Source organism: Drosophila mojavensis, unplaced genomic scaffold (assembly GCF_018153725.1).
Source record: "Drosophila mojavensis isolate 15081-1352.22 unplaced genomic scaffold, ASM1815372v1 contig_136, whole genome shotgun sequence".
Taxonomy (NCBI): domain Eukaryota; kingdom Metazoa; phylum Arthropoda; class Insecta; order Diptera; family Drosophilidae; genus Drosophila; species Drosophila mojavensis.
In genome coordinates, this window is record NW_025318667.1 from 24,722,651 (window position 1) to 24,865,212 (window position 142,562).

The 142,562-nt window shown below is 39.7% G+C and overlaps 7 protein-coding genes and 2 long non-coding RNA genes across 18 annotated transcripts; 4 read left to right on the forward strand and 5 right to left on the reverse strand.

Annotated features, from left to right (window-relative positions):
• Positions 1-14,055: 14,055 nt before the first annotated feature.
• On the reverse strand, positions 14,056-19,013 carry LOC122757356. Of its 3 annotated transcripts, none has more exons than XR_006357370.1 (3): positions 18,925-19,013; positions 18,785-18,847; positions 14,056-14,388 (listed from the first exon to the last, which is right to left on the reverse strand). It is a non-coding gene; the product is annotated as an uncharacterized LOC122757356 (long non-coding RNA). The 3 variants fall into 3 exon arrangements; XR_006357369.1 differs by having other exon boundaries at positions 18,921-19,004; XR_006357368.1 differs by lacking the exon at positions 14,056-14,388 and having other exon boundaries at positions 17,560-18,847.
• An 8,651-nt stretch (positions 19,014-27,664) lies between these two features.
• LOC6584633 (neurogenic protein mastermind) lies at positions 27,665-37,589 on the forward strand. Its single transcript, XM_044008669.1, has 8 exons — positions 27,665-28,385; positions 32,597-32,847; positions 32,902-35,596; positions 35,689-35,867; positions 36,328-36,520; positions 36,605-36,810; positions 36,907-37,126; positions 37,224-37,589. Exons 1-8 carry the CDS (start codon positions 28,242-28,244, stop codon positions 37,479-37,481), a joined length of 4,146 nt encoding a protein of 1,381 aa, XP_043864604.1. The 5' UTR covers positions 27,665-28,241; the 3' UTR covers positions 37,482-37,589.
• On the reverse strand, positions 29,783-32,347 carry LOC116804507. Of its 4 annotated transcripts, none has more exons than XR_006357364.1 (3): positions 32,233-32,345; positions 31,780-31,848; positions 29,783-31,431 (listed from the first exon to the last, which is right to left on the reverse strand). It is a non-coding gene; the product is annotated as an uncharacterized LOC116804507 (long non-coding RNA). The 4 variants fall into 4 exon arrangements; XR_004364488.2 differs by having other exon boundaries at positions 31,824-31,848; positions 32,233-32,340; XR_006357366.1 differs by lacking the exon at positions 32,233-32,345 and adding an exon at positions 32,117-32,184.
• A 4,768-nt stretch (positions 37,590-42,357) lies between the features above and the next one.
• LOC6584635 (ketimine reductase mu-crystallin) lies at positions 42,358-45,015 on the reverse strand. Of its 2 annotated transcripts, none has more exons than XM_032732343.2 (4): positions 43,888-45,015; positions 43,144-43,341; positions 42,935-43,066; positions 42,358-42,560 (listed from the first exon to the last, which is right to left on the reverse strand). In XM_032732343.2, exons 1-3 carry the CDS (start codon positions 44,756-44,758, stop codon positions 42,999-43,001), a joined length of 1,137 nt encoding a protein of 378 aa, XP_032588234.1. In that variant the 5' UTR covers positions 44,759-45,015; the 3' UTR covers positions 42,358-42,560; positions 42,935-42,998. The 2 variants fall into 2 exon arrangements, with proteins under 2 accessions (XP_032588234.1, XP_032588233.1); XM_032732342.2 differs by having other exon boundaries at positions 42,884-43,066.
• Positions 45,016-54,421: 9,406 nt separating this feature from the next.
• Positions 54,422-111,605, forward strand: LOC6584638 (arginine-glutamic acid dipeptide repeats protein). Of its 2 annotated transcripts, none has more exons than XM_032732305.2 (4): positions 54,422-55,197; positions 90,373-90,780; positions 105,181-105,749; positions 107,746-111,605. In XM_032732305.2, the coding sequence occupies exons 3-4, from the start codon at positions 105,181-105,183 to the stop codon at positions 110,684-110,686; spliced, it is 3,510 nt and encodes a 1,169-aa protein (XP_032588196.1). In that variant the 5' UTR covers positions 54,422-55,197; positions 90,373-90,780; the 3' UTR covers positions 110,687-111,605. The 2 variants fall into 2 exon arrangements, with proteins under 2 accessions (XP_032588196.1, XP_002010282.3); XM_002010246.4 differs by lacking the exon at positions 54,422-55,197 and adding an exon at positions 76,456-76,545.
• On the reverse strand, positions 75,983-77,325 carry LOC6584636 (BEL1-like homeodomain protein 10). 2 transcript variants are annotated; one of them, XM_044009260.1, is made up of 3 exons: positions 77,118-77,325; positions 76,516-77,042; positions 75,983-76,439 (listed from the first exon to the last, which is right to left on the reverse strand). In XM_044009260.1, exons 1-3 carry the CDS (start codon positions 77,194-77,196, stop codon positions 76,398-76,400), a joined length of 648 nt encoding a protein of 215 aa, XP_043865195.1. In that variant the 5' UTR covers positions 77,197-77,325; the 3' UTR covers positions 75,983-76,397. The 2 variants fall into 2 exon arrangements, with proteins under 2 accessions (XP_043865195.1, XP_002010280.1); XM_002010244.4 differs by having other exon boundaries at positions 75,983-76,457; positions 77,118-77,324.
• LOC6584637 (S-phase kinase-associated protein 1) lies at positions 83,240-84,150 on the reverse strand. The gene has a single exon (XM_002010245.4). The coding sequence runs from the start codon at positions 83,816-83,818 to the stop codon at positions 83,390-83,392; it is 429 nt and encodes a 142-aa protein (XP_002010281.1). The 5' UTR covers positions 83,819-84,150; the 3' UTR covers positions 83,240-83,389.
• A 1,466-nt stretch (positions 111,606-113,071) lies between the features above and the next one.
• Positions 113,072-119,715, forward strand: LOC6584639 (regulator of G-protein signaling 7). The gene is made up of 8 exons (XM_044008671.1): positions 113,072-113,224; positions 113,588-113,959; positions 115,002-115,249; positions 115,337-115,520; positions 115,588-115,874; positions 115,946-116,059; positions 116,124-116,249; positions 116,320-119,715. Exons 1-8 carry the CDS (start codon positions 113,072-113,074, stop codon positions 116,645-116,647), a joined length of 1,812 nt encoding a protein of 603 aa, XP_043864606.1. The 3' UTR covers positions 116,648-119,715.
• A 5,728-nt stretch (positions 119,716-125,443) lies between these two features.
• Positions 125,444-140,364, forward strand: LOC6584640. 2 transcript variants are annotated; one of them, XM_002010248.4, is made up of 3 exons: positions 125,444-125,780; positions 138,732-139,158; positions 139,226-140,364. In XM_002010248.4, the coding sequence occupies exons 2-3, from the start codon at positions 138,733-138,735 to the stop codon at positions 139,493-139,495; spliced, it is 696 nt and encodes a 231-aa protein (XP_002010284.1). In that variant the 5' UTR covers positions 125,444-125,780; position 138,732; the 3' UTR covers positions 139,496-140,364. The 2 variants fall into 2 exon arrangements, with proteins under 2 accessions (XP_002010284.1, XP_015017066.1); XM_015161580.3 differs by lacking the exon at positions 125,444-125,780 and adding an exon at positions 137,328-137,409.
• The last annotated feature ends 2,198 nt before the right edge of the window (positions 140,365-142,562 follow it).

The window sequence follows — 142,562 nt, forward strand, 5'->3', positions numbered from 1 at the left end:
ATACGCCACGTTTTGCAATTGTGACCCAATTGAAAAACATTTGCTTGCATTTTGTTAATTATTGCATATGGAGTCAACAACAGCTATCTGTGTGTGTCTCTCTCCCTCTCTCTCTCTCTCTCTTTCTCTCTTTGATGGCTTTGTCTCAATCTTTTTGCATTCAAATGCGAATCAATAGCTTTAGCCTAAATAGCCCAATAGACTGCAGCAGGCAGCAATTGACAGGTGCACAACAGGTTTTTATTGTTACTTTTAACAAAACCAATTTTGCCTTTTCTTTGTCTAGCACGCATACATATATATGTATGTGTATGTGTATGCACAAAATATGCATATATTATAAAATTTATTCACACATTTCGAATGCAATTTTGCCACTGTTTTTGGCTATCCACATTCGATTTCGTCTTAATGTTGATCAGTTTAATTGAATTTGGTTTAGACTCAGTTCTCAATAAAAGTGAAGGCATTTATTGTGAAACAATAGGAATATGTTTTGGATAATGTAAATTGATACATTGTATACAAATGGATAGAGGAACATATATATACAGTCGAGTCTCGATAAATCGAAAATATTTGTTCCCGATAATTCTCGATGCTTCGAATTTTTGTGTAAATCGAAAAGAGCTGATTACCTTGTCATTTGGAATTATTGGGACTCGATTGTATATATGCATATGTATAGATGTGTATATAAATTGATATACATGTATGCAAATATTTACTTAGCTCAAATCTCTTCATTGCTTAGCCAAGTTCAAAGAGTCTTTGGAATGAAAATGAAAGGCATATAGAATACATAATATAGTAGATAATGTAATATGGTCAATATATTTATATAACTCCAAAATGTATATAGTTTAAAGCTCGAAAAGTATCAGAGTTGCATTAAAGTATATTATACCATATTATATTGCATATATTATATTATATTTAAATATATTCCAAATTCTTAAATCTTAAGTGGTCTGTGTTTATGGAGCTAATGAAAAGGGAAATAGAAAATGGTAATAGAAAGAAAAGACCAGGTGAGGAAAAATGAGAGAGACTTAGGAAGACAATGAAGGACAGTGAGAACTGAAAACTGAAAACTGAAGTTCTCTTAATATTAACTATACTAATAACTAATTTTTCTAATATTTTCCTTAACTAACTTTAAGAACTATAGATTGTCTATTGAAATAGTACAATATACATATATATAAAATACTTATATTCCTTGTCTAAATAACCTTGATCTCCAATTGGTATTGCAATATAGATAGAAGATATATCTATATATCTATATATATATACATATATATATATATGCCCCAAAATACCATATATCCCATTCAAATTGAATTCTCTTATCACACGATGATTCTTTGAATTGCAATTACGATATTCCTGTTGTGCATCCAACTGGATTCGAATTGGTTTCCAATTGGCTTCACTTTTAGTGAAATTTACTTGGAATTGAGTTTGCTTCATAGTCAAATCAATTGAAACTTGTTTTCCAGCTATCTATATGAACTGTATGTGTTGTAAGAAAGTGTGTTTCCATGCACAAACAAACACACATACATACATACATACTTACTTACTGACATGCATGTATGTATGAAATACCTTTTAGATTTTCTCTTCAAATTTTCCGCTTACAAATTTCTAGCGAAGATAAAGTTTGATATCTAAATTCAAATATCAATTATCTCTATCACATATTTAATTAACATGTTAGTTAGTTAGTTAGTTGACTTGACTTTCATTTGTTTTCTATGCTGTTGCTAGTTGTGTGTGTGTGTGTGTGCAATAACTTGTGTATATCTGAATGCAATTGCTGTCTGCTTACAGTTTTCTCGTCTATGACATTTTTTTTTTTTTTTTTTTTTTTTTTTTTTTGTTTACAAATTTCAATTGCACACACACACATGCATGCATGCATGCACATGTGCTTGAATTTATATCGATATGCTTAGGCCCACATTTCGTTGGCCCCCACACAGGCTGGCTCCCTCACTCGTTTAGCTTTGCCCTCTCCATCACCTCGCTCTCACTGTCGCCTTCTCTCTCCCTCTCTCTCTCTCTCTCTGTGTCTCTCTCTCTCTTTCTCTCTGCTATCTATCTCCGCTTAATCCAACATTTACAATCACAGTCGAAGCTTTTTGATTTTAATTGTTTATTTTTTCGCTCGTTTCTTTTAGTTGTTGTTGTTGTTGTTGTTTTTTGTTTGTTTCTGTTTTCTTTCGCGCATTTTGCACTTGAACGACTTTCAATTGAATTTCGTATTTATATAATCCCAGGCGCATACAGACACATATGCATGGCATACATATATACTATACAAAAACAAAAATTATATATATATATTATATACGTATATATATATATATTATACTTTTATACTCTGTTGCCTGTTTAGCCATAAACAAAGCAATTCACATACATGCACACACACACACACACACACATACACACGCAAACAGACAGTATTGCAGTCTTTATTGAACTGTTTTTGTTGTTGTTGTTGTTGCTGTTGTCCCATTTATCATGCCATGCAATCATTGACCAACGATAAAAATGCTAAAAATGCAGTGCGCAAATTTTTTATGAAAAAATAAAATATAAATAAATTCTAATATATAAATAAAATATGCATGATGTTTACATAATATATACAGACTACATATACTCATATATATTTGTTATAACAGAAATCGAAATTCTATAAAATTTATATGAATTTATATCTAAAATTTGAAGACTCTAGCTCTAACGATGTGGGAGATATAATTTTATAGTTGATTTTCGAAAAGTTCTCTAATCGATAACAAAGTAACGGGAGCTGTTATCGATAATTTGAAACAAACTCGATATGCGCGTGCAATACACGTGCCACGCCTCCTTCTCACCATTTTGCAAAGGGGTTTAGAGTATGATAACAATATCTATAGTAACTCAAATTCCTTCTGGTATATGAATATACAAATTGAAGAAATTTAATTTAAATATATATTAATATTTATTAAATATATATTTATTAAAAATCCATAATTATAGCTTTAATATTCTATTCAATATTATATATTTGTTAACATAATGCTAATCTTTTGACATTTTCTTCTCTATTTTCTAGGTAAGTTTCTTGATTCTGGGTATCCATTGATAACAAACACAAAATACGTACGCAGTGAGTGCTTCTATTTGAATGAAATGAATGAATGATTCCCAATTCAAATATAATATCTATAATAAGATATTCAATGCAATCAACTATTACGTAAAATGGTAAAATGCACTTGGTAAAGGAAAGATTTGAGCCGTTGACTTCTCAATCAAATACTTTTCTTGTTTGCACTACCAAAACTCGAGTGTTCTGCGAAATTCCTAGACATTCAACATATATATCATATCTGTGTGATATTCTGATGTTGTATTAGTTCCTGTGTAGTGCTTGCCTGAATGCATTGGTATTAGAGAGCAACTACACTGGAGAGTCTGATAGAAGAAGTACGAAAAGGCAGTAATACTAACAGCACTACGACCCATACTAAATACAAATCTATAACTACTCAGTCACAGAGAAGAAAACTTGATCAAAGTTGGGCGTAAACTAAATCTGAATTATATGGAAAAGTTCTATGGATTATGAATTTGTCTCTTGTTATCGTTGAGTCTACTTGAAATTACAAAACTTTCAGCTTGCATTAGTTTAGATGAAATATTGTAAAATTTGTAGTGCCTGCAAATAGGGTTCGGTTAATGTAATGAGCATCTGACTTGAGTTGAGCTAAAACTAGGCTAAGTAAATGGAAAATTTGAAGTGCAAATAGAGTTGGAGTTTCGGGGGCAATTAGCTTGAGATCCCACTGACTATGTAAATATATAGCTGACATTGTATATGTGACATATGTATATGTATGTGTGTAGGTATATATGTATATTAACAATACAGTGGATACTCGCTTAACAAACGCAATTCGTAGAAAAAAGATGGGAACATGAGTGATAAAAGAGATAAATAAAGAGCAAAGAAAGAGAAGGAGGCAGAGCGAGAGAGGGACAGAGAGGAATATAGAAATAAAGAAAGAAAGATTTATAGAAAGAGGGAGTCAACGAGCTAAACGAATACAAAAATCAAATTATTTACTCACAATTATTACTCATACGCAATGTGAGCTGAACCTTGGAAATACCTGGAAAAGTAGCTCATTGCCTAAATGCTGTTGCCATCATTGTTATGATTCGCATCGTTGTCGTTAGCTGTCGATCTCTCGACAATTTGCACGTTCTCTGCCTCGCAGTCTCGACAAACAACGATTTCATCATCGAAAACATCATCATTGAATCTGTCACATGCCAGAAGGTGCTGCTGCTGCTGCTGTTTATGATTCTAAATATATTCCAATTCGACAGCTCAAAGTTAATTTCCACTCAACAATTGTTGGCTGAGCAGTCTGACCCATTTATCCCACAGTCTGGACGCATTTCCTCTGAGGTGTCCCGATCGATGTCTGTATAACTGAAAACAGTTTATTCGACTGGATTCATTGCTATTGTGAATACAAATTGAGTGTAGCTAAATCGATTATAAATTGAATCAATTGATTGTCCAGGCATAGGCTCCTGTGGATATTACTAATATTAATCTAAGGGGTGTTTCTTCTAGTTATCCCTGTTGCAATTCGCTTTTATTTATGGAATTGTTTATTGTTTAAATTTTAATTTACATTACAATTTTTTTTATCAAATTTCCTTAACAATATTTTTTTTTTTTATGCTCAGAAGAAATTTGTTATTTTCAGTATTTTATTATTTGTCCTACTTATAGTATTTTATTCCCTAACTGGCATTTGTATTATGTATTTCAATGGTATTTTATATCATAAATGAAATGGCTACTATTTCTATATTTGTTTCTTTCGAGATGTTCATATCTGATTTATATAAAAAAAAGTTGCGTGGCTTAAGATTTATTTTTTTATTTATTTTTTATTATTATATATTATTTTTTATACAATTTTGAACTTTACAGTTTTAATGAGCAAAGGTTTTGAGGTTTTATTGGTATTTTTTATTATTTAGAGTATTTTATTGGTATTTTATATCATAAAATGATTTACAATATTTTACAAATTTTTAAAATAATTTTTATTAATATTTTTTTTATTTGTTTTGTTTGTTTGTTTTTTTTTTTTTTTAATTAATATTATAACTTTTTATTGTTATTATTATTATTTTTTTTATTATTGTTATTATCATTATTTTTTTTATTATTATTATTATTTTTTTTTTTTATTTTCTTAGTAGGGCTATACACAATATTTTGTTTCCTAAAAGTTTTAAAGATTTACTGGTATTTTTGCCATTGTTAGTATTTTTTGTAGATCTTTTTAGGTTTACAAAAAAAAAAAAATAGTTCATTAATACGTGGGTTAGGTTAGGTAGAAGATTTCCACTCAGACTTGTTGGTATTTTGTAGTATTTTTTTGTGGTTCCGTTTGACATTTTTGCTTATTTTGTTGTCTATTATTTATTTTTTGTATCTGCTGTGTAAACAAATCAATATGCCATATTGTTATCGGGCTATCCAACACTTAAGGGCAACAAGCAGCAGCAGCAGCAGCAGAAGCAGTAGAAGTACGAGGAGGAGGAGGAGAAGGATTGGGTAAATTTGCCTCATTTGCGAGTTGCGCTGGTGCCAAAAGAACGACTTTATAAATATGTATATATATTTGTATATAAATATGCATTTGCATATATGTGTGTGTGTGTGTGGGTGTGTATATAAATGATATGTATATAAGCATATTCATATGTGGGCGTATAGGTCGGCGTGTGTCTATGTGTGACTATGTGTGTGTGTGTGTGTGTGTGTGTGTGTGTGTGTCTATGTGTGTGTGTGTGTGTGTGTGTCTGAGCAATTCCTTTATAGCCATGAAAAGGCGCTGGCTGCCTGGTTTGGTGAATGAGTGTCTGGGTGGCTGGGTGGCTGGGCGGCTGGGTGGTTGGTTGTTTGGGCTCTGCTGAGAGTCAGAGAAGTTGGGAGTGTGTTACCCAAAGCACCATGCAGAAGGTTTTAACAGTCGACCTACGTGTCATGCATAAAAGGCAAATCGTTTTGCTGTCTGCTTGCCCCACGTGTATGTGTCTGTGTGTGTGTGTGTGTGTGTGTGTGTGCTGTGTGAGTGGGCAGATATACACGTGCTCATATATACACATACACACTTGTATACATAAATATGTCTATACATATACATGTATATATATATACACATGTATTTGTATGTATTTTTGCCATTTCTTTCATGGCCTGAACTGACATTTGTACTATTGGCATTTATGGTCCGCCCTTAAAGCCAAGAGTCCGCCCAGCCACCCACATGCCTTACCAAACTACTTAAATATTTAAGCATCCGTTTGTACACATATTGATATTTGTGTACGTGTGTGTGTGTGTGTTTGTGTGTGTGCCGATTAACATTATTGATTTACCATTTAGCATTCATAACTTGAATGTTGTTTGTAGGCAACCAACGCAACAACAACAACAACAACAACAACGGCAATGGAAACATTCCGCAATTCAATTTTCTCTCAATTTTTCATTTCTCTTCACACAGCAAATACTTCACTGCGTATACGTAATATAGATTAACTATATTATATACATACATATGTGAATCATATGTTACGCATACGCCGCGTTGTCCTTGACAAAAACTAAATCAAGCAAGCCAAACAAAATCAATACTAAATGATACCACATATGTATGTGTGTATATATGTATGTATCTATATACATATGTATAGGAACTGACACAAAAGACAATAGAAGCAACAATAACTCTAGCTAAAAACAAAATAAATAACAAAGAGAAACCTTGACTAAAAGTCAAGAATGTGCAAAACTAGAGTAAAACTCAATGTATTGAAACGAATTTGAAATATGTATATATTAAATACATTTTGTTATATACATATATATGCAAATACATATATATAACATGCTGATATTGAGTTTAGTTTTTGTCCAGTATACCCTATGAAAATGGGAAATCTGATTATAATCGTTTCAATGTATGTAAGAGGCAGAGGGGGGCGTGGTAGAGCCCATAAAGTGTATATATTCTTGATCAGGGCGACGAGCTGAGTCGATTTAGCCCTGTCCGTTTGTCTGTCCGTCTCTCCGTATGTATGAACGCCTCGATCTTAGAAGATATAAGAGCAAGAGGCTTGAAATTTGTTCTTATAATTCCGTATATACCAAGCGCAGATCGAGTTTGTTTCCAAAAATCAATAACTACACCCATTATTTTGTTATCGATAAAAAATCTTTTGCAAAATCAGTTACAGAGTTATATCTCCCACATCATTAAAGCCAAAGTCTCCAAATTTTAGATATAGATTTATATATATATTATAGAATTTTGATTTTAGTACAATCCGTTGATTTCAGCACAGTATGCTATAAGTCAGATATGCCTGATTAAAAAGCGTTAACTAGCTATATAAGTGTGTGTGTGTGTGTGTGTGTGTGTGTGTGTGTGTGTGTGTGTGTGTGTGTGTGTGTGTGTGTGTGTGTGTGTGTGTGTGTGTGTGTGTGTGTGTGTGTGTGTGTGTGTGTGTGTGTGTGTGCATGTGCATGTTAGTTGCCTGCTCAAATATAAACTATTATATAATTCGACCCTGGCACACACACACACACACACACACACTACGCAAACAGGGAAATAATTAATGAGCTTCACTGTATGTGTGTCTGTGTGTGTTTTCGCATTTTGCCGCCCAATGCTAAACGCCCACTGCAGCATCCCGGAGACGCGTGCGCCGCTGCTGCTGTTGCCATTTGGATATTCACCTGGCAAACGCCAGCGGCTTGTGCTCGCCCCAACCCCAACCCCAACCCCAACCCCCACTGCTGCCCTACCCCTACCCCACTGACAGAGCAGGGCAGCAGCTACCCTGGGGAATGCAGTTGCTGCTCTCATTTGATGCCACTCTCGCTCTCTCTCTCTCTGCCTCCCACACTCTCCCTCTTCATCTCTTTCTCCCACACACACACACACACACACACGCCTCGTCTCGATTTGTTATCTCTGTTCTTGAATGTGCTTTTTACTCAACTCGCCTCGCCACGCCTCGTCTCGTCTCGACTCTCCAAGTCCTTGTCGCCAGCTCTCGCGACCAAATGCAGCGAATGCCACAAAATTCACTTTGAACTCTCGCCTATCGACCCAAAAATGTGGCGACATGCAGCAGTGGCAAGTTGACGATGCGAAGCTAGTTGTGAGCGAACAGCGAAACCAAAAAAAGCAATCGGGCTATAAAAACTATTTATGCCTCAGCCTAATACCTAATGCCTATTGTCTAATGCGCAATGAATAATGCCCTCACTACGCTAGAATCATGTAGTGCTGATGTGAAGGTTAGTGCCTATAGTAACTGCATTAGTAGTAATAATCGATAAAAATCGATAATCTAACTCTAGTACAGCAGCAATTTTAATGGCATTTCCAAATGAATTCTTCTCTCTTACTTAATTTGTATTCATATCAACATATCAGGTATTTAATCATAATGCTTGTTGCAACACTTACATGTTATCGATAATTTTTACCGAATTATCGTTATTAGCAATGTATGTCTTATGTCTAATACTGCAGTGGAGTTCTGGTTGATCTGGCTAAAGCAATTGCTGCAGTTGTTGATGTTGGCAATAGCGATAAATAATCGATAAAAATCGATAGCCGCACTATTGTTTGAGAACTTCTATAATAACTTTATATACACATTGACTATATATCAGAATTTCAGATAACTCCTGCTCAAATTTCAAATTGTATGGCTTGTTGCAAAACTTACATGTTATCGATAATTTTAATAATGACAGAAATATCGTTATCAGCAATGTCTTATGTCTAATACTGCAGTGGAGTTCTAGTTGATCTGGCTAAAGCAATTGCTGTAGTTGTTGATGTTGGTTGGAGTAGCAATCGAATAATAGTCGATACAAATTAATAATCGAACTATTGTAAGAGAGCTTCTACATTAAGTCTCTGACTGATAACGCCTAATCGAATTTCACGTCTATTACTTAATTGCAACATAAGTTCAGGAGTGCTAATTACAGTTACATGTTATCGATAAGTTCAAGTGTGGCGATTAACGAAATTATCATATTTGCCGAGTTAGCCTAGGCAGAACTGTAGAGCTCTATATCCAACTGCTGCTTACATTCCAATATGCTCTCTCTCTCTCCCTCTTTTGAGCTCTAGTTCATATCTTCCTCTCTCGCTCTCTCTGTCTTCCCCTCTTCCTCTCTGCCTTTCGGCTAGTGTGTGCAGCAGTCGACTTAGCTGATTTTGTATTTGCTTTGGCCATGTTATTCAGTTAAGCAGCAGCCGCAAACAAAATTTATGAATACTGCCAACAGAAGCTAATAAGGCGCGTACACACACACACACACACACATACGCACACACGCACATACATATATATGTATACATAATATTACGGAATGAAACCCACCCGCAAAACTTTAGCTGGCTAAAAGCACCTAGCCCACTTCACTGGCAATGGCCTAAACAAACTCAATCAGTTGTTTGCTTTATGACAGAGCTTTGCTAACGCGGCCCATGTCCTTTTAGTCCTTGCCTAGTCAATAGCTGCATGTATGTATGTGTGTCTGTGTGGGTGTGTGTCTATGTGTCTGTGTCTGTGTGTGTGTGTGGGTGTATTGCTTCTTTTTTTTATCAGCGCTGCTTGGAAATTGATGCTGTCGCTGCCGCTGCCGCGGTCGACGTCGCTTGTCTTTCATTATAGGTGTGCGTGTATGTGTGTGTGTGTGTGTGTGCTGGTATTGAGTATTTTGTGGCGCTGTTGCCACTTGCCACTTGCCACTTTTCGGCTGGCTTGTTGTTGTTGTTGTTGCTGCTGCTGCTGCTGTTGTTGTCGTTGTTGTTGTTGTTGCTGCTGCTGCTGCTGTTGGCCAGGCCTCTGCGTGCGAAGGACATTTCAGTCTATTTGGAACTTTTGAGTTGGGGAGTTGAAAATCGCGCGTGCTTCGTGTTTGTTAACATTATCTGTGTATGTGTGTGTGTGTGTGTGTGTGAGCGCGCGTGTGCCACTGTTTACATTCGGACAAATATGTGTGTGTGTATGTGTGTGCATGTGAGCCACGAGCCAAGCGCTAATCCCTCCAGTTGGCCGTCTATTTTGTATATGAAATGCACTTTGGCATTTAATACTAAATTTTTGTGTTGGCCCTTCTTTTGTTGCCGTTAATTGGAAATAGCATAACTATATATATGTATATAGTTATATATATGTGTTTACAAATGTACCGTTATTTAGTTTCTGTTCGCTTCTTTTGGCTTGCGTGCGCCACGGCGTATACTTAATGCGTTCACAAAAGCCATTTCGCATGGGACAAAGAGTACAAAAAAAAAAAAAAAAAAGGGAGAGAAGGACGAGGCAAAAATATGCTGCTCTTGTCTGCCAACTCAAACCCAAACCCCAGCAGTACCCACAGTAGCCCCATCCCCCCATCCCCCAACCACCATCCCCCACCCCCAATGCTCTTACATGCTATAACGCACGCGGATACACACACACACACACATACATACATATGTATGCAAGATTTTTTTATTTTTTTTTTGTTTGTCATGGTCTTGGTTGGGCGTGGCCAGGTCGCCAGCTCCTCGACAAAATTAAATGCCTCGACTTTTACTTAATACTCAGTACGACGTTTTTTTTTTTCAAGTGTAAGCGGGCAACAAAGAGAAAATAGTGAATACTTATGCAATAATAAAGAGGGAAAATTGAAAAGAAAAAATAAATAATACTATATACTATAATTATATTATATATCGGAGCGTTATGTAGACAAGAACTTAATATTTTTACGTGTGTGTGTGTGCTTTGAACATGTTCCAGAAAAAGTAAGTTTCATCATTTAAAAGAATTTCTCTTGATAGGAATTAAGTATAGTTATTAATGACAATAAATAAATCAATTCAAAAGCTAAATAATATATAAAAATGCTGTTTTTAAATAATAATAAATATAAATATGTATAATATATACACACACATACATATATCGAAAAACAAATAAATTCATACTATACTATACTATATAAATTCCGAAGTCTCAAGCTCCTAACAGTATTCAAATTACCCTTAAAAAAAAAAAAAAAAAAAAAAAAAAAAAAACTAAGTGTTTATCGATTATTATCGATAATGAGGAAATGGGATAAGGTATCGGAAAAATGTATTCCACTCGTACTGCGTATGCTATGCACGAGTAAACATGTAAAATTTCAAGTGTTTCGCTTGTGAGGTTCTCGAGACCTCTGTGTTCATGAGGACGGCCAGGTGGACAGGCGAACGAATGGGGAGACGAAAGTGGCCTTATCGACTCAGTTCATTGCGCTGAGCAAGAATATATATACTATATGGGCTCTGGCACGCCTCCTCCTGCGTGTCACATACATGTTCACAAAACCAGTATACCCTGTTACACCATTTTCAGGGTATAATAAAAATTCAGACGTTGCACAGGTTTCTTTATACTTGTATTTAGAAACTTGCCGGTTCGCATTTCTCATTTATAGCGCTAAAAGTTTTTGATGAAATGAAACTTTATTTCTTAATAGAAACTCAGCAAAACTATTTGAAATGGTTTTTGATACTAGCGGAATACTATTTTTAACTATTTTAATTGAAAGTGGAGTTTCAAAGAGTGACAGTGTAAGAGAGAAAGAGAGAGAGAGAGAGAGAGAGAGAGAGAGAGAGAGAGAGAGAGGGGAAGGAAAGAGCTGAGTAATGAAAGAGAGATCAAATTTCTATGGCTTTAAGTCACGTAGTTGACGAGTGGGCAAGTGGGCGAGGGGGCGCGGGGGCGGGGCCGGGTTGCTGGGAAGGCAGGAGAGGCCAGCAGGGGAGGGGGCGGGCATGCCTGTGGGTCCTTGTAATGCACACAAAGTCTTTTGCTAGTCCCATAAATTAGCACTAAGCTGGTATTTTTTTCCACGCTTTAAATACAAGCAACAACCACCCAGCCGATGGCCTCGCCACAAAATCCTAGCCCAGCCCACAGCCCCCCACGCGCTGCTGCTGCTGCTGCTGCTGCTGCTGCTGCTTATATTTCCAATGGTGCGCATTGCTCTCGTGCTGTTGTTGTTGTTGTTGTTGTTGTTGTTGTTGGTATCTGGGGCTGCTTTGGGGTTACGCCTCAAACTTCTTAAATCGCGTGACATGCTATGAAATAATTTCATAATTCCAGGCCGCACACACGCACAAATATATGTATGTATGTGTGCATACACACACACACACACACATTCTTATAGATACACAAGCCAAATGGAGTTTTGGGCCAACTTCCAAAGTCCAACGTCCAACCCTCAAGTTTGGCGCTCGCCAACTCTTTCCCGCTCACATTTTGCATTTTACATTTTACTTGTTTTTTTTTTTTTCTTTTCAATTTTCTTGCTGCCTTTAAAATATTTGTTTGCTCACTTTTTGTGTGTTGGGGCGCGTTAGGCTTTGCAATGCTTTGAGTCCCAGCAACAAGACCTAAAAGCACGGCCGCAGCCCGCGAAACAGCGGCCATGGGACAGGGGCATGGTCAGAGGGGGCGGTGGGGCGATGGGCGCCATCGAGACAGAAGCAACAACAGGCAAAGGCGACCCAACGAGCGACAGCCGACGATGAAAGCTACAGCAACAGCAACAACAACAACAACAACAACAACAACAGCAACAACAACAACAGCAACAGCCGTAGCAGCAGCATCGACGTCCTTCCGTTATGTCCATTCCGTCACTTACACACACACACACACACATCTACACTTACACTTACATCTGTACATGTACATCCATACATCCTGGCCTTCTGCAGTTCTATCGTGTTTCCGTCGGCGACGCCTGCGTGTGTTTTATTCGCCCTTCGTAGTGCGTGTGCAGCATATCTTCTTCTTTTCTTCTTCTTTTCTTTCGTCCTTCTTCTGCCGCTGCTTGTTGTTGCTGTTGTTGTTGCTTTTCTTCTCATATTCTTTTGCTTTGTCTTAGTTTGTTTTGCTTTTGGTTTTTTTTTCTTTCTTTTCATTTTTTTTTCATGGTTTTTTTCTTGCACCGTTACCTTTTAAGCACTTATTACATGCTTTGTTTTACTCCTGGTTGCGTTCGGCTTTTGCACAACTTTAAATAATTTAGCGACGCCCTCGTCCTCGCCTTCGCCTTCGCTCGGCTCATTCTCTTCACCTCTCTGTCTCTGTCTCGCTCGCTCTTCGTTAGTCCGCACGACCAACAGCCTATTCACTCGCCCCTCTGGCTGGCACTTGTGGTGTGGTGAATATTAAATGCTCTTGGTTTTGGTCGCTTCCCCGCTCTCGCTCTCTCCTACGTCTCATTCACACGGCGTGTGGGTGTGTGTTGAAATCAGTAAGCGAACTAACAAAATCTACCCCCGCCTGTCCCGCATCGGCCATTAAACTGTGTTGGGTTTTATGGTTAAGCTCTCGAGTCATTCGCGCTGGGCAACAAATTTTCTGTAGCACTTTTTTCAGCGTCAGCTGTGTGTGTCTGTGTGTGTGTGTCTGTCTGTCTGTCTCTGTGTCTCTGTGTGTGTGTGTGTGTTTCTTCAACTTTAAATGGAAATGTCTCAAAGCTCGATTCGTAATTCTGACAAATGGGCGAAAATTTGTGTTTCCGTTTAATGAATAAATTTCATGCTCATATTTTGCCTTTATTTTTCACTTTTAATGGGAAAATCTAAAATTAAATTTTTTTTTTTTACCTAAAGACAAAAATTTAATGAACAAATTTGCATTATCGTTAAAAAGAAAAACTAAGTATTATATATAAAAGGAAAAAAAAACGAATTGCAAAATGCACTATAAACATTTCTTTATTAACTAAACAAGACTTTAAATAGAAATTTTAATTGAAATATGTATTTTAAATTAAGTTGATGTGATTGTTAATACTAAATTTGTGTTTTTGTAATTTTTAATAAAATTAAAAATTTTTAATAAGCTTATTAATTTTTTTTTGTTCATCTTAATATGTATTTTCCTTAAATTTCTGTGTTTTCACTGTTTAACTTTTGATTTTGTGTTGCACACACTCAACGCTAGATGGCGCCTGCGTGTCTCTCGCTGATTTCTAGCAGTTTTGCGAATTCAGCAGACGAAGGGGCAACTGGCGAGCGGGCAGGTGATGGTAAATGGTAGATGGTAGCTCAAACATGCACACAATCTGTCTCTCACTCTCTCTTGCTCTCTCCTTCCCCATCTATCTCCACATCTCTGTCACTCTCTCGCACTCGTTCTCTCGTACGTACCAACGACCTATTTACAAGCCCGTCATGACACTTGCATCCCATGGCTCAACTTTAATTACGAAAGGAAAAAAGAAAAGTGCAAAGAAGAAGAGACTAAATGAGCCAGTTGAAATATGAGATACCCTTTGGTATTTGCAAGCTATGCGCAACTAGTCGATACCCTACATAGAGATATACATATGTGAATATTATCTAGAAAGGTATGCGTAACTAGCAGATGCTCTATATATAAATATATATATGTATATACATATATTTGTATATAATGTGACATATGCCATAGAAAAACATGCTCAACCAGCACATACCCTCTATAAATATGCAAAATATATATATACATATGTACATATATATATAGGAATATTTTCTAGAAAAGTATGCTCAACTAGCAGATGCTCTACATACACAAGCTATAAATATACTATAACAAGCACATACTCTATATACATACAGACATATTATATGCAAAACATATTCAGATGGGCAATAGAAAATTATGCTCAAGCAGTACATACCCTTTATAAAATTGCAAAATATATATATTTCATAGAAAAGTATTTTAAACTTGCAGGTGCTCTATATATACTACATATATCATGGGTAGATTTGATAAAAAAAAATATATGATCATATATATGGATATATTTTTTACATAAATAGCAGCTACTCTATATATAATACGATATTTATATACTATAATAATATATAAAATACAAATTAGCTATCTTCTTATAGCTTTCTATATAATATTTGATCCCATTGTGAATATCCCATGGAAGAGTATACAAATAATAAAACTTTTTTAACTGAAAATTGATTTAAAATGGAAAAATGAATATATGGTATATGTAGATAGATACATAATCATATATACATATATACATACATAGATACATATATCATCATATAGACAGCTTTCTGTCCCATCATACCCCACTTGGCCTCGCAGATGTGGGTGGCTGTGTGTGTTTGTATATTACGATACATTCATATGAACATTAAAAATGTTCGCATAATAATTTTCACTTATGCTGCCTCGCCTCATCGTGTCACCTCTGCCTCTCTCTCTCGCTCTCTCTCTCTCTCTCTCTCTCTCTCTCTGTCTCCATCAAGCCTGATGTTTGTTTTATGCCCGTGTATATGAAAATGTTTATTTTATGCATATATTTGACGTACGAAAAAGACTGAAGAAGATTTGCATGTTGCTCCAGCAGCCCCGCCTCCGGTCTGCTCCTGCTGCTGCTCCCACTCCTGCCATAGGCCGCATCTAAACAATATGGCAGCGCCTGCCCTGCCTGCATGGGCGTTAGCAAAATGCATAAAGGAAAACTGAGTGCACAGTTTTTCCGCTTTTTCCCCCTGGTGAAAATCGATTATCTGGGCTCTGGCAAAATGGAGACTGAATGGACTGGAGCCCCCCGATTGAAGGCTTTAGTTGGCGCTTTTCTTGTTGCTACTGTTGTTGTTGTTGTTGTTGTAGGAGTTGTTGTTGTTGCTTTTCAGCTTTGCATTTTGGATAGCACGCAAAGCTGTTACACCCACACACACAGACACACAACATTACCCTGTGTATGTATATGTAAAATGTCAAATTCTGTTTCCTTTTCTGTATGTATGTATGTATGTATGTATGTATATTCTTATTTTTTTTTCTGCTGCTGCTGCCGCCATTTTGTCTTCTGCTGTGGTCCGTTGTTCACCAATAAGTTTACGACTGCCGCCAAATAGCGCGAGTTACGCACACACACACACACACATAGTTACACATACTTACTCACACACACACACACACATCCATTCGCTTTCCAGGCTGCTGAGTCGCCGCCATTTTGAAATTGATACAGAGCACTCGGGCATCGGTTGGCGCTTTTGCCCAAGCTGTGTGTGTGTGTGTGTGTGGCTCAGTGTGGCAGGTGCCTGCTGCCTGCTGACGTTTGCACCCGCCCCCAAAATGCATATTGCAATACTGCAATTGGGCTGCGGGTCAGTCACACACACACACACACACACGCACATAGACACAACCAACAGCCTGCGCTCAATGTTTGCCTAGGCTTCTGCTGCTGCTGTTGCTGTTGCTATTCCGTCTATATTCAACTAACCAAACACACACACACGCACAGTCGGCCTTTCCATATTTCCAGCTGAAATATTGTGCTGCCTTTGTTGCTGTTGCTGCTGTTGCTGTTGTTGTTGTTGTTGTTTAGTTAGTTTTGCACTTGCTGGCAGCAGTTTGCAGTTGTTGTTAGTTGGCAGCTAAAATGCGCGTGCGAGCGAGTGAGCCAACCATTTTGCGTCGAGCCTGAGACCCAGACCCAGACGCAGCGCCCAAAACCCCAGTACCGCCCCCACCACGCACACACGCACACACGTACACACGTACACAGCGGAGCAGCAGCAGCAACAGCAACAGCAACGGCAACAGCAGCCGCAGCAGCCGCAGTGGCAGCAGTGGCAGCAGTACGAACAGGAGCCTCTTCATCAACCCCTACACTAATCTGCCAAGTGGCTGTGTGCTCCTCAACGCGTTGCCAACAGCAGCAGCAGCAGCAGCAGCAGCAGCAGCAGCAGCAGCAGCAGCAGCAGCGTACACACACCCACACATATACTCACCCACACACACGCACATCCTGGCCTCAATCAGTCGCAGTGACCAGAGCTGCAAGCCGGAGGAGGCGTTTACTAAAATTGTTGAAATGTGTGCGCAAATTTGATGCATGCCAACCAACTAAAGCCGAACTGACAAAACCAACCACCTAACCACCAGGCAAAGCACCCAACCACCCAACCACCCAACCACCCAAGCACCCAGCCACCCAACCACCCAACCACCTGAGCACAGCTCGAGTTCTAGTTACAACCTATTGCTCAACATTCGGTTCCTGATGTCTATGGGCCAACAGTTTTAAATTTCGTCTCTCTCTCTCTCTCTCTCTCTCTCTCTCTCTCTCTCTCTCTCTCCCTCTTTCTGTCTCTCTTGCTGCTTAACTTGCCAGTTGGTCAAAACTTTTCATTGATTTGACCTGATATAGATATAGATATAGATATAGATATAGATATAGATATAGATATAGATATAGATATAGATATAGATATAGATATAGATATATAGATATATAGATATAGATATAGATATAGATATAGATATAGATATAGATATAGATATAGATATAGATATAGATATAGATATGATAGATATAGATATAGATATAGATATAGATTTTTTTTTTTTTTTTTTTTTTTTTTTTATTAGTAGGAAGCGCCAGAGCATCATTTTGCCCTATAATCTTCCTTGAAACAAAATTTACATCACAGGTTTAACGTTTACTACTAAATTTAAACATATATATTTAAGTAAATTAATTACTATTAGCGATGAGGTTTTCGAACTGTCGTCTTTTTAATCGACGAATGGGTTTCGAATTTGGCAGCTTTCTTGCCAGCCGGTTGGCGTGGGACTTGAGGCGATCATTATACCGGCTTGAATGAAATGAGATCTGCTCTTCCACTGAATCCATTTTGAGATCTCTATGCAAGGAGGAGTTTCTTACGAACCAGGGGCATCCAGTGATTTGGCGCAAGGCCTTGTTCTGCATTATCTGGATCTTTTGTCGGTTACTCTTTGCGGCGACTCCCCAAACTTGTACACCGTACCTCCATATTGGCGTGATTATGTGCGTTATTAACATACGCTTGTTTGCAAGGGACAGCTTGCTTTTGAGATATAGATATAGATACAGATATATAGAAATCTTTGAATTGCTCTTTCAATTCGGTTTGATTATTCACATTCTGGATGTATATCTAATTAATAATAATGATGATAATGGTGATGATGATGAGCAGGATGATGACGATAATGATGATGATATTGCTGGTGTCAAATCAAATTGATGATTGTTGATTTTGGAATGCTTAAAGTGTGCCCTTGCTCAACAACAACAACAACAACAACAACAACAACAACAATAAGAAACAGAGTCACAAAGCAGTAGAGAAAGAAAAGTAAAGCAAAGCGAAAAAAAAACAACAACAATGAACAGAGTAAAACGAAATCCAAGTGCGAAGCAGTAGATAAAGCATAGGGAAAGATACAAAACAAAATCAAAGCGTTGATGATTAACAACAAGAAGAGGCAGAAACCGAAACAGAAAAAGAGAAAGAGAAGCAGAAGCAGAAGCAGCAGAGGCAGACAAACACTGAAAAAGAGGACAAGCAGGCGCAGATGCGACGAAAAAAAAAATTCCATTGAAATTACGTATGAGTGATTTTTTTATTAAAGTGCGCATTGCTTTTGTTCTGCTATCTCTCTCCCTCTCGCTCGCTCGCTCACTCACTGTGAGTTAAATATGTATGTATGTATATATTTATATGTATATTATGTACATATTATATATGTATGTCTATGTAGCACCCTCTGAGTCGTGAGGCTGATAAATATTTACGATTTGGGCGACAATTTTCTTTGGTCATTGAAAGCGCTGGGCGGGAAAGAGGGGGAAGGCAAGCTGAAGGCATATAGGAAAATTATATGCATATAAATATATATATATATATGTATATGTGTATAAAGTGACTCACTCACTTGACTCGGCTATTTGCCAAAGTATAGGCTGATTATATTCCAATTCGATTTTCCCATTTTCAATAACATTAAAGTTGAACTAATTAAAATTGAATATATAATACATGCATATATGATATATAAAAGTATACAAAAAAAAAGGAAAAAAATATATATATATAAATATTTAATTTAAATTTTTTTTTTTTTTACACACACACACACACACACACACTCAGTTTAAAGCCCGCGCGTGGCGACTTTTTTTGTTGTTTTTTGTTTTTGTTGTTGCTTGTCTTTGCCTTTGTTTTCGGTTTTCTTTTCGTGCAAAACTTGAAAATCCATTTTTTTTTTTAACAGTTTATTAATTTATTGAGCATAAAAATGGTTTGTTAATTGCCTAAACAAATACAAAGCAATTTGTCTTTGTTTTGTTTTGGTTTATTTCGACTATGTGTGTGTGTGTGTGTGTATTTTTATTTGATATTTCATTTATGTACATATTTTTGCTGTCTTATTTCATCTTATTAATTGTTTTCTCTTTGCTTGGCATTTCGTATTTCCGGCTGGGAGAGGCGTGAATAATGCGAATCAACTCAAGTCTGAAATCTATAAGCGAACAAATTTCATAATTGTAGCAAAAAATTGAAAAACAAGAACAAGAATCGGGCGTTATCGACTGAAGCTCTAGTTTAAAAATAGTTGTTTTTTTTTTTTGAAGCCATTGACTCACTCCTGAGAGAGAGAGAAAGAGAGAGAGGAAGAGAGATAGATATAGAGAGAGAGTATATTGGTTCTGTGTAAGGTTCAACTCTATTGAATCGAACTTGACTTGTCTTAGCCCAATACGCCCACAAGGGGCGTGGTAAAAATGAGAATTCAATTTATCAGAAAGGCTAAAGATTTAAACTTACTACAGCTTCACTCTGAAGAACTATCAGAAATTATTTAATTATATTTAACATCGTGAACGAGTATCATGCAGTCGATATCACTCGACTGCAGCAGTTGTACATGATTTATTTTCTGTGTCAATTGAGTTTCATCTCGAAAGAGACGCTAAATTCTCTGAATTAGTTCTATTAAATAATTTATGTGATTAAATAATATACTTAGTTAAACCTATAAAAGATATATCTATATTTGTATTATATGTTTAAACATGTATGTTTCAAATGTCTTTAGTACAAAAATAGAAAAAGGAAATTTAAAAATTATTAATAAATTCAAAGCAAAATAGATAAATTTATTTTAAACAAACAAACAAAAATAAAATTTTTTACATAAATAAAAAAATACATAATAAATAAATATTTTATAATAAATAAAAAATATATATAATAAATAAATTTAAAAAAAAATGCCTAAATCAATATTGTTTTTACATTGTTGTCCAAAGAATAATAAAAACTAAATAGAATATAAGGTAATAAAATATACTTAATTTAATATGATATAATATAATATAATATAATATAATATAATATGATATAATATAATATAATATACATACATATGCTCATATTCCTTAAATGAATCAAATTTTGTTGTCCAACACTGCTCAGACGCACTATTTTTTTTTTTTTTTTATAGACAAATTCCAATAAATCATTTACCATCTTTGGGACTTTACAATTCTAAAAGAATTCGAATGTCGTCTCACATCGTAAATCATTTCACTTGAGCATTTTTTGAGATTTTCCAATAATTTCCTCTATTCCTTAGTTTTCATTCCATTCAGCTATCAACTGATTCAATTTTGGAAGAAGTTTTTAATATTATGTTAACATATATATATGTATATATATATATATATATATATATATATATATATATATATATATGTATGTATGTACATTTATTTTCCTTTGTATATTTGCGATTAGAGAACGAAATTTGAAAAGCAAAATCAATACTACAAATGGGCTTTGCCGCAATGCTAAATATATATACATACATACATACATACATACATATATACATATATAGCTATATTGTCATAGTTCTCTGAAATATGCACAAATATACATGCATATAGATCTACATATGTATGTATAATTCCATTTCCACACACTCTATTGTATAACTAATAGTAATTGAACGAACGCCGAGTGTGGCGATATAATCTAAAGGTCACACTCACTAGGCGAGAACTAACAATGCTGATGAAATCATTCACAATCAAATAAATATTATCCAAATACATACATAATAAGAAAGAGAGTGAGTGATTAATTATGTCCATGTCAGATTGAGGTTTGTTTCGTAAAGTTCCAGTTTTGTTGATTCTCGAATTTAGTTTTATAATCCGTTCCTCAATTGCTATAATGTAAATCGTGAAATTCAATTGATAATCCAGGGAATGAGTCAGTCACAGCTCAAATATTTTCCTAGCTATACGAAATATTCATAACAAGATCTATTTACATAGTATGTTTGTTTGTTTGTTTGTGTGTGTGTGTGTATATATGTTTATTAGAAAGTCTACTTCTTAGATAATTGCGAAGTTTAAGTGAAGGTTATATTTGATCACATATAGCTGAAATGTGAATCCAACAAATTTAAGTACATAAGCTCTACTTTATATATGTACATACACACATACATACATACATACATACATACATACATTATATGTGCATACGTCCATATATAAATCTGTATATCTGACTCGATTGTATACATGCATAGATATATACATATGTACATACATATGTAGATATATACATACATACATATATCTGTCAATTCCTGAAAAGAAAAATTGAAAGCAAAGCCGCAAAAAAAACATGGACTAAAACTGAACTTTGAATGTATTTGGTTCTTATCTTCATATGCACATACATATTTATAAGTATATATGTATGTAAGTATGCAAGTGTGTATGGGTTACATATTTTTCTACTTTATTTAGAGTACATACATATGTATATGTATGTATGTATGTATGTAAGTGTGTACACACTTCATATCACATTTCTCTGTTCCTTTATAAAATTGTGCACAAACTCTCAATTGCTCTCGCTCCGCTTCAACTTCTACTTCGCCTGCCCCTACTCCTGCCTTTGCCCCTCTTTCACTCACGCTCCCTCGCTCTCTCGCTCTCGCTCTGCCCAAGAGCCGTTGCCTTTTGGGGTTTGTCTAGTCTCTAGTTCATAAAATTCATCGGCGGCGGCGGCGGCACAGTGATCCGTTACTTATTGTCTACCCCCTGCCCTCAACCACAAACTCAAACTCAACCTCAACCACAAGCTCTCGTCTCCCCCGGCCTACTCCCTCACCTACCCCGCCGTCCTTCTGCACATTGCGCTAGCCAGACTTGCGCTAATGCTTTCTCCTTCTAACTGCCTGACATGCGGCTATCCTTGTCTTGCAATCTATAAATAAAATGTTGGCTGCATTTTGCGCTGCTGTTTTTGTGACTGTTAATAAAAATTCCATTTGCTTTATACATCCGAAGGCAGAAATTCTCGAACAAAAACATACAACATACATACATGCACACGCACACACATACACACATGCATGTACATATATATATGTTATGTGTGTAGTATAAAGTGAGTTGTTGGTATATTTGTATGTATGTATGCCAGATGCGGTAATGTTTACTGCTGTTGTTGTTGTTGCTGTTGTTGTTGCTGGTTGATGTTGTCTTTTGTTTCTGACTTTTCTGTCTTTTGGCAATTTTTGATTTTCGCTGAAAATTATAAAAATATATCTTCGGATTTTTGTTGTTGTTATTGTTTTGATAAACAAACAGCGCACAGCCCACGATTACCTCATATGTATGTATGTATGTATGTATGTATGTATATCATTGTTGTTGTTGAGTTGTTGCCTGTTCTTGCTTTATGCTTGAATTGTTGACAGCGCAACAACTAGAACAGCTAATGTAAATACACACGTACATATATACACGCATACATACATACAGGCATACATCCATTCACACATAGATACACACTTGCTTGTATGTATGTATATATACACATCTACATAACTACATCTATACATGAAAATGCACCCATACCCTACAATCCAACCGCCCACAGCTGCCACGCCCTATACACTTTGCACTTGACGACGGCGGCGCCAGCGTCGCGACATCGTCGCTGGCCAGTCGCTAAGCTTTAGCATTTTTTTTTTTTGCGTTACTTTTTTCCATTCTGCGCTTTTTTTTTTCATTTCCCACCATACTCAAGCACACGCACACATGCACATACATACACATGAACAAGTACATACACATGCCACATACATTCATACATACGTGCATACATACATACATACATTTAATTTCATTCCCCTTGCGTTCTTTGGCTTTTACTTTTGTATATTTGTTTGCCTTTATTTTAAATGTGACTGAGACGCTGACGTCGCTGCTGGCGTCAACGGCACAAACGCGTCGCTTGCGCTTACTCACAATCAAATCTCACGCCGCATTTTTAGTCTCAATTTGTTTGTGCTTCAATAATAACTGAAACGTAAAACTCACGCGGCTAAAGCGACGAATCCGTCAACGTCAGTTTACTTTACCTTACTTTACTTTAGCTTACTTTTGATTTGCTATTTTTCACTCTGCTGTGTGTTTTATTATTATTGCCTTTGCTTTTGCTTTTGCTTTTGCATGTTTGTGTGTGTTTGCCTGCTCAATAGTAAACTGTTTTTAAACCCAGCAATTCGTCGCTGCCTCTAACGCTGCTGCTAGCTCTGCCGCTGTCGCTGTCGCTGCCTTCGCTAGTGCAGTGGGCGAGAGCTTTCGAGAATGAGAGAGTGAGCGAGGGCAGACCGGCAGGCAAGCATCGCCACTGCTGCCTCCGGCTCTGCCTCCGACACCGCCACTGCCTGCGCCACCGCAACTCGTTCGTTTCCACTCGCTGCGCTTACATTTTGTGTGTTGTCGTGGGTCGCCGCCGTCGCCGTCGTTGTCGTCGCAGCGTTCGTCGCTCGGTCGCCTCGGTGAGTGGGTCGTGTGCTCTCGTCGTCGATTTTGTTTTTGTTGCAGTGGCAGCATAATTAGACGTCGCGACGTCGACGGCATCGTCGTTAGCCACCTCTCGCTGCTGCTGCTGCTGGCTCCCAATCTGCGTATGCGTAACGCGGCGCATTGCAGTTGTTGTGGGCCCGATGCTCGTTTTTTTCCCCGTTTTTGTTTTTGATTTTTTTTTTTTTTTTTTTTTTTTTTTTTTTGCAATGTTTTGCTACGCGTGTACAGAGATTGCACTTATATGTATGTATATATGTGTGTTTTTATATTCTTCAAGCATTTTGTGGGCAGCCAACGAGAGTCACATATTTGTTTATGCACTGTATACAAAATTTTCCAATTTAATTAGTTTACTTAGGTTAAACAATTGCTTTTAAACAAAATATCAGATACATATAGGCGTATATAAATCTACACACACATATATGTGTGTACACATATGTATGTATGCGTGTACGTGACTTGAATCAAATGCATGAAATTTATATTTCTGATAACATTTTTTCGACTGTTACAATTTGTGTATATAAGTGAGATACATATATATATATATAATTATATATATGTATGTTTGTATGTATATATAGATTAGCATTTGTGCTGTTTGGCTTCCCTTTCTTTTTGTTTTAATGTCATACGATTAGCACCCAAGAGGCTCCATTCACAACACAAGTTCAATTGAATTTGCGGTTTCGCAGTTTGTTAGAGTTGCCAGACTGATGAGATTTGATATGAATGTGCATGCATACATATGTATGTATGTATGTATGTATGTATATATTGTTGAGTGTGTGTGTGTGTGTGTGTGTGTGTGTGTGTGTGTGTGTGTGTGTGTGTGTGTGTGTGTGTGTGTGTGTGTGTGTGTGTGTGTGAGTGGTCATTCTATTGAATATAAATAGTTATATACACTATCTAAATAGATATGCTTAGATATATGTATGTATGTATGTGTGTAATAGCATTGGGTATTTTATCCAAGAATTCGTATTATTCAGTGGGAATGAACTGCATACATCTTACATTGTATGTGTGAATTTATGTATGTATGTGTTGATTTGTCTAAGAATACCCTATATTCGTGCGCTCAACGAGGCATATTTGCTTTGGTATTTCAACACACATACATACAACTTCAAAATGATAATCACTTTTCCTTAATCATTCCGATTATGACGAATGTGTTTTGTTTTTTAAGAAAATATAAAAGTGTTTGACAAAGTTGACACATTCAATTCTAGGGTATCTTGTGCTCTATCATAAGTATCACTGGGAAGCAATGCACTTGATGCACATGTATTTATCCGCGATTGTCGAAACTATTTAATTTATTTTTTTGATTAATGTTTATTTATTCCATTTACTCTTAAAGATTTTACAGTTGCTTTTAAATTTTGAATTTTTAAATTTTGTAGTTTTTTTTTCATTGTTTTGATTGTTTTTTTTTTTTATGCTGCGATTACGTCAGCTGACAGTCATTGGGACGAATGTCAATGCTAAGAAAAATATGTATAAATAAATTAAATTATATATGTATGTATGTACATATGTGTGCACACAAACAAATATACATACACATATTGACATACATACATACATATATACATATATTGTATGTGTGTACATAATTTGTAGTTAAATATTTTGCAGCAGCTTTTTTTTTTTTGTTTTTGCTGTAAATTTGTTTGGGTGAAAGTTGCGCAGTTTGAAATCAAATGAGGGGAAGCAAATATAATGAAATGGAATACATATTAACATACACAATTACATATGTGTGTGTGTGTTTGTGCAGCATACATACGAAACAAATTGGCAAGAAGTGCAGCACGAAATCAACTCATCCATAAAAAGCAGAAAGGAAAAAAATACAAAAATAATGCATAAAACAAGCAATTAGAGCGGGCGGTCGGTCGGTCGGTCGGTCGGTCGGTCGAGTGAGAGCGGGTGACAGTGACAGCAAGAGGCAGTGGCATAGGTAGAAGCAGAGGGAGAGGCAGAGGCAGAGAGCGAAGTTCAAAACTTGAATGCTGCGCGTTGGCGGCGTTGCCAGACGAGTGAAAATAATAACTAATTGCAATTTATTGCCCAGTGCAACAAAAATTTGAATAGACATTGGTAAAACTTACAGACAAGAGATATTTGGAGAGTGCTGGGCAAATATTGGGTCACATTGAATGTGATTTAAGAAAATTTTTTGAAAATATGTATGTTTATTTTGTATTATTATAACTATACATATATAAATAAGTAAATTAGTAAACTAAAACAGATTAATATTATTTTCATGCTAGTAATCGATTATAGTCAATAAACATTGTACTTAATGGTATCCAGGATATCACATATCACATACATACATATGTACATACATCATTTGGCTTAAGCTTTTTTCTGGTATTGCAGCACTACTACTTTCATGAACAGATATTAATATGTATGTTTTTTTTTTTTTTTAAATACATATTAATATACATACTTATTTATATTTACGACACAAACACACATATTTTGAGATCGTAATCATAATTTCGGTCGTATTAAATGTTATTTAATTTTTAAAAATTGATTTGATTTATTTGCATATGTCGAATTAAGTTTATTTGAGATTTTGTTTTTGCTTTGTTTATGCACATGTAAACAGTCATTTATATACATACCTACACATATACATACATACATACATACACACATACACATGTATCGCTTTATATTTTTATGCCGTCAGTTTGAAATTTTTATGCATACTTGCGTTCTATTAATCAATGTGCCACACATGTGTGTGTCTATGTCTGTGTATGAGTGCGTGTGTCTGTGTAGTGTATTTAGCCGCACTAATCTAAAGAGAACGGCAACACAAATATAACGGAGCATTTATTACCCATTCCCTCTCCTTTGTCTTTCCTCCGTTTCGACAAACATATTTACATACATACATACATATATAGTATATATATGTATATGTACATAGATACAGACAAAGGCCAGGTGCGTCAGCACAGACACAACTACATCCTCGAACCATTATCGGATAATATTAATGGGCATTACGGGCACATACTATAACACACACGAACATACATACATTTGTATGTATGTATGTACATTCGTATACATAGTTATGTGTACGCGTGTGTGTAAGCAGCCACACGAAATTGAATACAAAGTCGCTAGGAGACCAAACCCAAACGCCATTTAATAGCTCAACATCGCTCTCTCAGCTACTGTTAACGGCAATGTTCTATAAAATGCTTTCACCAACAACAACAATAACCTAACTATGTATGTATGCACATTATGGTCGCCGCTGTTATTGCGCTGCGCTATGTTGCACTGTGCGCCTGCTAACAGTGAAAATTAAAATCGCCTTTGGTTCATGGTTGCGCTGCAGTTCGCTGCTAACGGCAAATCGAAAAACTCGCCGCAGCATTCTAGCATCAGCGTTAGTTACTGCAGCGGCGAAGAGCTTTCTAATGCACACGCAACGGCAACGGCAAAAGCAACGGTTAGCGGCCTTGCGATTCACACTATACAAGAACAAACGAGAAATGCTGAGAAACTGCGGCAGCGCCAGCAGCAGCGGCAGCGTCAACAGCAGCAACAGCAGCAACAGCAGCAGCATACAGAATGAACTAAACAATTTAAGTTCACTCGGTTAACAGACAGACAGACATACAAATGCTCAGTCAGCGTCGCAGCCGCTGCTGCCAGCCAGCCAGTCAGCTCGTTTTCGTTTTTGTTGTAGACTTGCCAATTTTACCTTGCTGCTTCTCTCTAGCGAAACAGTGTCGAACTTAAAGAGCGACTAACGTGACGTGTCGTTGTCAGCGACGAGCGCGCCTGAATTTTTTTTATTATTTTTGCCAACTTCCTACTATATACAAACACAGCAGGCAAAACCAACAACAACGAGAAATAAAACAAGCAAAAGGCAAACCAAACGATACGAATGCCGAAGCAAAGCGTGTGTGTAACATAAATGCAAAACGTGCAAATCAAGCAAAGTGTGCAAAATAAGCAAGCAAAAAAAAAAAAAAAGAGAGAGGAGGGAAAACATAAATACAAAACACAAAACAGTCGTGTCGGCAAACAACGAGAAAATACGGCAGAGAGAGAGAGAGTGCAAATAAATCGAGAGAACGCCGGTCGAGCACTCACACTTGTACATTTACACTCTCATAGCGAGAGAGCGCGAGAGAGTTCTAGCAATAACGCTGCTGCTATGGCAGCTGATTTTTAAAATTTTGCCGGTAAGCGTGTCAGCTGTTTAACGACGGCGACTGCGACATCGACGTCAGCGTCAAAGTTAGCGGCAGCAGCAGCAGCAGCGACGTTTTCTCACTGTTACGTTGCCATGTTAGCCACGGCAGCAACAACGACAACAGCAGCAGCCTCTGCGAGTAACGCCGCACGCAAACGCAGCCGCAGCACCAGCAACAACAACAGCAGCAAGAGAAGCGCCGGCAGCGGCGCCGCTGGTCGCAAGCTAACCAAGAGCGTGAGTGTTGTTATTTTTTTTCTTTTCGTTTTGTGTGTGTGTTTCTCTTTGTTTACATTAGCGGCGCTTCGTGCACGTGCTGATGCTTTCTGCTGCTGTGCGCCCAGTATACATTTTCTTAACAGGGGTCTGTTAAACGATTGGGGACACAACCAATGTTAACCCATTGATTGCCCTGTAAGGAAATTAACAGAGAATTTACATCTTTTAAAGAGAAATTAACACACAAACAACTTTATTATTATTTCTACTTTACGTTTGTTTACAGCTTAAATATTTCTCTCTATGCCAAAGTGTAAATAGAAATAATGAAGTACACAAACCAATCTAATTGGGTTAATGACGCGAATAAGTAAATAATAAAAATTATAGAATGTTTACAAATAATTTATGTAGGTCTTCAATATCATAATACTGCTGATTGTTGGGCTATAATGTTTCCATCATAAATTTTTCAAAGCGCGTAGCGTATTAAATCAATGACAATGACAACGACAAAAATGCCAACTAAATAAAAATGCGAAATAAAAAAATACATAAATTAATTATTCGATGGTGGCTCTGCTCTGCCTCTGCCATGCGTGTTTTCAAACGTTCGTTGCCGCTTCCCATTCATTCGTCGCAACGACTCGTGTCTGTTCGGCTCGCTGTCGTTCAACACGACGTCGGAATCGCACGCTAAAAATAAACGGACATAGTTTTTTTCTTTCTGTGTTGTGGGTAAGCAATGAAAACGAAAATTTGCGTGACGTCTCTCGACCTTGACTCATCGATGTGAACTGTTAAACTGTGGCTACGACGGCGACTGTTGTTGCCTGGTGTTGCGCGACGGCGTTGCCAGACGGCTGCGATTGTTATGGCTGTTGTGTGTTGGATGGCAGCCCTAATGTCAACGTCTTGCCGCGTCGATTGCGACAACCAGTTTTTAAAGACATACAAATGCACAGATGTATATATATACATATTATATGTTTGTATGCGTTTTGTATTTGCAATAAGCGTTATCACAACACGTTGCCAAAAGAAAAAAACTTGTTATTGCATGCTCCGAAGCTGGAGTTGTGCTGCGTTACTAGAGCTAACTTAGCAAAAAAAAAAAAAAAAAAAAAGCATTTGAAAAATCACCAAATATGCAACGGTTTTCGAGCTGCATTGGAATGCACTCGCAATCGTAATAGTACTCTCTCACTCGCTCGCACAAACGTACTTATGTATGTACATCTGTGCAGTCGCAGTCGCAGCTGCAGCTGCAGCAGCAGTTGCTGTCGTCACACACATACACACAAGTACCCACATGCACAGATGGTGCCAATAAGAAGTGCATACATACGTTATGCTTGTCACTGCCACACCCTCGCACACTGCCCCGTACCCTCATATAAACACACATACACACGCACACGTATTGAAGTATTTATTGTAGAGAGAGGGACGTTGCTCACGCTCGAATTTGGTTTTGTCTCGGCTCGTTCTCGCTACGTCTACATCTGCGACTCGCGGGCCTTTTCGCACGCTTTTGCTTTTGTAGCTCCCATCAACAACATCAACATCATCATAGATTTATCTCATTCGCGCGCACGTGAGTGGAGCAAGCCGAAAAATTAAGTCGTCTTCGTCGTCGTCGCCCATTTCGTTTGCATTGTGGGCTCAGCTCACAAAGTTTGTTATCATTTGTTGTCTTCCTAGCTCTTGGCCCGTTGTTAGTGTTGCCAATTTGGCCCGCTACAACTTTTGTGAGTGTATTTGCGTTTGCATTTGCTAATTTTTTCTTCGCGCTTCCATCTTCCGCTCTCACTCTCAACAAGGCAACGGGAAACGTGAAGCGGGCAGCAACGTCGCGACGTCCAGCGCCCAGCTGTTGTTATGTTCAGCAACCGCAAACAACGCTGCGACGCGTCGACACCATAAAGTTAGCTTCCTTCCTTTTTAACGCTATTTGGAGCTGAAAGTGACTGCGGCCCTAACAGAACTGTTGGCAGCACGAACAGGATTAAACTGTTATATGATGAAAAAAAAACTACTTAAATGTACTTAAACCGAATTACAAGAGCTCTATAGTATTCATGTTTGGATCTTTGTAGATAATAATACATTTTATTTGAATTTATTTATATTTTTTTAATTTAATTTAAATTGACATAAGTTTTGTAGCAATTTTTTATTTTTTGCATTATAATTTAAATTGCTCTTATATTCACAGTCACACAACACTATGTAAATGTACATGCATGTTATGTATATATATGTATATATGTGTGTGTATAAATACGAACATAATTTGGGCAATGGCGTCGTCAGCGTCGCTGCCAGCGTCGACGCGCTCATCGCGAAATAACAAAGACGCCGGTTGGGTCGCGCTGCTGCTGCTGCCGCTGATTGCTGGGCAATGTTGGAAGTGTAGAAGGAAGAAGAGCGCTCGCAGTCGCGCAGCAGCGTCGTCGCAGCAGAGCCGACGTCGCAGCAGCAAGAGCAGCAGCAACTACAAATAGTTGTTGTAGTTTAGTTTCGGTGTTGTTTTTGGATGGGCGCGCGCGGAAGTCGCAGAAATTTATCAAAAGCAACAGAAACCCAACAGGCCAACGAAGGCCGAGCGAGAGAACGACGAACGACAGACGACGACGACGCGAAGCGGTTGCTGCCTGTCAATCGGATTAATTTTTATTGTACATTTCTTTCCTCGTTTTTGCAAATATTTTGTAGTGCTGTGTAGTGTAGTCGTGCAGTTGTGTTGTGTTGTTTTCTCGACTCCGGCTCGGCTCGGCTCGTTGTACGCGCGCTCTTTCTCACTCTCTCGCTCTCTTTTGGTTTTGTGTGTTTCTTCACCCCTGCTCTCGCGCTCGTGCTCTCTGCAAATAGCAAAAGCGCCGAGTTTGAGACGTTCGTCGCTGTCGCTGCTGCTGTCGTCGTTGTCGCTGCCGTTGCCCGTTGTCTGTGTACGCGTTTTATTGCTCTTGTTCTTCTTTTTTCACCTTCTTTCTTGCTTGTTACGGGCCGCGCGCACCATTACAAATACGCGTATAACAATTTGCTGCCTGCCCCGAAAGAACTGAAAGAAAAATACAAAAACCAGCCATAAACTAAGTACGCGGCGTGCAAAATAGTCGATTATAATCGTTAAAGCGTAATGTAAAATTCGTCAAAGTGCATAGATATACACAACAACAATGAATGTGATAAATTATAATAGAATGTGAAAATTCATCCATACACATATACGCACACACACACACACGTCATACACACGCATACATACACACACAGAAGCAAAGCGTATGTGTGTGCAGAAAAATATGCGGCGCTTAAAAAAGGTGAACGGCATTTTGTCATAAATAAGACACACATACACACTCGCATACATACAAGTATATATAGTATAATATATATTTATATATACCTTTATTCAATACATATTCACACACAATATACGTTCACACTTACACAAACACGGTCATCCACAAAGCAACTACAAAAAAAAAGAAGAAAAATAAATAAAAAAAAAAAAAAAAAATAACGGAAAGAAAAATAATAATTAAATTGTGTTGTGTAGGGAAAGAAATAAAGAGTGCTGGCAAAAAGTAAATACATATGTAAATAACGAAAAAAATTTTGTGTGTAGACATAAAATTTGTATTTCGATTTTCAACTTTGTTCTTGTGTCGATTTTTTTCTCATTGTCTTTGCTTTTTGATAAAATATTTCACACATGCAGAAGCGCACACACAAATACATACAAACACTGCTGCTGCTGCATTGCGCTCACTCACACGCATGTCTTGCGGAGCGGCGCTCAGCAGAGTAGCACGCGCTTGCTATGACGTCTCACTCACTCACACACACACATACGTACTCGTCATTTTGTTGCCATGTATTTTGCACGTTTCTCTTTCGCTGTTTTCGCTATTCTGCCATTTTTTTTTTCTTTCAATTTGCGGCTCAGCCTCACCGTTGCCACTTAGTTGGGAGGCATATGTCTGGCAGCGCTGCGCTGCGCTGTCGCCGACGAACCAGCGAATCAAAACAAAAAGTGGTTCAGTGCTGCAAAAGTCACGGCATATCGATAAGCGAGCAATCGAATCGATCATTTGCTCAAGTTCATGTATAAATTAAAAAAGCATAAATCAATTGATATATAAATAATATAGAAATAAAAAAAGATGAACGCAACTAAGTAAATTAATATTTGTATTATATTTGCTTGTTTTGCTTTGCAGATGTCCGCCGGCGCTCAATTGCAGATGGCCCCACAGACCACATCGACCCTAAGTCATCATCATCCGAGCAGTCAAGCAGCACAGCAACAGCAACAACAACAGCAGCAACAGCAGCCGCAGCCACAGCAGCAACATTTTGCCAATCATCACAGTACGCAGGCGCAACAGCAACAGCAACTGTTGCCACAGCAGCTAACGCAGCAGCAGCACTTGCAGACGCACACGTTGCATCTGCAGCAGCTCACCACACAACAGCAGCAGCAGCAGCAGCAACAACAACAACAGCAGCAGCAGCAACAACAGCAGGCGGCGGCAGCAGCGGCAGCAGCAGCGGCGGCTTTAGCACAGCAGCAACAGCAACAACAGCAGCAGCAACAGTCGCTGCATCACAGTGCACTGCCGCCACAGCATCCACAGCAGCTGCAACATTTGCATCCACAGCATCCACACGCAGCGCTGCACCAGCAGCAGCAGCAGCAACAACAGCCGCACGGCGCTGCTGGCGGACACAGCAGCAATCCGGACTCGAATATGAGCACTGGTTCCTCGCACAGTGAAAAGGATGTCAACGATATGCTAGGACTCGGCAGCCTCCAGCAGCAGCAGCAGCAGCTGAATCCCGGATTGCACTCGAACAACGGCGCCTCCATGCTCGACATGCTCAATGTCCAGCAACAGCAGCAGCAGCAGCAACAACAGCAGCAGCAGCAACTGAATAGCACAGGGCCGGGCAGTGGACCCGGACCCGGACCTGGACCCGGCCCAGGACCAGGTCCCGCCACCAATGCCAGCGGGAAGCAGCCGCGCACGCCCGCGGAGCGCAAACGGAAACGCAAAATGCCCAACAATTCGGACGAGACGGGCAACGGAGGAGGAGGAGGCAGCAGCAGCAGCGGCATTGTCAGCGGGCTGAAGGTGGGCAAGTCGCTGGCATTCCGGGACAGCGCCATGTCGAAGGCGGGTGGCGGCAGCCTGCCGCTGACTCTGGGCGGCGATCGCTGCGCCCTGCCCAGTGGCGGTGGTGGCAGCGGCGGGGGATCGGGCAGTGTCAGTGGCTCCGGGGCGGGCGCTGGGGGCAAGAGCGCGCGCCTCCTGCTGCCGGGCGCTAGCGACAACAAGAAGATCAACGATTACTTCAACAAGCAGCAACAGCAGCAGTCCGGCGGCAACTCGAGTCTGCGGCCACACACGGGCAGCAAATCGCCCTCTTCGGCCACGCAGCAGCAGCAGCAGGTGCAGCAAGTGCAGCAAGTGCAGCAGGTGCAGCAGCAGCAGGTGAACAGCCAGGTGCAGACGTCGAGCGCGTACTCCATACACGGCTATCATTCAACTAGTCCACAGACGCAGTCCCAGCCCGGCCAGCAGCAGGTGCAGCAGGCGGGCGCCGACTTTCATTTCGTTAGCTCGGCGGCGGCGGCGGCAGCAGCGGCGGCGGCAGCGGCCAAACAGCAGCAGCAACAGCAGCAGCAGCAGCGCCAGCAGCAGCAGCAACAACAACAGACTTCCAATGCAATGGTTCCTCAGCAGACGCAAATGGGTGTGCCCATGTCGCATGTGGGCGTGGCGCACGGCGTACTCAATGCCGCCAGTTTGGGTCTGGGCGTGGGCTCACAGGCGGCGCAGCAGCAGCAGCAGCAACAGCAACAACAGCAGCAGCAGCAACAGTTGCCCGTGACCACATCGGCGGCCAGTGTGGCCGTGGTGCCCACGCATCAGCAGCTGAGCACGCTCAGCACTCTGGGCACGCTCAATGTGGGCGTGGGCGTCAATGTGGGTGTGGTCGGCGGACTACCACCGCCGCCGCCGCCGATGCCGCTGTCAATGCCAGCGGCCATCATGACGTACACGAAGAGCACCCAGACGGAGGTGTCGCAGCTGGAGCTGCAGGAGCGGGAGGCGGAGCACGAGTCGGGCAAGGTGAAGCTGGACGAGATGACGCGGCTGTCGGACGAACAGAAGTGCCAGATCATGAGCCACCAGAAGTCGATCGAGCAGCACAAGTCGCACATCGCCAAGTGCATCGATGTGGTGAAGAAGCTGCTCAAGGAGAAGAGCAGCATCGAGAAGAAGGAGGCGCGCCAGAAGTGCATGCAGAATCGCCTACGATTGGGTCAGTTTGTGACGCAGCGCGTCGGCGCCACATTCCAGGAGAACTGGACGGACGGCTATGCGTTCCAGGAGCTCAGCCGGCGGCAGGAGGAGATAACGGCCGAGCGCGAGGAGATCGATCGCCAGAAGAAGCAGCTGATGAAGAAGCGTCCGGCCGAGTCTGGGCGAAAGCGCAACAACAACAGCAACCAGCAGAACAACCAGCATCAGCACCAGCACCAACACCAGCACCAGCAGCAACAGCAACAGAACTCCAACTCCAATGACTCCTCCCAGCTGACGGATCGGCTGGGCGGCAACGCCGGCGCCGGCAGCCTGGACAGCGGCATCGCTGTCGGCAACGCCGCCGTCAATACGACTGGCGCCGGCGGCGTTGGCGTTGGCGCTGGCAGCGGCGCCGTTGTGGTCGTCTCCTGCGGCCGTGGTCTCTCCCGCTCCAATTCGACGCAGGCGCAGCAGGCGCAACTGCTCCACAATGGAGGCGGCGGCGCTGGCGGTGGCGTTGGCGGAGCTGGCGGTGCAGGAGGATCCGGCGGCAATGTCGGTAGCGCTGGTGGCGGCGGCGGCGGCGTCAGCGATCGGTTATCGGATCGCGGCGGCGGCGGTGCCGGCGGCGCTGGCAGCGGAACTGGCGCAGGCGGCGGCGGCGGCGGTGGCGGCATCGGCGGCAACGACAGCGGCAGCTGCTCCGACTCGGGCACGTTCCTCAAGCCGGATCCGGTGTCGGGCGCGTACACGGCGCAGGAGTATTACGAATACGACGAGATACTCAAGCTGCGACAGAACGCACTCAAGAAGGAGGACGCCGATCTGCAGCTGGAGATGGAGAAGCTTGAGCGCGAACGCAATCTCCACATACGCGAGCTCAAGCGCATACTCAACGAAGATCAGGTAGGCTATGTGGCTATATCCATACAGACATATATATTGATATCTCTCAATGGTGTCATGTATTAATCCAACTTATTCGCTCCGTCTTGCAGTCCCGCTTTAACAATCATCCCGTGCTGAACGATCGCTATCTGCTGCTGATGCTGTTGGGCAAGGGCGGCTTCTCCGAGGTGCACAAGGCCTTTGACCTCAAGGAGCAACGCTATGTCGCATGTAAGGTGCACCAATTAAACAAGGATTGGAAGGAGGATAAGAAAGCTAATTATATCAAGTGAGTAGAGCAGCAGCAGCAGCGACGGAATTATAGGACGCCATTATTATAGGGCATTATAGCATCGTGATGAGGTTGAGGTCTCTTCAATTAACCATCTATCCATACGAGTATATCTCTCTTTCGATTAACACTTTAGTGTTAGCTCTAATGCAAGCGCATAGGCTGTCGAATCTCTCTCTCTCTCTCTCTCTGTTTCGTAATCCCTGATCTCTCCAAGAGAGATGAGATCTGCGGATGCTTTCAAGTGGGGCAAGTTGCATAGTTGACTTAGACACTGAAACGATCTCTTCTGGTCTTCTAGTTCTCGTAGGCAATTAGTACGCTTTTGCTAGTAGAAGAGGGCCAAGAACCAAGAGCCAAGAAGTGAAGAGCATGGGATTCGGAGCATATGTTGATCAGACATTATAAATATATATATATTCGTATTCCCATTTCCATTCCCCCAAATCCCATCTAGACACGCATTGCGGGAGTACAACATACACAAGGCGCTGGATCATCCGCGCGTGGTGAAGCTCTATGATGTCTTTGAGATCGATGCGAATTCGTTTTGCACCGTGCTGGAGTATTGTGATGGACACGATCTCGACTTTTATCTGAAGCAGCATAAGACTATACCCGAGCGTGAGGCGCGCTCGATCATAATGCAGGTGAGTGTGGGGGAAAATCGTAATGACAACACATATATGGAATACTATTCAATGATAATGATAATAATAATGATGCCTATTCAGGTTGTATCTGCACTCAAGTATCTAAATGAGATTAAACCGCCTGTCATCCATTACGATCTGAAGCCGGGCAACATCCTGTTGACCGAGGGCAATGTCTGTGGCGAGATCAAAATCACCGATTTCGGTCTGTCCAAGGTGATGGACGACGAGAACTATAATCCGGATCATGGCATGGATCTGACATCGCAGGGCGCGGGAACCTATTGGTAAATGAGCGAGAATCCATATGAAATATATTACTATATCATCGATATCATCTGTTCCATCTATAACTAACAACGATCCGTATCTTAATCTGTCAGGTATCTGCCGCCGGAATGCTTTGTGGTTGGCAAGAATCCACCGAAAATCTCATCGAAAGTGGACGTTTGGAGTGTGGGCGTGATATTCTATCAGTGTTTATATGGAAAGAAGCCGTTCGGCCACAATCAATCGCAGGCCACAATTCTCGAGGAGAATACCATACTGAAGGCCACCGAAGTGCAGTTCTCCAACAAGCCAACTGTGTCCAACGAGGCAAAGGTTAGCAGATAGCTGCCCTCCACATATACAACTATATATATTTTCTATATGCAACTTTTCTCGAATATTGATTTATGGCTTTCGCTTCTGTTCGCAGAGTTTCATTCGCGGCTGTTTGGCCTACCGCAAGGAGGATCGCATGGATGTGTTTGCACTGGCCAGGCACGAGTATATACAGCCGCCCATACCGAAACACGGTCGGGGCTCGCTGAATCAGCAGCAGGCGCAACAGCAGCAGCAACAACAGCAGCAGCAACAGCAACAACAGTCGTCTACGTCGCAGGCCAATTCGGCGGGGCAAACCTCGTTCTCAGCCCACATGTTTGGCAATATGAATCAGTCCAGCTCGTCCTAGCTGCCAACTAAACGCAATTCCAATTCATAATTCGCCGCCGCAGCAGCAGCTGCTAGCCACCAGCAACAGCAACAGCAGCAGCAACAACAACAGCAACAACAACAGCAACAACAACAGCAACAGCAGCAGCAACATCAACAGCAACCGCAACAGCAGCGCATCAACAACAACTACAGCAACAATAGCAGCAGCAGCAACAACATCATGAACAACCCCTATTGCAATCGGCGGCTGCACACCAGCAGCTACTATGCCACCACATTACTGGATGCGGCCGCCTATTGCTATGAGACTGTGATGGATGCCACACACTACAAACTGCAATCTGTGGCAGCAGCAGCGGCAGCAGCTTCATCATCGACAACAACAACAATAACTGGAACAACATTGCACTCGCATCAACTGCAGCTGCCCGGATTAGCCATGCCCACGTTGGTGACCGGTGTTGGAGCAGCTGGAGCAATACCTGGAGCTGGAGCAACAACCATCGGCAGCAACAGCACTACCAGCACCAGCACCAGTACCAGTACCAGCACAAGCACCAGCACCAGCACCAGCACCACAACAACAACAACGACACGCACCTACCTGGGCATGTACAAGCGCTGGCAGCAGCAGCAGCTGCAACAGCAGGCGCAACTGCAGCAGCAACAGCAATTGTTGCTGCTGCAACAGGAATTGCTGTAGATTGTGCCCAAGGACGTTAAGCGCAACACTGCCAACAGTTAACGAGCTCACTTGCTGCATCTGTTGTTGCACTTGGAGAGGAAGAGCAAGAGCGACAGAAAGAGAGAGAGAGAGACAACAACAATAACCAGCAAGAACAACCCGAAGAATTTCCACTGACGCCTCTGAAGCAAAGCGCGCCGCAAATGCATAAAAAATTAAAACAAAAAAAAAAAAAAAAAAAAAAAAAAAAACAATACTAAATTAAATACAACTATATATGCATATATAAATATAAATATGTACATGCATACATATATATTAAATGTGATAAACAAGCGTAAAGCAAAAAAAAAAAAAAAAAAAAAAAAAACAACAACAAGAATAGCAGAAAGAACGCAAAACAAAGCAAAGCCAGCGAGAATTGGTTCGAAGCTAAGGACGAATTGCTGAATTGCTAAACCAAGAACAGAAGTAGAAAGAGAGGTAGAAGCAGAAGGAGATAAGAGATAAGCATAGAAGAGATGTGGAGAAGTGGTGGACATGAGGAGAGATGAAGAGCTACATAGTTGTTTAAAAAGGCTGCTAATAACGTGTATTTTTTTTTTTTTTTTTTTTTGTTAACTATATTAAACACAACGTAAAGAAGCAGCAGAAAGTTAATAATAATAATAATTATAATATAATAATTTAAAAAGCTAAAGCAAAAACAAAAACAAAAACAAAATGGTAAATGTAAATTAGCAACTAGTTAACCACAAAAAGAACGCGCCGACAATGGCGTCTGATATCCACAAAAGAAAATCGTTTTTCTTTGTATTACAAAAACAAAAATATGATAAAAAAAACAAAAAAAACTAATACTTAATAGTTACAGGCAACAACAACAGAGCAAAAAAAAAAAAAAAAAAAAAAAGAAATTATAGCAAAAATTAGCGTAGATGAGAAAGTGAGAAAAATGCAAGAGATAACATAAAACAGATAACAGTAAATAGCAGAACAGTTGTTACATTAACAGCAGTAAGAGCAACAGTAACATGAACTTAACATACACACACACACATACTGACACTGAATGGGTTTAGTTGTAATGTTGTTCGCACACTCTCTCACACACACACACACACACACACACACGTATATGTTTAGAGCTATGAATTCTTTTATTTTGTTTACTCGAGTTTGCCTTAATACATAACTCACACATATTATAGAAATAATACATTTATACATACATTATACAATTATATATACATTATATATAAATACATTACATTACATACATATAACGATAATTATGCGAATAATTTGTATACTCTGATTTGTTATATCCAAAAACCAATTCGTATTCCTCTACAACTCCCACACATGGCCCGCCTTTCAAAATTGTAAATTTGTTATTTTTAACACCATTTTTAAATGAAATTCGAACTCGAATTCGTTTTTGCATTTAAATATTATAACATTTATTTTGTATCAAAATCCTGTTACCTCCCAACATGCTAATCGATTATACATATATTTCTTTCACACACACACACACACACAAACACCCTGAACAACAACAACAAAACCCAAGTAATGTGCAAAAAGAAAAAAAAGCTAGCAAAGATAAAAAAAAATGGTTTATACAGAGCAAGTGAGACAAGGAGTACACAAAATGAAGCAGAAATAGTTGAAATATTTATAAATAATACAAATCTGAAAAAGATCATTTTTATATATGCCACGCAACAACAACAACAACATAAAGGAAACCGCTAAATTTTCAACAAGTTGTACCAACTCTTAAAAGTATATATAAAGAAATCACATCTGAAAGAAAAAGAAAGAAAATTACTTCTTATTAATATAATAACTAATGTAATAGTTTTTATTATGTATATATATATATATATATATATATATATATATATATGTATATATATGTATATATATATATGTATATATACATTTATATATATATATATTATATAAAATTTTTTTTTTTAATTTTAAAACATAATTATAATGAACTATTGCGTAACAATGTATTAAATATTAATATCAAAGGCATATTAATAGAAATATATATATATATAAATACATATATATATATATATATATATATAAAACATTTAAAAATATGAGAAAAAAAAAAAACAAACTACCACGCTAAATGTTTCAATAATATATATATAGAGATATATATGTATGTAAAGCCCATATACATAAAGCTTTGCTCGAAAGCAAAGTAATCGAAACTAAAATGTTGAGATATGGAAAGATAGAGATAGAGCGCGCAAGAGAAAGGGAGAGATAGATAGAGATGCCAGATAAAGTTGATATATGTAGGTTCTGGGGCGGGTTGGGGACTCTTCGTCGGGCACTTTCAATGGCACCCAAATTCCACAGCTTTTTTACGCCGAAGTCAAAAAAAAAAAAAAAAAAAATTAAAAAGAAAATTAAAATAAAATTAAAGGCAAAGAAGTTAGGTAGCAAGAGACAGAGACAGAGCTGTAAAGAAAGTGCAGGAGAGAGCATAAGAAAAAATAAAGTAAAAACAAAAATAAAACATTTTTTTCTTTAGTCAATACAAAACAAAAAAAAAGTAAATATTAAAATGAAATGAAAATTAGGTTTTAGTGCGCTAAAAAAGTAAATATGAAATATTGCAAAGCGAAACTGAATGAGACAGAGACAGAGACATAGGGCAGACAGAGACAGAGATAGGCACACATGAAACAGAAAGCCGAAGCCAAGAGTAGAGTACAGTGAACAGAGAGTAACAGCAACAGCAACAGCTGAAGAACAAGCAAGAACATAAACAAAAACAAAAAGGAAAACAAAAACAAAAACAAAAAAAAAAAAAAAAGCAAAAACGTAGCAAAGAAACTGTAAATATTAAATATACATATATATAATTGTAATAATACAAATAATAAGAATAATTAATTTATGCCTAATTACAATTTAATAAATTCGATGAAAGAGCCACAAAAAGCAAAGCAAAAAATACAGCAAAAAGCGTAAAGCGAAAATCGAGAACCATTTCAAGAGATGCGTACTAATTATATAAATTATATTATACATACATACATATGTACATGTACGTGAGCGTACTTTCCTTTAATTTTAGCCAACAGTCTTAAGTGTGAACTTTTTTTTTCTTATACATATATACACACACACACACAGGCACATATATAATATATATGTATATTTATATATGTGTATATATTTTTTAATTATTGTCACGTAAATAAATCATGTAATTTAAATCTATGTTTAATACAACTATAATTATTAATTTTATTATTATTATTATACATATAATTATATATTATTATTATTATTATGGAATGATTTTTTTTCTTTTTTTTTTTTAACGATCGGAGTGCGTGTGGGCGTTGATTTGATTATGATTTGACATAAGCGAGCACAGCGAGAGCGAATCTATTTGTAAAATGCACATTAAAAAAAAAATACCACATACATATATGCATATGTATATATGTATATGCATATATTCGAAAAGAAACAAAAACTATTATTTTTATTATTATATATTTTTTTTAATAGTTTCGGTTCGCGAACTGAACACAGAAAAAAAAAAAAAAAAAAAAAAAAACAAACAAACAACAAAATAAACAACAACAAAATGTTTTGAAAAAAGAAACAAGTTTTTTATGATTTATTTTAATTATTAGTTTTTTTTTCCCCAATTTCTTTTGCATTAAATTTGAAGAGAACAAGAAAAATAAGAAGAAATAAAATTTTGACAAGGCATAAAATAAAGCATAATAACTATTAAGTGTTTAAATAGTACTAACTAAATAAACAGAAAGAAATCAAAATATACATACTTAGAGCCCAACAATAGCATGGAATACAACAAACAAACAAACAAACAACAACAACAAAGCTGGTGTCTCATTTGCTGCGAAAGTCGCAAGAAAAGCCCAAATTAAATTATTTGTTGAGTATTTTATTAATAATTATAAAATTTAAATTGACAAAATAAAAAAAAAAAAAACTGATTATACATATATATATTTATATATGAATATATATAAATAATTATTTGATAGTTATGCTAAAAAATTATTTCAAGCAAAGTGGGAAACAAAGAGCATGCGGCTTGCAAAAAGGGCTTAGACTGGGACCCAAAAGCCAATTTAAAAAAAAAAACCAACAAAAGAGAAAAAAAAAAATAAAACATGATAAACACTTCCCACTGGGTTCTAGGCCACGTTTCTACGGGCGAACAGCATCTATGATAACAAGATAACGAAAACAAAAACAAATACTTGAATTATATATATAAATGGAAATCGCATGATCATGATGATGATGATGATGATGTGTGCAAAATGTGCGAGGGGCCCTCCCCCTCGAAGTGGGCAGAGGGCGGGGCAAGCGGTTGAGCAGATGCTGAAGATGATATGAGAAAAATGAAACCCAGATACTAAATTAATAAGTAAAACAAAATGAAATTAATTAATAACAAATTTCAAAAGAAAAACAAAAAAGAAAACAAATGAAAAAAAAAAACAACCAAAACCAACATTGAAAATAAAAAAAAAAAATACTAAAATGATTACAAAACAACAAAAAAATTTACAAAAAAAAAAACGAGCAAATGTGTTTCAATTGCGCGGATATGCACACATATATACATATACATACATGCATACATACATACATACATACATACATACATACAATATATACATATCTATAGATTTGACTATTACTATTAACTATTTTAGATTGTTAGCCTCCAGATTGCCACGTCCTGTCCACACCTGTCACATCCTTTAACGCCTTTCACTGCGAATTCTCTCTCCTTCCTTTCTTCCTTCCTTCCACTTACTTGTCGCAGGACAACAGCGCCGTCTGCACAGCCTCGGCCACACAGGCATCCTCGGAGGCCATGCCTGCAAGAGGCCCAAACAAATAATTGCAATTTTTATTCAATTCCATTGGATTTATAAATCTGAGAAGCCATAGTTACCCATCGATTGGAATATGGTTAGAGCCTGCTCATCCGGATAGTTGCCATTGATTATAACGTCGCCCACCTCGCCGGCTATGGGCGCTGGCAGACCGACCAGCTCGTGCCTGGCATTCTCCATGCAGTCCACATAGACCAGAGATTCCTGATAGATATCGTCGGACACCTCGCCAAAGTGCACCTCGCCAGCGCCCACAGCTGAAAGCAGCGAGCGAGAGAGAGTGTGAGAGAGAGAGGGCGAGGAGTTCAGATTGGAGTAAATGCATATATGAATATGGTTTTGGAGATAGTTTAGTCTATCGAGCTCTCTCAATTTATCCTCATATCATTTAAGTTGATAATTAAGTTTGTGATATAAAGTCTTAGAGATGGTTAGATGGAAATAGTTAGGTTCCGACAATTTGTAAATATGATATATCATATCACTTAAGCTGATGAAGAAGTTTGCAGATAAGCTATGCCAGAGGATAGAATGTTATGGGGTTTCTAGCATACAAAGAGCATGGGATTACTTATCTATCTAAATATCTCTACAAGAATAGTTTAGTATGCAAGAGCTAAACTGGATGGACTTGGTTTACAATAGGCTACTACTTAAGTAGGATAGAATAGCTAGGCTGCTTGCAGATCTATTCCTATCTATATGATCCGACTAATAGGCTATATCTTTTCAGCAGTTCTCCGAATCCCATGTGGAAGCACACGAAGCCCAAGTAGCTAGGCTAAGCTGCAGCCAGCACGTACCGTTGATGTGGACGGAGCGTTTCTTGCGCAGATCGCTGGCACGGATCAGCGGCTCCTTGGCGTAGGTGGCGATGCAGATGACGTCGGCTTCGGCGACGGCCTCGCCGGCTGAGCCGCAGACCTTGATGTCGGGCAACTTTGGGCCGTAGCAGCTGTCGCTGTCGTGGGCCATGCGCTGGCGCAGCTCGTTGGCCAGCTGCACGGCCCGGATTTGGGTGCGGTTGTAGAGGGTTAGCTTGTCCACCCTGAAGTTGGCGCACATGGCGGCGGCGTGCAGCTGGCCCTGGGCGCCGCAGCCGACGACGGCCACGTTGATGCCCAGCTGTTGCTCAGCGCGGGGCCCGAAGCGACGGAAGTACAGGTATTTGGTGGCCACCAGCGAGGCGGACACGGTGCGCCAAGTGGTGATGTCTGTGCCGGCCATCAGAGCCTCCAGCTCGCCTGTGTGCGCATTGAAGAGCAGAATGTTGGCGTTGATGCTCGGCAGCGGCGGCTGCAGCAGCCGGTTCGATCGGAACGATGTGACCACCTTGCAGGCCAGCGTCGAGCGGGCAACGTTGGATGCATCCCCGCCAGCGCCGTCGCCAGTCAGCTGATAGTTGCCCACAAAGGCTGGCATGGTCAGCAGCAGCTTGCTGGGATCATTGCTGGCCACGGTGACGTTGCGCGCTGGCTGACTTACGTAGGACCTGTCGCGGCTCTCATTCGACTGCGGCTCGCTGCCGATCGCATCCATTGGCTCATCTCCGACAGGGGCCTTCGGCTTGACGACTGCTTTGAGAGCAGCCTCGACAGCCTCGTTCACCATTGGCCAGTTGAGGACGCGTCGCACGGACTCCGCGTTGTAGAATACGGGAGCCAGAGTGTTCATTTTCAAGGAAATTTTGGTTTTTAAACTAATCGAGAAGCTCCGCTCTAGTCGGATCTTGAAAATGGAATGACGATTTAGCTAGCATGTAGAGTAATCTTTGAAAGCAAGTCTGACATCAAATGCCCAGCCAGAACAGAAAACAGAACAGTGATCAAAAATTAAATTTGTAAATAATCTTCGAAATGCCTTTACTGTTGATCTAATGTTATTCTTAACAGTGATCCAAAGATCACTTTTAACTGTTTACTAAACGGCCGTAAACGCCATGTAACAGTCAGATTTTATTTAGTATTTATTGTGATATGGTATAAATATATCGATAGCAACATCGAACTGCATTTGTCTATTGAATCTCATTGAATTGAATCTCGAGTACTTTTTACTTATTTAGTATATAAAATTTATAGTTTTTTTTTTATATAAATTGTTAAATATATTAATATTGGCTCTTTCAATGTCATCGTCCAGTCTGCATTCATAGTGTTATTGCGCAGAGTGTGGTGTGGTGAATTTAATTTTAATAGACTTGGAATGTTATCTTACAGTGAGGTTGTGGCGCAATTTACATTCCCTACTGTTTTAAATGTACAGAGAGGCTGTGGTGCAAACGTGTGTTCACGATTATTTGCTCACTGCTATGAAATTATATCGATGAATAACAGCACTGTTGCCAGCGGTTTCTTTTAAGGTAATTCCGTTGCGAACCTATTAAAATGTTGGCTTAATGAACAAATTAATTTAGAAATAGTCTATTATTATTTTTATTAAAAAATTAAATATAGAACTACGAAGAGGAGGTGAGTGCTATAATGCTTGTTGTTTGTTGGAATATTAGAATACTAGAAAGCTTTCATTGATTGTGATCAGGGCCGGATTAAACACATTAATGTGATGGGACCAGGTGTGGTGGGGCCCTTAAAATTGAAATATATGTATGTACTTGGGTACTTCATTTTAATGTGAATTAAGAATACATAGAGTATATTTATTATAATTTTAAATAGGTCAAATCCAGCGATTTATGGGTTTTCAAGGCCTTGCCGGTGTGGAGGTCCTGTGGCCTAGGCTTCACTGGTCCATTGATAATTTTGCCATGATTATTGATCCTTTGGTGGGGCTCTATTTATAGTGCTTTTATGAATGTATGACATGAGTTTGATCATTAATATGGTTAATGTAATATAAGTTATGATTTTGTGGTATTTTTTGGGCCATCACTGGGTTGGGTTAGCTTTCATATAGACAAAACCGTATATGTATACATATAAAGTAGAAATGGCGTTGGTGGATGTCTGGGGTCCTATTTCTGCTAGTACTTACTTAATATGTATATTTAAATTTCCATAAACCCTATATATTTCGCTTGTCTTTAGTTTCGAGTCTTTTTCCTTAACAGAAATCTTAAATTGTTAACAGGTTACAGGATTCTGCCAGGGTGAAGCAGTTGCTGTTAACATACAGCGCCAGAGCGACTCTGTTACCGAGTTGAGGATGTAGAACTGCTACATTTTTCAGCTAACGCACGTTTCGTGTTTTGTTTCACTGTCAAACATCTTCATTTTGGTCTATAATTTAACCCTGAATCGTTGAAATCATTGAATTTTATTATCAAAATGCATGCTCTACTAAGAAAGCTCATTTTGGATCGATTTTGGAGTGCAGATCAGCCAGAGGACCTGCAAGAGCTACCAATGCATTCAGAAAAAGTAACAGTTTGGTGCGGCTTATGGGCTGGTGATATCATTGGACCGTACTTCTTCAATGATGCTGCCAATCGTAACGTAACTGTGAATGGTGAGCGTTACCGTGAGATGATATCCTACTTTCTTTAATTGACGCATTGGAAGACAACATTGAAGCATTTATTCGTGAAAATTGTACTAAGCGGAGGGGACATTTGAAGCGCAGTCGCGGTCAGTATTTGCATGCAATAATCTTCAGACATTAAATTATATGCACCGTACTATCGATTCAAATAAAGATTTCATGCATTTTTCTGAATTTTACGTGTGTTTTGTTTGAAAAACTTTCCTATAGCTCTTAAAAAATCACCCTTTACATACATACATAAGTATATTGTACTTTATACTTTGCAGCGCCAATTAGATTTTCAAAAAGTTCTCAGCTTCCGTAAAATTTAGGATCCCTTCAAAATAGGAGCAGACAATGTCACATTAATTCTTCACATAGATTTTTCAATCGATTGTCTTGGCTGAATGTGTAGAGAATATTATACATGTTGATTATCAAATGGATAATAAAAAAAATAATATATGTTAATATATGTTTTATGCAAATAATTTTGACTTTTAAGGTTAAGTTGTAGTATATTCAGTCTTGGTAATTAAAGAATCGAGTATTGAGCGCAGCTAAAGCACTTTCATTTAACTGGCTCGCTTTTCCTCTTAGCCCATGCATTTTCCCAGTAGCTCGGTGGGCGTGAAAGCATTTTCACTTGTGTGCTGGGAGCGAGTGCTCCGCGCAGCCGCAATGTAATCGCAAAAAGAGCCCCAACACGAACCACAAAAGGGAAAACCTATGGTGGGGCTGGGCTGGTCTGGCTTTGGGTGGTGCTGGGCGGGGGGTTTTTCCTGCAGCTGCGGTTGCTGCAGTGGCTGATTCTCGCTGTCGCTGCTGCTGCTGCTGCTGTCGGTTGACGTCGAGTGACATGTTCATCTCGGCATCTTAATGTCGAAACTGAGTCAGGCCCTCGACGTCTTCAGTCTCATTTGCGAAAGTGAAAAGCGTTTCCCGTCGCGGCAGCAGCAACGTCAGCCACTGCGGCGCAGCAGCCACAGCTGATAGGAAAATTAATTTTTGCCATTGCATTGTTTAGCCGGCTGCGAATTGTTTTTCTCCAGCTAGTAATTCAAATTTTGACATAATTTTTAACTTTCTCACTTTTGTGTTGGCGGCCTCTCGCTGTGCAATTTCTCTTGACTTGACCTTTTCGTGCAGCATCAGGGCCTGCATTAACCGCACCACCCGCACCACCCGCACCACCCGCGCCGCCCTTTTGTTGTAGCTGTTGTCGCCTTTGTGGCTGCCATGGCCTTGGGAATTGCATTTGCTGTTGATTTATTTGTGCAACACGACTGCACAAATAACACCACCAGCACCACTGGCACCACCATCAGCATCACAAATCAAAGCCAAATGCTTGTTGATGCTGACTCATTCAGCCACCCAGGTTCCTGCCTGGAGTCGAACCTGTTGAGCCGAGGCGAGGCTCCCCCGCCTCCTGCTTCCCGCCACCCGCCTCCAGCCTCGCACTGGTTCTAAACGCTTTGACCTTGGTCTGATCTGTGGTAAGTGGCGGGCCATAAATTTTTGGCGCTGCCATTGCGCAAGCGTTGCGCCCCAAATCCAAATCCAAATACGAAAACGAATGCGAATGCGAGTGCGAATTTGAATCAAAAATTGAATACGAAAAGTGAATTGTCGCCAACACTTTGAATAAATTGTTTGGCGATTTGGCAAGCGCCAAAAATTAAATGTAAGCCAAACAGCGAACACCAAACTCCAAACACCCAAATCATATGCGAACACACGACCAAGAACAACAACAACAATAACAACAACAACAATCACAACAACAACATGAGAAGCAAGCGAAAATTGAGAAAAATTAAGCGAACCAATCGCTATTAAATAAGCATAAGCAATAACAACAACAAAAAGTGTAACAACAAATTATTATTAACAATTTGTGCATTTGCATTTGTTTGGGGTGCAAACACTTTGTCATTACGTTTGTAACTGTAAATGCTGTGAATAATTAAGCAAAGTATAATAATATTTAATTATATTATATATTTATAAGATATTAATATCATGAATACTGAAAAAATTAATAAAAATATTAAATTATTTGTACATTAAAAACAAGTGAAAATGCTGCAGTCGGGCATTACCGGCCACAGAATACTTGTTCGGGGTGAAAACGCTGCCCGCTCCCTTTCTTGATTTGCCACGCCCCCAAATGGTATACCTACATATAATATTTTTATACGAATCAATGGAGGATGCCAACAGTAATTTAATCGTTTTGACTTTCTAGCTCTAAAGCTGTAGAAAATACAATTTTATTCGATTTGCCATGCCCCAATGGGCGTAGATATATCCATCATATCTTTTTGCAGTGCAATTATGCATTCCGAATTTCAACTATCGTGGTTTCTGATATACCGGAATATTTATTTTCCTAATTTGCCACGCCCCTAGTGGGAGAATTCTTGGCATATTATATTCATGTATAGCGAAATGCTTTCAGGTGGACAGAAGAACGGACAGCAAGACGGAGATTGCAGAAAGCCAATATACCCATTTCAACATCCTGAATGAGTATTAAAATGTATTAATAATATTGGCAAATTAATTGTAATTTAGTTTTTATCTTTTTTTTCTGTTTATATTTAATTCAAATTTTCAGCTTGATATTTTTCAAAAATATTTGAATGTCTTTTTTTTTTTTTATTTCATTTTTTTTATAGGGTTTTTATATAAGTTTTCCCTCCGTGCTTATGTTAAATTCTAACAAATCAATTTCCATTGTATAAAATATTATGTTTAAGTAAAAAAGTAGAATGTGTCCTGTACTCATAAATTTAAAAAACAATGTAAAACACAACACTTTTGTATACCGTAAATTGATTAAAAATAATGTGTCCCATATAAATAAATAAAAAATAAAATTTTGATATATTTGTATATTAGTATATTTAAATGTTGAATAGTCCCGTTCGAAGCGCATTTTCCAGATATATTCGTAAAACCATTTGTAGGATAGGTCACATCCAAATCTAGATTTATTGCCTCTTGGAGTACAGCTGAGGTAAAAAAATTGAAAAAGCTTTGAATAAAAAAAAAAACTTTGTGATAAATTCAATATTATAAGAATAATTTTTAAGTTATCTATATATTGTTATTATTATTTAGATGTCTATATTAAGTGGCTAAGTCGATATATTTTTGTGACGAGCAATTTTTGATCACCGCCGCTGTACGTAATCTCAGTTAGAGTATTTGTCACTTTGGTGCATTGTTCTAGTTGTTGAGTGTTTAGTGTGTGTTTGATTGTATGTGTGTGTGTGTGTGTGTGTGTGTGTGTGCTGGTGTCGCTTGAAGTTTCGTTTCGAGCTGCTGAAAGCCAACACAAATTTTGTATTTATGCCATTTTTTGTTGGCCCAGGCCGAGGCGCTGGAGGCTTTTGAATTTGTAACTGTAACTTTAACTTTAACTGCTATGTTGGCGTATGGTGCAGTTGTTGTTGTTGTTGTTGTTGTTGTTGCTGCTGCTGCTGCACCAGAACGTAGCCGAGTTGCCACACCTTTTTAATGTGCTGCCCTCATTGGCATTGCCTATGCTGAGGTTTTGTTTTTGTTGTTTTCTGCCTCAGTTTCAGCTTGTTGTTGTTGTTGCTGTTGTGTTTTTGTTTTAATGTGCGCCCGCACACTTTGTGCCCACACACACAGACACACACACACACACACACACACACATGTGTCGACAAAAAGGAAAGTTGGCAACGCGAATGCGAAAAACTCAACCAGAGACCAGAGCTGAGCTTTGTAGATCAATCTTAGCTGCGGACTTGGACTACCTTTTGCCGTTAGCCGGCGGCGACGGCAGCGGCAGCGGCAGCGGCGCTCACTAAAATGTTGTTTGTCCTTGGAGAATGTGGCGGAAAAAATAGATAGAAAAAAAAAAAACATTACTCACATATGTAGCTAAGTTTTTATTATAATATAATATATAGACACACACACACACACATACACGCATACACATGAATACACACGCATATATGTATCTATACATCTATATGGAGCTGTGTGTGGATCGTGGCGTTGCCGTTAGGTTTCACGTTGGCGCCGCACCCATACCGTTCATGCCCCTCCCAGCTGCCCCCACTCCCCTCCGCGCCCCTTCCGACCACTGCCCCTAGCCCCTTTTCATTCATGCCATTCCTTTGGCTATGGCAAACGTCAGATTTAGATCGGCTGGCAATCATTGCCGTCAATAGTCATCAACTTTATTATTGCTATGCTAGTTGTTGTTGTTGTTATTATTATTGCCATTATTGATATAGCCTAGCTCAATACATATATCTTACAGTTCGCCTTTGTTTAATTGTTTCGATTATGATTGTAGTTTTTTGTTTCTGCTTTGTTTTTTGTTTTTGTTTTAGTGCCACGACTTCCGTCTGTGCACTCGACAGACAACTTATTTCACCCGAGTCGAGCCTTATATTGGGAGTCAGCATTTAGCCGAGATAATCAGCTAATAGATTCATTAAAATTGAATAGAATTTCCGTGCAGGCATCGATATCGATATCGATACTTGGAGATGCTGGGAAGGTTCAGTTTACAATTCGTGCCGATATTTGCTTTATCTGAAGGATATATTTAAAAAGCGTGTATTCCATTCCATTCATCTGTCTGTCTGGTCGTGGCTTAGCTTTTGCTATTTACGATATTATTTTCAGTAATTTTGAAGTTTAAGAATTTGAGTTTTTCCTACATTCATTCGTGTGAAAAATTCCCATATAACAAATTTATTAAGTAACAAATTTATTAAGTAGATCAATTTTATAGCCATAAGATCTTATGTACGTATATATACTTCTCATAGAGCCCTCACCCAATCAACAAAAATAAACAACTCAGTGTAAGGCTAAAGAAAAATCTCTGTCTTAAAAGATCTACCCTAACATTATCGGTAAATGACCTACACTACAAGACCATAATGAAACCAATGTAGACGTATGGGATTCTAATCTGGGGCACTGCCCGCTATTCCGACTAACACATCATACATCAATTTAAAAAGAAAGCGCTGGGCGCGTTCTCCAATGCATATTTACAAACTTTACGAGGAGCTCCGAGTCCGTTGGGCATATCAGCAGAATTCTAGATTTATCAAAGCCCATAGGAATCGTATAGACGACACAAACCACCAACAACTATGCCAATAACTCAATCAGCAATAGCACCACCCGCTTTCCACATCGATAAGGTTGAATCTCTAGCCACTATTTCCGGGTCTAGTCGTTAAAGCAAAAATGCAAATGTTTACGTAACATTATATAACATAATAATAACATAATTTGCTGATTCTTCTTCTTCTAGGAGAGATGTCAAATAACAAGGTTTTTCTTATTAAAAACAACCTGATAAAAAATATATAGAACTGTAGCTATTTGGAAAAGGAATATATTATTATATTAGTCTTATTATATATTAGTCTTGACGTTGTTAAATTATCATCTATTTGAAGCATTTCAGGCATTCATCCCAGTTTAACTCCTACTTGGAAAAGGATTAAGGGGAGTCTGGAATGAATTATTGAATTATTGTATTGAATTATTGAATTGAAAAATAAAGAGTACTTATATTATTCTAAGTAATAGTTAGTGAAATATTTATATATGTATATATTTAGTTTATTTAAATAACTATTTTACATTTTCACTATATATACTATTTATATTATTTATATAAGTACATATTTCACTTATATATTTTATTTTTTTATTATTTTTTAAATATTTTTTTTTTTTTTTTTTTAATATCTGATTCAGTGTAAATTGTTTGTGTGGACGTGACTGTGCCAGCAATTCCCATTTGCAATTTCAATTACGAAATGTGGATTAGCAATTGATGATTGATTCAATGATATAAATATATCCACAATACAATCATGGATCATTTATTGCTGCATTTGGAAAAGCTGAGTAAAAAACAGATCTGTGGGTAATGTAGGAAATCAAGTACAATCTTTATTGGGAATCTAAATGGGAAATGGAAATGGGAATGAAAAATTTCAATTATTGTAAATTATCCCGAAAAGTTTTGATGCAACAGTTAGAATTGTATTAAAGTTACAAAAAAAAAAAAAAATAATTATAATAATAATAATAAAAAACAAAACAAATAAATTAATAAATTAAATATTTAGAAATTAATAAATAATAAAAAAAGAAATAATGATAATAATAATATTATGAATAAAAATAAATAAAAGTATACAAAGTATATCTCTGTGATATTTATAATCTAAATAAAAAATATTCATATTTTCTACTAAAAAAAAAAAAAAAAAAAAATCATAATGGAAGGCATAAACCTCATTAATTCATATAATATTAACTTAGTAGAATTTTATTTTCTTAATTTAATTTATTTTTTAATAGAATTTTAATTTCTGAAATGAAATTTGTATTCAAATCAAGTGGGAACTCAGAATATAGGAACATATATGTACATAGTAAACCCTTGCATTTCACTTAACCGCCCATGAATACTATATTCATTTTAAAAACATAAATATTTATTTGTATGATGATTTGTATGATGAAAATACTAATAATAATGGGCCATTAATTGAAAAAATACTTTGTTCGCAACTTTGCGTAGTTAAATCATTATAAAGAGATCGTTTTAATTTCTATTTGCATACGGTCACACTTATCTGTCTGAGGCAATAACTAATGCAATAACTCTTTATCCCACAGTGACTGAGCCACGTTTCATACTGAACGGAATTTGCATAAAGTGCAATCGAGTTGGACAAGTTAACGTTCAGATCCTTGCGCCCACAATGTCAGCGAAATATTTCGCTAAATGTTTTAATGTTGATTGTTTATCATTAGCATATTTACGATATGCAATCGTAATCGCAATCGCAATCGCCTCCTGCTCCCTTCACTCCAGCTCTCCTGTTCCCCTGCTCACCCACTGGTTCCTCTGGCATGTAACGTTTCACATTCCGTTTCGTTCCAGTTGCAATTTATTTCGTTTTGTCGTTTGGCCGAGAAGATTAATGGAAGTTCTATAAAGCTGATCATGTGAAATTGCTTGATTAATGAAGGCTTTTTCTTTAATATCGCATATATGTATATGTCTATACATAGATATATTGCTGTTCCATTTAGAGGCGACGCTCGATCTGTAATCTGTATCATTTAGCTTTTTGGTACCGATTATAGCTAGCATCGCCTGTAGTTATGTTGAGCAAATTGTGAAAATAACAGGAATGACAAATGGGGCCATTAGCTAATGCCGCGCATCAAGTCATTTATATAGTCGGGAGGTCATAAGTTCTAAATTGTGGGTCAGACTCTTTCCAGGAAAGAAAGTCTAATCTAACTTGTTGATTGATCAAACTAGATTTCAAATGAAATATGTGAAGCCTGAAATAAAATGTATGAAGTGAATATAAACAGAGTTGAAACAAGTCGAGTGTTATAGACTGCAGCATGCTCATTCATGTATTACTTTTAGCAATAATCAATCACAGTAGCTTATTCGATAAATCTTTGGTATATATTTCTAAAAATTAAATTTAAGATATACAAATATATGTGTCAACTTTCAATAGAAAATATATTATATAAATATTCATTAAGGGTTTAATTTAATTTAATATATATTTATTAATGTGCATTTAATGCATTTATTTCACTGCTCAGCCGAAAGCCGCGAAAAAGCTAATGTGAAGGCAGCTGAAGTCTCAATGCGCTCAGCTCCACTGCCCAACGCTTCAGAGCTTTGGCTTCGTCTTCGGCTTGGGCTTCGCCTTCGGCTGTCGCTTTGGCTTCGTCTTCGGCTTCGTCTCTAGCTTTGACTTTATCACATGGGCAATGCGCGCTTTAGTCGGTGTTGTGCATTCGGCCAGAGCTGACGTGAACACGGAGCAAAGAGAGCGTGCGAGCGAGAGCGAGAGAGAGTGAACTAGACAATACGAAAGAATTGAGCAACTAGCGAACTGACGACGGTTATTTATTTTTTTTGGTCGATCCACTGCAAACTTTTGAGTGAGTCTTGGCGCGCCAAGTGGAATTCAAATCGTCGCCCTGACGACGACTGACTGCATCTGACTGTTCGATTGCCGCAGGAGGCGGAAGAGGAGGAGGAGGAGGAGGAGTGGCACAAGTGATTTTCAAGAAGCCGTCGTCGAGTGGACGCATCGCGCTCTCCACACGTCAATTTCGCCGGTAGCCCAAATAAACGAGTGTCAATTTAATTCGCGACGGCCAATTAGCCAAGTCTGTTAATGGCCCTGTACCATCATTATTATTATGTGTAATAATTTTTTAGTTAAACGCCAAACAACAGTTATTTCGTTTGATAAATGGTCGCGCGTTAAATGTTGTTAATTTCTGTTTGATAACAACTTTTCGTTTTCGTTTCTTTTTTATGCTTTTTTTTTTGGTTTTTGATAATTTGCAAACACGACATGAATTACGATTTACAATTTGAATAATACAAAACAAATATTTTCGATAATTCTGTGCTCACTTTTTGCCCAAAACACAACAAAGAATATTTTTGTGTGTGTGCGTGTGTGTGTGTGTGTGTATTGTGATGTGTTTTTGGCTCAACCTGTTTTAGATCTGGTATCCCGAGCCAAGTCGAATTCCATCCACACATTGAGGTAAGCTGATTAATTCTTCTCTAATTATAGCCATTATTTGCCAACATTAAATAGTATATATGTATGTGTAAATGTGTATGTATGTATGCACATATATCAAAGTCAAATTTCAATCATATTGACCTAAGCAGACTGGCAGTCGCACAGTTGAAGTTATCGCCGATCTAATTTATGCCCGACTTGAGGCCAAAGTCTTGGACAAATGTGTCTCAGTGCTCCCAAGCGTCTAGTTTTCTGCAACGCTGCGCACTGAGCTGCCCCCCAGAGGAAGCTCCAAGCTGAACTTGGGGCCAGACAATGCGCACATGAATGAAACACCTAGAACACCGAGCAGCGATAGTCGACGATCGTATACCCTTGCTAACTGGCCGATCAATTGCCATTATTTTGTGGGGTTTTAATTAAAATTTGTTTGATGATCTATATTTACGAGTTATTTATAAGGTCTGGATTTATCTGGAGCTTATGCTTCTAGAGTAGCAAACATTCGTGAATTTCGATATCTTTTCTGTATTAATGAAACTTTGATGAGAAATATTTTCATTAGATTTTTCTGTTTTAACTCTATATCTTTGTGGCCTTCCCATACAAATTCCATAAAATGTGATTCAGATGTCCACATTCACCTGTTTTTGCAGGTGTTGCATGTTTAGTGACTTAATCATTCAATATTATTATATATATTATATATTATTATATATTATTATGTCAGTATTATATACTTGGGTAGGGTAGCTTAGCACACAGAGAATCGCTTCCGAGCCAGTTGCACTGAACCGCAACAATCAAGGCGATGCATGCGACCATCGATGCTCACCGGTGGCCACTGGCGCTGTCAACTTTTCGCTGACCTTGCTCCACACACACAGGCACACACACACACACGCAAATGTGTAGCAGGTGGCATGGAAAATGTTTGCTATTTTCAGACAGGAAGTGCATTAGAAGCGGAACATTTATGAATTCCATTCTAGATCTAGATTTAACACAAGTAAACACAAGTTCGGCATTGAATTAAATGTTTTCCTATACCATTATTTTCCATTTGATATGGGTTGGAAAGTCAAGGATTCGTAGTTCTTTTATGCCATTTGAAATTGAATTAAAAAAAAGGAAATTCAATGTGAATTATGTTTTTTTCCTAATTAGCATTTTTAGGCGTGGTCGAAAACAGGAAGCATATATATTTTTGATCTGGGTAGATAAGCGTGATGTTTAAGCTCTAGCTTCTTTTGCCTATCGGTCTATTAAAGTTAGAGATGTTTACTTTGTTATTATTTAATTGATTTATTATTATTTTAATTTAATTTAATATTATTGATGATAATATTATTTAATATTATTGAAAATGGAAGAAATTAAAATATATATTTCAGAATTTATGTATGTAAACAAATACATATATAGGTATATACATACATACATATACAAAAACTTTTAAAACAACTTCAATCATATTCTTTGACTCGCTTTGCATAGAAATAAGCTTATAGATAAAAATTTTAATATTGCTTGATGTTTTTTAAAAAGCTTGAAAATTTGTTCAGCGGAAACTGCAATTTGATGGAAATCAAATTTGTATACAAAAAAGTGAATCAGCTATGTTGAAAAATTTTCTGGTCTATAAATTTTAGTATCATATGAAATTTGTTCATCTTTCAAGAGCCTATAGGCAACGTGTAATTTTGGCTCATCTGAATAGGGTTGGCTACTAACACTTAAAAATATTGGCATAGGTATTGTATATTATATATGAATGTAGAATTATATATATCGGCATTCTGTATTAGTTCATGTTCTGATAGGCATAGGTTAATTTTATTCCATGCAATTTATTATTATCATACAACAGTTGCTTATGATAAGGGACTTTCTGATTTGGCTACATTTTAAAATATTTTGTAAGATATTCGTTTTTAAAGATTTGAATTTGATATGTGCTAGATGTATTTTGCGATGTAAAATAAATATTCACATTGGGTTGACGATGAATGTTATATAAATATCCTAATTGTCTGGGAAATGATATATTCCACGAATCGCTTGCCAAGCGAAAATCTTATTACAAAAGTGTAAATGTAGATCCTTGAAGAAGTTGCATGCCAAGCTTTGTCGAGCGGTGTGGCATCCTCGTTACGCAATCTCAGCAGGATGGCAGCGCCAGTTCAAGAAGAAGACAGTTCGAGAAGAACATTGATAGAGTAAAGGCGCTCTGAAGCTGTTTGAATTAAATCATTATATTCTTAACACACGGTTCATTCTATTAATATAAGAAACACACTCATTAAATAATAGTTGCTACGCACGTCGATGGCCCTCGTAGCTAGCACGTTTAATAATTTTTAGATTTATATTTTTTATATTATCTAATAAATAAATAATAATAATAATAGTTGCTACATATACATCTATTACTTATCCTATTTCTCACACTTTTAATTCAATTTATTTCAATTTCTTTTTCTTCATTAAATCAATTGGCCAATTTTCGGTTAGTTTTGGCATCTTTTTTCTTCAGTTGCTTTGTTCTTGTACGCAACGGAACAGCTGTTTGGCCAAAAGCCAAGTGCGCCGCCAGCCTTTGACCCGACCCAGTTCCATATGTCGCAGGTCCCAGTTCCAGTTCCAGTTCCAGTTCCAGTTCGACTTGCAGTTGCACCCTGCTTGACGCCCACCTTCATTTCATTTCATTCCGTTTCGTTTCGTGCCGTTTTGTTTCGTTTCGTGTCGTTTCGTTTGTCATGCAGCCACGTTTCGTTTCCATACCGTTGCTGGCGGTGCAGTAGCCGCACTCAGTGGACAGTAGACTGTAGACTGTAGACAATAGACGGTAGACGGTAGCCGTAGCTGTAGCTGCTTTGCCTCTCACGTTTGGCGGGTTCTTTTGAAAAGTGAAATAGAAATAATAATAAATCGGCTCGATCGATCGCAGCACCAAATAACGACTTTTTGGCACGCGCTGCCTTTCATTTTGCTGCGGCTTTATTTATGTGTGCACTCGGTGCGTGTTAACTGTAATTGATGTCCATGTTGCCGTTGCTTGTTTGTTTATTTGTTTTTGTTTTGTGCATCAAGTGAAGTGAATTAGTTCGAGGGCAGCGTGCGGCAGGCGACGTGCGACGTGCGGCGTGCGGAGTGCGGAGTGCGGCGTGCTCCAACTGGAAAAAGGTATTTTGTCATATGCATATTAATACAGTCGACCTCAAAAATTTTGGGCATTTGTATGTGCAGTGCGCCCTCGATCACGTGAAAGTACTCCAAGCTTTTCAATTTGCGCAATTCCATTTATCAAATTGAATACAAACTGTATACATACATATATCTTTCTCCTCGGGGTTTTTTTGATGGATTTTGCATGAAATTTCAGTGAAAGCATATTAGATCTGTTGACATAATTGATTTCATCTATTGCCTAAATTATAAATTCTGCCCTGATTTAGTTACCTCATATTTTGTTTACTTTATGGAAAGTTTTATGCAGAATCTAAAGTCGTAATCCTGAGGATTTGTTTTGCCTTGTCTGTATATATGATATGATCATCTATATATATGATTATGGGCTCTGTTAATGGTATGCAAGCTGCAAGCGTTTTTTTTTTCCTTTTGGTAAAATACTTTTCTTTTATGCTTTAGTTATATATATAGTATATATATATGTATATATGTATATATTGCGTTCAGTTTCTGTTACTGTTGCTGTTGCTGTTGTCGCTTTCTGGCTTTACTTTGGCAGCTTTCTTGCATAATAAACAAGATCAGCACACAATGTGCAACATTAGGCCAATGTTGGTACGTGGACACTGGCACCGGGCATTGGGGACACGACAACGGGCGCTAAACTGCTAAGAAAACAGAAACCAAAGCCAAAAGCAACAGCAACAGCAAGAGCAACAACAGCAGCAACAGCAACTACAACAAATCGGTGACCGAAAGCCAACGCAACAACAACAACAACAACAACAACGTCGACAGTCGACAGTGCCCGCTTTTGCTCTCGTTTTCAGTGCTCTGCTCTGCTCTGGGCTGCGTGCGGCACATGGCCAATTCGGATATGGCAACTGTATGTGGCATGCCACACGGCTGCACCGTGGCCCGTTGCCCGTTGGCCAGGCCATTTCAGCCCCAGTCTCACGTGCAGCGCATGCCGCATTCGTTGTGAACCTGCTGCCAAAATACAAATGAGATAAACAAACAAAACAAAACAGCTAAAATCGCCAGTCCCCAGCAGAGCTTGCCCCAGCAGCAGCCACAGCAGCGACAGTAACTGCAACTGCAACTGCAACTGTAACTGTAACAGTAAATGTAACTGTAACTGTGTCGCTCCAGCTCCAGCTCCAGCTCCAGCTTCAGCTTTAGATCTGCTGCTGCTCCATTTTGGCAATCTCTTGGTCTCTGCCAAAACAATTTGAGTCTGTCCGTCTGTAGAAAAAAAGTACAAGTATGCATATGTTTATATATAGACACTTGTATATACATTTATATGTGTGAGTATGCATAGACATACATATATGTATATGTATTGTATATATGCATATCTCTGCTGATATATAAACACATAAATCTACATATATGCATGCAAGTCTATATGTGTATGGATATATAAGAGTATATCTACGTATTTATGTACACACACACACTCACACAGACACATCATTATTGTAGAGTTATTGTCCATTGTGCTACAGTTGAGCAACTGCTGCAAGAACTTTCGATAGGCTGGACAAGTATTTGCTGCTATTTATAAAATGACAGATTAAAGCACACATGTATATGTATGTATATATTGTATATCATCGAATAGAAAAAGTTATAGAAATAAAACAAGTATAATTAGATTCACTAAATTCGATTGCTGTTAGACATTCAAGAATCAGGCACGTTCCTCAAGGAACTCAATGGAATAGCATGAGATTCTATCTATTGTTGAAATGTGTACTTCCTATATAGAGATAGAGAATTTGTAGCAAAAGGTATATATGTACAAAAAAGATGAGACTGAAAAGCAAGGAAGAAAAATTGCATGCGTCAATAAAAAAAATTGCGATAAAAGACAAAACAGTGAAAATATTGGGAGAAAAATGTGTGGAAAAAAAGTCAAGAAAATATTTGATCGATTAGGCTCAATCGAGTACTTACAGACTGAAGTGAAGTCTGCATATATGTATAGAAGAGTAATGTGCACAGAAAATAGAGAAAATGAAAAGTTAAATAGAAGGAGAGAAACAAAAAAATTTATAATTTTATAAGAAAAGGTAAAATGGTGATGACATAAATCGATTAAGGTCGAGATAGAGATGAGAGGGAGAGAGAGTGAGAGAGAGAGAGACAAAGAAAGAGAAAGTCAGAAAGAGAGAGAGATAAATGTATAGAGTAATATTTAGCTTAAAGGGGAGACAGGAAAAATAGCGAGGGAGACAGAGAAATAAATGTGCAGAATATTATTTAGTTACAAAGAGAGAAATAGAGACACAGAGAGAGAGAGAGAGAGAGAGAGAGAGAGAGAGAGAGAGAGAGAGAGAGAGAGAGAGAGAGAGAGAGAGAGCGAGATAGAGAAGGAACTTTTAAGCAGGCAAACGATTTTATTAGTTTGTAAAAAAAAAATAAACAATTATTATTAAGAAACTAGAGTGCATTGAAAGCAAATGAGAAGTCAATTGAGATAGATAGACTGCAATGGCTATGCAATGAAGACATAAACCAGCTGTATCAATTAAGAACGACTGAATATGAGAGATGATATGCAAAATCGGGCAGAGGCAGCGATAGTGTGTGGGCATAGCAAAAGCACTTTATTCAAATGGGTATTGACAGCTAACTGCTGTTGCAGCGCACGTTAAGCAGGTTCTACTGTACACACAAAAACCCATATTCCACTGCAGCAGAGTCCAGCAGCAGCAGCAGCAGCAGCAGCAGAGGCAACAGCGGTAACCGAGGCAGCAGCAGCAGCAGCAGCAGCCAGTGCAGCAACAAGTTTCAGCTGCAAAGTGCAGATTATTTGCTGGCATTGTAAACGCAAACGCGTGGCACGAGTCGAGACCCGTAATTGCCACATTGCCCAGAGAGACAGAGAGATAGAGAGAGAGATAGAGAGAGAGAGAGAGAGAGAGATTTGAATGGGGATTGGGAATTGGGAATGGGGCTTGGGGTTTGGAGATTAGGGATCGGGGACTGCGGACTGGGGACTGGGGGCATGCAGTGAGTGGCCGACAAAAGAAAAAGTTCCATCAATGCGACATTTGGCGACTTCGTGCCCTGCGATCTGCATTGTTTGGCAAATTTGTGTTGCTGTTGTCAGTTGTTATTGTTGTTGTTGCTGTTGCTGTTGTTGTTGTTGTTGTCTGGCTGTCTGATGTGTCCGTTGCGATGGCAGCTTCTTGTAATTATGTGAGTCTTAGCAATGGCCATGCAAAATGTTTATCTTTGTACTTGGCGTTCGCCTACGGCTGCCAGCCAGCAGCGCTCAGTGTGAAAAATGGCAAATGACAAGCAACAGACACTAGAGGCACAGCACACAACAACAACAACAACAGCAGCTGAGGCATAAGCCCATAAGACATAAGACATGCGACGTGAAATGCATCGCTCCAGTCTCCCATTGACTTGGACTCGAAGCTGTTCGGACTGCCAGACGCCCACGTTTCCATGTGCTCAAGTGCGAATGCGAGTGCGAGTGCGAGTGCTGCTGCCAGCCCGATGACAAAGTGCCACAGAGAGAAGGACGGCGCAGCGGCCAATGTGGCATGCCACAACAATTGCAGCTGCCACAGCAATAAAGCAGCGGCGAGCCACTCTAGCTGATAGCTGATTAGGCAATGGCCAGCGATTGGGCGAAGATTTTGAGTTGGAAATCGAGAAGATCTTGAAATGCCTTTGTTTTGGATTCAGGACAGACAGAGAGGGAGAGAAAGGCTAATAGACAGAGAGAGGGGGAAAGAAAGAGAGATAGTGAGAGAAGGTGGATGTGAGATGGTGAGTTAGAGATAGGTAGCTGGAGGTAAGGGAGAGAGAGAGAGAGAGAGGGATGTCAGATATAGAGATAGACACTTGGAGAGACACAGATGAAAAGAATGATAAATACTGAGAGAAATAGAGAGAAATAGTTAGACAAAGAATGAGCAATAAACAAATATAGAGTGAGAGAGAGAGAGAGAGAGAGAAAAAAATGTAGAATGAGTTATACAAATAAGCGAGAAATACAAATGAGTTAAAGAAAGAGAAAGTGAGAAAGAGAGAAAGAGAGGTGGACGGGGGAAAGAGTGATAAAGAGAGAGGAGTACGGGGGAACTAAGAGGAAATAACGATAGTAAGAGAGAGAGAGGGAAGGAAAAGTTAAGGGAAATAACGATTGTGCGCTATATATGTACAGAGAACTAAATTAAGACAAACAGAGAAAACGAAAGAAAGAAAGATATACTAGATACAGAGAAAGGGAGAAAAAGAGGTAAGAAGGCACATACAGAAACGGACAGAGAGAGAGAGAGGGGACTTTTTCTTGCCCCTAGCTGTAAATTGTCTAAGAAAACAAAATGTAGCCAAGCGTACCACGGGCCGTATGAGCAATGCGCGTTGGTAATCCAATATGTTTATGGCTGATTCAAGCAGTTTGCGCAATGCCAACAAATCAAATATTTTCGTTAGCCAATCGACAATTACTTTCGTGGTGTTTTCGTTTGAAATTCGTTCGAACTCGTTCGCAATTAATTGGATTTTGCTTTTACCTAAATTATATTCACGATAAGAATTAGGGCCTAAAATTTGTTGAACTCTCATTAAATGCACAAATTAATGAATGCAAATATCTAATTTGTAAGCATTTGCTGAAATGAATATATTTTGCTCAGACGTAGCAAGAGAGCAAATTAAACAACAATTTTGACTCAGATATTAAATCCAAGTCAAAATTAATTAATAAAGCGCTTTACATTGCTTGCTTATCATTTTACATCCAAAATCTACGAATGTGACAGGCGGATTTATGTGTCTGAAATACTGGTTTAGAATAAGCAAAAGCCTGCTATACCACAATATTTATGATTGGTCAACATTTTAGTAATTATTAATTATGAATGTTAGTATTCCTTTAATCAAGGAGACGAAAATCAAGTTTTTACAAATATTAGAAGATTTTGTTATAAAAATTGACTCGCATCTTTTATGCTCGCTTATTAAATGTAAACGATATACTTATTTAGAATGGAATTTTGGGAAAGTCATTTATCCTATATGTAAACGACTTTTATAAGGTATATGCTAGTCGAGAAAGACTTGTTAGTGCCATCAATAATTAAGTACATTCTAATATAGTTCTTTCGAAAATACTGTAGGGTATTCAAAAGCCGTACCTTTATTGTTATATATAGCTAATCTAGTTGCGATTATCCATGAATGCTGTGCACTTCTTTAGAATATAATATAGGGTATCTGAAAGTGTATCACAACTCTGTTGTTTTTTGTATAGAATTGACATAAGTGCAGGGTATATGCTCGTCGAGCAGTAATTATCAGAGCTAATAATTGGGACCATTCATTATACACTTATATGTTTATACAATCGAATATAGGATATCTATTAGATATGCAAGTCAAGCAGCAACGCTAGCAATTGTAAAATCGGCTTAAGGGTATCTGATAGTCAATCAATATACAACGCATTAGTCTCTTTGCTGCGTGGTACTCACTGCAGTATTCATTGGCAATAGAATATAGGGTATCTTACAGTCAGTGAGTGTACTACTGTTGACTGTTTCTGTTAAAATATAGAGTATTTGCAACAAGTGCAGGGTATATGCTAGTCGAGCAATTATCAAGGGAGTAAGTACATTTTAGTAATAGAATGTAGTGGTTGTTTATTCTAAAATATTTTGCTATATATACAGGGTATGTGATAGTCGAGCACTATAATAGTTCTAGTATTTATTTTCATTCGAATATTGGGTGTCTTACGGTCGATCATTATAAAACTCTGTCAGTGTTTTCTCCTAAAATGTTGATTAGTCCCGGCAAATGCAGGGTATGTGCTAGTCGAACAGCATCTGCCGATGGCAAGCCGATTTTAACATGCTTCGAATATTAATTGCAATTAATTTGAACATTTTTTGTCTGTTGTGTAATTATTTATTCGCAATTAAATTTCTATTTTGCAAAAAATAAAAATTGCATGCGAATATCATGAAATTTTGTTGAGTTCATCTGGCCGAGGCTGTTAACACGTTTCGTGTTAACGTAATGCAAATTGCAGCATGCAAATCCTACCTGCAACAGGCGATCTCTATAAGGCCGGACCCTATATGGAAGCAAGCGAGCGACTCGATCTGGCTTGCCCGCTGTGGGCGTTCAGAGTCGATCAAAGGTGCCGCACGCAATGGATGCGCATTCAGAGACTCCAAGAGCGGCGGAGGCTGAGGCTGTGGCTGGGGCGGAGGCTGAGGTTAGCTGAGGGCAGCCGGTTGGCTGGCTGGCACAGATTCTTGAACGTCAGCTGACCACGAATGGGCCACATTGGAGCCTTGTTAAGAATTTGGATGTGGCAACAGCCAGTGGAGCGCGTCACACACGGTTTATCAATGGCTGCGCCGTTGTGCAACAGCAGCTTCGAATCGAGCGCTTGTTGCACGTACGTACAATAGTTTCGTATTGCCAGTGTTGCCCCCAAAAATAAAAATCACACACACGAAAACCTTCTCCCGGCCTCGATGAGTCAACGGTGCACGGCCGTTGGCGAATGTGGAGCAGCAGCAGCAGCAGCAGCAGCAACGCCCACAGGGTGTGCCAAGCCAAGCCATGCCTTGTCACACAGACAAATATACGTTTATATATGTATATATATAGACAATGGCGCAACAATTTGCTTTGATTTGCTGTGGCAGCTTTTCATTTACATTTGACGATGACATGAGCAGCAGCAGCAGCAACAGCAGCAGCAACAGCAACAGCGAGAGCAGCAGCGAGAGCAAAAAATCATGACACTGCTCAAGGTACAATGTCAAGACCTCGCGCTACATATTCAATCGTAGTGGCAGTCGCAGTCGCAGTCGCAGTCGCAGTCGGGGTCGCAGGCGGCGGCCAGGAATGCGATGAGAGATTTCCCCATGCGGCTATTCTTGAAGAACACCTCTCGAATGCAACTGCAACTGCAACTGCAGCCATGCCGCAATGCCGCCATGCCGGATTGTTTCATTGAGTCATTGATGCATTGGCGGCTTGCTTTCAAATCGCAGACACAGTTGGCCAAGCGGCTGGCCTGGACACGCTCCATTTGCTGGCGGTGCTTCTTGGACAAGCCACTTGACGGCCAGCTGCCAGCTGCCAACTTAACAGTTGCTGCCGCTGCTTATTGACCAAGTTGTGGAGCTGGCGATGAGTGCGTGAGTGCCAAAAGGCAAAGGCCTGCAGCAGCTGCCTCTTGGCTAAAACCAATTGATTTTGATTGATGCTTAAGGAAATGCAATCGAATGGCAAATGATTCACAAAACTTCACTAATAATGTGATCAACCGACTTTAGCGTAGTGCGAACAGTTATTCATTTGGGTAGATGACCAAGCAACGAGTGTGATCAATTATTGCACAAGAACTCTTTAGTGCCGTTGAAATGAAGTCGACAATTTATTAAATTAATAAAAATGTGATACGATTAGCTCTAAAAAGTACGGGATGTACTCTAACTGCTAAGGTTTTTAATCGATGACACTAAAACGGAAATAGTTATCGATTTATCGAAATAAACTGGATCTGCGCGTGCTATACAGAGACCTTTTACAAAAGTTGCTAAGTCTTTAGCTCTTATAGGTGCTGAGATCGGACGGACGGAGAGACCGACATACGGAAAGACGTTCAGCCGTCGGGCAGAAAGACGGATAGACGGATGGACAGACGAGAAACAGACGGACAGGCAGATAGAAGTATGGATAGACGGATAGACGGACAGACAGACAGAGGGTCGGACAAACAGACGGACGGACGGATAAACGGAGTAATCAATCAATTTGATTCTATTGGATTAAATATTAAATTAAATTATTATTCACTTATTCACAATTTGATAATAATAAAAAAGTTCATATTAAGTATTTAGTATACTCATTAAAAATTTCCGAAATAATCAAAAATTGCTCAATGAAATAGAAAACCAAAACATATATTTGAGTAGATCGGGTTCAAGGGTCGCGATTTTAGCTGAATTTAGCTTCAGCTAATCCTTGGCTCGATCTGAGAACTTAACTATGCTTTCCCTTTCGAATGTTGTTCGGCCTATCTGACAGTCGAAATCTGCAATCGCTTTTGTGAGTGGCCAGTTGACGCCTCGCGTGAACCCTCACCTGCCCTCTTGTACCTGTTACCCCTGCCTCCGCCTCCGCCTCCGCCTCCGACAACGCCCTGCTCTGGCTCATAGCCCGCATTTCAATTCCAGTTCGAGTGTTGGCCACGCTCTCGTTTATAGATGAATTGATGGGGCGTTAGATAAGATATTGTATTTCCCAAATTTGCCTTAGTTTTCGCCTCAAATGCGAATTAAATTGCGGGAAAGCAAATAAAATCGAAAACCAAATCCAAATCGAAATCCAAATCCAAATCAAAATGGCGCAATGACATTTAAATTGGCTACGAATTTGCGGCCAGAAGCGAGCCAAAGCAGCGGCCGCCCTACAAACATGGCCCATTGTTGCCCGTTTGCTTGTTGCTTGTTTCTATTTGTTTATAACAACAACAACACAAACAACAATTGCCTGCTAACAATAAAACAAGCCAACGGGCCAAACAACTTGACAAAATGAAATGCGCTCAAATTAAAGAGTGTTTTTTTTTTTTTATATTTTATTTTTTATTTCGTTATTGCTTCAAATTTTAAGGCGGCTTTTTTTGGTGTTTGTTGTCGCTGTTGGTGTTGTTGCAGTTGCTATTGTTAGTGGCGCCCTACTGTAACGAGGCAGCAACAATTACAACTATAGAAATTATGACTGTTGATCTAATTATGGCTTTGACTGTGTCTCGCGCCAACCTTGGCACCGATTTTCGTTTCGAATTTCGACTCTATTTTTCCTTTCCTACCAGAAATTGTTGCGGATAAACAGACAGACAGACAGACGGATAGGCAGCCAAGCTTTCTCTGTCTGCGGCACATTCTAAGTCACGCCCATTTTCCATTGCCCAGTGCAGTGCCTGTGGCATGTGGCAGGCCTTCAATTAACGTTAATCAACTGTTGCAACTGCAACAACACCCACTCTCTGCGCTGGCTGAACTTTATTATTTCTTAAGGTGCAAGAGAGAGAGAGAGAGAGAGAGAGAGAGGGAGAGAGGGAGAGAGGGAGAAAAACACACAACTACAAAAATTGCTGTAAAATATTTGCGATAACAAACAATTATCTCGGCAGACCCGAAGATATATTAAGAAGCCTGTTGTTGCTTGTTGTCTCCTTTGCTAAATAACGAAAAAAGTAAAAGTTTCTGTTTAGCGCACTTTGTGCAATTTGACGCCGATAAAACGAAAGACTTAAGAAACGAACTTTAGCATTTTTGCGCCCAGGCAAGACAGAAATACACATGTACAAACACACACACACACACACACACTTACGGGCATTCAGCTATTTGGAATTGGGGTGTGGCTGGGCGAGGGTTGTATATTGGCTATGGCCCAAAAGCTCAAAGCCCCAAAAATGACTCCATTAAGTCAGTTGTTAGATTTTGCTTTATGGCTATATGCTAATTGTCTGTTGATGAATTGCGGCATTACAGTGCGGCCAGGCGTTAGGGTAGAGATACGGGTATACATATTTCGCTATGCTAAAAGAGACAGTTAATAATTGTGGATAGTTCCAAATGCAGAAGAAACTTAGAATAAATACTATAGAATATAGAATGTTGAATGTAGAATATAGAATATAGAAAACAGAATATAAAATATAGAATATAGCATATAGAATATAGAATATTGAATATGGAATATAGAATATAGAATATAGAATATAGAATATAGAATATTGAATATTGAATATAGAATGTAGAATATAGAATACGTAATATAGAATATTGAAGATAGATAATACAAATAAAGAATAATAAGGATAGATAGATAACAGCTAGCTGGCTGACTTAACAAAAGTTTTTAGATCGACACGAAAAAAAAAAAACAAAAATTAATTTTAATTTAATTTAAAAAATTTGTTCCATTGAAAAGTTTATTTTTTGTTGTTTTCTTATTGTCTATGGATAGGTATAAATCTGACAACTAAACTGACTAACTAAACTTCTCTCTCTCTCCCTCTTTCTCTCTCTCTCCCCTGAACTCTGTAATTATGTAGATATCGATTGCGATTGTTGTAAACAACAAGAGTGTATTTCAAGAAATGCTACTAGTTTTTTTTTTTTTTTTTTTTTTTTTTTTTTAATGTAGCTGCATCTATTATGAATTTATCCACATAATGTATGTATGTATGTCTAAATATATATTTATACAAGTTTGTTGATCATGAAATTGCTTTATGGCATGCTCACATTTAGATATGTAAATTTCGTGGGCGCGACTTTGTGGATGTAGTAGCCGCACAAAAGCGGAGATATATCCATATATAGATGTCTATCATAATGAATATATGCGTATATGGATGTATTCACATAGTATTCATGAATGTTGACAATGTCGCTTGGTGGCGCGACGGCCCTTTCACACAGTCGAATTCGGATTGACAATCGCTTCGATTAGCTGCATTATGGATAGCCATGCTCCATATGTGTGTAGCTATGCCCGATACGAAACATGAATACTCGGTCGCATATTTGCGGTTCGGCTGTCAGATTCGTTGCACTCATTAGGCCAATTGAATTGGTCGCTTGGCTTTTTGGCCGCCAGTCGAAACAAGTAATAATTGTGTTGTTAAGGCCGCTGGTAATTCGATATGATATATGTATATCCACACACACACACACAGACTCACGCATATATATGTATGTATTCACATATTCATATGCCGCTCGAACTAGCGCAGACACTCGAATCGTATGGAAATTAATCATTTCCCTTTGCTAGAATTTGCATGTTGGTTTTTCGGGTTTTCAGCTCAGTTTTCTGTTATAGTTTTCTTGCTCTTGTTGTAGTTGTTGTTGTTGTGTCGCTTTGTGTGTATCAATTAAAACCCAATTATGTTCGTAGGCATGTCTTGGAAAATATGCATCGAGATAATGGCTATCCGGTCATAACGGGTTTCACACACACACAAATATACATATACGCCCAAGGTTGGCCGGACTTCGACTGCAGCTCCAATAGCAACTCCGACTACTCCAATTTCAATTTCAATTCCAATTCCAATTCCGATTCCGATTCCGAGTCCGATCGAGTAGGTAATTGTCAGCGCACCCCGTTGTCAGCCAATCAGCATAACACTCAGCGGGCAGCCGTCGACAGCTAAAAATGATTGAAATTTATTTAAAGTCCATGAGCAAAGTGAATCGGAACCTTCGCAATGCGAACTGCCTACAGTGAGACAGTGTAAATTATTAGGACTTTCTTAATCATTTCGGGCGATTCTGCTTAATTTGCAATCAATTCAAAGCTGCAGCTTCTCTTTGATCTTTGGCAAACGGTAGAGAGTGAGGTTATTGCTCATTGGCTGTTCACCTTCGCAGCTCATTGGTTAGCTAGTTCCGAGCAGAGTTTGTTGTTCTCTGCATGGAACCAGTTAGAGGTTCACTATGCAGACCAAGTAACAATTGCTTGAATTAATGATTTATTGAAGAAATTATATTTCACTTAAAGGGAAAGAACCGTCTCAATGATCTTTAAATATGAATGACTACAGCTCGAATTATCTTTTTCTCTGTGAACTTTCATTTCTATTGATTCTTAAAGAATTTTGCGTCTGGGCTTTTTAATTATTTTTTAAAATTTTTATTTCAGATAGTATATAGTATGTACTTGAAAGTCAAAGATATAATTTCTGATGCTAATATCACTGCAGTGATATATGTCGGACTGATTGTGACTTGGAAGATCGATTGACAAACAAAAAAACTTCTTCGCACAAATTAAAGTTTATATCCAAAAGAGTTATCCTTATTGTTTATGTCCTTAAGCTAGATCGTTCTGTTCTCTCCGCATGATCGTAAATTCCCAGCTTAATGTGCTAAATTCAGCAAATTCTTGGTCGTATCAAGTGTCTGACCTCCTTTCCAGTTCAATCTATTAATTTTATGGCCTACACTCTTGGTGAACGTGGCAGAACCGAAGTCACGCAATGTTGCTGTAGTCAGTGAGCTTGAAAGATATATCCAATTTGATATGCGTGAAATATCGACAATGGAATAAATAAATATAGCTATATATATTTATTTTTTGTAAGTTAAGTTGCTCTAATTAAAGCCTTAGTCTTTAGTTACTTGACACCTTAAATTAGTCTGTTAAATTTAACAACATTGCGTATACGCACTGTCTGCCCCCTGCTATATTGGATTTCTAGCTTGAAAATTGCTTGAATTTTGCAATTGTTTATTTGATTTGATCCTCGAATTATGGAAATAATCAGCGTCCCAAATCATGCCACACAAATTTGTCAATGATGCAACATCAAGTGTATGTATGTGTCTATGCTTGTGTGTGTGTCTGTGTGTCAGTGCTTGTGTCTTTCTCTCACATTCAATTCGCTTCAGGCTCGCTCTGTTTTATATGCTCACAGTTTTGCTCATATTATTAGGAATTTATCGGGGCATTTGGATCACAGCTTGATGGGGGGCGTGGCACACATTGCGCTTTGGGTCAAACAATTTGAGATTACAATTATGTTAACATTATTTCATTTATTTTCGATCGCAGCAAATGAGGAAATTGTTTATTGAAATTGCAAAAACCTACGAGCATTGCGAGTATCTTAAAAATGTATCTATAAAATACAAAATTGCTAAGGCATGTGCCGCAGCCGAGATACTCGTAGGAAATGTGTTGAAAGCGTGCCGCAGAGTATAAAATGGAAATATTAAATATAATAATAATCATATTTCATGTTCAAAATAATAATATTATAGAAATTACCGTTGAGCTATGTCTGATGTATATTTAATGTCCATATTAACCTTTTTCAATTCAATCTGCTTCAATGATGACAAACAAAATCGATAATTGAGAGATTGTTTAAAGAGGGAGAGACTGCGGCTTGTAATAATAATATGGATTTGATCGATAGGTAAACATTGTGTGATGAATGTGAGATATATAAATATAGAGAGATGTAGAGATGAAAAGCTTGAGAATACGTTAGAGTGGGGAAGGGATTTACACATAACGAAATTTTAGAACATGGAAAGAGAGACAGAGATAAGTAGCGAGAGAGAGAGAGAGAAAAAGAGATGTAGATAGAAAGAAATAGATAGATTCATAGATATACAAGATTGAGAGAGAGTGAGAGAGTAAGAGAGAGAAAGAAATCAAGGTGGAGAGAGAAAGAGAATGACGGGGACAAGAGAGAAATCAAGAGTGAGAACGAGAGAGGGAAAGAATGAGGGGAGGAAAGAAAATGAGGAGAGGAGGAGAGGATAGAGAAAGCGAGAGTGGGTGAGGAAGAGATATGAAGAATGAAATAGAGAAAAAGGCTAACCCATAGGAAAAATCTGAATGCTTAGCGGGTGGATCAGAGTTGACCTATTCTACAGATAGTCTCGATTTATATGAGTTGACCTATTCTACAGATAGTCTCGATTTATATGATATATCATCTCCCTATTGAAGCAATGAAAACATTGCAATGCTAACTGAACTCGGCTGTTCTTGTGTAGATGCACGATAGAGGTCGATTATCTTTTGACTTTAATTTGAAGTTCTCCCCATTTATCTTATACTTACCCAAAGTGATGAGTCTAGCTGAATAATTCAATACAAAATACGAGGCCTGGATTTGTATGCTTATTTGTTGGATCTTTTTTGAATGGAAAACATTTCTATAGTTTTCTGTGATTGCATGTGGATTATATTGGCTACAAATTAAAAGTTTTGGATACAAATCAACATTATACATATATTGTAGGCTAAAAATCTATAACTGACACAGAGAATTTATTAGGGGGTTTCTTGTTTAATAAGTTAGGCTCTGTTAGTAAGCATTTTGCTTCGAATTCAAATTTGGATATTAAAAGCGCGCTTTGGCAATTGCCCAGTTGGCAGCTGGCCAGGTCGCCCTGTCGTGCTCGTGGTCGTGCTCGTGCTTGTGTTCGTGTTCGTGTTTGTGTCAATCGCTTGTTGGTGCTGTGGCAGCCACACGCGGTGGCCCCATCGATCCGATCAATCGATCACATTGTCCATGTCACATATGTCAGCCGGATAAGATCAGCACAGATCAGTAACTGCTCGAGCGATCACTGTGTGCCGCCACTTGTATCTGTATCTCCATCTGTGTCTGTATCTGTGTCTCTGTCTGTTGATGCAATAAACTTGTCATAAGCTCGAACAGCCTCTGATTGATGCCAAATTCAGGTCTCTCGAGTCACAAATAACAGTTTGTGCTCTCAATTGAAAAATTGCAAATTGCCATTGCATAAATTTGTTCTGAGTATCTGTATCTCTGTAGCTCTATCTGTAGCTCTATCTGTATCTGTATCTGCGTCGGCTAAATGTTTTGTTTTGGGCATAATTTATGCGCTTCCTGTTCAATTGATTGCATTTCCAAGTATTTTTGAGCACTTCAGGCATTCTAACGAGCCGCAAAACACGATCGCCTTGATTGCATCCTGTTGACCTCATCTCGATCTGTTGCCCTCTTACACCATTTCCCTTGCCTTGCCTACGCTGATCCATTGCACGTCTTGTGCCCATGTCGTTTGTCACGCGTCTTGGCCAAATTGATCGGCTCAACTATGGATGGCTTAAACATTCTTTGGCCAAACAACAAATCGCAAACAGAGAGATTGAGAGACTGCAAGACTGACAGACAGACAGCAGCTGTGCTCAGCTCTTTTATGGCTCTCTAAAGTCGTTCATAGCACCATTTGTGCTAATCGAGTTTGTGCCTGCATACGTTTTAATTGTGGCGCAGGCAAGTTATAATTTGAATTAGGTGTTATAAGTGAACGCTTTGGGTTCAAATTGGCAATTGCGAAAGAAGGCTGCAAAGTTGAAAGTTTGAGAAACCGTCTTGAACTGAGTCGCACATATGAGTCATTCGGCAAATGAATATGAGCAATAACAGTTAGGTAGAAACTCCCTGAAAGGAATAATAAACCGAGATGGATTTTATTATAGGAATGTTTACGCTTAGAGTAAATTTGGATTTGATTAAATCAATGGGATATACATAAATTCTCTTACAGCAAGGGAAAGGAAACCCCAAAATGAGTAGTATAATCTATAGATGATCTATATCAGTTATGTAGGTAGATGCTTCTTGGATGGACGGATAATCAGAGATACGCTCAGCTCCTCATGGGGGTTTCAATAGAGGATTTTGGAGCTAACGGCAGGGGAAAGGAAAGTCCAAATGGGACTATAGATTATAGGCCAAATGACGAGACAAGTGAGAAAGATAGAGGCAGAGAGACAGATATATATACATGCCCTCTCTTTCCCTCTCCCTCTGCCTCTCTTCAAATGTATAGAGAAACAGAGCTTTACTCAACTCTTCAAAATTCAATTTGACTAAATCTATGGGAGATAACTCCTCCTCTTACAGCAGCAAGGGAAAGGAAAACTCAAATGAAGCAGCTGAAAGTATAGTTTATAGGCCACGCGAAAAGTCAACCATTCGACTCTGGCGACACTGGCTCACACGCACTTAGGGCCAACTCACACACACACCCACACACGCACGCACGCACTCACACATAGAGGGCAACTTGCATAGACACGATCATTATGCAGATTTATGACTTCAACACTTGCAACTGATAGCAGGCATATATAGCGTCCGCCCACCTGTCCCCCACCATCTCTCGTTCAGGTGTTTGTCTGTCCCGGTCCCTGCAGTCCGCCTCCTGCGCCATGTGAGCGGCGTTAACAACGTTGTTTGTTTATGAGACGCTTGCATTGAATTATGGCAAGACATTAGCAACAATTTAGCGGGCAGACATGTCGCCAGCTTCAATAATCATTAACAGCGACACTTGGACGCTGCTTGTTGGCGCGCACTGTGCCGTGTCCATGGACATGCCTGAATGTACACACATACGTGTTAACATGTGCGTATCTGCATGTTGTTGGCCAGATATCTAGGCCTTTTGGCCCAAGTGGGCGTCTCAAATTGACTTAATTAATCATTTTGTCATAATAATCAACTTTAATTAAATTCAATTTCAAATCGTACAGCTAAAGCAACACATTGATTGACTTCGACAGTGGCGAGTGCCCGAGTTCTATGCGGTTCGAACAAAAAAAAAAAAAAAATGGTTATTAAATTATTACGAAATGTTTAGCTATGCAAGCGTCGCCCCTCCCACGGCTCCTGCACCTAGCCAGGTGTTAACTGTTCTAATTGGGCCTGCCGCTGCCTTATAGAGTGCTGATAACTACCTGTGTGCATGCTCGATTATGATGTGGCTAGTCCTCGACTCCAATCACCTCGCCTCAGCTCGACTTGTCTGATAATTGCCAGCATTGTCGCCAGACTTAACAACGAGGAAGCCAAAACCCAAGCACGACAAATAGAGCATTATGCATATACTTGCATATATATTTGCATGACATTAGCCCCGCCCTGCACCCCATCCACCCCATCCACCAGCTGAGTTGAGCTCTATTGTGCCCGCTCTACAAAACGTTTGTTTAAACGTTCTTTAATCACCAGTCTCAAGTTGCGAGCTACTGACTTGCATGCAGCGCGTACTGCACAGTGGCACAAGGCCAATTTGTTTCCAATGAAATGCAAATGTTCGAATATATCAAATAAATAATTCAATGAGCGCTTTGTATCCAAGCTGAATGAGATTGAAAATCACATGAGAAATATGTAGTATCAAAATAGAGAAATAAAGAAAACAATTATAACTAAAATAAATTATAAATAAATGCATATTCTGCTATATATGTGCATGTATGTGTATACGTATACGTATAGGCTTTACATGCGAGCTTATATACAATTTAGCTAACTCTGATGTTTCAAGCATGTTTATACTCACTTACGAAATGTTGAGAGTATATTAGTTGTGTACAAAGTCCGCCTTGGTTCTGGTCTTGTAAAGCATTCAACTTTACCTAGTCGTTCACTAGGGCTCAGGATCAGGATCAGACTCAGTAAAAATATTAAAGTTTTCGACTTACTCTGATTATTATGTATGCTGTTCTCTTTTTTATCTACCCCCTCTAATCTTAAATAAATTTCCTCTGGAAAATATCTTCAGAACCAAATATAAAATAAATTATGCCATTAATTTGTCCTCTAGAATTGAATAATGCAAAGCAAACGGCTGCCATTCTATTGTAGAGCTCCAAACATACATATATAGGAATAGTGATACTAATAGCTTCAGTACTTCCTCAGGGAAATTATGATCTGTGAATCAATTGATGGAATATTTCTGGAAAAGAAGCTTCCTGGAATATCAGCCGTAATTGTGTATAAAGATCTGTTGTACATATTTGAAGACGGTGTCTAAAAGCCTGAATATTAAATGTAACCATAAATAACTTAAAGACATTATAGACCCTTACATAACTAGAAATTCATAGATATATAAATCATAATTTCAATCTGTGCATGAACCCATAAATTCATATACATTCACACATAGCTTTTCATCCACGGCTATACGTCCATATATAACTATATATGCATATTAATATTATACACACAATTCAAACATTCAATAGCTTCATTTTGGTTCGTTATCCCAAAAAGGCATCTTCAGATGATGCATGTAAAATTTATTCAGATATCAGGTTAGTTTAGTAACAGAATATAGTTCGATGCTTGTAATGTTGTGTGAGATTTGAATGTCTCGAGCGATTCCATTGTCAAGTGTTTGTTTGGTATAAATACAGTTCCATCTGGACAGTAAACAAGCAGAGTGTAATACTTCACCTAAGCTGATTCCCAGCAAAGATTTGCATACACTTGATAATGCTGAACCTCGAATTGAATGTAGAGTAATTGAGTGATGCCTGAGTTGAGCTGCTGAATGACTGTGTGTGTGTGTATGTGTGTGTCTGTGTTGAGTATTTTATTTAATTATGGTTCCCATTTTGTCGTTCGTTAGTTCCCGCTTGATTCACAATGGTATCGATGCTTACGACTGGTTGCTTTTGGACATAAGGGCTGCGTTGATATCCTTTGCGGCCATAGCGAGCTGATAGAGTAAGCAAAGGAGCTGCAATAACCAAGACGTTCGACCTTTCGCAACTTACCAGTTCCGGATCTAGAGAGCCCACATCCTGGTGAGTTTCATTCTTGCTGTTATTCGAATCAGTGCTGTTTGCCTCGGCGCTGCTCAGCATCGCCTTCTTGTTGCGGCGCGAGATGGTGAAGTGCGACGGATTGTTGCCGTCGCGGCGTATCATGCCGGGCAGAATGCGGCGGCGCGCATTGATGAACCAGTTGTTCACCTGCTGCACCATGATGTTGCCTCTGTGGGCGAGAATGCGCTTCTCCACCTCGCTGGGATAGGCGTTGTAGCGGTGCTCGTACAGCCAGCACTTGAGGATCTTCACGGCGTGCGGCGGCAAGTTGCCGCGGCGTGTCGGCAGCTCCTCCTCCAGGATCTGATGTATGTTCCTGTCATAGCTTCGTATCAGTCCATCGAACTGCATTAGGGTTGCCCCTTCGACATTCGGAGCTACCATTGGCCTGGCGCCCATCTGAGTCTGTCCCGCCTGCTGCTCCGGCTGGCTCACCAGATCTATGGTGCTAAGCCCGGCATCGAAGCCATCGTTGCCTACATTTGCGATGGCATTGGCAACAGGTTGGGTCTATAGTGGGTCTATATGCATATGGTGAGGCCCGGACTTACCTGCACGGCCCACGTGTATGGTATACTTCAGGTAGCGCTGTCGCATGGCCTCGGTCAACACTAGATCGTTAGTCGACATTGCAGACTATCTCGATGAGACTTTTTCACGAATTTTCCACAAAAAAATAAATAAATAATAAAATGTCAAAAATAAAACTGAAAATCGAATGCTTCCCTTTCAGGCTCAAGCAGTGATTGTGAAGTTCCTGTTCGTTCCGACTCCAATGTTAAGTTGACAAAATCAATGCCTACATTGATAGGTTGATATTGAAAATATTGCAACCCATGCCTTTGATTCCAATTAGAATATATATAGAAATGGTCTATTAAGTTATAATTTTCATTTATTTATAATAGATTCGCCTGTGGATATTCTATTAATTGTATATATAACAAATGCCAAATATCCTTTTTTTTCGGCAAATAGGGAAACTTATAGCTGTAGATTAGCACTACATGTTCAAGATAATTACGACAATCCAACACACAAGAGTAGGATTTTCTGAAGAAATGCCCATATATTATACAATATATGTATATTTATTATTATTTATATTGTATTATATATTGATTATTATTTAATAATATTTTGATGTATGATTTAACGCTCAACAGATTTAGCTTTGTTTAAACTTTAAACTTATTTTACACAGGCAATCTTACCTTATAGAAATCAGACAGTTGCTGACGTAGTAGAAAGAGTAAATTAAAGGGTTAAAGTTATCATTTATCGTAGAAAAAGTTCTCTCAATTATACAAATTGTGGATAACAGCAGCCCTAACTGCGCTCTTAACTTTAAAGACTGTTAAGCAGAAATATTTGTCAACGGATGTTAACAGAACTTCAGACTCATATGATAGATGTGAGAGTCCGTTGAGCAATATTGAAGATTGAGACGGCTGTATATTAAAAACAAGATTTATATAAATAATAACTAATTATAATATTATTAACTATATATGCTTGGCTATAGGATCAACATTGTCTATTGGTTTTGTACATCAGTCTCCACTACCTTCATACTCCCAATTTGTGGGGCGTGGCATATTTGAAAATATGTATTAACATTGTAATATATATTTGATATATGTATAATCCTGCGCTTAGTTTTAACATTCCCACATTTTATATGGTTAGATCAGCTAAGGTCAACATTTTCGCCATGTTCTGCATGGAATCGAAGCACTGTGCGCACTGCGTGCGTGTGCTTCTTTAGCATGTTCGAGTGGTTTGTGTGTGTGTGTGTGGTGGAACTTCAATGCGAACCTCTTGCCACAATCGAGTGCAATTAACTGCCATGATATATGGCCAATCCCATATGCAGACGGCGACCGAGTCGAAGTTCGGCTGGGACTGAGCGGCTTGTTACGGTTTGTGTTTTAGCTTGGCTTTATAGCCGTTTTGCCGCTGCTTTATTGCACTTTTGGCAGCTAATATTTATTGGCCATAATTAAGGGGTCTAGCCGTGTCGTTCTAACCAAACTGGATGCCCGACAACGTTATCTTTTTATACCCTGAACCCATTTTCAATGGGAAATCAGGGTATAATGGTTTTGTTGAAATGTATGTAACAGGGAGAAGGAGGCGTGGCAGACCCCACAAAGTATATATATTCTTGATCAGGGTGACGAGCTGAGTTGATTTGGCCCTGTCCGTCTGTCTGTCCGTCTGTCCGTCTGTCCGTATGTATGAACGCGTCGATTTCAGAAGATATAAGAGCTAGAGACTTCAAATTTTTTTTAAAATGTCCGTAATTACAGCGCGCATATCAAGTTTATCATTAAAAATCGATAACTCATCTCGATCTTTTTTTATCGATAAAAAACCTTATCGAAACCCAGTTATAAAATTATATCTTCTACACCTTTATTGCTAGAGTCTCCAAATTTTTAATGTATGCTTATATGCAATTTATACAATTTCGGTTTTTGTTAAAATTTACCCCCCACCTCTAAATTCACCCCCTCACCCTCACTTTTGTAAAAAGCGTATTTCAAATACTAGAGACTTGTGCTTTGGCAATTACATGCATATTCATGTTATAATCATAATCTAAAAGTTTCATGAAGATCGTACGTCCATAAAAAAAGTTATTAAACAATTAAGTTCTCATAGTAAGCGCACACTGCAGCCCATGCGTGTTTATGCGTGGTTGCTTGTATGTGTATGTGTGTGTGTATGTGTGTGTGTGTATGCGTTTGTGTCTGTATGCGTGTGTGTGTGTGTATGTGTGTCTGTATGCGTGTGTGTGTATGTATACCTGTGTGTGCGTACGTGCGTGTGTGTGTGTGTGTGCGTGTTTCTTGTGTAAGCTGAAAGTCGCGAAAAAGTATTGAAATATCTATTGCTCCAAGGGTTCAGGGGATCTCGTAGTCGAGCAGTCTCGACTAGAGCTTTCTTACTTGTTTTTTTTTTCGATTTCATTTTCGTTTTGCTCCATTTGCCCAGCCCAGAGATCAGAGAGCAACGGACATTTGGGCACGGCTTCCGGGCAGTTCAGTTGAGTTGTGTCTGAGTTGCTTTTGTAATTGCTTTCAGCTAAATCGAAAGTGACATATAAATATACACATACATACATACATATATATACATACATTTATGTGTATATATGCAGCATATAAGGAGTTTCCTATTATGTCAGGAGTTCGGCTTCGTAATCATGGCCATGGCTCGATCATGATCATATGTGAATCTATGTATGTGTTTGCATGGACATAGCCATGCATAAAATGCAATCTCATCTTTCACCCGCTGCCATTCAAATCAAAGTCGAGTCCAAACTTGAAATTCAATGTGTTTTTGTTTTTGTTTTTTTTATGCTTCTTCTGCTTCTTCTTCGGCTTAGTTTGGCTTTGTGAAAAGCGGCGCGGAAATTATGACGCGTTTTTCTTTGGCATTGAACGAGAAGGCGAAGTGAATGTCTAAAACTTATCAAAAGGCTAAATGCAATTGTTGTTGTTGTTGTTGTTACAGTAGCACGTTTGTTTGGCAGGTGGATTGGTGGGCAGGTGGCTTGGCCAGTCAGCGCCACAGCCACAGCCACAGCCACAGCTCCAGCTGAAGTCTTGACTGGAGTCTGTTGGCCTGGCCGGAAGCGTTAACAAATTTGCGCAGAGATCGCTTTGGTTGGCCAAACGGCAAATGGCGCCTCGGCACGCGCATCATCATCATTCACATTGCCAGCATTGAGTCGTCATCATCATCATCATCATCATGGGCATCGTTATCTGCAACAAATTCATTTTCATTTGCTGTGGCTGTTGCCGCTTTTCGCTCTTGCGGTTCGTGTTGCGGTTGTTCGCTTTTCAACTACAGCTGCCAAAATAAAAGGCGAAGGCCCCCCTAAAAAAAAAAAAAAAAAAAAAAAAAAAAAATAAATAAAAATAATACCCAAGTCTATACAAGAATTTGCGACTTCATTGGGGGCTGTTCACTTGCTTTGATTAGCTTCATTGTCTGTCTGTTTACCATAAACAATTTGCACGAACTTGAACTGCGTTGGCGAAGCATCAGCTTTCAATTTGGGCCAACGACTACCGCTGGGAAGGGCCAAGCAAGGCAGTGGGAGTGCTCTTGGATCGAAAGAGCCGCTGCTTGGATCGGAATACAGTTTTCTGCTTCTTCTTCCATCACTTTTGGGCACATTGTCCGCCTGGTATGAAAAGACTTCAAGTGTGCACCGCAAGCCAAGGTTTCTTTTAAACTAATAAATAATGATATAATATACATATGTATATATCGGAACGCAAATATAATGTTGGGGGAGGAATCGGTTGTCTAAATTTCCTAACTTACAATTGTGCAAGTGCAATTTCTTAGAGAGAGAGAGATAGATAGCTATTGCTGAACGTGCTGCCGGGTATTGTTGAGTGAAAATGAGATGGCACTTTGGCTATTTGAACAGGGTTGTTATAGCTGGTCAGCTGACTTATACAGTGGCTCACACATTATTTCAACCAGGAGTTAAAAACAAACTACGGGCCCTTGTAAGCTCTAAACTAATTAAAAGTGTGATGAGAGGGAGAGAGAAAGAGAGAGAAAATGAGAGAGAGAGAATGAGAGAGGGAGAGAGAAAGAAATGACTTTCCATTTTAAATGGATTCAGGGTATAAGAAAATAAACAAATATATTTTCAATAATATAAAAACGCAAAAAAAACTATTTAAAGCAAACTCGATCTGCGCTGGATACTAGAGATCTACAAGAAAAGCAAGTTTATCTTATATACATACATACATATCTGCATACATAGTTTCTGGAATCTACGCGTTTAAGCATACGGAGTGAAGGATGGACTCAGCTCATTGACCTGATTAGGCTTAAAGCAGTTTAAGAGGTGTGCCACGCCTCTCTTTGTCTGTTACACACATTTCAACAAAACCAATATACCCAAAACTCCCATTTGCAATGAAAGAAATATAGTGAAAAGGATATCGAAATGGCAATGACTCAATCAAGCCATAGCTCATTACAATATAAGCTCTAATAGAGTGCGAGTGACAGCATATTTAAAAATCATAACGAATTATACGAATAATGCATTATGCATTCAGAACAGTTCTGAATAAGCGATCAGACGAAGCAAATGCTAATGAAGGCTTCGGCTTGCCTTCGACGGCTTCTCTCGGCACGTTTCGAGGCGAGCGAATGAATGGCTTCAATTTGTCTGGCCGCGCTTTCAGTGCTCGAATTCGAAACCAGATTGAAATTGAAATTGAGATTCGAGCTCGAATCGAATGCATAATGAGAGTCGACAAATTGCCGGCAATTTATTGTGCAATCGTCGCACTTCGCATTCCATATACCAAATTCCGAATTCCGTATTCCGTGTTCCGATTTCGATTTCGATTCCATTGGTTCTCACAATTGCCGCAATTGAGTGCAATGGCTGCTGTGCAATTAATGCGATTTAATTAGAGTACTCGACCAAGCTATGTCTCTATGGGCCCAGCTGCCATTTGGTCATTTGCTCAATGGCCAATGCAATAAAATTGCATTCGTATTACGACGAAATGCAAATGAAGAAGTCAACAAATTCCAAATACTATTTTTTGCCATCTACTGAAAATTGCAAATCACTCTTGTTGTTGTTGCTGGTGTTGTCTTTGTTGTTGGTGTTGTTGTTGTTGTTGGTGTTGCGCATGCGTGTGAGCGGACAATAACAACACTGCACTCACTCGCATAAATCGTTGACAAAGGCGTTCAACAGCGGCGCAAACAGCAAAATCAAATGAAAAGCAACAACAGGAAAACTGCAAAAACAACAAGAAAATGAAAATCACGAAGCTTCAACACTCTTTACACAGACCACAAATGTTTTTCATATATAGAAAGGCTGGTAGGATTTATTAAATCAAGTATCAAGTATAAATCAAGTGGAGCCAACTATATTATGTGATGCGCTTCTACAATTTAGCTGCCCTCCATGCTGAACAGTTTTCTATGTGCATTCACAATGAACATCACATTGGTTTCACAAGGGGCCAGCATGCCATCTCATTCGCACTCAACTGTCGTGCAGCCACAGTTATGTTCGTCTCTCTGTGGAGTGCCAATTTGAGTATAGCAAGAAGAGTGCTGCCAACTTGAGTAACATCTCCTCCTACTCTCAGTGCAAACAGTTACTCTACAATATCACGTTGTATTATGTATAAAATTCTTGAGGAGATGCGACTGAGCAAACTTTTTACTAAATTCCATTATATATTAAACATTATTATTATTATATATATATTATTATATTATATAATATTACTTACTGTAAAATACCTTAATTCTTCTCTCAAAACACTTGAGCTTTCATGAATCCTACTTCACCTATGCTTAACAATAATTCCCAGCTGCTCTCACATCCTTTATAATAATATGTTGCAAGAGTTCTGATAGATCGAGTATGCCTCTGCCTGTAAGGGTATGTCAAAACGCGCAACGCAACAAGAAAATGTATGGAAATGAATGCGCAGCACGCGAAAAATTCATTAAAAGTGCCTCAAATACTGCACAAATTTCAGAGCTGGGCTCGAAGGAGACTTGGCCAATTGGAAATTGAATTCTGGCCTCTTGATCCCGCAATCAACGCATTCAATTCGAGACAAATATTGAGCTCTGTGTAGACTGTGGCTGTTGTGAATACGTTTCTTTAATGAGTAACAATATACAGAGTATAGTATATTTGTAACATGGCATATACAACATATATACAATATATGTACATACAATATACATATATATACAATATACATACATACAGTGTCGACACGGACTAAAGTAACTAATCGATTGGTGATATGGCGCTTAGAGCGAGCATATACAGCTCGGGCGGGCCGCGCAGGCGCAGCTTGCGGGCGCAGAGCTTCACCAGCCAGGGTATGTCCAGGTAGTCGGCGCCGCTCATGATTGCCCGCACGGTGGACAGTTTGTCGCGTAGGAACTCCTTGTCCCAGTCGCATATGTGGCGCTCCAAGTCGGCTGGCTCCTCCTTCATTTTCACCCAGTCGGGCTCCTCGTCGTCCTTGTGGAACTCCATCCAGAGCAGAATCTTGAGCAGAATATCGTGATCGAGGGCAACCGTCAGCTCCTGCTGTGGCCCGTCGCCGGCGCTGTGCTGGCACATTTCCTGCATGACTTTCGAGCGGCGCAGCAATGCGAAATCGATGCGTATGAGGAAACCGTCTCTGGTCTCTAAGGGAACGCGATTCATGGCTTCAATTGGTGGGGGAAATGCGTCTGCTTTGAAGACTTCTTTGATGATTTTGACAAATGGCACCCGGAGTTTGCAGAGCTTGAATCGATGGCTTCGATTAAAATGCGACAGTTGCCCAGAGGACGGGCAGCGTGTTGTTCAATTTGACACTAATATGGCTTTGAGTATTTATGAGTGTGATTTTTTTTAGATGTTTTCTTATCTGGATTTCATTTTTTTTTTACATTTATCGAAAAGTTGTTTGCAAGTGAAAACTTTTCCAGCGAGTCGCTGCCTATTTGATTTGGTTTTAGTCGAAGCAAATTGATTTGAGAGCTCAGCATGTACACACACAATACACAACACTGAAGTCAGGACATTTTACAACACTGTCAAGGGATAAAGCAACGTGAAGATACTAATCAGCCAAAGCTCATCAATTTCTGTTTGATAGACGTAAATAGATGCATGTAAATATTTTAATTAATATATGTGATATAATCTGGGAATTGGGTAATTATACTGGATAGAACAGCATGGATATTATATACTAATTAATTAAGGTTAATTAGGTTAATTTCAAAATGCAGTTTGAGTGTGGAAGGATTATATGTATATAAAATAAGATTCACTCGGCCATAGAAATGATTGAAGGACATCGTTTGCTCAGAATGAGAATGACAATGAAGAAAGTTTCTCGGAACTCGATATTGTGACTTAACTGTATTTTTTAAACAACTTTTTTGCTCGAGGTAATCAAAATATGTTGAGGCAGTGAAATGCTGAGTTCGAATTCTGAAAGACGTTTTTCTTAGCTTTTCCAAGTAGTACGCATTATTGGGTAGAGACCGAATATTCAATGCATACAGAGTCTAGAGAGATTGAGCGCCATGGAGCTGTACAATTTTTAAGTCAAGTGTAAACTGTTCAGGTATATATATGTATGTAAATAGTATATATATTTATACATATATATCGCTTCTATGAATGTTTCTCAGCTATAAACTAGACTGATTGAATGAACTGTTCAGGGGGAACTCTAAGCTCTTTTGTTGGCGATAAAGTTGAGTCTCAACTGTGATTTTGTTGGCATATTCAGCATCGCAAAGACTTCATAAACTTTGCACAAAATTTCCAAGAAGAAGCAGAAGACACCTTTCGTACCTCCGGCCAGAGCACCTTTACCCACTTCAAGCGATCCCAATGACAGCGACTTCCCTTTGTTTAGGGAAATCTCAATAAAATGGCAAATTGTGTCGTTCAGGCTGCCAAATGTGTTTTGACTTGCGGTCGTTGGGCAACACTATTTAAGTGCTGTAAAATATCGCACAGCCAACTGCCGCAAGTCAATGCGCATTTTTGCCAGTTCTTTGACTCTTTCGAGCGTAATTCCAGCTGAAAATGAATTGAAAAAAAAAAAAAAAAAAAAATCAGAAGCAGAAAAAAGCAAACTGAAAATGAAAATGAAAACAAAAACTTTCTCGACATACTCCGCAAACAATTGGAGTTGGTGGGCGTGGCGCGTTAACTTGCACGCCCCAGCGCCAAGTGTAAAGGTGCATGGGAACGTGCAAAAAGTCGCAGGTGAAAACCCATGAGAAATGCTGCTCCGCTCAGCTAGCGACCGAGGTCGAGTACTGCCCATGAGAACCTGGAATGGCGCATGCATGGAAATACGTATGTAGATTTCAGGTCCTGATCTTGCACCCGCTGCTGCTACATAACTCTGAACTCTTCGCATTGTCAAGGTCTCAAGGTTTCAATTCACGATGAGCTGAGCTCGAGCTGGTGTCAGGTGTCGTCGGCTCAGACACTTTCAGGTGCAACAGGTCGATCCGGCGTGAAAGCTGCTCTAAATTAAAGCGTTTTCACCTATAGAACTTTAGGTCAGTGGTCGCTATGCGCAAAATAGTGAAACCGGTAAGATTTTCTTTTATACTACTAAAGCAATGTCATATTCAGTTTCAGTTTTCAGAATTTGTAGAAAGTGGTCGAAAGTGCAAGTTAGAATTACGAGGAGATTTGCTTTGACCAGGGAGCTGACTTGAGTAGGTTTCGTATGAGTAATAGTAATATCAACTGCGCTCCTCTGCCAGAAAGATATTGAATGCATATAATATTTTAATAGTGTTGAGTCTCGATAATTTGTACCCCTCTAAATCGAAAATCGCGATAAATCGAAAAAAGTTATTTTCTCTTGAACGCAATTCGTTCTCGATAATTCTCGATAGTTTGAACTTCCGGGACGCAAGGGACCGCCGTCCTACCCGGAAGGCGCTCTAAGCGTATAAGTTTGCTCCTATAATATAATAATGCCAGATCGATAGCACATGAAATCTGATATTTTTTGCAGAATTCAATTGCCACTTAAGCTGCAGCAAATACTTGAAAGATTGCGAATCATATGAGAAGACGAATGGAGGAATAACTATATATAGATCTATAAAAAAGCTCTCTTTACATTAGTAGTATATAAGGAGTTTAATAATTACTGCTCGTATGTAGTTACTCATTGCTTGGTTCTTAGATTATAGATCATATTCTATAGATTTCACTCTATATAACTGAGTGCATGACAAATCTAGAACTAGATAATATTCTAAAGAATTCTGCCCTATATGACGAAGTGTGTGAAAAATGCATTCATTCATTAGACTGATGTATACTTAAGCAGCTGGGAGCGTTGTCTTAAGACATATACAATCCACTCAGATCCATATAGAACTGAATACGACAGTTCGCACAGAGCGCGCGAGTTGCCATTTCCGTTGCATTTGAATTTACTCAATATTATTATTTACTTATTATTGTGGCTTGATTTTTACCCCCAATTTTCTTGTTGTTGTTGTTGATTTGTGTTTTGTTTTTTATTTTCTGAGAGGTTTTATTTTTGTTGGCAATTGCACGAGAAAAAAAAGTGCAACGAAATATGCAGAAAAATGATTTAATAAGTTGTTCAACAACAATTCGAAGTCAACCGGATATCGGACTGTGCGGAGAGCTTGGCCAAATGGTGTTGCAATTTCCCTAAGTTGTTGTTGTTGCTGTTGCTGGGGCAGTTGCATGTGGCAACTGTTGGCAACAGATGCGTGTGGCACGATCGGACGAGCCGTTCGTCAATTAAACGTTAGTCGAATTTACAGCTTGCGCCCAATTAATGCCCCAAGTGGCAGCCACAGACAGCGGCAGCTCCACTCGCCAGCTCCCCACTCCACTCCACCCCACTCCACCCCACTCCACTCCACTCCGCTTCACACTCTCCAGGCAAGTCGATTAATCAAAGAGTCAAACGTTTTGACGCTTATCGAACGTTTTAGCGCCTGGTGATGATCAGTTAGTTAGGCCGGACAGCGGCAGATGACGACAATCATCAGCAGCAAACGGCAGCGAAGAGCAACAGCAACACTAGCAACAACAACAACAACAACAACATTGATTTACGAGTTCCGCTCGCACAATCTCACGCTTGCGGCTTCCATTCGTAGTGCAGCAGTCAGCATCGATTCATTTGCTTCTCGGCTGCATTCGCTCATTCAATTTATTCAATTCATTCATTTGGCATCTCGCGTAAAACATTTGTCGACCTCACGTACCGTCCGACAGCATGACGTCGACTACCTGGCGGTGCTACCTGGCTGCCTGTCTCGCCTGGCAGCCCTCTTGCCGCCCCTGGGCCATAATTGTTTTTGTCTCTTTACGATCATTGTTTAATCACCGACAAACTTTTGGCTGCCTCTGCAATCATTTTATTGATGTCTTTGGCGCTTTGATCGAGCCGGTGTTTCATGCATAATGGAGTTGCTTTTATCGTTGCTGTTGTTGTTGCTGATGTGTAGCACTTGGTTAGCGGAAAGCACTCAAATTTCCATTTAAACTTCGCTTTAGCGCATCGACAACAAATTTGTCTTTCGACTCGCTCATCGTCCAGCCAAACTCTGTCCCCTGCTCCAGCTTTAGGCAAGCGCCAAGGCCTTTGGATCATATCAAGGGCAACGACAGCTGCTGCTTTTGCGCGGGTCGATCTTGTTTGCTTTGTCTTGACAGTTGCAATTTGGGGCTACGCCGCCCGTCTGCTTAGATAGTCACGACTCGGCTTGGCGTTAAAGTCTTTCAGCTGAGATATCCCGGTAGAGGCGTTGATAACGGCACCGTATAAAGTCTACGAAATGCATCTGATTTGTAGACCGCATGGACTGTGATTTCAGGTATTCCATAGCCAGGAAAACGGTTCATGTGCTTGGAGTCACACTAACCCTTCTAAAGCCAAAGATGTGGTTTATGGAGTCACAGAGGGTGCGGCCCAGGAGTTCATAGTTTAAGTATCATTGCATGGGGTAATACGAACATTGAGCATTTGTCAAAGCTCTTATTGTACTACAGATTTGAGAAGTAACCGAGCAACTCTTAAAGGCGTTTTCAGCGAAGGGGCTATTCTTTTAAGTGTCGTACAGCTCTACTTTTTCAATTCTCCTTTTTTTTCAAAATAAATTGAAAATGATTTAAATGAAGATTTAAATTTTTAAAGAACCTAATTTAGAAACAGTTCTGAGTCATTCAAATTGTCTGTTATATATCCTATTAGACACCCAGTATATAGACATATGTAAAGGAATTGCAACTGTTTACGAAAGAAGAGCACGTGTATAAACAAGAGCTATTATAATATGTAGCTATTATAATATTTAAGAGTTGTATGTAATATCTTCATGCTGCTGCAGCTCCCATAGAACATCATATATAAATATGAAACAAAAAGTTGTTTTCTTCTATTTTATACTTATTTGATATTCGTTTTTATTGCCAATTATTTTGGAGTAGTTCCATGATTGTTTTATACCTACAACTTCTCAAATTCCAGCCAATTTGTATAGCAAACTAAGAAACTAATGCTAAATGCTTAAAATGCCATAATTATGGATCGTATTTAAACTACCGTGGATAAGGTCGTGCTTGAGGAAACGCGCCATGTGTAAACATTCCCATGCGCTCTCAGCTCGGAAAGCCATTGCGATCATTATGAAAACAGTTGCCAAAGAGTGGCCCGACTAGAGAGAAGAGAGAAGAGAGCAGAGAGCAGAGAGAAGCGGTAAGAGTGAACAGCGCAGAGTGAGGCAAGGAAAAGTAAACTAATTAACACATCGACACCGAAACCCGATGCGAGCTGACATATAAATATGGGTCGACTAAGCTGGCGAGTAGTACATCGCTGTCTATACATATATAGATACATATATATAGACATATACATATGTATATATACGAGTATCTGTTCAGTTGACTTTGCGCCTAACTAATGTAATTTTGATGTACTGAGCAAGCAAACAGCTAGAAAAATGTGTAGGCCATTCCAGTGTGTGTGTGTGTGTGTGTGCGTGTGTGGCAGTGTGTGTTGCAAGCAATTAACTGGGCGTCAAGTGTTGGCCAACTGTGCGAGCTCCGCTTGTATCGAGAAACTATAAAAGAGCCAAAATATCCACATTTTCACATATCCAAATGCATTGTCACACACTCTCCCAGCAGCTGCTCGGGATGATCCAGTGGAGTATGTGGAAATGGGTAGATTTAACCCCTCCACTGCACTCCTCCCTCCCCCTGCCCCTCGCAGATTTTGCAATTTTTGGTTAATTCCTGAAGCGTGCGCTCATTGAGTCGAACAATTTCCGCCTTTCGCCTTTCGCCTGCAACTGCATGACGATGTCTCTCGGCCTCTACCTCTGCCTCTGCCTCTACCACCACCTCTACCTCTGCCGATGAGGCTTACAATGAGGTAGAACCGATTGCAATGCCATTGCCCAGACCTAGACCCGAATCAGCCTTGATAGGTCTGCTAGGCGCGGCTGGTGCGACTCGACGTGGCCTGGGAGTTGTCTGCTACCGTTTATAAATCTCTTAATTAAGCACTCATTAAAATGCTAATTACGCACTTTAAGCAATTCCATTTCAACATTTTCAGCTAATATAATTGTTGGCTTTTTCTTTACGCGGCTCTACGTTCCATTTCAATGGCATCGAGCTGCTGCTGCTGGTGCTGCCCGGACCTCAACCAGTCCAGCAGTAATTGGCCATAAAAACCTTCGCGCCGCTTCATTACGTTTCGCTGTTCTACTTGCTAATTGCGTTTACCGTTCGGCTGTTCCGTCTAACCGATTTCTATATACTTACAACATATCAAACTATGCATACAACTATTTCTGTGTTTTCCATACACGAAATCTATTTGCGCACCATTTAAAGGAAGAATTAAGGGCCTCGGCTAATTTCTGGTGAAGAGATTGGATGCATTTTTTTTAACTTACATGAATATATTAAGTAGATATTTCTAATATCAAGGAAATGATCTGAAAATTTTATGAATATCTTACATGATTTGGCTCATGTCACATCATCCGAATTACCGAGTGGTTCTAGTCCTCCACTAGCTCGAGAGCAGTCCTTTTCCCTGTCTCTAATGTTATACATACTTGCATATATAATTTACCATTTTCCATATAGTTCCCTGAAATTGCATTATAGTATATATCAAATCCCATATTATAATCGTTGTTTTCTTTGCCATCTCTTTTTCTGTGCAGTGCCCCCAATTGACGCTGGGCTGCGTCATGTTGTTGTTGTTGCCGCTGCCTATGCAATATGTAGAGCAGCAGCAACAAGTGTTGGCCAAGAGTGACAGCTGCATTGAAAAGCGTCTAAAAGGCTGCCTGAAATTCATCTAATTTACCCAAGGGAAACAACAACAACCGCAACAACAGCGACAACAGACGCGAATCTGTCTATAGCCAGAAGCAATTAGAACGAACAAAGGCACATTGAAGACAAGACCTGAGGAGAGGCGAGAAAATCAGCTAACAAATTGTTGCTGGTATTTGCAACAACAATCACAATCACAACTACAACTATAACAACAACAACAAGATCACAAACAAGTGTTGCCGTTTCAGCAAATGCAAAACAACCATTCTGTGATATCTTAAGATCCAAAGGTAAGTCGAGCCCATTTGGAGCCAAGTGGAACGGAAATGCATTTGCCATCCGAATCCGAAATCCGAAATCTTATGACGTATCCATTTAGCTGATCAAAATGAGTAGATAATCCATGTGGAGATTCACAAATGTTGAGGACAAATATTTCAGCTAAAGTTGACAAATGGTAAATGACATTGCTGGGGGAGAATTTTCTCTATGAATAAGTCAGACAGTTTAATGCGCTAGAATAATAGTTGTATATAGTATATATATTGTATAGTAATTGGTATTGTATGAGATGATATCTGTAGTTTTCGAGCTAAATGACATAAATAGATCATTTAAACTGGGCATTCATCTGTTACCCGATTTCATAGATAATACCGTAAGTTCAAAGATCTCTGTAGACATGGGGAACGGAGTTGACTTCATATAGAACTTCTGCTCAGAATGGATTGTTTTTATAGTATTTCAATTTAATATTGTGATATTTCTAATAGAAAAGTCTCATACAGTAGAATTCCGATAATTCGAAACGGGGATAAATTTTTTTCTCGATTTACAAGGAAAGTCAAATTATCGAGAATTATTGATAGCGTCTTTCTTTCAAGGGCATAGAATTTTTTTTTCGATTTATCGCGATTTTCGATCTAGAAGGGTACAAATTATTGAGGCTCAACTGTATGTTTCACTAAGAAATGTTTTTCATTAAAGTTGAATATAATTTGATTCACTTGAATTATAAATTCATGAAATATAACTTCAATAAAACTTACTTTTATATTTTTCAAAATTCTAATTGAATTCCACTATAAATTTCCACCATATTGACAACATATTGCATATAGATCAAGCTAGACAGATGATTCAACGTTTGTACTTTGGTTAATAATAGAGCAACTGGGATGCAAATCACATTCCAAGACAAATAACCCATATTTAAATGAAGACATGGAGGAATAAAGATCTTGTAGAGCAAGCGCCTCATGAGCTAGTTAATTGATAGTTTGTGTAGAAGTCGATCTTATGCTAAATTTGAAATGTTGGCTGAAACTGAACGCTGACATGATATATGGACTATAATGCATGGATCGATCGCTCCATATAGACTCGTTTAGCATGTGACAACAGGCGATGTTTGAGCGCAACCGTTAATTAGTGGCAGTGCAGACTGCTAGTGCGGGGTTTGGCCGCCAGGCGGCGCCCCCGCTGGGGGCTGGTGGGTGTAATTGGAGCTGGCTGCCGCTGATTGGCTGGGACTCGGCTAGTTGCACTTATAAATAATATGCAATGTGCCAATCTAAAAATGAGATAATAAAGAAAAAAAAAATGAAAACAGTGTTGACAATGACGAACAACAACAACAACAACAACAACAACAAAGGCAGCGACAGCAGTTGCTGCAGCGAACCAGTCACATTCTTAAACTGTCAGTGAGAATTAGAGAGCAAATTATGCTAACTAAATATGCGACGTGCAAATATTTTTCCAGCGAGCTGCTGCAATCGCCGCACAGCGGGACTCGGGCCACGCGAACGGCTGTGGACTGGTTGGACTCGGTAACTGGTAACACTCGCTGGGCGTGGCAGCTGCCAATCGAGGCATCGACATCGCCCTGGGCGGGAAGGGGAAGGGGAAGGGGAGGGAGAGGGGTAGGAGGTGGGGTGTATGTTATGTAAGCTCTGCAATTTGGAGCTAGGTTCCCCTCCCCCTCTCCACCACACATTGAATCATAATTATTGATGCGATCAATGCAGAAATTCAATTTCAACCATTTCAAGACATTGAAATGGAAATAGAGATCGGCATTGCGGAATCTGGGAATCCTGGCCACGCAGCGGAATCGACTGGAACCAATGGTGCCGCAGCTATATTGCGAAAGATCTCTTTTGGTTTTTGCTTTGCTTTGTGTTGCTGGTAAATATGTCACGGGGCTCGGTTGCTGCCACCGTGAATAACTTAACACAAGAGTCGCAAAAGTCGTCGGCTCCAATTGCGCCACGGTAGTTAAAAGGTGTCAATCAAGCTGCCTGACCAACATGCAATCCATTGGCCAGACCCAGCGCCAGAGCCAGCGCCAAAGCCAGAGCCAGAGCCACAGTCAGCCAAAACAGTCCCAGCATTCGCCGTAATCAGTAGAGCAGTGCTGCACCGTTTAGCCGAATAAAAGCTAGATTAACTCCAATTTCAAGCGCAAACTTCTGAGTGATTGGACAGCTGTGATAAATTTAAGCTGTTTCTTCAGGCATGAACATACGAATATGCGAATATACAAATATCTGGTAGTGCGATGGGGAAAGATAAGGGTCACATGTACGGATTCTATAAATAGACAGATGAATACTACCCCAAAACAAGGATATGTAAGAGACGAGCGCTGATCCTAGCAAACTCAGCGATAGGATAAGAATAAGCAATAGACCAAGGCTGAGCCTTATACACTCAGCAATAGATGCACTAGTTTTAGGTTGATAATATGCATGCAGTCTGGGTGTAAAACCCGGGCTAAGAAGGATAAAGATCAATACGAAACTAAACGCCATCATAGTCAAGTGCATTCGTTCACTGTTTGAGAGTATTAATATGGAATATGGATAAGTAAAGTTTGTATAATACCTTAAATCAATCAGCAAGTGATACAATACTGGGCAGCACATTCTTGATTTCATCACACGAAATCGAAATTTGATTTACTGTGTCAAGTCCAAGTATTGCAACTTCAGGAAAAATAAGTCAAAGCATATCTAAGGAAATCCATGAAATATTATGTAGGCTCATAATAAAGGGTTTTGGTATATTCTGAATGTTAAGCTATAATCAAGTAGCTCCATCCTATCAAGTGTTTGAGGTGCATTGAATATGGAGTCAACAAGTTAGAGTAGTCTTGTCCAGATTGCACGACTAGGCTAGCATCTGTCCAGTTAGCGGCCAAGTGTTTTGGCCGCATGTCGTGTTAATTAAAGCCAAATGAAGCTGAAACTGAAGCTGAAATTCAAATTGAAATTGAAATTGAAACTGAAACTGAGATCGAAACAATTCTCTGCTCGCAGCCAAAGCGCACAGTTCACGCTCCTAATCCATGTCCATTGGATATTTAGTGGGATATTTAGGTGTGCTGGCAGCAGCTGCTGCTGTTGCTGCTGTCGCCCTTTTGCTGAACTAGTTGAGGCCAGGCAGCTAAATACTTTGTCATTAAAGGCAAATCATGATGGAAGGCGAACGCCCCCGAACGGTCATCAAAATCGCTTCACTTTGCATAATAAAGTTGTTGCCAACGAGCCCTGCCCTGTGGTGCGCCCGCCTCCCGCCTCCCGCCTCCTGCCTCCCTTCTCTAGCCTGTTGCTGGTGCTCCATGGACTCTGGATTCATGGCTGGCATGAGATCTGCATGTTCCCACGCCCAGTTTTTTTTGGAGCAACTCCACAAAACTTTGGCTGTTGGCTATAAATGCAAATCAAGTGATTTTTTATTGCTCGCTTTGCGCGCGCCTTATTGTTGTTGTTGTTGTTGCTGTTGCTGTTGCTGTTGTTGTTGTGAGCAATCGATTTGAGCTCTTGGTTTTGACTAGCGGAAATTGTCGGCTGTTTGACTGACACAGATTCGGCCCACATAATTGTTGGGCAGCACCACGGAACATGCGGCGTATACGTAATAAGAAAATGCCCAACCAAATTACGCATGCGACGCGTGCAATGATCCATTGGAGGCCAGCGCAAGACAGCAGCCACAATGTGAGCAGGAGCCGAGGACTTCCACTTCTGTCTCATTCGATGTCCATTTCCACTTGCTGCTGGCTGGCCAAAGCCAATGAACAGAAATATATCACGCTTGGCGCTCTTTGTTGCCTTATGTAACGCTATTGATTAATCTATGCGGCTCCATTACAACACACAACAAAGAAATGATCTAAAATGAAAAACCACAACACAGCAAATAACAAACAACACCAACAGAAAAAAAAAAAACAAAATAACTAAAATGAAAATAATAAATAAAATAAACAACAAAAACCAGGCTTGAAATCAATGAATATTTTGTAAATATTTTGCTGCTCGCTGCACTCTTCGTGTCTGCTGTAGCTGGCTAAAGTTATGCTTGGCGCGTAACTGGGACAACAGCAACAATAACAACAACAACAACAACAACAACAACAACAACAGCAACAGCAGCAACAACAACAACAACAACTGCAATGGCCACACTCTCGCTTTCACGTCAGACCAATCGAACACAGAATAAAAAATTAAAACACAAAAATTTTATACATATGCATTATGTATATATGTTTATATAATATTAGATTTGTATGCATGTGTGTGTGTGTGTATGCTTCGCTTTTATTAGAAGAGTAAACGAGTCAAAAAGAAGGCAAATATATTACACATAATAATCCTAGCTAGACGATCATGAGGAACTAAGTTTTATATATAGTTTATATGGATATCCAGCAAATAGCATAATGTTACCACAATAGATATATCTTCGAGCTATAAGAACTTATTAATTAAAATATTCCATGCAGACCTACGGATTTACTACTAATCAGTACTGTAAAGTTTGCTGTAAAGTTTGCTTGCTTAATACTTTTAAAAAATTGAATCCGACACACACAGGCGTGGGTATACTCAATACTCCCGCTCATAAGAACAGACGGATGGATGGGCAGCATGACGGGCAAAACCAATTTACTCATTCACGAAAGTGTAAAATAGACGAATTCGATTTTTCAGACGTACAATATAATCAAAAATCGGAAACGATAAAAACAGAATTTTTACCCTTTGCTCTATGAAAAGAGACAATAGGGATAATTATTCTTGAGAAAATGAATATTTATATGCAAGAAGAGCAATTCGACTGTTCCTCGTAGAAGGGAACTTTAAATAAAAGTCACTTCTCTGCGGAACAACGACTATTTCAGTATAGATTCCTGTAGCATTCCATATTAAACAAAACATTGCCAAAGCTTGAACACAATTTAAAAAAAAAACCTCTAAGGAAAAGGCTGAATTTTGTTGATTGTTTTTCATTATATGTTAAGCGAAGTAAAACAAGTTTTTCTGCTTAGATTTACTACTGTTGCTAAGGGCTCTATATAAGCAGTTCATATACATTCCATAGACAATTCTGTACCTTAACAATAGTAACAAATATCAAATGTAGCCATTTATTTATTCTAGAACATCGCAGTCGAGTTCCGCATGATTTCGTAATACCTGTTTTCGGTCGATTCGGATGACAAGGCCCTTGGCTGTGGAGTAGCTCGACAGCGAGTTAGCTGCTAAATAGATTTTGACTGAAATTCTGTGGAAAATTTTGGTTTGACTCCGCCAATTCTATCCATAAGTAGAACATACATGTATATAGAATTAAGCTGTTGAGCTGTCAAATATTGTATATGGAAAACGGTTGAAGTAGCTGCCTGTTAAGCTTCGACACGCCCTAGTGGGCGTATTTAGGGGATTCATAAAATTTTAATAGATGATGAAACAAAAAAATATTTGTGTCTAACTTGAATACAGGTGGGTCGAACGGAACAGACGATTGATGGGATGAATAGAAGAAGAAGAAATATATATTCAGCAGCAGATCAGTTTAGATAATTTAAATGAGATCAGATAAAGCCTTTCGCAAAATACACTTTTATCATTTCGTGAGAAAATATGTACGATTGAGAAGCTCAGAAAATGAAAAATTAGGGTATAATGGGATTGTTAAATATATGTATCAGGCAGATGGAGGCGTGTCAGACCCCATAAAGTATAAATATTCATGATCAGGACTGAGTCGCCTTAGTCATGTCTGTGTATCCATAGGTCCGTATGTATGAACGCGTCGATCTCAGAACCTACACACTTATAAGAGCTACATACTAAGAGAGGGGTTTCTGTAGTTTCCTGGGTATCCGCGCACATTACGTTTGTTTCACAAAGTCGATAGCTTTGTTATATTTTGGATTCCGGTTTCCAAATCGCTTCATATTTTATATTTAAAATTGTGATTTGACAAATGTGTATGTACATACGTATGGCATTATTACATTTTAAAAGCAAATATTATATATAATATATCATTCAATATAGCTAATACAATTTTCCTTTATATCGTAAAATCTTTCAATATAGCTAATACAATTTTCCTTTATATCGTATAATTTAATATGAGCTTGAATTTGAAAAAACATTTGGGGACTCAAGCGTCGATTTCCACTATTTGATATTTTATGAAGTTAGATATTTTATAAATGTATTTATTTTATTTATATTTTATTAATGAACTTCTAATATACGTAATACGTACATATATATATTATCTCAAGTTCCTTCCATACACATAAAAATCTGTTTCAATTCATTGTTGTTGCTGTTGTTGCTCTATTTCTGAAATGATTTGCCATAAATTTGAGGGGCATGTGGTGGTGTTCGTACAGCGAGCCACCAGCACCACCAGCACCACCAGCACCACTAGCACCACCGTCGCCGCTAATGCTGCGCTGCTGTTGTTTCGCGGGCATGGGGAGAAAAAGTAAAGTAAAAATGTTGCACAACTAAATCGCATTTATTTAAAATTCCAGACCATTGCGAGTTGCGGCTGGCAACAGCCAGCAACAACAACAACAACCAACAGCAACAACAACAACGAGAGCAACTACAAATATTTAACAGAAAATTCGTTTGGCGCTTTGGCGGCAAATATGCAAACCGAAGACCAACGAAACCTGCGCCGCGTGTCTCAACCTCAGCACTTGGACACAGGCAGTTGTGTGGGGGCGGCCAGCAGCGAGGGGGAGGGGGTTGGTGGAGTGGGGAGGGGGCTGGCTGGGCTAGCGCTGGCAGGGGGTTTGTCGCCCCCACAGCGACGCCTTTTGGCGCAATGCTGCTGATGTTGGCATATCGATAGCCAAGTGACTTACTTTTTCTTTGCACGAAATACCCTAACCGAGAGTCCCCCAGCATTTCCAAATCAACTTGAAACGATTTCAGCCAAAGTAATAGGTCTTTGAGCGAAATGTGATAATATGATTATTGAAATTGAAATTGGGTATATATGTATAGTAATATATTTATATTATATTCAATGATGAAATGAATAGAAAAGTCTTTTTTTTTTTTTTTTTTTTTTTAAGTTTCCTAAATTACTGTTTAAACTTACTGTTGAGCTCTAAACCTCAACTACTGAGTGGGCCAATATGCCTGTATATTTATAAAGAATTATTATTTATTTACTACTAATCCTGCGTTGCTATATTGTATTTGAAGATTAGTCGGTTCCCTAAAGACCTAGAGGATGTAGTATTTTCAGTCCTAGCCTTGAATTGTCGATAAGCAGGTGATTGAACTAAGTATGTCGCCTAATCAGTTCTGCATTCTGTAGGAATTTCTGTCTCACAAACCGGTTAGTTGCGGGAGAGAGAGAGGGAGAGAGAGAGAGAGAGAGAGAGGGAGAGAGAAAGAGAGAGGGAGAGAGAGAGAGAGAGAGAGAGATAAAGAGAGATAAAAAGAGACAACTGCTGAAGCTAGTTTCATTTCTTGCTGGATGAGAGCGAGATGACTATTCTGAGAAGTCTTTTGGAGAGGCTCGTTGTGATTGAAGAAGAGAAGCAACTGATTGACAATCAACGTTAATCTCCGATTGAAACCAACTCCAATATAATATACGTATATATATGCACATACATATATTATCTTACAATGAGAGAGAGAGAGAGAAAGAGAGAGAGAGCATTCGGTCTTCGACATCACATCACATCACATTATTTTTGCTTTTCAGTTTTCATTGTTTTCTGCTTGACAGCTCTTTATTATTTGTTGTTTATGGGCCATAAGTTACGCTCAGCAGCTCGATCAAGTGTTAAGGCAAATGCTATCAAATTGCAGCGATGTGGCAACACTGCTTCGCAATTGTCTTAAGAAGTTGGGGAACTGGAGTTGTGCTTATTATGGATAGATCAGATTCTCTTATAACGAGTTAACTGAAATTGTAGCTGGACTCGAAAGAATATTGAAGAGCTAAGATCAAAGGGAATATATATTCCTATATATACGAATGCATCTAGTATACCTGATCTGCATCTTGAGCAATACAAATATAAATATATATTAGCGCCAATCTCGAATAGCATTTGCTCATTGCATCACTGCAAAATGTTGAAAAACTTTGTTGACTCTTGGTGTAAAATACTCGCTCACGAAGAGCAAAGAGTATATTGGGTTTGAAATATTTGCTGTTTAAATGTAGATCTAAGCTGTACTGTACTGTAAAGTAGATGCTGTTATTGAAACGAGAGACTTGGAGTTATGTATAGCTGCAATCAAACTGTAACTTAAACAGTTCTACGAGTGGTATCATTGGGTATCTCTGTAGATTTACCTAAGGTTCTAATAAATGAAAAGGATAATAGTTTCTGCCTCGTCAACTCCACATTCTCCATAGTCTCAGATCTGGCAGCAATCATTTATCTCGTTCATATTGTGAAATGAATGAGTATCATGCAGTCGATCATGTCCATTTGCAAAGTTCTCGCCAGTTGAAGCTGTTCTTTGGGGTGTAAGGCATAATTAATCTCTAAATTAGGCTAATTTATAGTTAGGTTTCCCAGCTTTTGTTGGCTTATGTAAACAACGCTTTGGCAATTATTTGGCAGTTGGAATCATGTTTTGTCTATAGTCCGACCAAACTTTCCATATCGGGCACGACATCCGATATCTAAATGGGCTTTTGTATGGTGATTTCTGGTTTCTTTTGGCTTGGGCTGCTCCAATTATGAAATACAATAAAATGCGTGAGCTTCAATTTAAATATTGTATTCATTATTTTAGTTAGACTTGTATCGAGGGGGCGGGGCCAACTTCCTGCGAATAATGTGAAAAGCAGCGAACTTTCGATATCAATTGTTGTGCTAATGCGAACGGTTTACATTAATTAGAGCAGAGCGTACATTGGCTTTCCCCCAAAATAATCATAATGAAAAAAAAATAAAAAAATTATAATAATGTTGAAATGAGTTTTCTTTCGGATGGGAAGTACGAAAGGCCCAGCGAGTGACCCAACAGGTGTCAGTGCCAATCGGTGTTTCAATGCGCTTAAACGTGCGCCCTCACCTGGATTGTGAAAAAGTGTTGCAAAGTTCTGAAATGATTCTAGATGTTATATGAAAACGAGTGGTAAATAATACAATCGTGATTGGAAGAAAGAGATATATATTTATATTTTTAAGTTAGTTAAAGCAACTTCCAGGCGTTCGTTTAACAACCTTTTCCACAGTTGTGCTGCCTTTGCTTCTCCAGTGTTGTGAAACGCTAGCTAAGCAACTTCTAGGCGTTCTGTTAGCAACGTTTCCCCTCTCCATCGCCCACTCACGCCCCCACAAGTGCTCCATCATGCGCCTGGCTTGGCCTCCAAGAGCCGCCCAAATCATTAACGAAATCGAAATAAAAGCCAAACCCAAATCAAGGACAACAAATTGAAATCAAAAATCATAAATAACATTTTACTTTTGTTGTCAATTTGTTGTTGTTGTTGTTGTTGATTGTTGACTCATACGCGCTGCGAACGTGTCTAATTGGCCAACTTTAAGCGACAGGTTGAAGTCTTGAAGTTGTTTTCGGGCTCTACTTTTCGATTCGGAGTGTGTCCAAGTGCAGGCGCCGGCATCGGCATCGGCTTGGGCATCGACAGCGGCGTCGCCGTCGCACTGTGGGCGCAATTGCCGAGCCCAAAAAGCATAATACAAACAACAACAACAACAACAACAAATGCATATTGCTGCAAAGTGCAGCCAAATAGAAAAAGTAACAACAATAACAAAAATTATGCTATAAAAGCCAAAAAGGCAAAGCCGAAAAACTGAAACAATCAAATGGAACGTGATTCGTAACTGGATTCGAGGCAGCGGAATGCGCCAGCGCCAGCGTCAGCGCCTGTCCAGCGCGCTTTTTTTTTCTTCACGTAGAACCAGCAACAACAACAACAACAATCAAATTGTTGTTTGGCAATCAAAAGTAAAACAAAAACCAAAAAAATAAATAAATACAAGTTTATATATAACAAAACTCAACTCGAAAATATAAGGCAGTAAAATAGTAACAAAGCTGATTGAAACACGACTGAGCGACTGGCAAATACCCAGTAATAAATTAAATATATATATATATAGAGATACCCATATTCGACGTACCCATCTGACAGCCCTACATCAATTATTTTTATTTAATTATTATTTTTTTTAATCGGAGAAAATAGGATTTAATCATTATCGAATCTCTTATCTCTTTATCAAATGACCAGTGCTGCCAGATGGATCCGTGAAATATGGAGAGCCCTGTGTGTATGTATGTGTATATGAGTGTGTGGATGTTTTGCGTATTATACAATATATCGTCAAAATAACACACTATATATTGTTGTATATCATAATATAACCAATACATCTGTATGTAAAACTTCTTTGCAAATTATTTAATATTTAGTAATATTTTATAAAATCATACAGTATATAGCCATATATCAATATATATATGTATGGCTATACAACAAAATGTAATGCCGGTATGCCCAACGATTGGCATGCGATTAGCATAGGGTATTGTTCGACATGAAAACTGTTCGCGTGCGCGCGCTCGCGCCGCCGCTGCCTAACGGTGTTTGTAGTGGCTGCGCAGTCGCGCTCAGATTCGTCATAGAGCCAGCCGCGCACGTTCCACGTTTCACGTTCCATATGTTCCACGTTCCAGGCCAAGCCTAGCGCGTTTGCATTTTGAATGAAAGGCAACGTCGCGACGTTGACGCTGACGCCGACTGCGACTGCGACAGCGACAGCGACGCCTCGTCTATTGGCAATAAATAATTCTTTGCAGTCGCTTGTTTTTGCAGCCGCTGACTGCCTGCGCCTTATTTTTGCTGCTGCTGCTGCTGTCGTTGTTGTTGTTGTTGTTGTTGTTGTTGTTGTTGTTGTTGTTTTTTCTTGTGTTATTTTGTTGCTTTACCTCAATTTAATTAGTTTATTTGAAAGCAGTTCGGGGCGATGGTGTCATAGATTAAATTGGACCCAATTCATTTTTAAACATTTTTTCAAATTTTGTTGCTATGTTTTTCGTCTTATTTCTTTTTTGCTCTTTTTATTTTATTTTTTTGTAAGTCTGATAATTTGATTGTTCTGCGCATAAAGGCATTCGCAATGCTCGGAATTCGCATTGAATTGTTAGCCTGGCCAACGGGCTTCGGCCAGTAAATCAACTTCAACTGCAATTGCAGTGAAATTGCTGGACATGTTATTTGGCAAGTCCTCAATGGACTGAAATACTTTTCAATGGACCTATGCATAGCTACGTGTGTATATAGCTGCATACATATGTATATATTTTAATAATGTCTGCTTCAGAGCAAATCAATAGTTTGCTATGAAGAATTGTAATTTATTTGTAGTTTCTCTCTTTGTTCTCTTGATTTGCAATCTATTCAGTGGAACAATTATTCAGAGATATGATTAATGGGGAGAGACAAACACTACAGACATTAGCATTAACAGTAGCTGAAGTTGACTCAACTATTTATGGGCTAAGGAGAGGGGGGTTGGAGAAGTTCTACTGCGCCTTGCAGCCTGAGGGACAGATCCAGAGGATGGTATCGTAACCTTTCCCGAGTCAGCCTTGGAAGAGCATATCTCTCATGAAACAAAGCTTTTCTGATAATTCTGAGGGTTTGCTTTAGAAAAAATTTCATGGTTAGGATTTTGGTATCATAGACCACTCCACAAACTAAGAGCCCATGGGTCCAAACAGGCTTGAATATCGCCTTGTATATTGTCAGTTTATTGCTCAGTCTAAGCTTTGATCGGTTGCAACCAAGTAAGCCGCCTGTACTTGACCAGGGATAGGGATAAAGATAGGCTCATTACTCAGGGAGAACTGACGACAGGTATCTTTCATTTGCACAAACCTTTCAGTACTATAAACCTTTGAGGGCTATAGACTATCTCCTTAAAAAGGGTACGATGATGTCGATCTGTGACTGAATGATGTCTGATGTGACAGAAGCTCATTTTAAAGAAGGAATCATCAGTGTACGCTGAACAAATTGGAGCGGGTGTTGCAGTAAAGTTACACTGAAAAATAAAGGATTTTCAATTTAATAAGAATGTTAATTACGTTAAGGAATAATAATAAAATAGAGCAGATGACAACTTTATAGCCTAGTGTGGTGGAGTTCGAGCAAAGAACAGGATCGGGATCGAGAGGAATAGCTAAAAGCAGGAAGCGCACTCTGCATGCAAAGGGAAAATGGATAAGACCGAATTTCGGCTCGCTCTGATCTAAGCCTGATTCTAGTATGTTCCATTCCGTTTAATTTCAACTTTGAGCTATATATTATGATTACATATGTATGTCTGTATATTATCTATACAGACCCTGTACTACAAATAATAATGGTAAAATCTAACATATACAAATATATTGTTGTAAGCATATGTATATATATATATAGAGAGCAAATTTTAAAATATTTATCACAGTGTATTAACTATTTAATTAATGTCTACCGTATTCAAGTAAATCTCTTGGCTTCGTTTTGTAGTGCTTCATTTTGCATTCAAACAATTCCTTGATATCAAATAATTTTGATCAGTAATCTTGACTCAATTCCAATAATATTTAATCTGTGATTGAGCGAAAACGATAAGCAAACTTATCTGATCTGTCATGTACTTTTCTATATATATAATTATCTTGCTCCTATTTCTGACACACGCGAGCTTTAAACTTACTTAAAGCTAGCCAAAACCAATCCGATTTGAAAGCGCTTAGTAAACCCTCGAGATTCAGTCAGGTATCCAATAATTTACAGCCCGAAATTACTTAATCCCATCAATGTTAAGTAAAACTGTAAACAAGCCATCGCACAGCGATTGGTAAACATAGTGAAAATAAATACCGAAATGGGTCTCAAATTGATGATCGTACACCGTCTACCGTTTCAATTGCAATGAGTAATCACATAACTAAGCGCGCTTTGAAGTCCCCCAGCTGCCGGTGTGCAGAGCAGGCCCAGCGCCAGCTCGAGACTCGCGCGCGCTCCCACAAATCATCGAAGACGACGAGCCGAGCCACAAAAGCCCAAAAGCCGCGCAGGCTTTGCCCATTTATCAATTGAGCGAAGCTAATTAACATGAGCGAAGCAACAGCAACACCAACAGCTACAAATGGCAATTGAAACTTGGCGCGTGCGCAAAGCTAACAGCAACAGCAATAATAACAGCAACAGCAACAGCAACAGCAGCAACTGTAAAAACAACAATAGCAATAAACAAGTGAAGATAAAAAAGCAGACGATGGCAAATGCATTGCAAGATGCACTTGAGCGCATCGGAATCAAAGATGCGCAAGCTGTGGCGGCAGGTAAAGCCGCATGAAACGAAACGGAATGGAATCGGAATGACATGAAAGGAAATCCAATGAAATGAAATGAATTGAGCTGAACTGACGCTGAACAAGCATTGCAAGCTTAACGAACCTGAACGCTGTTATACCCTGTACTGAAGCATGCATTGAAGGGGCATATTAGGACTCATGCTATAGATTATACATCGATGTTGGGTTGAATGAGGAGTATTATCTTAAGTATTTATATTAAATACTTTTAATGTATATGTATATCTATATTGTTGACTTGACTGTATAATATAGGTATACATACATATATGCCTATTTAATCAGCTAACAAATTAACTGCATGAAAAAGTAGAAATCGAGGGATTGCTTTTCAATTTGGCCTTTTTATAAAATTTGAATTAAAAATGCTATGTACTTTGATTTAATTCTACTTTTCTTAATTAGCTTTTAATTTAAGTTAAATCTATCCCACTTTAATGCCAAAAAAAAAAAAAATAATAATAATAATAATATTAAGGTAATAAAACATACATATTTCAGCACATTGTCAAGATTCTATTATGATTGCTTAGATAATCAGTTCATATGGGACATATTGTAGACTGAAATGCTATTTAACTAGTTTTATATAATACATAGCTAAATGCCTTTTGCAGCTGTACATTTTGATTCGAAACATGATTGACTGATATTTTGTACTTTTTGTTTTTTTTTTTTTGTTTTTTTATTTTTATTTTTTTGATCTAGCACTTTTACGCCACAAATGAATTCGTGACATTCCAAATATTCTCTCCCGTAGTCCCGTTCCATACTTAGCCTAAAACGCGCTTAGCCGAAACTATAGGGTATTTTGCTGTCGACTACCACGGCATCGTTTTCGTCAACGCAATTGCATAATTGAAAACGAACCGAATCGAAAACGTAACGCCAAAACGTAACGGCGCCTGCGCAGCTGCGACTTACCGTTAGCTCATGTAACCCTCAATACTCATGCATTTTTTTTGCTGTTCGTTTCGCTTCTCTTCACAGATGACATCTTTAACCTTGCACTTGATAGTGATAGCTCTGCTGGCCGTGGCAGCAGCCGCAGCAGCTGCAGTCGCCGTGGCAGCAGAGGGCGATGCGGCAACGCGTCCCGTTGCGCCGCGCGGCAGAGGCGCGACCAACTATGCGAGCGCCTCCTCGACGACCAGCACGCAGGCGCCAACGCTGCGAGCGCCGCGCCAACGGCGGCCGCCCACGACGCTGCCCATCGACAATGGCCATGGGCGTCGCGGTGGCAGCGCCGGCAGCACCACGCCTCTGCCGCCAGCAACGGTGCGGCAGCAGCGACGTCGTGCCACAACAACGGCAACAACAACAACAACGACGACGACGATGGCCCCAGCCTCAGCTGACAGCAATGGGCGTGGTCGCAGCCGCAGCAGCTTCAGAGGCGCCCGCCAGCCACGTGACACGCCCACGCCCAGCGCATCAGAGTCATTCAGCCCGAGCAGCGCCAGCGGCTGGCCTCAGTCGCATCAGTCGCATCAGTCGCTCTCGTCGCTGTCCTCCAGGCCAGGCGCTGTCTCGCGCAGCGGCCCCAATCCCAACAAAACGTGAGTTCCACTTTTGCCTGATCTTTTTTTTCTTTTCCTAGACTTGAGCTTGAATATGCAGATGAGCGCGTGACACGAGCACGAGCTGCTCCAAGCACTCGTGACACGATTGGGATATGCTAATAAGGCAAAATAGGTGAAGTAACTCGAGTAACTTGAGAAGCCTCTTTTAAATAGGAAACATATTTAGATCGAGTACGAATACCCTGTAGCTGTTGTAATGGGGGGTATATTAGGTTGTCTAATCAAAAAGCACGAAATATAGTATATGTATATGTATGTATCGATATATGTATGTACCTATATAAGCCTGTATAAATAGATGGACCCTAGGGGATAAAGCAAACTGAGGGACTTACAGAGCATCATAAGCTGCTGCTTGGGTATACATACCATTTTATGAGTGTATTGATTCGAATTATACTATATATGATTTTTCATATTTTTAAAACTTTTTGAAATACCTCTTATGCTAGATAGGGTATTCTTAGCCCAATTGCAGACTCATATATAATTTTTAATTTGTAAGAGAAACGAAAGTAAATCTGTTCCAAGTTTATATATATTTACCTCTTACCACTCAATGCGGAATATCGATTTGTAATCGCCGATTTTGCAAGGCATTGTAAGATTTCCTTCGCATAGCTATACCTTAATACCCAATTTGCTAAGAGTAGTTTAGCTACCCAAGCGGAAGTTGAAGTATATTTATAGTCATACCAACTTAGACTTAGTCTGTCCGCCTTCAATCAGTTTATTCAAAAGAAATCGAGACTTGTTCGATCCTCACATCCAATAAAATACCTGATTTCAGTTGTCTGTTCACACTTCAGTTTTAGACTCTTTTTATACCCTGAACCCATTGAAAATGGGAAATCAGGGTATAATGGTTTTGTGAAAAGTATGTAACAGGCAGAAGGAATCATCGCAGACCCCATAAAGTATATATATTCTTGATCAGGACAACGAGCTGAGTCGATATAGCCCTGTCCGTCTGTCCGTCCGTCCGTCCGTCCGTCCCTCCGTCCGTCCGTCCGTATGAGCAAAAGGATCTCAGAAGATATAAGAGCTAGAGAGCTGAAATTTGGCATGCATACTCGTGTATACCATAGGCAGTACAAGTTTGCTTTATTTTTTCGATAACTCATCCGATAACTTTTTTATCGAGAATAATCGAAAAATCGACATTGTTTTTTCAGCCTAGTTTGAACACTTTTAGACCTGGAGATTTCAAATTTGCGTTGTATATAGAGTTAATGGATACATAGATTTTCTCATTTACAGATTTTGGATACCACGCCCTTTTCGCCCCCAATTTGGAAAAAACGCATTTCAAGTACTAGAGACTTGTGCTTTAGAATGTACATACATTTGAACATTATGATTGCGTTCTGAAAGTTTCATTAGGATTGTACGTCTACGAAAGAAATTATTCAACAAATAAATTCCCATAATATTGCCCACATTGCAGCGCAGCCCAAGCGCAGCCGCTGCCTACTGCGCAGTTAGCAGAGCGCGTGCTTATAAGTGCATGTGTATGTATGTGTGCATAAAAGAAGTCCAGAATGATTAGAATATCAGCTTGGAGGGTTCAGGGTATCTCCTAGTCGAGCAGTCTCGACTGGAGCCTTCTTACTTGTTAAGTATACATTGATGTCAACATTTTTCATTCCTTCCGAAGTAACGCATCTCAAGAGGTCCAGTCCCGAAATTCAGTTCTTTTGTACCCACAACACTCTTGGACTATTTTAATTGAAATGAATAGACGCATATAGGCTAGCCATCAGCAATCTATAGCTACCATATAGTCTAGCTGACGTCTATTAAACTAGTTTACTGGGGCAATAATCTCCGAATTGCCAGCTCTTGTGTCTGGCTGAGACTTGGCCTGTCGCTGGTTTTAGGCGTCTGCCCATTTCGGGCGCCGCCATTGATTAATTGCACCGATCTTCGAGCTGGTTCCATGTCTAACTGCGTGTCTTATCTTCGTTCGCAGGCCGCGCATGATCCAGCGCTTGGTGGCTGGTCACATTCACAATGCGCAGGGCCATTCCACCTATGAGGTGTCTGCGGTGAGCGCCAACAGCAGCAGGAGCATTGCAATAGCAACCACAGCGCCAACAGCGGCAACAACTACCACAACAACAACAACAACAACAACGACGACGACAACAACAACAACCCCCAGCCCAGTCACGAGAAAATCAACAACAACAGCCGCAACGAAACGACGCAAGGCCAGCAGCACTTATCGCCTGGCTAAGCCATCGCCATCGCCGTCGACGCCGCCAGAGCGGGAGCAGGATGACGACGAGGCGCTGCTCAGTGAGCCGGATGACTTCGATAACTGGGACAATGGCATACTGCGCTTGAGCGCCGGCTCCGGCAAGGAGGCGGAGTCGGCCAGTGGCAAGGGTCAAGGCAAACAGGGTAAGGAGGACGCGAAGAAGACTCTGGCGGATCAGGTGCGCGATGGGAAGTACGGCTTGATTGAGAAGGAGCTCTTTCGTCGCGTGCCCAAGCGTCCGGGCGTGCTGAGCTACGCACGCAATCCGGAGGTGCCACAGGACAACGAGCGCAACTTTGGCGGACTCAATGAGCAGGACATTTGGCTGGCCGAGGATCATTTGCTGGTGATCAAGGGCGGCGGCCTGAATGAGGCCGAGCTCAATGGTGGCGACAGCGAGCCGTGGCCAGCCATTGATGATTACGATGCGCCGCCGCGCCAAATCAAGCTGCCGGCGAATCCGGTGGTGCCGCCTCCATTTCCCGTGCAGCTCGAGCCGCATGGGCCACTGCAAATTATCCGAGATAATCAAATCGAGAGCCTCCATACGCCAGCTGTCAATGCAACGTTATCCGCTGTGGGCCAGCACGCGGCCTACGGCCAGGGCCATGGAGCTGCCCACGTCCAGGGGTCGCATCCTGCTGCCCGGCCGGGAGCGTATGCGTCGCCTAAGACAGCTGACCCGGAGCCCAGCTACGTCTACCCGACGCCCTACGCGCCCTGGCTGCTCTATAACAACGAGACGCCGGCCGAGCAACCGCCGTCCCATCCACATCCCAGTCCGACTCCCAACGCGGTGCTAAGGAGTCCGCTGCTCGGGCCCTGGCTCATCAATGGACTCCACGCGAATGGCAGCGTCTCTGCTCCAGGCGCGCTGCACGCCAACATCAGCGACTTTGACGAGGATGATCCCTCGCTCTACTATCCGCCTGCTTACAGCTTTGTCTACCGCAGCAACTACACGAATCCGGTGCCGCCGGGACCGTTGGTGCCCGGCATTGTGCTACCCCCGCCGCCAGATCACTTTACCCTCCTGGAGGCGACGACCACGTCGACAACAACGCGACGTCCGTATAGCAGCACAACAAGCACTACGCCTAGCACTACCAGCACCACCACCAGCAGCAGCACCACTAGCACAACCACCACGCGAGCTCCGTCACGCCTGTCGGTGAAGTACAATGCCATCGGATATCTGCCGCCCGCACCACGACACCAGCAACACCAGCAACAGCAGCAACAGCCGCAACAGCCTCAACAGCAGCAGCAGCAGCAGCCGCCGAACAAGTACGTCGAGCGTGTGCCGGTGCCCGTGGCGGTGCCGATACCCATTTACCCCATCAACTATCAGCCAACAACGCCACGCCCACAGCCGCCCGCCCAGCTGGTGTTTGTGCCCAGCACAGAGCGGTCCAACGAAAGGGTGAAAGAGGAACGGGGCAGGGAACGGGAACGAGATAGGGATCGGGATCGGGATCGCGAGCAGGCGCCGTTGTCTAAATCGAATCCCATATACTATGAGTACTTCGAGGCCAAGCGCCAGCCATCCTCACTCAAGTCGAATGTGATCAATGACTTCCTGGCCACAAAGCCACCCAAGCGACCGCACTACAAGTCTCCGCCGAGTCCCGTGAACGACGTGGCCGTGGTTAGTATTACGCCCAAGCCACGTGTCCAAGTGCACTCGGAGTACGACGCGGCGCTGGGTCAGCTGCTCAGAAGCAACCTCATTTCCGCACCAGCGACGTCCCGCTTCCAGCCGCCCGACTTCGACAGGCAGCCCTTCCTGCCCATGGTCAACTACAGCGCCGACGAGCAGGACCAAAACGCCTTCAAGGCCATCGTCTACCAGCCGCAGCCGCAACGCCAGCGTCAGCTGCGCGTGGGCAAGCACCAGCAGCTGCAGCTGCAGCTGGAGCCGACCATACAGCCGGGCCAGGAGCAGGACTCCTCCTACCTGCCAGACTCGCTCCTGCTGCAGCGCCAGCGCCAACTGAGAGTCGGCAAGCAGCAGCTACAGCTGCAGCTGCAGTCGCCATCGCCGTCGCCCTTGCCCTACGATAGCCAGCAGGGCGTGTACAGCACGCCCCTGCCGCCATCCTACTTGGACAATCAGTTGCAGCCACGTCCGGCCAAGTACCAGCTGCGTCCGCCCTCACCGGCTCCACTGCAGTACTGGCAGCGTCCCGCGCCTCCGCCCCCGCCGCCGCCACCGCCGCAGTTCAAGCGTTTGCGCCACGGCAACGCGAAGCATCCCTATCCGCCGTACTTTGTGCCCAGTTACCCGAGCGGCCCCGGACCGGAGCCCCTCTACCGCCTGCTGCCCGTGCCGCAGCACAAGCACTGGCGCCAGAGCAACAAACACCAGCACCAGCAGCACCAGCAGCAGCAGCAACAGATTCAAGTCCAGCCCCAGCAGCAACAGCAGTACTATCCGGACCGTAACGTCAACATTGGCCACAGCCTGGCCAGCGACATCTTGGTCAACTACAACACCAACAATCAGTTCAATCCGCAGGCGGAGCTGGTGCCCCAGGCGCAGCTGGGCCCGCCGCCGCTCTCCTACCAGGCGCAGAACGGGGGCCAGGCTTCGCTGTGGTCCGACCGGCCCGTGCGACAGTCGCGCGCCCAGCTGCAGGAGCAGGCCTAGGCCCAGGAGGTGGACCCGAAAGCTTGCTGTTCAAATGTGATCTAAAGTAAAAGCCGTTGGTGGGGGCCAAGTTGAGCCAGTTCTCAGTCGAGGGAACTAGTAGATGAAATAGTCAATGATTCATTCACACACAGTCTCAGTCTCGGTTTGAGTTGCTCCGACTCCGATTCTGGTTCCGATTTCCCAAAACTTCATTCAAATCAACAACAAATCGATAGCATACGTTACATTACCCAGCCCTGGCAGCCAACAACAACTCAACTTGATATTGAATATTTTAAATACAGTTGGTCACATCTGTTTCTTATTTAGCTATCCAATAAAATATGCAAGAAAGTTTGTGTACTTAAGCTATACATATATATTAATATATCATATAAATCATAACTATATTGCATATATATATATATACATATATATTTGCGAAAGCAAATGTATTCCATACTGATAAAAAAAAAACCTGGTGTAAATATATTAAGGATATGACTTGTACGATTTGTGTATGCCAAATAAGCGAGAGAAATGCGTTATTTGGGTGCTACACAGAATTTAGTCTTAGGCAACAGGAGGAGCACAGAAAATAACCCTGACTACTGTTATTTTTGCAACTATCCTGCTTATAAACTTACTACACAAATTTACTTAACAATTTTTTTTTTTTTATTTATTTAAATAAGGCGACCATTTTCGAGTGTTTTTCAAATTCCAGAATGCAAAACTCCGCACAAATTTGTATAAAAGCCATAATAATAAGTTCACTATAAATTAATTTAATGCACATAAGCAAGCAAGTAACTTCCAATTATATATATAAATAGCATATATACATATACACATATATATTTTATATACATTTTTTTTTTTTTTTGGTTTTCTATAACAAAATGATTTACAAATAAGTGTAGCCGAAAATCATATTCATTTAAATAAAGCAATTAAAAATTTAAATTGTAACGTTTTTCATTTCGGAGGGAGATTGTGTGACCGGCGCATTGCTTTCAATGAGCACGCAGCCCTGGTGCGCGTGAACAGCTGGCTGGGGCTGGAGCAATAAGAACAAAGAGAGCGTGAACAGCACAAAGAGCGTAAGCGAACCAAAGAGAGCGAGCTCGCGTCATTGTATGTGGGCGTGCTTATGTGGGTGTACGTTCCAGCGTTTCGAATGTATGCGTGTGTGTGGGTGTGTGAGTGCGTATGTGTGTATTGCTGAAGAAGGCGGTGGGAGGTTGGGCAAACAAAAATCGATTGCAACAGCAAATCGACTACAGGAAGCGCCTCATAATAAGGCACGAAGCCGCGACGAGAACGTGAACGACGCACACGAAATAAGCAGAGGCACTTGAATTGACTTTGGCCACCCCGCCCACCACGCTACACCTCCTCTGTGCCTAGCAGCCGTAAAATGATTACAGGCTAACGCCAAAAAAAAAAAAAAGAGGAAGCAGCTAAAGGCAAATCAGCAGAAGAAGAAGCGCAGCAACAGCAGAGCCACTGGTCGAGGCAGTAGAGCAGCAGCAAAAGCAAAAGCAAAAGTAACAGCAACAGCAGTAAAGCAGCAGCAGCAGCAATTGCCAGGGAGCCAAGCGAAAAGGAACAAAATTGAATTTTATCACACATTGAGGCCTGTCCGCCTGAAAATAACTAATTAAAAAAAGCTATTGAAAGCGAAAATTGCGCACTTGCTGGGCCGCGGAGAGTTGGAAAAGCGCGTGTGTGTGTGTGTGTGCGTGCGTGCGTGTGTGGGTGCGTATACGACGTGTACGTGTACCTGTGCCTGTGCGAGTCCGTGTTCGTGTCCGTGTGTGTGCTGTGCGTGTATGTGCGAGTGCGTGCGAGTGTGTTGAGCGCTTCTGCTGCGCTTTTTTTATGCAAGCAAAAATTGCGATAGCGAGCAGCAGCGGCAACGGCAGCGAAAAGGCTAAAGTGGCGCCTACGCCAGACGACTGGAGCAAATGCGGCGAGCGTTGCAACACTATGGAGCTGGATAAATGAAACAGAGCGCAGTTGAGAGCAAACTCGAGTGGGAGCTGCAGCAGCAATCAGCCTGCTGCTGTCGGTATACATTGTGCGAGGCACACATACCAACGCGCATAGCTACGAACACGCACAAACACGCGCGCACACACACACACACGCAGTCACTCAGAGACATCCATTCAGTGAACTACTAAATCGCTGACACACACTCACTCACTCACACACACACACACACGCGCGCACGCACGCACGCACACGGACAGCAAGTCGATAACGCACGCCAAAGGATACATAACGGGACAACGAGTCCAAAATAGCTGCAAGTGAAGTCTGGCTGCCGGGCGGCCCATTTATAAATAGCCTGGTTCAGACGAGCAACCAGCAGCACGCAGGTGTAAAATGGTAACAATGAACTCGGAGGCGGACAAAACACAGAGCAGCACGCAAGCAACCAATGCGCTGGCCATGAGCAGCGCACCGAAGTCGCCAGTCCCAGCGCCAATGCCAGCGCCAGCCTCAGCCCCAGCCCCAGCTCCAAATCCAGAACCAACGGCCGCTCCTGTACCAGCAATAGCAGTTGAAGCCCCAGCGGCAACCGAAGCAGCCATCCCAGCAGCAGTGGCAACAGAAATTGTTACAGCAGCAGCAGCAACAGTCGCAGCAGCAACAGAGGCCACAACAACAACAGTTAGCAGTTCAGTGTCAAACGGCAACAACAATGCCACTGCAACAGCTGATGCTGCAGCAGCAACAGTTGCTTCCGCAGCTGCAATAAATGCTGAGCCGGGACAGCAGCTGGTGGACAGCGCCAATGCGAACAGCAGCGAGGTAATTGCCGCTGCAGTCACCACCGCCACCGCCACCACCGCCACCGCCACCAACACCAACACCACCAGCAACAGCGCCAGCGCCAGCGCTAGCAACAGCGCCAGCAGCAGCAGCAGTACCAGCAGCAACAGCAACAACTGCACGGCAACTGTTGCCGCTGCCACGCCCCCGCCGTCTAGCAAGACGGTGAGCATACGGGATGCAACGGCGCCAAGTGGCAGCGGCACCTCCACCACCAAGTCGAGCGGGCTGCTCAGCGTGGGCAGCAATCATCATCATCATCACCATCACTCCTCGCCCTCGCCCTCGCAGTCGCAGTCGCAATCGCAGCCGCAGCCGCAGTCGCAGTCGCAGTCGCAGTCCGCACAGTCTCAGCCGCCGACAGCGCCGTCCGTGCCGCAGCAGCCGCCGCACCATCAGCGCGGCAGCAAAAACGAGGATGCACCCAACATACTCGTCTACAAGAAGGTGCGTAGCGAATCGAATAAACTATAATAATGCAATAATCTAGACGAATCGATACAGACATATGTTAGACGTACGAGGCTATGGAAAGATTTCCACTATTTCGCAAAAGGCCAATAGCGCAGATATCTCAGTTCGTAATAACATAAACACGGCCCAAAATAGAAAACAATTTCGTTTGCTCTTGAAATTGCTTACCGGGAATTGTCTTACCCTGACACAGGGTATACTACTTTTCTGAAAGCTCTTTGACATTTTGGATATCATAGCGTGGATCTAGTAATATTATTATCTATAGATTTTTATATTATACTTCTTAAAAAATATTTAGTTTTTACAACTATAGAACAAACAGAATACTTAGTTTAGTAAATGAAAGAGATGCAGAATACCAAGGCAGGCTAATACCAAGCATAAGGGAATACTTTCGACATTTTTATTAGGTCTAACCAATCAACATATTATAATAACAGAAGTTTCTTTTCTTTCATTTGAATTTCACGATATTTCAAGTTTCATCGATTGAATTCAAAATCATTTCGAAGCTGCTCATATAAATATTGTCTTATCTGATTGTTAGTTGGAAGTTAAATTCCAAATTTTCAAATCTAAATAGATATATATCAAAATTAGTTATTCCTATTACCCCTACTAATTATAAACATAGTAGAAAATCACTTCTAAATTTACAACTGAAAAGAAACGAAGCTAGAACCCAATCTTTCATTATTTATTTATTATAAAAGTTATTGACAAAACTAGAGTCAACTTAAAGTGTACTATAAAGCCTAAAAGAATAATGCCTATCAATAATACCACCCGTGGTGGGAGTACTTTATTTGCCAGTCCGGACAGCCATACTACCGACTCATTCAATGTTGGAATATATACGAAAATTGAATTTGAATAACGTCAGTTGACAATACTATAACATTCTGTTATCTAACATAAGCTTAACATATCTTAACAGCATAGCTGTCTGAATGTCCTACAGAGGAATGTTTTCGCACTTACTCAATTTCGAAATATTTTTGAATATTTGCAGATGGAGGCGATCATTGAGAAGATGCAGGCAGAGTCTGGAGGCGTGGCGGTGCGCACGGTAAAGGCGTTCATGAGCAAGGTGCCATCGGTGTTTACAGGCGCCGATCTGGTCGCCTGGATACTGAAGAACTTCGACGTCGAGGATGTCACTGAGGCGCTCCACTTTGCCCACTTGCTCAGCTCGCACGGCTACATTTTCCCCATTGACGATCATGCGCTGACCGTGAAGAACGACGGCACTTTCTACAGGTGAGACGGCGGTGCCTACTTTTAGACGCAGCCCGAAAATCAGATTGGAACCTGAACTTGAACTTGAACTTGAACTTGTTGCTCTAGATTTCAGACGCCTTATTTCTGGCCATCGAACTGCTGGGAGCCGGAGAATACGGATTATGCGGTATATCTGTGCAAGCGTACGATGCAGAACAAGACGCGCCTGGAGCTGGCGGACTACGAGGCCGAGAATCTGGCCAAGCTGCAGAAGATGTTCTCGCGCAAATGGGAGTTCATATTCATGCAGGTGTGTGGGATATCATTTGATATATTGGTCACAGTTAATTAGCATATCTAAATTGACCAACTGGCAGGCCGAGTCGCAGAGCAAAGTGGCCAAGAAGCGGGACAAGCTGGAGCGGAAGGTTCTCGATTCGCAGGAGCGAGCCTTTTGGGATGTGCATCGGCCCATGCCGGGCTGTGTCAATACCACCGAGATAGACATTAAGAAGGCGTATCGACGCGGCGGCTCCAGCCATGGCACCGGCTCCGCTGGCGCCTCGGTGGCCAAGAATCCCGTCGAGCAGCTGACCCGCATCATTGCGCTGCGCAAACAGAAGCTCGAACGGCGCACAATCAAAGTGTCCAAAGCGGCCGAAGCGTGAGTACCCAAGACGCTTACTGGTTTTTCCCTATCTCATTTGACCTTGATTTTGATGAACCTTGTTTCAGCTTGGTTGCCTACTACGATCAGTACAATGAGTTCGACTACTTCTTAACCTCCCCGGAGCTACCCAATCCATGGCAAACGGACAGCACCGAGATGTGGGATACCGAGAAAAATAGGTAAGCCTCTCGAAGCGCCTGCTCTTCCAATTGAATCCACATTGCCCTCTGTCTCCCCATGCAGCAAAGATGTTCCTGTACGTCGGGTGAAGCGATGGGCCTTCAGCTTGCGGGAGCTGCTTAACGATCCCATTGGACGGGATCAGTTCACAAAGTTTTTGGAAAAGGAATACAGCGGCGAAAATCTCAAGTGAGCTACGCACCCGCTGCGGCAATCCTTATCCTCTTTCTTATACTTATTCTCTTGCAACACTGTTCAGATTCTGGGAGTCGGTGCAGGAGATGAAGGCGCTGCCACAGTCCGAGATCAAGGAGGCCATACAAAAGATCTGGCAAGAGTTTCTCGCCCCCGATGCGCCGTGTCCGGTCAACGTGGACTCCAAATCCGTGGAGCTGGCCCGCGAAGCGGTCAACTCGCCAAATGGCCCCAATCGCTGGTGCTTCGATGTGGCCGCCTCGCACGTGTATCACCTGATGAAGAGCGATTCGTATTCGCGCTATCTGCGCTCCGAAATGTACAAGGACTACGTCAACTGTTCCCGCAAGAAGGTCAAGTCAATACCCAATCTCTTTGGCGTGAAACGTTGAGATACGCTCCGGAATTTGCCTGTCGCGGGACTCGGCCTCGGCTCCGGCTGAGCCATTGTTTTTTGTGTGTGTGATCAGTCGTTGGCTGACTGGTTAGCTGGGGGGCTGATGGCTAGGTGGCTATGTGGCCGGACGGCGATCAGTGTCCGGATCGCATTGTGTGCTTGTTGTAATGTTTCGGAACTGTATGTAGTGCTCATATACTCGGACGCATACTCGAATCAATGTATATTAGACGTTGTTACTTATTACATAATAACCTACCAATTACCACTAGGTCGCGTGTGTTCTTAACGTCTCGTTTTGTTAACCGATCGACACGTTGCCCGTGTCCCGTGTCCCGTGTCCCGTGCAAGCGGTGCGCAGTCCTAGGCCGAAAGAGCCAGGACGACTCCGCTTAGTCGTTATCCGCTTCCTCGTTTCGGCCCAATTCGAAAGTCAACTCATTAAATCCTATCGAAAAAGAAACTGCCAAGAGCTTCTCGAAACAGGAATACAGCTGAAGATGAAGATGAAGATGAAGATGAAGTTAGGAGTAAAAAGCAATCGCCGCAAAAGGATGCATAGCATGTTGCAGCCATACGTTCAACGATGCTTTGCCATTGTCTAACTGTAAACGATAACACCAAAACAACAGAGAACACGAACGTACGTGGAAATTACACGCACACACACACACACGCACATACATACGTTTCAAGTGTAATAATCAGTAAGGTAATTAGCATAACAAAAACAATAAAACTAAAGCAAATGCAAAAGCGAAATCGAAATCGAAAGCGAAAGCGAAAAGAATACCAACTACCGATGAGAGCCGAGTACATTGGCGTACTTCAACTTATACCTACATACATATACTTAAACTTATACTTATGCTTATACCTAAACTTATACTAATACTTATACTTACTTGTATTAGCATGTTACGAAGCTAACGGCGTTGAATCTAGACGAACCAATTGAATCAATCAATTCGAACCATAGATGAAAACTGGCAATTTCTTCTTTTCCACTCTTTATTTTCAATCATACATATGTATGTATGTATGTATGTTTGTTGTAAATCCCGCTCTCTCTCTCACTCTGTCTCGCTCGCTCTGTCATTAAAAGTTAAACTAATGCACACACATGCAACTCCTTTTGCAGTGCGTTCCCATTTGTTCCTATGTTGCTCTGTTCCTTTGTTCGCCTGTTCTACAACACACACACACATACATACACATATATACATATATATATCGCCAAACGCAACAACCGTAATTATTGTTATATTACTTTTTTTCATTTGCACGCCTCTGCAATTGTGTGTATATTGACTTCTGTATGTGTGCGTGTGTTTACGAGGATCATATAGTGTGGGAAAGGGAAAGAGAAAGTTACGTTAAAATAGTTACGAGCTTTGCTAACGTAAAAGTTGTTAAGCGATATGAATGCAACTGAGAGAACGGGCGAGTGAGAGACAGAAAGAGAGGAGGAGCGAGATAGCGAGAGAGTGGATTAGCAATCATCAGAGCTAAGCAGAGGCGCACTTACATACATACATATGTATATTTGTATATGCGAATGAGTCAATGCTTGACGACAGGGCAATCAATCAACTCAATCGTTTTCTTCAGTTTCACAAATCGATGCCCAGATACACACACACACACATAGACAGATGGACATGTATGCACATAAGATGTGAAGTTAGTATATATATATATAGATGTATGTCTGTGTATGTGTATCGAGCAAGTCGTTCACGCACACACACACGCACACGTAAATGCTTCTCTGAGCACGCGACATGGAGCAGAGGAATGGAAAATAAAATAGATTAAAAAAAGCGCTGCCTGCTTTTAGGCGGCGATTATTAATTGAAAAATGTAGAATGAAACCCGAAAATCTCTTTGTGTATGTAATTGTATTGTATTTATTGTATGTTTGTAAATGTAAAGCGGTGTCTAATTTAAAAACAAAACAAAAAACAAAGAAGAAAAACAGAATGTAATCATATACAAAAGCAGCAGCAGCAGCAGCAGCAGCTAACAAAATAATTATTAATTATAAAATATATTGTATTCAAGTACAATCTCAATGTGCGTCTTCTGTGTGTCGGTAGTCAAATTTAAATCAATTTCAAGCAACTTATACTAAACTAAATACAGATTAAACAAAAACAAAACAAGTCAAGTAAAAATGGATAAGTGAACTATATAAATGTTTACAATTGCTGAATTGGCTTTTTACGAGTATTATATGTGGATGGATAAAAATGTTTGTTATTTAAGTTTCTCTTATTGTTTAACGATTTCATTTGCGTGATGGAAAAAAATACACACAAACACAAAGAAAAACTAAAAACAAAAAGTGTTGGAAAACTGTTTACGTACTTTGTTATTGTTTCCTCCATTGCCCACCGTTCTGTGAAAAAAAAAAAACTAATATAAACTATATAAGAGTACATAAACCATATGAGAAAACCACTAGCAAAAGAAAAGGAAAAAAAGAGAAAAAACTTAAGTAAGCGAGACAAAAGCTCTAAACAAAATCTACTTAAGCAATTTGAGTCGAAGTTTTTTATGTTGTTGTTGTTGTTTTTTGCATTACTTCGCTGTTAAGTGCATGATTTACATTTACATTCACAGTTACTAGAACCTATGTTTACCCAATCCCGTCAAGATTGTCTCGGGTAGCCGTAAATGCCAAAGCGAATACACACAAATAAAGAAATAAAAATACAACTAAATCAAAGTAACTAAGAGCAGCAACTAACAAATAACTGAATAAACAGATAAACAAATTAATAAATTCATAATTATAATAACAGCCCCCGAGTAAGGTATTCGAATCAGTCGTGCTGAGCATAGCTAAATGTATTGCACCTCTCTATGTATTTGAGCCGAAAGGATCACAGTATAATAGAGCTTCTAGTTTCTAGAATCTGCAGCCACCGTATTGTATCTAGGCTAGCTGAACAACTGGAAATGCAAGCGACCGCGTTTATTGTAAATTGTTTAACAAAACACTAAATAAATAAAGGCGCAATTTAAGTGAATTTAAATTGTGACCCCAATTACTAATAACCCTTTGTTTTGACTATCAACTTACAGGTATTCCGACCATAAACGTGATATACCTGGCCGGGACATCCCTGACATTCTAAACATTGAGGTGCTAGATAGTGTCTTGAGCAAATCACGGGATACCCAATTGTAAAGTAGTCTTATCTATTTGTATACCAATATAATCCTGTAACTGTAAGGCATCTACAGAGATCACCAAGCAACTACAATAAACCATCTTATTATCTAGAGCCTAGCACAATTGGCGAACAAGTAAGCGTATTCTAGTAGGGAGTAGTCGACTAGGAAATACCTTGTTGATACAATCATTCTAGACTTTTTTATTCGTACATATATAAACACACAGCAAACTCTATTTTCAAATTTAATAGAATGCTGAAAGTTATCCAAGTCGCACAAAGTAAATGGAGTAGAAAATCCCAAGATATTTAATAGTTTTAGGATATGTTTGAAAATCCAGATCAAAGGAACGTCATTTGAGAAAAGAGTTGAAATATCGAAAAAGATTGAAATATCATACGGAATGCTGTACATATGTATACAAGAATTTATACCATTAGAGTATTTACCGTTCACGACATAGTTGCATTCCTATGTACATATATCCTGAATCCAGCCTCTACCTTAAGGGGGGCATAGAATATACACATCCATTTATGGATGGAGCGAGCCATTGAAAGTATAGTTAACTCTATCTATTCATAATTTTCGCTGGGTTTAGGTTATACAAGCACAGACATTCTCACATGCACATGTCTTATCATCACTTTTATTTACATATCATTTACAAATTCTAAAACCCCAGATCGAGATGGACCATCGATTGTATTCAAACGAAAGATGTTGATGAGTTAAAGCAAGTGTAATCTAGTTGTGAAATGGGAATATCTAACTATTGCAGTTTACCAGATAAATGAATGAATGGACGTACACAATGAGAGATAGACGCAGTTGTTATCCCTGATCAAGGATATGTGTATAGTCAGGACTCAGCCGTCTTCGCTTGTTGGACACAGTTCAATGCAGTCACTCAGCTCTGAAGAGAATAAGAGTAGGACGACTTTAAAGCGAGTAGAAATAATCGAAAAACTCTCCAAAGTGTTGAGGTCCTTTAATGGGACTCTAAAACTTGTAAGCAAAATGGCCAGCATCAAGTTATATTTCGTGCTGTTGTTGTCTGGCCGTGTGTTGTTTATATAGCGACTAGATAAGCCTAATGCCAATTGATAACGGCGCAGCAGCAATGACAGCGCTGAAGCAGCGCTAAGCTCTAAGCACTTCCCGTCACGAAGCTGGTCCCTCTCATAAAGTTCAAGTGGCTTATCAATGTGCCTCTGAATGCTGGCCAAGTTATCTGCACACGGCTCTAACTAAAACCCACTTATCTAATTGATGCAGGGCTCGTTAGCCACTTAGCCAGCTACCCACTTAGCCAGATAGACGAACTGCTACTGGGACCCGGACTGCGCCGGAGTCCGATAAGGCGCCGAGACGTGCCAAAAACTACAGAGAGATGATCAACATTTACAACTGTAGCTAATACTATGAACTGCTTAGCTTTTTTTTTTTTGTTTTCTTTTTCGGAAATTAGCGACAAGTAGAGCTTGTTCGATCAGAGCAACCCACTAGAGTCGTTCCGATCACGTTTTTGCTATAAACAACGCACAACACTCAATTTGCATGCGGGTCCGACAAAGGGACAGCGACTTTTTGTTGGGGGTGGTCGGGCGTGTGAAATTCCCCTGAAATCGTTGATCTATAGCGAGTCATTGTACTTGACTCTCGAAAATAACGGCATAATGACGCACACATCCAATTCGAGTACTACAACAAGAACAACAGCAAATGAGCAATAGATCAATAGCCTAGAATCTTGCCCCTTGTCCCTTGACTGTAGTCTTATAGGGGTTTAAATAATTCTATATAACGTTTGGCATAACCACATCCCGAAGTTTATTAAGTTTATTAATCCACATTCAGCTTTACATTTTGGGCTTAGATCATAACTCAAGTCCAAGACGGTTCTCAGTTAATTGTTATAAATGCGAAGTGCTTGAACAGATTCACCGATATTATCTTTGCCTTGAATGAGAATTTTTCTCAGTCTGTCTTTAATCCAAACTTCATATAGCATAAACATAGTTATTATTCTTAGTCATCCGGATGGATTTAGTTCCAATTATGATTATGAATATATGATTCTGAATAATGTAATTTATATACCCCTATGGAATTTGCTTTCAGCCCGTATGTTACCTATCTGAACGCACAACTCGTAAGTAGTTCGATGAAACAACTGCGAGTTTAGAAATACAATAAGTCAATAAAGCGTAGACTCAATTATGATTCCGAATAATATCATTGATATACATATTTTTTTTTTTTTATGTTACCACGGACTATGATATCCATATGAAGGTGTTTTATGGACTAGAGTGAAATAAGTCTACTAAGCAATTCAAAGTTCGGAAGTCTGCAGAGCCAACAGAAATCAAACCCTCATTATAACGCCAAATATAGTAATTGATATATCCCAATAGATTTTACTGCAAACATATTCATCTATTTAAGTGGAATTAGATAATAGCAATGAAGTCCGATAGTGCGATAAAACAGTTCGGAAACCCGAGGAGACCATGACCAGAGCAGAATTTGTGTATGCACATACCAATTGTGTTTAATGTAAACTATATATTATATGAACTATATTGAGTGTCGAGTGTCCCACCCATAGCAATGCAGTAATGAAACTCAAATAACAAATGAATAAACAATGTGTAGCTGCGTTACAATCTGAATCGATTGCAAAACAAATTGGAAATAGCAATTAAGGAATCTGAGTGGCCGATAACGAGTCGATAGATAAGTAGATACAAAAAATACATATGCATGTATATATGGTTAGGTATGCATCGCTATGTAGCTATATAGGGTCCGATACTGTCTATAGATTCCTGATTTATTTATTTTTCTGCCTCTTGATGCTCTGCTCTCGAGTCACATGACTGACAGTCGCATGACGCCAGGGCACATCTCTATAATTGAATCTATAGTATCTATATAGACGTATATATATGTACATGTATAGTATAGTTTCAGCATTTCCATCTCTTCTGAAGTCGAACCGCGCTGATAATGGCACCGAGCATCCATAATTCCGATTAAGTGCAGTCTTTTAGGCACAATCTTAATCTCTTAATGAGAAAATGGGAAACTTTACAACTATTTCTCTTTAATCTTAAATTTTTCCCAGCTTTTATCGGTGTGTTTTTTTTTGTTTTCGTTTTCTTAATAAAACAGAAACACTTTTTGCATATGTGTAGATAATTATTTACATGGGACTTAGCACAGTTTGGTTGAACCATCAGAGAAATATTAATGTTGGGGTCTGGAGTTTTTATACGCCTGGCACACGAACTGTTTACAGTCTGACAATTTGACAATCTGTATTATCATAGCCAAAATGGGGATTAGCATCTGTGCCACGCTTACCTTAGCGCCAGCGTTACACTGAGCGAAAAAGAGGTGTATATAAGTATATGCCTGGTGAATTAATGATATAAATGGAAGCCCCACTTGATAAACTATTCAAATAACTACTTTACATATGTATATGTATATGAATATCTGGTATTACTTAGGTATGTTAATATCTTGTTTACCTTTTGACGAACTGTGCACAATTTTACACTCGGCTCGTCTGTTTCTTTGTTGCTGTCTTTTGCCGCACCAGGCTTAAGAGTGAGTGTGCAGATCGTAAAGCAAATGTGTGTTCGCATATCATCGTCCTTATCAGTATCATCACCTTATTGTGTCACTTGGCAATCAGATAAGAAACCCGCTTATCAGTGTCTCGGCGAGAAGAATGCACAAATACAAGCATGCACCCTTCTCTCTCTCTCTCTCTCTCTCTCTCTCACTCTCTCTCTCCCACCTGAAAGAAGAAGCGAAAAGAGCGTTGTGCAAGGCACGCACAGTGCCACAGACATCAAGCCACAAAGAATGAGCCCAAGAGAGGGAGAGTACGAGCGAGAGCAAGAGCGGGATAGAGAGAGAGAGAGAGAGTGGGGCTACAGCCGTTCGCTTGGTCGCTCGTCAGCTGATTGCGAAGACGCTGCACCGTGGGGCAAATACCGATAGAAATAAGTGAATATATATGCATCCGAATTTTTAATTTTTTTTCGTTAGATTTTAATCAAATAAAAAGTATAAAGAAATAAATTTTTACTGAACTCTTTTGATTAATATTTAATTTATTGAATTATGTACACAATTAAATTATTAATTAGCCATTTAATAATACGTAATTAATTAGATAATGGCGGAAAAAAAAACAAAAAAAATTAAACAATTTCATATGTGTGCATCTAAAATTTAATTAAATAATTTTTAGGCTACTATATATGTATGTATAGTAAATCAAGAAAAATGCATACATAGAAACACAATACAATAGATATCTAAATAAGAGGACATTTCAAAAAATTAATTATTATTTAATAAATGGTTATGGACAACAAATGGTTTAATGTATTTATATATATATATATGAAAACAAGTCATTAATTATTAGATAATTCATTGAGTAGTGAATTAAAATATTTATTTTTGCAAAAATAAGACAACTATACACACATGGAAACGAGTTAATAAAAATAATAATAAAAAACATTATCATCTAAATCATATATAGTATATCTTTACACATAAATAAATAATTCAATGTTTAAAAATTTAATAATTAGTAATAAATAAAATAGTGATTAGATATTCAGAATAGCAAATAATCACTCGATCACAAGTTTAGATTAGACCCACTGTGCGGTATTGGGGCTGCATCTTCGATGATCGCCGACGCGACGCTAGCGACGCCAACAGTGACGACGACAACGACGTCGACGACGACGTCGGCAGCAGCTTCTGTGGCTGCTACAGCCTCAGCAATAATGCTCGACTCGTCCGAACAGTTGCTGCTCAACGCTGCTTGCCAACGGTTCAGTTCAGCAGATCTTCGAAAGTTGCACGCCCAAACGAGATCCACAGAGTTCGTCTTCGTATCGGCATCGTTCTATTTGGCGCTTCCCAAAGACCGGTCCGTCACGTATACGCTGTGCCGTTGCTGTTGTCGTGGTCGTGGTAGTGGTCGTGCTTTTAGACGTGGTCGTTGTCTTGGTCTAAAGTTCACAGCCCAGTTTAGATCCTTAACGTGCCCAGAACTGGTCACAGTTGCTGGCATTCGGCTCCAACTGGCCTGAGGCAGCGACAGCCTTGAAGGAAAGTTGCTGAGATCAATAACAGGGCGAAGAATAAGAAACAAGAAGTAGAACTAGAAGAAGAAAAACTTGCACAACATCATCATCGCCATCGCCAACCGTCATCATCGTCATCATCGTCTTCATCATCAGCTGGAGGCAGAGCTGGGATGGTGCAAAGGCGTGAGGCCATCGAGAGCGGCTGCGAGGATCACAATCTCTGGCTCAACCAGGAGCGATACGAGTACGCGCAGAGCCAGCACCAGCGCGAGCGTCGATAGAGCTATATAACGGTAGAACGCATTCGGTCGCATTCGAACTCGAATTCGTATTTGAATTCGCGCATCCGTTGGATTGCCAAAAAGTGCATTCAACTTGCCGCAAAAGCAGACAGACGCTCTATACATGTGTATGTAGGTGTGCGTGTGCGTGTGCGTGCGTGTGTATTTCTCGATCTCAGGCACAACAACATCAACAACAACATAGCAACAGTCGCACAATAATTCAAATAAAGCCACAAGATAATCAAATATTTCGCCAATATAAAAACAACAGTAACTGAAATTGTTCGTTACGTTTCACTGTTGTTATTAATTCGTGTTTTTTTTTTCGAGTGTGTTGTTGTTTTTTTGGTTGGTGCTGTTCTTTGAAATGTAAATGTGAAAACAAAAACGAAACGAAATTTCGCCAGTCGAAAAACCTCGAGAACGATAAAGCACGGACAAAAGGAAACCGAATAAATAGCAAAGAACACCGAGACGGAATAGAGAGAGAAAGAGAGACAGAGAGAGAGTGACACCACAACAGTTTCAAGTGAGTAAAATGAAGAAACAAAACAATTACATATTAAACAGGGAAAAAAAGAAGAAAAAAAACCAAAACAAGAAACGTAAATTCTTTTTAGCAAACATAAACATTTGTTCGCTCTACGTTTTCCCGTTTGCCATTGTGTGCGTCTATGCGTCTATAAATAAAGCTCCTCAGCTGTGCTTGGCTGCCGCGCGCTGCTCGCTGAATGGGATGGCCGATGGGTGGGTTGGGTTAGGGTGACCAGGGGTCGGCGGCGAGCGTTAGGCTTGAGACGCAGCCGCGATAAGTGGCAACAAGAGAATAGAAACAAACGCTCAAGCGTACGCCGATGTTAAATGGCACGCATGGAATCGAAGCACGCTCCTTTGCTGGGCAGCCGCAACAGCTGTTCGGCAGGATCAGCTGTTCGAGTTGCCTGCAGAGGCACACATTACTAATCGATTACTGTGCTTATCGGCTGCGATCGATGTCGTGCTAAAGGCACATTCAAATTTTTAGCACTTGCATTTTAGACCACATACGTACTTTTAGCGATAAGAAAGACAATTAAATATATATGTACATACTTACATATATAAAAGCAAACCGATTTTTATACACAATTTGGCGATAGCCGCAACACATGAGCCAAATACATTAAAAACAAAAGCCCCAAACAAAAATCGTCAGCAGCAACATTAGCATTTTTTCTGTTTTGATTTTGTTTTTGCTTGTGCTTTCTATATATAGATTTTTTGTTTCATTTTTTTTTTTTTTTTTATATTCTTACGTAGTCCAGCTAAACGACAACAAAATCACGAATAAATAATAATAATAAGAGCAAAATGTTTTCATATCAGTGGAAAATGGCAAATAAACAAGAAAAACTAAACAAGAGCAAGAAAATGCAAAATTGGAACGAGTTCCAATTATTGTCAAATGGCTACGTGATCAAAACAGGAATCACGAGTAACCACTGTACCACTGAGCAAGCCACTCAGCGGCGTCTAGAACTTTTACAGCAAGTTGTTGCTTAGCTCCCGCGTCTCGCCCTTCTCGCACCCCTTGCCTGTCCTTGAAGCAATGCGTAATTTAGTCAATCAAATGCGACAACGCCACAAATTTCATGTGCCACTCGGATTCCGAGAGACTCACAATTAAGCGGCGCTGCGATCAATTAATGCATTAATGCTGCCGTTCCCACAACCCTAGCCCCAGGCCCAGTCCCTGCTCCCTCTTCTCTCCTCTCTCTGGCTTTTGGTGCTTCTCTATGGGAATGGGTCAGCTGTGACACGCTATACACATGGTTTACAGTTACATCAACAATGTGGGCCACACTCGATGCGAATGCCGCTTCGATTAGTCTTGCCGCCCCGCAATTGGACGCAATTGTCTTGGGTCCTACAGATCTGGGCAGCATTCGCTGCCTGCCAGCTTATAGACAGTTCAGATCCAGATCCACAACTCCTCAAGCTCCCATTACTATGTAAGTTCTATGGGCCCGTGTTATTTTCGGAATTGCTGTTATTATTTCCACGCGCTGGTAGTACGAAAGACTGGATTAGCTATTAGCTATAATTGTTAGCTATGTTAGCTATAATATATATAAACTGAATTATCTGAAACTAGTTTAAGAACTGTTTCAGGCAGCACTGCAGCAGCCTGACTCTATCCAATCATTCACTTTCTGTGGAAGGCGGGATAATACAAAATACAAAATATACTGTGTATTCATCACAAAAAAAAACCCCAAACAGCAGATCTTAATTCCCCAAGAATTGCAGGTAAGAGATCTGTAGTCTAGACTGCTCGACTCCGAGATCCCCTGTATTTTTCAAATTATAATCCTTCCTGATATTGTAAGGGTAACACAAATGAAATTGAATGTATATGTATATGTATATGTATATGTATATGTATATGTATATGTATATGTATATGTATATGTATATGTATATGTATATGTATATGTATATGTATATGTATATGTATATGTATATGTATATGTATATGTATATGTATATGTATATGTATATGTATATGTATATGTATATGTATATGTATATGTATATGTATATGTATATGTATATGTATATGTATATGTATATGTATATGTTATGTATATGTATATGTATATGTATATGTATATGTATATGTATATGTATATGTATATGTATATGTATATGTATATGTATATGTATATGTATATGTATATGTATATGTATATGTATATGTATATGTATATGTATATGTATATGTATATGTATATGTATATGTATATGTATATGTATATGTATATGTATATGTATATGTATATGTATATGTATATGTATATGTATATGTATATGTATATGTATATGTATATGTATATGTATATGTATATGTATATGTATATGTATATGTATATGTATATGTATATGTATATGTATATGTATATGTATATGTATATGTATATGTATATGTATATGTATATGTATATGTATATGTATATGTATATGTATATGTATATGTATATGTATATGTATATGTATATGTATATGTATATGTATGTATGTATCATATCAAAATATTTCATTTAATTTTCATGAAGGCCACAAAGATTTCTTGATCTTGTAATATAGGAAATTGATAAGGCTAGCGGCAATTAAAAACTGTTTACAATATACATTTCATTTGTATACAATTCTATGAATATTTTTTGTATATATCATTTCGCATTATACGAGTATATATGTATGCTTGTCTGCGAGTAACTGCACTACGAATGGAGCTCAACTTGGTTTGCTGAGACTTAGGGATCTACATATGTATATCATCTGGAAATCTTTTGCAACTGTAGGTGATAAGCTGCATATACATCGAGTCAGATCTGCCTGGCAACAGTTGATCATTTGATATATCTCTCGCAGCTAATAAATAGCACATATACAGTTGACTTGCCTGCATTACATTTTCACATAGTATAGATTTTGGGTCTGCTTATCGCCTCGTTGATAGGACGGAAGATTCTGGACACAGTTGCACTTGTGATGCCTGCGGACGTCACAGTTGCAGGATGACGCATCTGGCCATTTCCATTATCTGTTTATCAGCTTCAAAGCCAGCTTTTTATGGCCTGTATGTAGCTGCAATTGTAGCTGTTAGCTGTAGCTGTAGCTGTTGCTACCGTCTGTAATTCGTATTATTTTAGTTGACTCAAAGCCAACGACAAAACACAAATACGAAATACGAAATACGAAATGGAAGCGAACATCTTTACAACTCAGGCAACTCAGGGACAACAACTCAGTTTTATTTGATGTTATTTTTATTTCGTATACCCTTTACTTGGGAATGCGGGCTACGGGAGTATATTGATGTTGAATATGAAGCAACTCTGAAATAATATAATCTAATAATATATCTAATATTATCTAAAGTCATGATTGAGAATTTAGAGATCTTTAAATGGATTAGTTATATAGGCAAACATTTTTATACTCATTCACAAAAGTAAAAAGAGTATAAATGAAGTGTCAAGATTTTTTCCCATCTGCCCATTAAAGGCGTGGCAAATCGGAAAATGGATCTGGCAGTGCTTGGGCCATGAATGAGTATTTTGCAGTCGGTAGTGCCCGATTTGCTTATATAACCATTAAAGAGTTGTATACTTGGTATATACTTATATAGATATAATAGATATATTTCTTAATTCATAGAGCTGAGAATTCAGAATTTAGCTTAATGCTATATTAAATTTCCCTATATCATATTATATGTCAACATAATATATACATTTATCATACAGTGATTTGTTTTTGTACTTCAGATTGCATTTAGACTGTCTTCATCATCAACTCTTTTTTTCCCTCAAATTTTTTCTGTGCATAATTATTCCGCATATATACTTTATTCGAAATTCGCTGATAGTGCAGCTTGGGTAACACTTGGAAACCTTCGAACCGAACCTCCAGCGAAACTGCAAGCGAGACAAGAAGTACGCACGATTGCATTGAATGTCATTTCCGAAAAAAAAAAACAAACAAACAAGCTACAACAATATGCAGAAAGACTAGACGTATTTAAAGGTTGCAAGACCTGATTCTGAATGATTCGGAGAGCATTCGCCATGTGCCATATATGTAGGTCTCACTCTGCTCTTAGACCTTATCAGGTCTCAGCTTAACTCTTGGCTAAATGTGTGAATCACTGTGAGCTGGCTGCAGACTACATTTACTACTCAGAGAGGGCGTAATTTATGATAATATCATTATACTGCAGTGGGCGTATATTTATCATTCTAGGTCAATCTGTGGACAAGGTCGAGCGTAACTGAGCTGTACAGTTTGTGCCATGAATGTAACAATGTCCTGAGCCATTATAAATATGGGCCATATATGTTTTTATATGTGTATGTACTTATATGTATATGTATATGTGTGTCTTACTTAACCCTGAACCCATTAAAAATGAGAAATTAGGGTACAATAGTTTTGTAAATGTGTGTACAAAAGGCAGAAGTAAGACCCCATAATGGTAGACCCCATTACGTATATGTATTCCTGATCATACATATCCTGAAACTGAGTCGATATAGCTACGTCTATCTGTCCGTCCGTATAAACGTCGAGATCTCGTAAGCTACATAAGGTTGAGGCTTGAATAATATATATCGTATATAACATGCGCAGTACAAGTTGATCTTCTATTTGATAACTCATCCCATTTATTTTTATCGATAATAATCGATAATTTGATTCGCTTTTTTAGCTTAATTTAAATGCTGTAACAGCTGGATACTTCAAATTTGCTGTATAGTTCCATATAATGAATACAACGATTTGGTAATTACAACAGAATCCGGTTATAATAACTCTGATCATATGTACGGTTATTGCTACGAAAACCTATATGAGTAAACTTATCTGGCTATAGCGTCTTCCGGGTATAACGACGGGCCCTTGAGCGTCATTATAACCATATTCCGCTGTGTTAGGTATTGGACTCTACGTCCAAATACTAGAGCCCTTTAATGTTATTATTACGCTGTGCAAGGTTCATATAGATAGTCCCTCTACAAGGGCATTTATTTAATAAATCAATCGGGGCGTCAACTGCGCAGTTGGCAGAGGGCGTGCGTGTCTACATATGTTGTTTGCCAGGTATGCGTAGAATGATGGGAACAGCAGCTCCTCGAAGGGTTAAGGTGATCTCGCAGTCGAGTAGCCTCGACTACGGAACTCTTACTTGTTTTTGGTGTGCATGCGAAGTTAGATATCACAAGCTCCACTTTTATTATGGACAATTTGTTAAAGTTGTTTTTCGCCCCGTTGACATTTTGATGGCTGTATGAGTCGAGATAGGCCCAGGAAGTTTTTCAGTCACCCTTGTTTTCACCGTTTTATTTATTAAACAACGCATAAAATGTGCGACGCAAGTAATTGCATATGTACATGTATATAATTGTATATATTTGTATATATATATATATAAATGTTATATATAAAGCGTCATCAGCATTTGAGTGAAAATCTCTGGTCAATGACTGCACAGCTCTCGTCTCACTTTCGACACGACTGAAATTTATGAATGAATATGCTCATTGAGATGTGAATGCACCAGGTGCGTGGAAATAGGCGTCTGGGCACGTCGTTTGCCAAATACTCGAGCACGTTGCGCGTCTTCATCCGAAATGACATCCATGATGATTTACATTCTTATTTTTTCACACAGCCACACAGGCGGGGGCTACGATCATAAACGACAATAATAATCATGAAAATGATGTTGATGATGATGATGATTTTGATAATCGTCATGAGTATTATAGTGTGATATAGGTGAGAGAGTCAGTTTGCCCTTAGTTCCAACAGGAAATGAAAATTTCAAACAAACAAAAGTTGTATTCATTATAATTTAATCTGTAGCTCAAAATCCGATTAGGAATTTTATTATATTATTTATTATTTTCACTCGCTTCAAGTACACTGGGAAGAGGGAAATAAATATATTTTTAAGTGAATAGCTTAGCAACTTTGTTTGGAGTACTTTCAGTTTCCCAAAACATATTGCAAAGGTAAAGGTATACACTTTATGCACGTAGTTGTCTTTAATTGCTATATAATCGATCTAATACTGCTGCATGCAGATAAAATTTATATTAATTAGGCGATAAATTTGATCGCTTTCATGAAGTCGACTAAAAACGACATCGAGCAGCGATCTCATTACAAGAGGCGTATACGTAATGTAGATGAAGATATATAGATATATATAAATAAAAATATATATTGAGAATATTTAAATATATATATATATATATATATATATATTTTTTTTTTTTTATTTATCACATTTATTTTTATCAAAATAAAAAATACAAGTCTTTTAAGATATCTCAAAGACCATAAAATCTAGCAAGTTAAAGGCTCCTGTATAAATAATATCAATTTTGAATACATCCATTCAAAAAATATAATATGAAATAACCGAATGCAAACGCTTGAATACGTACGCCCATATTCTCATACCCTCGTTAAGTTATGCAAATACAATTAACAATGTAAATTCAGATGGTGGAGAAGTTCTTGATTTGAATTAAAATCGGGCCATCGCATAATAATATTAATAATGATATTTCCTATAGAAAAGTTGCCTTACATAGAGAGAGAGAGAGAGAGAGAGAGTAAGAGAGAGATAGATAGACAAATTGAAATAATTAGAGAAATGGACAGGGTGAGGAGTGATGGATTGAGAGTGTGAGAGAGAAAGAGAGAAAGAAAGAAAGAGAAAGAGATAGTGATTCACTATTAGGGAATGATATAGATATGAAATGAAATAGCCAGATAGTGAGAGAGGAATTGAGATTGAGAAAGAGGAAGTGAAAGAAATAACGAGAAAGACAGAGCTAAAGAAATTGATAGATAGATGGATAAAGAGAGAGAGAGAGAGAGAGAGAGAGAGAGAGAAATTGAGCCAGAGATATGCAGATATGTGTATTTAGATTAGAGAGAAATGGAGAGAGAGACACAGAGAGAGAGAGAGAGAGAGAGAGAGAGAGAGAGAGAGAGAGAAAGAAACATTAGGTGTTTATTCCAGAGCTAGTATATTTCGATTCATATTAAAACATTTTGTGTTTCCAAGTTAAAGAGGAATTAGACCATTTACTTACTGTGTCTGGCTGTGTCTGATGCCAATGCTTACTCCTTATTGCAGTTAGACTTATTAACTCATACGCTCTCACACTCTAATCGACACACACACACTCACAGAGAGTGAGTGTCGGTAAACACAGACGGAATTGTCATTATCATACATATTTGTGGCTCATTATTGTCATTAGGCTCTCGTTAACCAAATAAATAGTGCAAAGCTTTTTAGCACTTTGTCGCTTTTAGCTGATGAATGGACTGCACTTTTCTTGTGAGTCAGTGGCCACGCCTCTGCCGCTGCCTCTGCCGCTGCCCCCGCCTCTGTCTCTGCCTCTGGCAACGTTGAAATATCTGAGTCTAAAGAGCTAATATTGCATCATCGCTCAGGTTTGCTCAGGCGCCGCCAGTTTATTTTTGCGAATGTAATCACGCAACGCCTAAGTGCAAGCGAGCCCAAAAAATATGTTACGCATACGTCAAGTGCACCGAGCGTATTGGATTCCCATAAACTGAGCGAAGCAGGCGCATAAATCAGCAAGTGATGCTGAGCAGGTGCTGCTCGCTGCTGTTGTTGCTGATGCGAGTCAATAATCTGTTCAGGGCAAAGCATTTACCGTTAACCCGCTCGCTGGGCGAGGGTGCAGTCGCCGTCGCCGTTGGAGTCCGTGGCATTGCCTTATCAGTCAACGGCGTTGGCCCCGCCATAATGGAACTGTTATTGACAGCGCATAAATATTTACACTCTGCCACCTGAGCGAGGTATCTCTGTCTGCATCTGCATCTGCATATGCATATGCATATGCATCTGTATCTTTAATGTTGTATCTTTGTATCGCTCGCATCTTCTGCACCCACTTTGGGACATGGCAATAACTGTAATTAATGAGATTGGCTCTGCATCTGCGTTCATTTGCAGCGGATTCTTTGCTCGCTTATCACCGACTGCAGAGGAAAATGAAAACAAAGAATAAAATGAAAATAAACTTTAAAAATCACGCGCTTGCCGCTGAGACGTGGTCGATATTCCTATGCCGAGCATTGGCATTATGAATCATCATCATCATCATCATCATCATCATCATCATCATCATTGATTGCCATGGTAATCAGAATTGTTTGGCTTCAGCTGAAAGAAATAATATGAAGAGCAGCAACTCCACTGACTTCGCAGCGCCTCAGCTGGTTTCCCACTACGACGCGTCGTCTGCCACTTTGCTGTAGCTCAAACCGGTAGCCCGTAGATCTTCTTCCTCTGAGAAGTGACAGCTCTTTAGCCAATTGACTGGTAGATCTGTATTACAGATACTGTATCTATATCTATATCTATATCTATATCTATATCTATATCTATATCTATATCTATATCTATATCTATATCTATATCTATATCTATATCTATATCTATATCTATATCTATATCTATATCTATATCTATATCTATATCTATATCTATATCTATATCTATATCTATATCTATATCTATATCTATATCTATATCTATATCTATATCTATATCTATATCTATATCTATATCGATATCTATATCTATATCTGTATCTGTATCTGTATCTGTATCTGTATCTGTATCTGTATCTGTATCTGTATCTGTATCTGTATCTGTATCTGTATCTGTATCTGTATCTGTATCTGTATCTGTATCTGTATCTGTATCTGTATCTGTATCTGTATCTGCATCTGCATCTGCATCTGCATCTGCATCTGTTTCTGTATCTGTATCTGTATCTGTATCTGTATCTGTATCTGTATCTGTATCTGTATCTGTATCTATATCTTCTGTATCTATGTATTCTATATCTGTATTTTTCACTTGGCATATCATATATATGCCTATATATCGTCAGTATCGTCACTCTCAGTATCTGCAAATTGAATTGTTTCTTTTGTGGTCTGTGCGAACCGGTTAGTCTGAGTAAGATCTTGGCATTAGAGACTCAACAATTACAACAATTACGACAATTACAACAATTACGGCAATGACGGCACCGGCAACAATGGCAACAACTAAGCAAAGGCTGTTGTCTCATATTGCGCATACGCAGCGTTGCCGTTCGCTGCTCGCGTTTTTCTTTGGCGTTGACAAATTCCAGCGACTCTGCTTCAGTTCTCTACTGCGGCTCAGCGCTTCAGCTCTGCGCTTCAGTTCCGTGCTTCAGCTTGCAGTATGCAGTTTGTGTTTACAATTCTGGGCGTTCTTCGATCGCTGGTTTCTTCGCTGTACTTTTTCCGCTTTCTCATGCATTTTTCCAGTTATGCTTCAGCATTAACCCGGTAAGGTTCGCCTCGCATCGGTTTCAGCTCGCAATCAGTTCAGTGTTTTATTTTATTTTTTTATGATTATTATTATTTTATTTTTTATTTTATTTTTTTTATTGTGTTGTTCATTTGTTGCTTATGCTGCAGTTGTTGTTGTTGTTGTTGTTGTTGCCAACTAGCAAAGTGCTGGCCCTCAAAGTGTTAATTGGCAGGTGTTCGACGGCCGGCCGCCTTGGTACTAGACAGCCGACTGCCCGTCAGCCAACTTGTTGATATTTGTATCTTAATACAGACACACACACACACACACACATACACTTATATATGTATGCATATAAATCAAGAAAAAACAATTGAATTCATTGAGACTACAGCTGCGTGTGGCAAGCGAATACAGAGAACACGTGCCTCAGCCCCCTCGCTGGCCGCCAACAGGCGCCAATAGTGGCTGCCCGCTTATCAGCCGCTGCTCAGGTGCATGCGAGAATCTCGTGATGCACTGACGCCCACCGGTCACGCCCCGCAATCGCACCTAATCAACGCGCGAGCTACCGGCCGCTCATCAATGCATATTGATAAGCGACGCGACGATTGTGCAGCTGTTCTGCATTGTTATAGCAGCTGCAAATCAAGTATACGTCGCGCTGGCCAGCCTCAACTATATTCCATAGAGAAGATAGATTAGGAAACATGTATCAGATGGAAAATCATATTACATATATGTATTAATTCAATAAAAACAAGCCTTTCATATTCATATATCGTACAACAGCTAAGAGAGAGAGAGAGAGAGAGAGAGAGAGAGAGAGAGAGAGAGAGAGACAGGGAGAGAGAGAGCGCATTATCTAACTTGAGCGACTCTCGTTGCCCACTTTCTATGCAATTTCCCTCTAATTGATTGCGGCCTTTCAATGAATTTCTATTCCCAGCGAAGGTTGCCCAAGTGTGTATACCCTGAACCCATTAACGGCGCGACTTCAAGCTGTAATAGGTTTCTGAAAATGTGTGTAACAGGTGCAAGAAGCCTTGGTACAAGCGATATGGACTACATTATATAGCCATGTCAATCTGCAGGACTGTCCGTATGGTTATGTGTGCGTGTCTCCGTCCGTTTGAGCGCAGAGACTTGCCCATGTAAAAGACAGATCTTATAAATAGGCCATCTGAGTTGGTCTAACCATATCAGTCTATACGCCAGTCTAAATGCTTGTCCGTCCGTAGCGATCTGTTTTTTACCGGGTAGAAGGAGGTGTGGTAGATTATATAGAGTTCATTTATTTTTGATGTCGAGAACAGTGTTGAGCTAGCCTTATCCGTCTGTATATCTGTCCGTCCGTCTAAGTGCCTGTGCGTCCGTATGGCCGTAGCGATTTGTGCATATAGGGAAACGCTGTAGATTATATGGAGTACAGTTATTCTTGATAAGGCCAATGAACTGGGTTGATCTTGCCATGTCCGTCTGTATATCTGTCTGTCCGTCCGCTCGTCCATCTAAGGGTCTGTCTGTCCGTAAGGCCACAGCAATGTACTTGTTTAATAGATATAGGGATGAGTGGTAGACTATATAGAGAACATTTATTCGTGATGAGGAGAACATGTTTGATCTAGATAAATCAGTCTGTATATTTGTATATACGTCCGTCTAAGTGCCTGTCCGTCAGTCTACATCTGAGTGTCTGTTATTGAACGCAGATTATAATGTGAATCTGAAAAGAGATTTGAAGTTTTGGCTGTATATTCCTGAAAATGCTGTACAGGCTTACAACTTGATTTATTATCGATAAAAACCGATCAATTCATTTCTGACACTGACATGCCGGGTTCAGGGTATCGCCCGTCGAGTACTGCCGCCTAGAGCCCTCTGACTGGCTTATGTTTGGCATTCGACACTACTCGATTTGATATTGAAGATAGATCAGACACATGAAATCGCTTATAATGTTTCATACTCAATGTTTCTTTTTCTTAAAGTCTGGAATATAGTTATAAAATAAAAAAAAAGTAAAGCAAATTAGACAATTGATTGCCAGCGCTGGCACATGCTCTTGAACACTTTTCATATTGAGCTACATGCGAGAGAACAAAAAACAATCATAAATATAAAAAAATATTCAATTGATATCAATAAAACGCGAACGTCACGTCACATCAGCCCAAACAAATCGAATTCGTAATCGAATTTCACATCAAAACTCATACAAAATGCGCGCCGTCTACGACTTGTTGCTGAGCAACGCATTCGATCCCAGGTATGCGCATAAGATATACTACATAAGAATTACATCGCAGAGCCGATACAGCCAATGGAGATCGATAACAGATCGAATCGGGGCGCCCCAAGGCTGCGTTAGTTCGTGAGGTCAAAGCTACGTTTCTAGCATAGATCAAGCGTGATTTTAAGTTAATTTATGGGATTAATGTATGTTTATAAGAATATATGCTTGACTTTGGGCTTTACATATTAGTTGTACAGTTACTTGATAAAGTAATCGATCTGTACAATTCTATTGCATTGCAATTGAAAAGCATTTTGTAGAGCTTTAGTTTCATACTGGATGTGATATCTTCTTCTTCTGCTGTGAAACTAATTATTTAGTTATATTTGAAAATGAATTGCAAAAATATATTGCGATATTTATGCATGATGAAAATACATATGTATATATGTATGTATAATTAATATTTAAATATTTATAGTTAATAATAGCAGTGTGGTCCAAAACTGCTCACTTGGCTTTTATATTTCATTTTCAACGTATCCTTATACTTAAATGCTCCAAAGATAGTTTTACATGTGAATCATCCCAGCTATATAGTTGGGATGCATAGTAGAAGATCGTCTTAGGAGATCGACTACAGTCGAAAGTCTTTGGCAAGAACAGAGCCTAACCATTAAAGAAATTTTATTACACTAATCCAAAGTAATAATATAATATATATATAGTCTTAATCAGTACGGCAACTAGAGTCGATGAATCGAATACGAATCTGAACGCAAGGATCGCGTTAGCTACAGAGCTGAAATGCTGTTATATATTCAGTATATTTTTACCAAGATCTCTGACATATTATCAATAATACTATAATAAAATAATATTAAATATATGGACATGGAGCCTTCTAGTACCATCTCGAATTACTCTACGGTTGTAGAAACCTAGGAGTACCTTTCTCAAAACTTATTTTATTATGTACGAACATCTAGAATATATATTATGGTTAAGTGCAATGTCCGTCTTGCTGTCCGGTTGAAATACTCGAATTATAAAGGGTATTCTGGTATCTCAAAAGAAGAAATTTGAGGTACATCCTCGGATCGACAACTCAAATCAATAAGATTTCTGCAGCTTTAAAGCTGGAAGCTCAATCTGTTGCCATCCTCTACTGATCTGTAATTATATACCAGTTGAGGGCGTGGTAAATCATAAAATGATCCAGCCGGCGTGTTGCCGAGAGAGAATGAGTATTCTGCAGTCGGTACTGCCCGACTGCAACATTTTTACTTGTTACTAATGCTGACCCCTACTAATCGATCTTCTCTCTCTCTCTCTTTATCGCTCTCTTTTGATAGCATGGTGCTACAGAACCACAACATCGTGGTGGCTCGCTCCACTTTGACTCCGAACAACAGCAGCCAGAACTTTATCTCCCACTCCCACCAGGGCGGACAGTCTGGTGGCGGTGGCGGCGGCGGCAGTGGCAGTGGCGGACGCTATCCAGTGAATGCCGGGCCAGGCAATCAGCGGCCCATCGTGGATCTGCTCGTGGCCATGGTGGCTGTGCCGGTGCTCATACTGTGTGCCCTGCAGCTGGAGAAGAATCTGCACGACATGCACAACAGTCCCGAGTCGCGTTGGCTGGTCTTCGCCCTGGGCATCGGGATGCTGGTCATCAGCGTCATCATCTGCGGCTATGTGACACATCGCATGGGCGTCTGCATCTGGGCCGGGCCCATCGACGAGGCCGGCAATCGCGCCGGCTCTGGCGCACTGCATCACGTAAGTCCATCGATGCCATAGACAACATTGTGCCCTATGCTTAGCCAAAATCCCTCTCGATTCCCAGATCAACTCGCAGAACGATGTGCTACGCATTGTGGACTCGCTGCCGCCGAGCTACGAGAGCGTGGTCAAGTGCGAGCTGCCGCCGCCGGCCTACGACTGCGTTATGATCGATGTCGACCCGTGCAAGGATATGCAGCCGCAGACATCCAGCAAGGACGCACGCGCCGCTCAGGCATCCGGCTCCAATCCCGGCTCCGGCTCCGGCTGCGGCTCCGGTTCCGGTTCCATTTCCGTTGCCGTCAACATGCCAAACGCCACACTGCACATCTAAATCTGGGAGGGATGCAGCCAGCGACGGCGACGGCGGTGGCGGCGGCGACGGCGACGGAGGAGAGAGAAACAAAGAGATTTTTCGCTTGTGGCATTGAATTTGTCCAGAAATGGGACTCGTACTTCACTACTTTCTACTGCATTGGCGCCCCCTATCGGCCGCCTCTGGCTATTGGCTAATCATATGGCGTTGTATTTACTACAGTCTAAGATCTTAGAGTATTGTTATCCGTAGCGCATTCTCTGCACAGCTATATCTGTGCATGTAGGTACTATATATGTAGGTCCTATATATCTATATATATATATATAGTTTTTTTATTTTTTTTTTATGTTTTTAGTTTGCTTGGTCTGCGTGCAGCACTGTAAATATTCCTAAACAGCATCTAGTCCAAAGTTGTAAATAATATAGACAAAAAAAAAAGAAGAAAAAAAAGAAGGAAGCGAAGGAAAATGATGTGAGCTAGTTCCATAGAGAAGTGCGCAGAATACGTTTTGTATTTATTAGTTGTTTAAATGCCAAGATTGTGAAACGTAAAACAGAGGGGGGGCAGAGGGAGCGGTAGGTAACACAGCAGTTGCCACATAGTTTATAGACTTACATATATACACACATATATATAACTATATATATAGTTGATGAATTTATACGCATTACTTATCGAAAAGGTTAACGTTTCCGTTGCTTAAAAAAAAAAAAAGAAAGAAAGAAAATGAAAAACAAAGAATTCCTATTATATCCATTATCTTTACAATACATTATCTATACAATCATATCGACTCGACTCGAGCTAAAGCTAAACAATTTTAAACAAAATGTGGAAAAATTTATCAAATGCATTCATTAAACAAATGCGCTTATCAACAATATCTCGAATGTGACTTATTATTTTGGTATCTTTTGTTTCATTTACACACCTGAAAAACCCGAGTAAGTACTACATGGAAATGCACTGGGCTCCGTAGTGTTCGTCGCGATTCTGAATGCCCCAGGTGAATGCACATTCTCTCTAGATAAGAAGTGACGCAAATTTCAAACATTCTGTGCCTTACCTTTATACTACGTATACCTCTAGAGTTATGTATGCAAACTTTGGAATATTTGTACTGATTGGCAGTCAGCTCATAGTCTCTTCATAGACCAAACATTCTCAGCCAGAAGGTAATCATTTTCATCGTAAATACTCTTGAATACCCAAGTGTTTCTAGTGCTTGAGATAGGGTATTTTATGGTTTACTCAGCTGATTGATATCTGCAATTATATAATACATTCTTATATAATAACGTATCTCTATACTCTCTGGTTTCCCAATTGGACAAATGTTTGATGATCGTAAACTGCTGAACACTTCCGTGCAGTCCATTTGAAGCCATCAGGAGACGGTCCTCAATACCATGATCATGCATGAATACCTACATAGATCTACATAGTTCTCACACTGTGAAAGCTATAACGAAATGAAATGAGGTCCATAAAATGGAGGACTCAATCTATTTAGTTTTTCCCCATTTGCCACGCCTTTGCAAATATGTATTTCAATATAAATATTCTATTCTCCTCAATATTGCAAATTTCGGTCTTATGTGTTGGTATTTTAGAGGCTGAGAATATTATAACATCACATATAGCATGATCATGACCCATATGCTCTTAACATATTTATTAGGCGAGAGTATACCGTATGTATACAGCACTGATACCATTTCAGCATATTTCATATCTGGCTCTTACCGTAAGAGCTGGCTTTTCTCGTCAACTCTGGCATTTTTCCGATTGCAGGAAAATTTCGAAAACAGCGGAAAGTGAGAATTCAAGCTTCTTGGAAAGTTATAAAAGCTTGTTTTCAGCTTTTTTTGACAACATTATCGGATAGAATTTCACAAATCAAAAAAAGAATTGTAGAAATACTTATGTATATATGCAAACTTTGCAGAGAACCTCAAAAATTATGTTAAAATCACGATTTAGCTTCTTGTTTGCTTCTTTTTTGTTCTTTGGTTGCCTTTCCAGCTAGATCTAGCTCTTTGTGCTATGGGGAAAATGGCAATACTGATATACAGTGCTTCATCATTGATCGACAGTCGTCCATTCCGCAATTCAAACATCATCTATCAATCTGCTTCAATACAACTTGAAGTGGACACAATTAACATAACGAACATAACATAACTTAACATAACATGACATAACATGACATACCAATTTGAATGGGATGACGATCACTGAAATTAAGGTTTACAGGAGAGCTAAGAAACAATCAACTGGATCAAAGAACCCTGAGAGTTTTTCAGTTCCTCTTTTCCCCAACCGAATACAAAGCCAACAAATTTCAATATCACTAAAATTTTGCAAACTGCATTTATTTCTTGTTGGTTGTAGTTGTTAAAGTAGCTCTCTAGTTGTTGTTGTTGTTTACTCACAATCGATTTTGAAACTTAGTGTCTGAGATTCAAATACAAGATGCCATGCACTTTGTTGTTGGACAAAACATGAAAGGAAATTTGTGTGGGTGTGTAGCTGTATGTGTGTGTGTATTTGTTATTATCATATATAGACACATATATATTTATACAAATATAGATATATATGCGTATGTGTATACAGACATTTATATGTCTAACAATTTAACAAGATCGGACAAATTTGTTGTTGTTGTTGCTGCTGCAGTCGAAGCTGTTGCTGTTGTTGTTGTTGTTGTTGTCGCCAGTGCAACGCCGGAATATCTAACGTAAAAGTCCACAATCACATACATGTGTATGCTTTTGCGTGTGTGTGTGGTTGTGTGTGTGTGTGACAGTGTATTTGATACAGAGTAAGGACAAGCCGTTAGTCCTGGGGCTGGGGGTGGGGCTGTAAGGCAGGTAAAGCCGAACGCGTATACAATATACATATACATATATATATATAGGAGATATACATATGTCAAAGTTTTAATATATATATTTACATACACGCATATATGTATTTTGTTAATATATCTATATTTTTGGAGCTAACTGATCCTAGGGAAACCATCCCACACTAACTCAAACAATCCCCTCTCATGCAGCATGCATTGAACATTGA

Coding starts and splice junctions, on each gene's coding strand:
- LOC6584633 (XM_044008669.1), top strand. CDS start 28,242: ATGTTAGCCACGGCAGCAACAACGACAACAGCAGCAGCCTCTGCGAGT. Junction 28,386..32,596: donor GTCGCAAGCTAACCAAGAGC/GTGAGTGTTGTT, acceptor TTTGCTTTGCAG/ATGTCCGCCGGCGCTCAATT. Junction 37,127..37,223: donor CTGTGTCCAACGAGGCAAAG/GTTAGCAGATAG, acceptor TTCTGTTCGCAG/AGTTTCATTCGCGGCTGTTT.
- LOC6584638 (XM_032732305.2), top strand. CDS start 105,181: ATGACATCTTTAACCTTGCACTTGATAGTGATAGCTCTGCTGGCCGTG. Junction 105,750..107,745: donor GGCCCCAATCCCAACAAAAC/GTGAGTTCCACT, acceptor CTTCGTTCGCAG/GCCGCGCATGATCCAGCGCT.
- LOC6584639 (XM_044008671.1), top strand. CDS start 113,072: ATGAACTCGGAGGCGGACAAAACACAGAGCAGCACGCAAGCAACCAAT. Junction 113,225..113,587: donor CAGAACCAACGGCCGCTCCT/GTACCAGCAATA, acceptor AGCGCTAGCAAC/AGCGCCAGCAGCAGCAGCAG. Junction 115,521..115,587: donor GGGAGTTCATATTCATGCAG/GTGTGTGGGATA, acceptor ACCAACTGGCAG/GCCGAGTCGCAGAGCAAAGT.
- LOC6584640 (XM_015161580.3), top strand. CDS start 137,363: ATGCGCGCCGTCTACGACTTGTTGCTGAGCAACGCATTCGATCCCAG. Junction 137,410..138,731: donor AGCAACGCATTCGATCCCAG/GTATGCGCATAA, acceptor CTCTTTTGATAG/CATGGTGCTACAGAACCACA. Junction 139,159..139,225: donor GCTCTGGCGCACTGCATCAC/GTAAGTCCATCG, acceptor CTCGATTCCCAG/ATCAACTCGCAGAACGATGT.
- LOC6584635 (XM_032732343.2), bottom strand. CDS start 44,758: ATGAACACTCTGGCTCCCGTATTCTACAACGCGGAGTCCGTGCGACGC. Junction 43,342..43,887: donor ACGCTCCGTCCACATCAACG/GTACGTGCTGGC, acceptor CGCTGCTTTCAG/CTGTGGGCGCTGGCGAGGTG. Junction 43,067..43,143: donor AACCATATTCCAATCGATGG/GTAACTATGGCT, acceptor GGCCTCTTGCAG/GCATGGCCTCCGAGGATGCC.
- LOC6584637 (XM_002010245.4), bottom strand. CDS start 83,818: ATGAATCGCGTTCCCTTAGAGACCAGAGACGGTTTCCTCATACGCATC.
- LOC6584636 (XM_002010244.4), bottom strand. CDS start 77,196: ATGTCGACTAACGATCTAGTGTTGACCGAGGCCATGCGACAGCGCTAC. Junction 77,043..77,117: donor CATACACGTGGGCCGTGCAG/GTAAGTCCGGGC, acceptor TCGCAAATGTAG/GCAACGATGGCTTCGATGCC. Junction 76,458..76,515: donor GCTCTCTAGATCCGGAACTG/GTAAGTTGCGAA, acceptor TTACTCTATCAG/CTCGCTATGGCCGCAAAGGA.